Raw genomic sequence first — 104,277 nt, 5'->3', positions numbered from 1 at the left:
TCCTTCTTTTCCTTCTTTTCCTTCTTTTCCTTCTTTTCCTTCTTTTCCTTCTTTTCCTTCTTCTCTTTCTTCTTATTCTTCTTGCTGCCGCCGTTGTCGTCGTACCTGTTTCCCGTGGCAGGGTCGGTGTCGAGAAAGAGCGCGACGGGGTAGTTCGGGTCGTCGTCAGACAGCAGGATGCGCTGCCAGAGGCGCCAGAAGTCGCGGCGCGTGGCGGGCAGGAAGCTCGCCTTCCAGGGATAGATCACGGCCGTCATGTCGGGATTGACTGCGCGGACCATGTCGTTCAGAGCAGCCGTCGAGGCAGCCATGTCGGCAAAGGGGACCAAGGCATGAAATTCGAGCGTGTTTTTGTCGTTTTTCAAAAGGATGGGAGCTTCGGTGAGAGACTCGAGCGGTTCGGGGGCATCCAGTTCGGCTCTGATGGCGTTGATGATCTCGGCGGGGAGCGAGGGCTTGAGGGAAAGGACGCGGTCAACCGTCTTGGCGTATGCGTGCGAGCGGACGGAGTCGTTTTGAAAGAGAGGAAGGTTCCAATCATGCAGGGTGATGCTGAAGCGGGAATAGAGGTCTGTGTAATAGCTATAGATGCTTTGACACTCGGAACGCGTAATGCTCGGTCTGACGGCGATTTGTTTGCCACTCCTCAGGATATACAGAGCTGTTGGTAGTGGGAAGCGGGTCGCTTTGATCTCGGCGTTTTCGACTGTCTGCAGAACGACCATTGAAGTCTCCATGGGGTTCTCGCCAGGCAGATACTGGCCGCATAGTACCCGGTAGGTAAGGTTATCGACGATGCCCACACTGGCCCACCCCTTCTCTCTTGCCATTCGCCCCGCAGCAAAAAGCTCAGCCATGGACGCTGTGATGATCAGATTAGCCCACAGATGTGCAAGTGGAAAGGGGGCTAATGACCGTCGCTCTGCGCTTTGTCTAGCCTTGTCTGCCCGTTGCAACTGATGACGGACACAACTTCTAGACCGGGTATCTTTTTGGTCTTCCGCTCCCGCTTCCCGAAATAGCGCTGCAGCTCATCATCGAGCCGTTTCCGGCCATCATCGGCCGTCGGCAGGCATAGGCAGACGATGAGAACAGATCCTGGCACGTAGTCAGGGAGCTCTGGAAGGTAAGACATCTCTGGTGGAGCTGTAAAGAGAAGGGCCGAAGGTCCGTAGCGGCGCGACGTGGTGAGCGTGCTTGCCGACGCATATATAGCTAGAGTTTTGTTGATTTCTCAGATCCTCATTAGGCTTAGCGTAAACAACCTATGCTTTCTTTTGCCTGCTTGAAACCAGGGGTCCCAGCAATCAAACAAGCGGCTTGCAAGCGGGCATTTTGGGCTTGCTTGATCGATTTCCCAAGATCAAGCGCTTGCACTTGTAAACGGCGAAAAGCGCAAGCAGGCTTGCTTGATTGATCGATTTCGAAAACCCCCCGTGCTTGCAAACGATCCCCAAGACCCCGCTTGCAAGCGCAAAAGCGGGTTCAACTGGGACCCCTGCTTGAAACGCGGGATCGTGTGATTTCGCGTTGGCCTCGTAATTGCCGTCACCACCATCACTACCAGGCGGATCTACAAGCAGCGAAACTACGAGCAGCGGAGAATCCCGTAGAGGCATTCTGTCGTCTCTCACCCGTTATACAAAAATTCCCAGCTACGCAGCTTCGCTAGAGGTAAACTTTGATGGATCCGACTGTTGTCCCAATCCATCAACAGAACATATTATGAGGTGTTTATGAAATAATGCGGTGTGCAAATTTGACAGGCGGCAGTGACGTCAGCATGGGAGCCGTGCTGCTGCCTTACTTGATCAATTTCAAGACGGGCCATTCACCTTCAAACTGGTGATCACGAGTGGCCCTTTTTTTTTTATCCGAAATGGAGCTTCAGTGAGTCTTAAGCAGGCCTCAACTCAAGATCTCTAATCTGCGCTACTTTCTACTGGTAGCCTGTTTTCCATCTTTGCCAACATTGAGACCGAGGCTTTCAATATTTCAAATTTCCGTGCTGCATCGACCTGGCCGAATTCATATCAATGCCAATTCGTCGTCGAAAGGGCGAACCCGTCATTCCCTTCGACCTCCAGCGGCGCCGGCCGCTTCCGATACGTGCCCGGCACAGCGACGCTCTCAGGCGGAAAGTCCAAGCCATCCACAACGAGCGCCGCCTCGGAGGGCGATCGCGCAGACCTGTCGGAACGGCCATCGTCGTCCTCGTCCACCTGCACCGCCACGGGGGCCAGCTGTACTACCACCTCCGGCCGCGGCACGACAGGCACCTTGCGCGCCTGGAACTCCGGGTGGAAATTCACAAGGTGTTGCTTGAGCGCGCGCGCCGACGCGAAGCCCAGCTTGTTGTACTCGCAGCTGATGTCGGTGCACGTGTATTTCAGTACGTGGCCGGTAGACTCATGTTCGGCCAGCTCGGCGGCGGTGCTGAAGCCGTGCACGGCACGCGGACAGCTGCGGAAGCGGCAGGTGAAAGCGCTGGCGCCGTAGACGCTTTTGAAGTGGTTGAGAGATGCGGGTGCGAGACCAGGGATGGAGTCGGGGGAGGCTGAGAGGAGGTGCTGGGCGATGGTGTTGTAGGTGTGGAGCATGCGAGAGAAGACTGTATCGTCATGCTGTTGTTCTGGGTCTAAGAAGTGAGTGTGAGTGGAATTTTTCTTTTGGAATGGAGCATTGACAGTGTTGGATTGTGGAAAGCAAGCGTAATGTGCTTACCTGCGGTGTGTGGTTTGCGTCTGCCGCGATGAATCGCTTTTCGCATCTCGGATATGGACTCTGTAACTTGAAGGATGTCTTCGCCTGTCTGCAAAGCGTGCACCAGACTCTTCAGCTGGTTCTTCATCAGAGAGTCAAGCCTCTCAGGCTCACCCGCCCCTGGGTCTGTATCCGCGGCAAGTTTCTCGTAAGCCTTCTGCAACAGTACAATCTGGGTAAGCAAAGGCTCCGCTATGAGCACCTTTCCAGATCTGGAGATAGCTTGTATGTATTCGAACAGATGGTCAACCCAGTGGTCGTTTGCGTAGAGTTGCAGCCAGTGGAAGCCTTTCGCCACTTCAACCCTGCGTTGCTCTTCAGGAAAATCCGGATCCAGCAATGAGAGACCCGATACCAGATAGCTCATGCAGGCGAAAGTGATGTCAAACTGAGGTGTTACAGCGTCTATGAATGGTGGACGATGTGTCATGAGGTACCTATTATGTATCAGCGATTGATCGCGTAAGATTGATCATGTACGTAAGCTGACTCTTTGACGGAAGAGTGAACGAATCTGATGGTGTTGTTCGGCCCATCTTCCAAAAGCGGTTTGCAAAGATTGAACACTTCTCTGCTTTGCTTGGTTGCGTCATTGATACATTCGTTCCCCGGTCGTATGGCTATTCCGTGCTGAATCTCGAATGACTTTAATGGCCGATGACCGAAGGCGACCCATTCAAAGATCCGCTGGGTTTTGTCTCTACCTCGATCGCCAAGTTGGTTCTCAATCTTGGTAAAGATTCGGTGGTATCTACAAATAGTGGTTAGTGGGCTCCTTGTTGGTAATGTTTAAACCTTACACTTCATCCAATCCCTCCGGGAGAGACTCCACAGACTCTAGCATCTCAGCGACGCTATAGGCCGTCTCCAAGGTTTTAACAACAAGGATTACCCAGAGGAACATGCCTAAAAATGTTATCAGACATTCTCAACGAGGCAGCGTGGAGGGGCAACCGTACCATCAGCTTTCTCCACTAGAGCTTTTTCCAATTTGGACATAGAGTCATCTTCCGTGGAGATATCAGGGACATCCTCTCGCAGCTGCTCTACCTTGAAGCGAACAAAGCCTTGTATGGCTCCGCTGATAGAACGCTGCTCTTCATTCAAGTATATGGTGGCCTTCTTGAAAAGAAGCTTGGAGATTGAGGTGATGTCCCGAGAAGAGAAGAGAACCTTTGCCGAGGAGCTCTTCCCAGTCAGACCCAAGACTTCGGTGATCAAGGATTTCTGAACGTCCGGTTTTAGTTCATCCAAGCCATCGAGGACTATCCTGGTCGACGGAACAGCCGCTAGCAGCTGTTGCAAAACCGATTTCATGACGGTCGAAGCCGGCAGTAGACTTTTGCTGATGTAGTCATCGTAGATCAAAGGCGTTAGATCCATATTCTTCCGAAGGATCTGTGCAGCGAGCGCTTTTAGGATTGCGCAGCTTCCAACCTCTGCGGAGGCTTGGTTGCAGAAGTAGTAGAGAACGAGCAAGTCCGTTTCTGATTTCAGAGTGCCAACGATGCTCGAGCACAAGATGCTTTTGCCTATACAATTCTTGCCGTCAGCCTGTGCATTTACACGGGACTAGAGCAGGCCATTTTACCTGAACCTGGTTTTCCCTTGAGCCAAATGGCTGCAGTGGACGGGCCTTGGCGCTTCCAAACCAACATTTTCTGGTTCTTGAATATCCAATCGCAGCTGTGTTCGTGACAGAGTTCTGAGAGGCCGCTCAGCCCTTCTTCTTGCTCGAATTCGGACTTGGCGACATCCAACCACTTGAGGACGTCATTGGCCTGAGATAGAAACCGCTCAGCTTCCTGTTCTTCAGTCTTCTGGAGCCAGTCTTTCCTCATCTCTCTGGCGTCGACGACTGCGATCGATGTTGCTTCTCTGTCTACTAGTTCAGTGTGCGTCGCAAGATCATCGAGAATGCCTTTGAAGCGAGTTTCGAAGCGCGTCCATGACGACTTGAAGAAAAACGACCACCCTGCATAATTGTTAGTGAGGCACGTTAAGAGTTGTGGATCTAGGCTCATGCATGTATGTACCTCGTCGTCTTACAAACTTGTATACGCGCCGGTGGAACTCAAGAAGGTCTGCGTAGAATATGGCGAGAACATGCTGAAAGTCGGTGTTGTCCTTGAATGCTTGAGAGAGCCGGTCAAAGCGCGGCAAGGTCTGCGCGATCTTCTTGTAGGCGTCAATCAGTTGGTTGAAAGGGGTAACGTAACCGGAGGTCAGCTTCGCAGCGTCAGCCACTTGCAAACTAATTGGACAGTGGAGAACACACCTCTATTATGAGCTTCACCGGAGCCTGTCCAGGGCGTCAGTTGCTCAACTGAGTACCAGAAAGTATGGAGATGTGACTTACCCATAGATAAGGCAGGTAAGGCGTTCCATTGCATAAAGTATCTACAACCTTTGAATACCGTTCAAGCCCGTCCAAGAAGGGCATAATGCGGCTAAGATTGCACAAGGTTCTGCTCGTACTCTGACGCCGCTCAAGGTCTCGCATTGCATTCTCTACGTCCTTGAGCGAGAGACTCTGGAATAGCTGAGCATCCTCCGGAGAAACCGAGTCTTTGAACCGTTGGTATGCGTCCTGGAACACCAAGCGCACTTTTGGTGCTGTGTTTGCTTGTGCGTCCTTCTGCATGAGGCTGTGGAGACGCTGATAAGATAAACAGCGCCTGGGGGTTAGCAGCGAAGCTGGCCTGTCACAAATCCGCTCCAATTTCTCACGGATAAAAGAAGAATGGAACCAGAGCTTGCAGGCGAGGCTTTTTCAAGGCAGACTGGAAGCACAGCCTCCGGCGTGTACAGCAAGGCGCAGCTGAGCTGAGCGCGAGATGTTGCATGAGCCCCGCATGCACTGTTACCCGCTTTGGGGGCGGTGCCACTGGGTAGCTCCCATGAACACTCCGGCTTTACTGCTACAAACTCCATTTGCAATTGCTACTCTGTAGGTGGCGGAAGCTGCGACGAAGTAGCTTTCGGTGATAGAGACCATGGCGCTTCTAACGCCGCGCACTCCCGGTGTGTATACATTTGCCTCCACAGCGTCCCCCGGACAGGCCTATTCAAGGGCGGTAGGGCTGACAGAATGACGAAGATTTCGTCGACCCCAAGGCTGATAGCTACGGAACGCCCTTCGCCCTTCCATCGCCTCTGAGTCCCGCGTTATCGCCCATCGGGCTCCCAACTCCGACCTCCCCTGTGGGACTTGACTACGATGATCCTTGCGAGCGTCCATCAAAGCGCCGCCGTCTGGACGACCCGGACCTTGACCAGGTTTGGCAAAGCATCGAATCGGAAATCGACACTGAGGAGGACCCCACTGTGCCAGCGATACATGTATGGCCGGCTGATGAAGATTGCCTTCAAAGATGGGACATAGGCTCTCTCTGCAATGACGTGGCATCGCAAGGATGCGGTCATACAGCGCTGGACGAGCCGACGCTATGTCCACTCTTTGACTTGGACGACCCTGCGGCCCAGTACGAATTTGAGAAGGAAGAGAGTGCGACAGATCAAGTCTGTTTCGGCATGGTAGGTCGAGTCCGGTTCTTGATAGCTAGGCCGTTAGGCTCATTTGTCGCAGATCGACGAGTGCCGTATTACCATGCTCGAGCCTCTCAGCATCCGCGCCACATGCACCTCACTGCCGGCCACACTGGGCTCCGAATGCATGATCATATCAAAAATTGAAGATTGCAAGCTTGGAACTATTGAAGAGACGGCGGCTCGCGCTCTTTACGATTTGGTTAGTAGAGGGTGTGAGCTTCAGATCGATTGCCACATCAATCTTATCCGCCGGCCAGCTAAGCGAAGAGGGCTTGGAAAACCTGCACCGCAGTACAGTACCTCATTGTCCATTGTCATCTACGGCCCTCTCGGAGAGTTCGACTACGTAGGCGATGTCCTCGACACGCATGAACTGTATCTGCAAGACCCCGCCGGGTGCAACCGAAATGTCCGTTACCGCAACCCTCATCGAATATCAGGAAAAGATCCAGATGCGCCCATGACCATTGAGCAGCAGATGGAACTGAGCTCCTCACGTTGCGAGATACTCGAGCAGTCAACTAACTACCTTTCTGACTTGGAGTCACACATGGATCTACCTTTGACCGGCGGTCCAAGCATCTTGGACACGCAACTGTATCCTCACCAGAAGCAGGCTCTTACGTTCATGCAGAGAAGGGAGCGTGGATGGGCTCTGACCGGCGACCAGCCCGACGTATGGAAAGCGCTTGGCGGGGACCGTTTCCTGAACACCGTTGCAGACCATGTGCAAGCGGGGGCCCCGCCTGATTTTCGCGGTGGCATCCTTGCCGATGCCATGGGCCTTGGAAAATCTCTTTCGATGATCTCACTCATCGCGTCGGATGATACTCTTGCTCAGTCTTCTGGTTCGCAAGCAACACAACATTCGCAGTGCACTCTGCTTGTGGTCCCCTCGAGCTTGATTCAAACATGGGACGGCCAACTGACCAGGCACATACGCCCGGGGCATTTCAGTTGGAGCAAACATCATGAGAAGCAAAAAATTTGTCACAGGGATGACGTGGACCATTTCAATATCGTCATCACAACCTACCAGACCATCGCTTCCGAATGGAGGAGGAGACATGCTCGCAGTAGCCCCATTTTCTCCATTTACTGGCATAGGATAGTACTGGACGAAGCTCACTGCATCCGAGATCGCACCAGTCTTACTGCAGAAGCCATCTGTGCTCTCAATGCCGACCGTCGGTGGGCAATGACTGGTACCCCGATACAAAATCGACTCTCCGATCTTTCGTCTCTGCTGCAGTTCCTGCGTGTCTACCCGTACAGCAACCCGGACCAATTCAACGAGGATATTATTCATCTCTGGAAAGACCATGCCGAGGAAGAAGCCATTGATAGGGCAAAAAAGCTCTTTCACCTTATCGGCATTCGAAGATCGAATAGTACAATCGACCTGCCAAAACGGACTGATGAACTCCATCGGCTTGAATTCAGTCCATCAGAACGCATGATGTACGAGTCGGCAAGGACGGAGACACTGGAGACAATTGAGAGGGCCATTTTTTCTGATTCTCCTCCGCGCGGCTCCTTTCTCAACGCTCTGCACCGATTCCATTCGCTACGAATGATGTGTAATCTTGGTACATGTAGTCTAATCACTGAAACTTCCGCTTCGACCACCGATTACCAGCATTGGAATTCTGCTTCGGCGTCGAAGGCTTTTGCAATGCTTCTCACTGCCGGCCAGGCCGTTTGCAAGAGCTGTGCAACCAATCTGGATGGAATGACGCCTGATGACCTGAAAGCCGGCAGCACAAAGGCACCCTATGTCTGCCAGGGTGGCAGCATCATCTGCCATCCGTGCGCAAAGAAACATGAACATGAGCATGCTCCAGAAAGATTGTGGTGCGATCACAGCTCACCATGTGCGTACGCTGCTGTCGAAGAGAGCGAATCACCGAACACGTCGGCACCCCCGCACCTGATGTCGGGCCAGTCCTCCACCAAGGTCCAGGAACTCATCAAAGACATCAAAAGCCATCCGACCGAGAAATGCGTCGTGTTCTCTCTGTGGACGTCTACTCTGGACCTGGCTCAAAAGGCCCTGGAGGCCGAAGGATTGAGGTTCGCAAGGGTGGACGGTAGCGTGCACGAGAAGAACCGCAAAAAGATTCTGAACAGCTTCCGGCAGGACCCGTGCATCTCGGTGATTCTGTTTACCATCTCCTGTGGCGCCGTCGGCCTGGACCTAACGGCGGCCTCTCGAGCGTACATCATGGAGCCGCAGTGGAACCCGACGGTCGAAGAGCAAGCGCTCGCCCGCATTCACCGGTTAGGCCAGGTCAGGGAGGTGACGACGGTGCGCTTCGTCGTGAAGGACTCGTGCGAGGAGCATGTGAGAAGAGTGCAGAACAGGAAGACTCTCATGGCGGACGTAGTCTTGTCTCAAAAAAAGAGTTCGGGGTCCAATAAGGCCGCGGGGAAACTGGATAGCTTGCGCTCACTTTTGAGTTGAATGATAATGAAGCTTAGTCAGACTTCGGCCATTCTGCAGGGTCGTGATTGTGCTGTGCAGCATTCGTTTCATGTACCTTGCTCATGAGCTAACAGTATGTTGCTGAAAAAGATCGTTTGATTCGCTGGGTAGGAAATCCGCCTAGTAGGGGTAGGTTGAGTGGCCAGCCGCACCACGCAGACATTGACCGAGCCCAATTCGTGTTACTGACATACATGATCTAGCAATGCGAATAGTGACCCACTTACTCCACCACACCCGATTGAATCCCTCTCGCTTATCAGATTCAAAGCTCGGGCTCCACATCAGATATCTAGGCAGGATAGAATTTTCGCTTCCTAGAGCAAAGGGAATTACCGCAGTCGAAAAGGGGGCGCGACACAGGCCGGCGGGTCTCAAGGGAGTCCCGAAGCTGGCGGTATTGTTGGCCATTCTCCTTCAAACTGGCACTCATGGGTGGCACTTTTTCAATGTATATCCCAAATGGGCCCCAAGTGAGTCTGAGCAAACCCAGATTCGGGATTTCTGATTTGAGCTATTCTACGGGTGGTCTGTCTTTCATTCTTTCCAACATATGAGACCAAGTGAGGGCGCCCCATTGGATGGTTGCAAGAGCCGAATACTGCCTTAGTAATGCCAAACAGAACCTAGGAGGCTCTATTGTGGGCATCCCGCTGCTCTTGACTTGGTGAGTCTGCTAACTCTCCGTGCAGAAGTTGCGGCGCTATTGCGCTCTCGTCAGGTGCTGGACTCTTCGGAGCAGCTTGTTCAAGTAAGGGTTTCATGCACGCATGGCCAGCTTCACTCCCAAAATGTTCAGCCAGAGCATCCACACTAGCAAAATGGCTGCCGCAGCCCCATTCTCCGTTCTCCAATACGCCGTGACACACAAGTTGATTGCCTTCATCGTACGCCTTGATACACTCCCGACCGACCTCGCTCTGGAAATGTTTTCTCAACGCGTCCGGTCGAGTGAATCGCCTTTCACAGCCCCATCGTTTTCCACTTTTCAAAAGTCCACCACAAATGACATCCCTTTCTTCACCGTGTATCCTCTCATGACGCTTCCGGTCATTTTGCCTGTGAAAAGCTTTTCCACAAATGGTACAGGAAAATGGGCGTTCATCCGTGTGCGTTCGAAGATGTGATCTCAGCGTGTAAGCTCGGGTAAACCTTTTTGGACATTCAGGACATTGATGTGTTGCCGGATGCTTCAAGTTCCGCTGACTTGGCTGAGCCCTCTCGTCTTTTGGAAACCGGGAACCGTTTGGGTCCGTGTCATGGAATTTTAGCATGTGCTTTTCCAACTCCTTTGCTGTTGTGCAACCGAGAATTGATTGAGGGCATCCTTCTTCTACACATGTGAAAGCCCGTTCATGCTTAAAAATATGACGGCTGCGATAGGATGCGGTCCAAAACCCCTCATGGAAAAATTGGCAGTTGATTCTTGGGCATTTGAACCACTTTGGACCGTAGAGTTTGGTGATCGTCTCTTTTCGTCTTTGCACCATGGTGGGATGGGCTGCAATCCCTTCCAGTACGTTTCGGATTCGGCAAAGCGCCTGTGAAACTCCGAGGACGTCATCATCCGAGAGCCCTTTACTGGCTGACCTTGAATGCTTTTCGAAAGCTGTGATGGCCTGGCACGCCTTCGCATAGAAGTGGCATCCTTGAAGCGGAAGTAATTTCCTTAGATAGTCTTTGATATATCGTGGTCTTGCAGTAAACTGCTCCAGCGGGTCTTCAAAAACTGCTCCAGAGCATCGCTAAGGTCTTGGAATCTGTTGCGGTCATTTTCGTTGAGTCCCTGGATGCCTGCTTCCAAGTGGGTTGCCCAAAAAGAAACAGCGTAATCGCAAAACGCATAGAATCCTGAAAAGAGCTCCTCTTCTACTGCCTCGGATGACATATCAATGTCGAATTGAGGGCATGTTAGATACTCTAGACAGAGAATTGCGAGGTCGCATTCTACGTATAGCTGATCTACGTAGGATTCTTTCGTTAGATACCTACACATATCTGTTAGCCAGCAGAAGCAAGCGAGATAGCTTTTGAAATACTTTTTAGCCGTGGCATGCACAAGAATAACTGTGTCATCGGAGTTGATCTCCACTAAAGATGCACAAGTGCTTTTACAATCCTCCTTGAATGAACGCTTCAGATTGCACGTTTGCCTTTCAAGGTCTATTGACATAGCCCCTTGAATCTCGTACCATTTCAGTGGCCGCCTGGCACAGACAAGCCACCCAAGAAGCTTCTTTATGTCGTTCTCTCCAGATTGCGTCAAACTTGCCGGCTCGAGGATTCGTTTTAGTATCCGTTCGTATCTGCGGTATGGGTCAGAAGTTGTACCCACCACCATGCGAGAAAATAAAAGTGCACATACGCTTGTTCAAGCCCTTTCGGAAATGTGTCTTCGTGTAATTCCTTTTCGAGGTCATTTCTGCTTGCTTGTTCAAAGAGATTCAGGGTTACCAGCCGGGCGAAAAGGAACATGCCTGTAGAAAGTGAGTCAGAACTCTGCCCAAATATTCGGTTCAGAAGGTCATACCATCAGCCGCGCCCACCACAATACGGGTAATGTCATGTTCTTCTTTATCCAAACGACCAAATTTGACCTCAATTTCTCGGTGCCAATGCCTGCAAAACGTTTGAATGTCCGTTATGTTCTCCACAGCTCCAACTTTGATCCATAGCAGATCACCAAGATCCTTGCGAGCGCATCCATCGTCTTAGCTAACGAAAAAGCATCGAATCGAATCACAATCCGCTCTAAACAAAGACTAAACAAGAAAACGAAACCAAGACACGATCTCCTTTCTATCATCGCGGGCGTATTCGTCAAGGCCATCAAGAACGATGTAAATCCTGTCGCAGCTTTTAAGCCCAATTTCCAGCAGCTTCTTTGCATGATCTGCTGCTGAAAGTAATACTTGCCCGCTCGTTGAGGCTTGTTCGAATAGGTGGTTTACGAAGCAATCGTTTTCCCTACAATCTGAGACAGCAACGCTCTAGCAACGGAGACGAATCCATTCCGGTGTTCATCATGATGCTTGCAGTAGAAAAATACGACCATCGAGTTTGTAAATGCGCGTATTTTTTCAACGACAAGTGATGCAAGGAAAGTTTTCCCTGCGATGGGTCAGTCCAAGCTTCAATAAACAATGTAGATGCCCACGGACCAGCGCCCGGTTTTCCGTTGAGCCAGAGTAATGGATTAGCACAATAATCCAGGCTCGACCACTGTTGAAAAGTATGGTCTCGTAGAAGCCATTCGCCGGTTCCAGGATATATAATTTGCATAATGTCTTTGTGCCGCAGTTCGGAATCTATGGGACAAAGCCATTGTTGGACTTGAGTACGCCGAATGTGCAGTTGCTCCTCCTGTGAATCTTGATGCTCGTTTCTCAAGTTTTGTCGAAAAGCCTGCACATCTGTAACCGCATCATGCTTGGGTCCGTCGCGTTGGGACGTCAATTGTTTGTGCAGCATTTCACACAAGCCCGAGAACTCCAGCTCCAGATATCTTCGGTTGGCTTGAAACATCTCCCTCCATGCTAGGGTCTTATTGTCAGTGTAAGGGCGTTCCACGAGGGCGAGCAAAATTGACCAACTTCTCTGCTTGAAATATGCGACAAGCCTGCCGTGGGTTTCTAGTATATCTTCCAGAACTGCAGGTAGAACAACCAGCATGTACTGATCTGACTCTAAGAGTATCGAGGACTCGTGTAGCTGACCGAGTCTTTCGCCAACTACCAAGTAACCGTTTAGTAGCAAATTGAAGGCTTCTGGATGGACAGAAGTTGTCTGGTATGGTTAGCGGCAAAATATGCAGGCTTCTGATCTAAACTTACAAGGAGTAAGAATCTCGTTGACGCCTGCAGCAATGTTACCCGAGTAGCACCAATTTCGGAACATTACCCACCCATAACAGCCCCGAGAATTCAGAAATGCCCGTGAGACTCCGAGTATTATGGATATGCTGCCCCATAGAGTCTAGAAATGGACGGAGCCTTTTCATGTACATCATCGTCCGGGAATTCTGCTGCTGATTCTGAAGGCAGAACAGAGACCTCTGTAAGTCTAGGAAGGAGGTGGTTTTGAATTCGTTTAACTCTTTTTTGCTGAGGGTTACATTTTCTTCGAACCATTGGACGGATCTGTGCAGCGCAGTAGCCATTGATGGTAAATCCGCGGTCATAGTGACTGAATGATACGAAGAAGGGCGCAACCAGGTACCAGAATAGCCGCGAAATTAGAAAAGTGATGTGATCGAACACGAAATAAGTTTTCACTTTTCTGTAGATAACATGGGATTAGGCAACGGTGGCGAGGCTGAAAAAAGCTGGCAGGATGTTGTTATGGCACGTCGCTTGTGTAACATTGCTGACTAGACATCCAGGCTTGTTCCGGGCTGACTGCATATTGAACTTCATCTCAGACTTCGCATCTGACAACTCATCAGCTGTACATAACATCGTACTTAGGCGCCTAGTGTTGCCGAGATTCTCTCAACGCTCTCTCAGAGTCTTTAATCTACTCTTTCCAGCGTCAAAACCCGCTGAACATACCCACCTACACACGATGGACCCATTAGGCCCGACACCAACTCGGAAGAGACCACGAAGTCCACACGACAGCATTGAATATTCTTACCCTGATAAACGCAGGCTTCCGCATCGACTTGTTTCGCCAACTGCCGACAATGGCAAATCACCAGCTTTGGCTATGGTATCAGATCCCCTACTGAGCGGCCACCAATTCATAACAAACTCATATCATGCTAACTTCTCTGGTTACTACAAGAGTCAATACTCAGGTCACGTTCAGGACTCTGGCGGCGAAAGCAATCTCAGGAACCCCCAGCAATGTAATTCAGCTCAAGGCGACATGTATATTTCCGGATGCAACTCGGAAGATGAAACTACTTTCGACATCACGCCGCCGTGGGATGCCGGGGAAGGTGATGTCTGTTATGGAATGGTGGGTTAATGCAAATTTTCCTGCCAGTACAGACTCTTACGAGCCAGATATGCAATGTCCATGTGCGTTTCCGACAAAATCCAGGCGAGCTGTCCTCGACTATGCTGCAGCCAATGGCTCCTACACCACTCAAGATCTTTCAGATTTCTCTTTGCAGTAATCGTATGAGTGTGGTCTCAAAGGCAGGCGAGGAAGTTGCGATTTTGAACATCAAAGTGTCTCAGTCACTTCAACAACTGTCTGAATCCAGCCAGGTACGATTTGAGGCCATTATCCCTATTCAGGAAAACAAGTCTCAGGAGACCTCTTCGAGTCGAAAAGAAAGCCTGCAGAATGAAAAAATAGGAATCAACGTATATGGACAGCGCGAGACTTCAGAACGTGTTGCCTCGGACCTTGGTCACGCAGGCCTTTTCCTCCAAGATCCGTATTGGAGACCTGTAAATGTTCCCTATGAGAATCCTCAATATCTCGAGCTTCCTGGCTGTCTGTCGCAAGAAGAGATGTCTCCCCAGAGCCTCAGTTCCACGGAACAGGAGAACGTAACGACTCAGGATACGCTGATGGATTCCTTCGAATTGGACTTCGACCTACTCATGAATAGCCTCCTGTCCCTAGAAGATCTCATACAGGCGACAGCAGACCAAAGAGTCAGAACTCCTTTGGAAGAGTATGTGAGGTTTCATTCTTTGTAGAGTCTACATAGACTAACGTCTCTCACTCCAAAAGACATCAGAAAAAAGGGCTCGATTTCATCATGAAAAGAGAGCGCACTTCCCCGACCCATCCGTCAAGCCTCTGGAAGGCTGAAGAAACCGAGACTGGCCGGATGTGGTAAGTAGAGTACCGATTGTCTATTTGAAATTATTTCTGATTCTATAAAATGACTAAGATACCACCATGTTATTACTGGTGCCAAAAGCCCAACTGCCCCAGATGCACTCGGTGGTATTCTAGCTGATGATATGGGGCTGGGGAAGTCTTTGACCATGCTAGCAGCTGTTGCAGGTACAACAACAAATGCATGGCAATATGCACGTGAAAACACCACCTGGTCCGTTGGAAATGGGAATGGTCTTATTGCGGCAAAGACAACGCTTCTCATTGTACCATCTGCATGTAGGGACATTCATCCGTGCAATTATTCACTGCACACGCTAACAAATCATCTAACGTAGTGTTGATGGATGGCTGGATTAAGGAAATTGAGAAGTTGAACTCTCCTGGTCCATCTTTATTTGACATAACTGATCATTTACCCAGGCATCTTCTCCCCGGAAGCTTGAGCTGTTTGAAGTATCACGGGCAGAATAGGACAACAGAACCGCTCATGCTTCTTCAGCACGACATAGTCCTTACTACGTATGGTACCGTTGCAGCCGACATCAGCCGCGGGAGAACTATGCTGCATCGAATAAATTGGTTTAGAGTTGTGTTGGATGAGGGTAATAATCTCATCGCCTTGTTTTCACCGGTTGATGTGCCTCGAAAACTGACCAAATTTAAAGCTCACGTAATACGCAACGTTTCTACAAATCAATTCAGCGCCATCCTCACTCTACAAGCCCATATTCGGTGGTGTCTGACTGGAACTCCGATACAGAATTCCCTCGAAGACCTTGGATCATTGATCAAATTCTTGAGGATACCAAGCTTGGATGATGCCTCGCAATTTCGAGCTCACATTACCAACAAGGCCCAGCCTTCGAAGACGAACCCAAAGCCCGACTTTGAAAACTTGCGTGTTTTGTTAGGTGCAGTCTGCTTGAGACGAAACAACACGATCCTTCCTCTTCATCAGCCAAAGGAGCATACTCACGAGCTGGACTTCTCTTCAAACGAGCGAAGAGACTATAACGAGATCTTGCACGCCTTCAAGGAAGCCATTAGAGCAGCAGTCAATGAGAACAAGAGCGCAAAAGCACACCAGACTGTTCTTGACGGGCTACTTCGCCTGCGCATGTTTTGCAACAACAGTAATATGCGCGGCACGTCTACAGAGGAAGTAGGGAGCCTTCTCCAGCAGAACAGAAAATCTTTCTGCTTGTTGTGTTTCTGTGACGTACTTTCTTACAGTTCGTACACCGATACCCGGTCTGGATGCATCACACAGTGTCGTCGTGTGATCTGCAGCGACTGTGTCGAGAGCTACGAGGAGGACCGCGAAATTAAGTCTCGGTGTCCATTGTGCCACACAGCTCATGGTGGGTTGATGTCGGGAACGTTGGATGAGGATGCAAATTACGATATGTCCGGCTCAGAATTTCCGTCAAAGCTTATCGTGTTATGCAAAGATATCCAGGAACACAAGCATGAAGGCAAATGGTAGAGTTTTCATAGAGCTGCTGAAGCATATCAACTTGCTGATAACACTTCCAGCATCGTCTTCTCGTTCTGGAAAAGCTCGCTCGATATTGTCGGACGTGTCCTGGACAAAGGGGGCATTGTCCACGCCCGGGTTGATGGATCATTACCGGTCAGCAAGAGGAGGCAGATATTGAACCAATTCCATACGAGCCAAGATTTCGGGGTGCTTTTGATGACTTTGGGAACCGGCGCTGTTGGGTAAGCCTTCGTTCTGGGGAGTCGAAGACAATGTCTGCTCACCGATGTAGGTTGAATGATCTCACAGTTGCCCATCGCGTCCACATTCTTGAACCGCAATGGAATCCATCAGTGGAGAGCCAAGCAATTGGGCGAGTTGTAAGACTTGGGCAAATGAAACCAGTGCAAGTCATCCGCTATGTAATGCGGAATAAAATAGAGAAGGTACTAGTCCTTGTAATATGACACGCAAGTAGCTAATACTCTTAGAACGTCCAGAATCGTCAGCAGAGAAAAATTCAATTGGCCAAGGGCGGATTCAATCAGGCATTAAGAGTAAGCGTGTATACGATGGTGCCATAGCTTAAATTTTTGTCTGACCTTCAATAGGACATGATCTGTGACGCTGAAGAATAGGATGCAGCTCAAACTAGAGTTAATCAGAATAGAAGACCGTTCTGGCTACTTATCGTGCTCATTTTTGTTCCTTGATCCCTCCTCCTAACGTGCTGCCCTAGGATATAATTCAGTGATGGAGCAGCGTGGCTTGAGTTATAGTTCGTAAAAGCATTGCGACGAAAATCGAGTTTATTCAGTAATTTTGCGAAAAACTCGTCTGAATGTGCCAAGCAAAATGCGTAAATGCAGCTGGCGAACCACCTATTTGTACTTGAGTGTCGGCTATTTATTGAGAAAAACGAACAAGTTATCGGTCGGTACGAGGGTGAACTTCATAGAGAGGACTAGTTCGCTTTGGCAGATTAATCTGGCCAGTCGTTTTGCAGTGGTTAATGTAATTGCGCACAGCTGTTTCAGTACCGAAGCCGATTTGTCGAGCAATCTCGCGCCCTGACTGGCCACCTTCGTGCATTTTGCTAATGGAAAGTCTTTAATCATGCGAGAGCTCATACCTGCAACTGGCATTGCCCGAGATTTCGCTTCCAAGAACCCGCTGCATGGTGGTGTTGGTGGTGGTGTTTCTTGTCATGGTACGGGACCCAGGCAGGTCAGTGAAATGGACACAAGGTTCTGCGAGGAGCGGAGGAGCGACGATAGTAGCGGCGAAGATATCGCCAGGCGATGCGAAGCCGGCGAAACGAGGACCCGGGGTCAGGATCGTGACATGAGGGGCACGTTACTTGCGCGAAGGGTTGCCTCTTCTCAGAGGCCGAAGTCACGTCGGACCCCGCCCATAAACCGAAACCTTGCGGTCCCTATATGACGTAGTCGGCTCTTGGGTAGCAGCACTGCCAGCGAGAGAGCAATCCGAAAATTTGAGGAAAGCTAGGGCGCCATTCCTCATTCGGTATAGACCATTATTGGATTCGACGTGCGCCTGGAACACGCACAACCAACCCACCAACCGAACTTCACTAACTAGCGCCCCGCCACCCCAACTCGCACTCTCTATGCTTACTACTAAACACGTGATTTAAATCCATGCAAAAACTTCCTTATAGCTAATAATCTCTGCTTAACGCTCCTAAGGCTATTTAGTCGATTTTATACTAAATCTACATATCTTGCAGTACTCCATAGGATTGGAAGTATGCAACTTAAAATTCCCCCTGTTGACTTGTAGACCTCGCAAGGCTGCGCTTAATAAAGACTATGGGGCTAGGTTTAAATTCGAGTGAGCCAGCCGTTTCCTCTCTTAGTTTTAATCACGTCCATTCGCGCAAGAGCTGAAAAGGTATACTTTGCCATTTCCTTTCCTCAACTAGTCCCTAAAAGGCGAGAATCAGATAACGCTGTTATCAAAACTGGCGAGGCTGAATATGAGTTCCGCTGTGGATAGCATGGGCAACGGTCCGTTGAGAAACGAGAGCTATACGGTTGGGTGGATTGCAGCGCTCGCACATGAAGCAGCGGCCGCAAAAGCCGCCCTGGATGACTTTCACGGACGAGCACCGCTAACCCAGAATTTACAAGATCAGAATTTGTACGTTCTCGGCAGGATTCGTGGCCACAATGTTGTCATTGCATCTCTCCCCGCCGGCGTCATCGGAACGATCGCTGCCACTACAACCGCAATGCACATGCTCGCAAGCTTCCCGGCTATTAAAATAGGTCTCATGGTGGGCATCGGCGCCGGGATCCCTCGGATAAAGAAAGACCGCAAGACTAGCAGGTATCGCGACCTCCGCAACATACGACTAGGCGACGTTGTTGTCAGCCAGCCTGGCGGCACGCACGGTGGCGTGAAACAATATGATCTCGGCAAGGCGCATGCTACCGGCGATTTCGAGCCTTCGGGCTTTCTGAACGGCCCGCCGCGAACTCTTCTCAATGCCGTCGGAGTTCTGCGGCAGTTACACGAAAGTGGGGAGAGCGACATGCCCAACATCCTGAATCAGATCCTGCTGAATCTCAGCAATGCACCGCATTCGTATGCGTATCCGGGACAAGAATTCGATCGGCTGTTTGAAGCCGAATACCACCATCCTCAGGACGAAGAGACCTGCGATGATTGTGATGAGGATAAAGAGGTTGTCCGAACGGATCGCAGGTCCACGAATCCAGTATTACACTGTGGTGTCATCGCATCGGGAAACCAGGTCATCAAATCCCCTGCCATTCGGGATCGTCTCGGGAGCGGTTGTATTTGCTTTGAGATGGAAGCGGCTGGCCTCATGAATGATTTCCCATGTCTGGTCATTCGTGGAATATGCGACTATGCAGATTCCCACAAGAACGACGCTTGGCAGAGATACGCTGCAGCTACAGCCGCAGCATGTGCCAAGGAAATTCTGCTCAATATCCCTGAGGTTGAAGTTGAAAATGAGCGGTTGGCGAAAGAGGTAGTGCAGGCTGCACAGATGGGTTAGTCTTCGTACGGTGCATGAACTGGAACTGCTACTCACTTTTCCATCCGAGTTTAGTAATGGAAGATGTCCGTGAAAACATAAGGCCACTTCAGGAAGGTACATCAAGCCCCCTTGTATATTTCAAGGGCTCGGTTAATCCCCAACCCAGAATTGCATCAAAAGCGCAAATCAGAAATTCTCAGCTGGCTGAGCGAAGTTAGCTACATCGCTTTGAAAGCCGACTTCCTGAGTAGATGGTGCGAGGGGACCGGCCAGTGGATACTGGTGCATCCCACCTTTCAAACTTGGATTAATGATGAGAATCCAACGCTCTTCTGCACTGGTATCCCTGGCGCAGGCAAGACAATTACGTCGTCCATCGTAATTCAACATTTAACTTCCAGATACGCAAACGATAATGTCATGGTTGCATTCTTGTACTGCAACTACAAAATGAAAAGCAAGCAGACAGCCAACGATCTCCTCGCCGCATTGCTGAGGCAATTCGCCGAAAGGCCAGGCGAATTTCATCACTCGATCAAGAGCTTGGATGAAAAGTGTGAAAGGAAAAGAAGACCAACCCGAGAGGAGCTCGTCGAGGCACTTTTATCTATAGTAGAAAGCTTTGACCGAACCTTCGTTGTGGTAGATGGATTGAACGAATGTCCGCAATGGGATGACGACATCCGCGGAGGACTCGTGGGCACAATACGTCACCTTCAGCAGCGAGCACCAGTCAGCTTTCTAGCCACCTCACGAGACATCCCAATCATCCTTGAAGAATTTCAGAATGACATGACATTGAAAATCACGGCCCGGACGGAAGATGTCATAAAATATCTGCAGAGCCGGAAAGACGCGCCGAGGATGATCCAAAAGAACATCGATCTACAGCTGAAAGTCGTTAGAGATATTGCAGATGCTGTTGACGGCATGTACGTGTTGATAAATCATATATGTAGGCTGGGAGACACTCTGACCGATCAACTTGCAGGTTCCTCCTTGCGCAGCTCTACTTTGACTCATTAAAGTCGAAGAGAACAGAGGCAGATATTGAAGAAGCATTAGGAAAATTCAGAGGAGGCCCCGGAGGTCTGAAAGCCTTGACACAAGCATATGATGCAGCAATTGCAAGAATCGGCGACCAGGAAGAAGAAGACCGCAATTGGGCCTACAAAGTCATCCGCTGGGTCAGCAATGCCAAGAGACCTTTGTCCCCAACAGAAATCCAGCATGCACTTGCCATCCGGCACGGTGACCGTCAGATCAACCCGAAGAACTTTCCCGACTGCGCCGAAATTGTCTCGCTTTGCGCAGGACTGGTGTCGATAAACAGGGAGAGCAATACCATCCAGCTCGTTCATCACACGACAGGAGAGTACTTTGATAGTAACACACTCAGCTGGATGGTTTCTGCTCCACTCGATCTGGCCGCTTCTTGTCTCATGTATCTTGCATTCGCAGAATTTGCCTCCGGCATGGCCCCTGACGATAAGAATTTCGAAGAGAGGATCGGCAGGAACAAGTTTCTTCGATACGCCGCCAGCAACTGGGGGCACCACGCGCGGGAATTAGAAAAAGACCTCCTGGAAAACCACATGACGCTGCTCCAGAATTTTCTGCGAAACCGGCATTTGACCTTCGCAGCCAGTCAAGCCAGGAGTGCAAGGGGATACTGGACCGGATACAGCCAGGGCTCTCCTCGTTGGCTATGGTCACACACTCTGGCCTTCTTCGGACTCGGAGAGATATTTCAGCACATGCTCTGCTTCAGTGAGAACGAAGTTGATTTTGCGGATGGGGAAAGCAGCTTGACCCCCCTTGCACTAGCAGCGAGCGAAGGACATGAAGCCGTGGTCAAATTACTGCTTGAACTTGGACCGGAGAGAGTAGAGCTGAACTCCGGAATCAGATTTGGTCACCGCACTCCATTCGGTCAAGCTGTCAGCAACGGACATTATGCCGTGACGAAGTTATTCACCGATCTCGGACCGGAAGCGATAGATCTGAATTCCAAACAGCATTGCCGCCGACAGTCGCCAATTTCTGTAGCCGCTCAGAATGGGTCATACGAAATTGTTCAGCTGCTCATAAACCTCGGGCCAGAGCGTGTAGAGATCGACTCAAGGGACGGCTTTACCAAGCAAACTCCACTCGCGCATGCTGTTCAGCATGGCCATGTCAAGATAGCCGAGCTTCTTCTCAGCCTTGGGCGGCAGAGAGTGGATCCTAACAGCAAGGACAAATTCGGCAATACTCCGCTCATCTGGGCAGCCAGAAATGGGCACACGGAGCTGGTGAGCTTGCTTATGGATCTTGGGCCTGAGCAGGTGGATGCCAACCACACCAATCGCGAAGGCCGTACCGCTCTGCAGGAAGCTGTAATGCACAACCACTGCGACGTGGTTCGGAGGCTTGTCAACTACCCATAATGGAGAGTGGATGTGAACATATCCACGCCAAAATTCACCCAGACAGCCCTTGCCTGTGCCGCAGAAAATGGGCTCGACACTGCCGTGAAAGTGCTTATCGGACTTGGACCAGGCAGAGTCGACCTTGACGCTCGGGGATGGCGAAACATGACTCCACTCTTGTGGGCAGCAAAAGAGGGCCACGTCGAAATCATCAGGCTGCTGGCGAATCTCGAGCCGGGAAGTGTCGATATGAACGCGGTTGATGTCGATGGTTTCACGCCGTTGATATGGGCTGTGGTGAACGAGCACTATGACGCTGCACAATTCCTCGTTGGTCTTGGCTTGGAGAGAGTAGATACGAATATCGCCGACAAAAAAACGTTTACTGCTTTGGACTATGCTGCCCGTCGAGGGAGGCGATTTGAGAATCTCCTGCGATCCGGAGAGAATGGGGAGATAAACCAGCGAGCCAGTGCTGAAGAAGGACACTCAAAACCCGGATTGATGAGTGGGCTGTTCTGGACCAACTCGAGTCCAACTCAACGCTAATGTAGCAAAAGAGGCTGTTGGTGTTGATGCAGTACCGAGGATCGCACTAGGCTGCTTTTGGATGGGCGGATTCAGCCTGCCTTCCTGGTTGCCCCCAACCCTCGCCATCTTTTTTTTAATTCATTCTCTACCTACCATTGAATTCAACCCCGGCCAACGAAGTACCTTCCTGTATCTTGTCGCCCCGTTAAGCGGCGCGAGAGCGCAATTGGGCCCAGAAAGCACCGCAATCCGTCTCATCGCTTCAACAGATCCCGCCGACGCTCCCTTTGCATGATATCAACATAAGGACAAACTACGATGGAGCTTTGGTTCAGGGAAAAGCACCGGGTATTCGATGTCGGCTCCGCGATTGCCGACGCTTCGCCGTTGTCCTTCGGAATTGCTCAAATCAGCCAAGCCGAGTTGTAGGACTTACCCGAAACGGTAACCAACCTCTCCCAGGAATCGTGCAGGGCGCAGATCACCATATTTCTTATATCTACGTTATTTTTCCCGAACTCGTTGCCAGACAGAGGTTTCTCCAGTAACACGCTGGTAGCTGGATTTTTACATGAGCGCTTTTGATGGCAACATACTGCGAATCACCCAATTAGCACCTGATCGAGTGAACTTTTGGTTTTGGCCAAGGATATCAGGATATGATCATGATTTTCTTTCGCAGGTTTCCCTTGCTTTAGCAGATCGGCCACAGAGTCTGTGGAGCATTGTGATGATCACGCATGAGCAAAGTGTGCCGCGGGGCATCCAAAGATGTGCTACAAAGAGATCTGTGTGATTTCTTATGGTAGCTGATTCGACACATCAGTATGTCTTGAACATGAAAGATTGTGACGGTTACTAGTAAAAATTGTTGCGTGCTACAGAAGACCAATGCTGACTGAAACTCTTGCCACTCCCAATCGCTTCGATATCCGCCTTTTCTGTGCGGCAACACAATGCAACCACGCTCCGCACGCGGTAAAAATCTTAGAAAACACGGGCCATTCTGGCTAGAAATATCAAGAGAAAGCCATAGGAGTTCCCTTTGAGCCATTCAAGCGGTGAGCATGGAAGCAGCCAAAAGACCCAAAAGTTGAAACAAAGCAGTGCCGTCTGACCAGGACCTCCTCAACCTGATGCGGCTCTGCAGAGATCTACAATCCCTTCTGTGCTCCCACACTCCCGTGATAACAGTTGGTGAACGGCAACCGGGCCAATCGAGGCATGCACTTAAGCGAGACAAGGGATGCTCAAAAGGGTAGCACTGTCTCACTTCCGCTTCCAACCTCTTTGTATCTCCACGTGGACTTTTGAGCAAACGCATTAGGTAGCTACGGCCCCTGTCAATTCCAGGGAAAAGAGAAACAAAAAATGACCCGGAAAATCAGGCTATCGTTGTCGCCTGCAACCGGAACCCTGCGGCGCCCATATATGTTGTTGATGCATTCTTACGCACGGACAAAACCCATCCATATTTCTGCGGCGGTATATCCACCACACTCTGCTTGGTCTTCGATCTTCGTCCGTACCGGCTATGAGGGGGTTCGCAGTGTTGTTGTTGGCTTTCGTGCCGTCCGCCATAACCGCCGCCGTTGTTCCAGGGAAAACAATTCGTCGACAGGGGGAGAGTAATACTACTGTTGCTTTGTCTGACCCTTTTTCAGCATTTTTTAGGATGTATGTATGCTTTCCATTTCTATTCTTGTCGAAAGTCACGTCCCCATATTTTATGATAGCTGCGTCTATGCTCGAACGCTATTCTCATAATACAAACCTATTTTCAATACCCATAAGATCACATTCGTTATGCATTCCATAGCTTCTATGTATATTCTTAACAAGTCTAAACGTTCATACTCTTCAGATCCACCGCCCCCACCGAAGAAGGACCATCATCTCCCACCCCATCCAAACACTCCAGGCCAAAATACCCACCCAAGGCAGCCTCTCTCCACTACGAAGACCAACCCCCCTCCTCCCCCAACCCTCGGACCTGCACCCCTCTGCGCCCCACCTACCCTTCAACCTGGTGGTACGCCGACCTCCTCGCCTCCACCCCCGACGGCACCACGCCCTTCCTCGGCGCGCCGCTCAACACGACCTACCCGGTGCACCGCAACGTGCTCAACTACGGCGCCGACCCGAGCGGCACGCACTCCTCCACCGGCGCCATCCAAGCCGCCATCAACGCCGGCGGGACGTTCAATGGCGACGACGGCACGGCATACTACTACCCGAACCTGCGCAACACCAGCACGCGCGGCGCCGCCTTCAGCAGCACGCTGACGCCGGCCGTCGTCTACCTGCCGCCGGGGACGTACCTGCTCGACGGGCCCGTGCAGCTGTGGATCGGGACGGTGCTGGTCGGCGACGCCGTGAGCCCGCCCGTGCTCAAGGTCTCGCCGGATTTTGCGGGCAACGGGTACGTCCTGTACGGCAAGGATCCGGGGTTGCCGGGGACGAATGGGTTCTTCGTCGGGCTGCGCGACGTGGTTGTGGATTCGAGGGCGTATGCGAGTGAGGAGAAGCTGGTGCTGTTGGACTGGACGCTGAGCCAGGGGACGCAGTTGAAGGGAGTGAGGTTCGAGATGCCGCAGGGTGGGAAGCATGTTGGGTTGAGGTAAGTGGTATTCTTTTTCTGTCTACCATTTCCCTGTGTCTTTGTATGGATGGGTAAGTTAGGAAACTTAAGCTGACTTTGCCTTTTTGTGAAGCACAAAGTTTGGTTACAACAGCAATATCATATTGAACGATCTTTCGTTCAATGGTGGCGCGGTAGGGATGGATTTGAGTGGACAGCAGTGGTTGGTCAAATCGGTGACGTTTAATCGATGTGGCATCGGAGCGATTGTAGATTGTAAGTCGCCCAGAGATACCAAAAGTCTTGAACTGGATCCGTTCTGACAATCATGCTCTAGGTTTCGATTGTGTGTTCCTGGATATCAGCGTAAGTGCTTCATTGAAATTTAGAACATGTCTGACTAGTCCTCAAGTGCATTAGAGTCGGTATATGCCTCGACGGCAGCCAGACATCAGGCAGCCTGACGGTTATTGACAGCTACACTGCCAGGTCAGGCACATTCGTGTCCAGCTACCAGTCCGTGAACGGTTACAACCAGCTCGTGCTCGAGAACATCAGAAGCGACGGCGATACTGTCACTCTGAGTGGTGATATCGTCGTAAGAGGCAGTGTGCCATTTACCTGGATTCGTGGTCAAATGGTGAGTGGACTCATTCTCATCCGCGGACGACCTGGCTGACGGGTGAGCAGTACACGCAGGGCAACCCTCATCCCTCACATCAGCAGAACGCCATGATCCACACACCTCGCACTTCAGCTCTGCTCAGCCGTAGAGAATACTTCGTAATGAGGCCACCGACCTTCCGCGAGTACGATGCCTCGCAGATCCTCAACATCAAGTCAGTCCCTGAATATCCCGTCTACGGCGATGGCGACGCCGACGATACGAACTCAATCAACGCGATCCTGGCGCAATATGCCGGGTGCAAGGTCATATACATCCCCGCGGGAACGTACGTAGTCCGCAACACAATCTTCGTTCCTCGCGGCACCCGCATCTACGGTGATGCCTATGCCTCCGTTATCAGCGCCAAGGGACCCACCTTCTCCAACCCCAGCGCCCCTATGCCGATGGTTCAGATCGGGGCGCCGGGCGATGTCGGCGTGGCGCAGATTGTCGACATGATGTTCACGGTGGGGGAGGTGTTGCCGGGCTGCAAGCTCGTTGAAGTGAACATGGCAGGCGACAAGCCCGGCAGCGTCGCGCTGGTCAATTCGCACATGCGGGTTGGCGGCGGCGCTGGGTCTGCGGTCCAGACCAGCTGCGATAGCGGTTCGCCGTGCCGGGCCGCGTGGGGCCTGATCCACCTAACGGCGTCGTCCAGCGCGTACGTCGAGAACATGTGGGGCTGGACGGCCGACCACGACCTGGACAATGTGTACACGCAGAACATTGCCACAGGCAGGGGGATGCTGGTCGAGGCCACACAGGGGACGTGGCTGATTGGCACGTCGATGGAACACAACACGCTCTACCAATACAACTTTAATGGCGCGCGCAACGTCTTCACCGCATTGCAGCAGTCGGAGACGCCGTATTGGCAGGGGGTGAATTCCGGGACCGTTGCGCCGTATCCGTGGACGGACTACTTACAGCCTAGTGACCCGGACTTTTCGCGGTGCGGCGCGTCAAGTGGAGGATATTGCGGGGCGGCGTTGTTCGAAAGAATAGCGCAGAGCAAGAATCTTTTTTTGTATGGGGGCTGCCTTTGGACCTTTTACACCGGCGGAAACGGAAGCGAGAAGTGCGACTTCGACTGTCAGCAGGAGGCGATTGACATAGATAACGCTTCGAGCGGGATCTACCTGTACGGCACTAATGTGCATAAAGTGACGAACATGGTTAGCAGCGGCGGATGGAGCATTGCGGGTCAGAGCACAAACGAAGGCGGTTGGGGTGGCGTGGTCGCTGCTTACCTGTACAACTCTTGAGTCAATATTTCGGTTGTGAAATTTTTGTTGGGATTAGTAACGATTCGGATCTACGCTTTGCTCCTTCACCACCGTACCGCTCAAATTGCAACCGCTGTCTTGAAACGAAAAGTGGAGAAAGACGAAGTGTAGAGAACAACAATCTGGTTAGTCTCCGCTGGTAAGTTGTCTAACTGCGTAGCTGCAAGCCACTCCTCGGCAGCGAACCGGAGTTTCCAGGAGCATACAGTCCAAGAGACCCATCACTGTCATTCTCTGAGAAGCCCGGTTGGTTGGATGAACACGGAAGAGGGCTGCCCGAATTGGCAAATAGGTCATCAGTTCTGACACGGCGTAGTCTATGGTGCGCAGTTGCTGGGCTGCATTGCGGGCACACCAGTAGACGAAGTGAAGTTTAAGTATGGTTTGTGGTCAGACGATACGGCTTGCCTAGGTCAGGTGAGAACCGTTTCTGACTGACAGGGTTCTCTCTCCAGGTTCTCCGCATAGGCGGGAGTCATACCACGGGCGGGAGAGGGCACAGACTGCTGCCTTTAAGCGCCTCGATTAAAAGCTTGTCTGCTCAGACGTAGATCATTAGAGGCACCACGCTCTGCCCCAGACGCATCTAGAAGGAGGGCACGTGATGTAAAAATGGGTTTGTCTCCTGACCCGAGACCGATAGGGCGGACGGCAGATGACGTGCCTGGGGAAAGACTCAGATCCAGAAAGCTTCCAGATCTCGAGTAATGTTTGGGTCGGGGTCGCACAACTTCTGGCAGCGGAGCGCGTGCGTGCCCTGCGTTGGGTGCAGGCGCATGGTGCAGCACGCCGCGGCTGACTTGAGCGCCATGGTCGCTGACGGCGTCAGCCTCGCGCTAGCAGCCCCTATACGGTGAGGCAGTGACGTCGGGACGAATTCCAGGGCCTCGAAAATTTTTGGCGGCTGCGGTTCTGCAAGCGTCGCATGTGCCTCGGGAGGGTCTGGCGTCTAGCGGCGGGCGCAGAGAATTGCGGGCGGTGCGGGAGAAAACCGGGGCCGAGGCGCTTGGGCGCGTTTTATCCGGGAAGGACACGCGGGCTGGATGGAGGGTCGGCAAGCACTCTGGCGGGCGTGGGGGCAGCGCCGCCCTGCTGCGCGGCTCTGGACTGCAGCCCTGCCCTGGGCGAGTCCAATTGGCAGCGGCATTGCGAGGGTTGCATCGGCGTCTGCCCCCAGCATGGTCCAGGAGGCGTGCGGGTCGGCGGGGGCAGCAGCAGCTGGAGTGGATGGACGGCCGGCAGCTGCGACGCTGGAGGGCACCCGTGTAAACCCGAATCTTGGCGCGCTAGCCGCTTGCGCAATAGTGCACTCAAGCGAAGTTTTCGCCGTCGACCGCCGCCCTTATTTATGCTCTCAATCCTTTCGAACCTCTTCTTCTCCATCCATCTCCCCTCATCCCTTTCCGATTGGTTTCATTGATCAACCGGCACAATGGCTAAGGACGGCGAAGTTGTTCAGGCTGACAAGGTACGTCCGTCGGATTCCGCAGTCGCAAGTCGACGATGCGCGCCTGTAAACCCGAAGAAGAGCTGCGGCTAACCATGATAACAGAGCGTTTTCGGCATGCCCGTAAGTCATCACCGACGAAGTCCTCGCATCAACGCTCGCCTTGGACGGGCCTGTATCATCCGCCTCACCGCTCGCAGCGGCTGTTGAGCCGCTTGCGATGACGGGGCTGCGGATGCTGCAACCTGTCCAAGTTGTTGCGGAGTTGGCTCCTCGATAAACCTTACTAACACAATCACAACAGGGATTCGTGGTCGACTTCTTGAGTACGTCCCGCCATTGGGCTTCCATCTGAGATGCGTTACCGGTGCCATTGGCACTGGCGATGGATTCGTGATGGAAGCTGCAAATTTTGCGTTTAGACCTCGGTCACTGACTGCTTATCTACAGTGGGTGGTGTTTCCGCCGCCGTCTCGAAGACCGCCGCCGCTCCCATCGAGCGTGTCAAGCTCCTCATCCAGAACCAGGTATGCCATAACCGTCGTCACGGCCTGCGTCGGCCGCCTTGCCGTTGGCTCTCAGCTACTCCCGCTACGCCGACGTCATCTCTCGAGCGTACGCTAATCTGCTTCTTCAATAGGATGAGATGCTTCGCGCCGGTCGTCTCGACCGCAAGTACAACGGCATCATGGACTGCTTCCGCCGTACCACCGCCTCTGAGGGTGTCGTCTCCCTGTGGCGTGGTAACACCGCCAACGTCATCCGTTACTTCCCTACCCAGGCCCTGAACTTCGCTTTCCGTGACACCTACAAGTCGATGTTCGCCTTCAAGAAGGATCGTGATGGCTACGCCAAGTGGATGATGGGTAACCTTGCCTCCGGTGGTGCTGCTGGTGCCACTTCCCTCCTCTTCGTCTACTCTCTCGACTACGCCCGTACCCGTCTTGCCAACGACGCCAAGTCCGCCAAGGGCGGTGGTGACCGCCAGTTCAACGGTCTCGTCGACGTCTACAAGAAGACTCTTGCTTCCGATGGTATTGCCGGTCTCTACCGTGGTTTCGGTCCCTCCGTTGCTGGTATCGTCGTCTACCGTGGTCTGTACTTCGGCATGTACGACTCGATCAAGCCCGTCGTCCTCGTTGGTCCTCTTGAGGGTAACTTCCTTGCTTCCTTCCTTCTCGGCTGGACTGTCACCACCGGTGCCGGTATCGCTTCCTACCCTCTTGACACCGTCCGTCGTCGTATGATGATGACTTCTGGTGAGGTACGTATCAACAGCGCTCCACGATGATAACGTTGATTCTAACCAACTTCGCAGGCCGTCAAGTACAAGTCTTCTCTCGATGCCGCCAAGCAGATCATCGCCAAGGAGGGCGTCAAGTCCCTCTTCAAGGGTGCTGGTGCCAACATCCTCCGTGGTGTTGCCGGCGCTGGTGTCCTGTCCATCTACGACCAGGTCCAGCTCATCCTCTTCGGCAAGAAGTTCAAGGGTGGTTCCGGCTAAATGCCGTCTCGTTCGATTCCGACCGAGAAAAGCATACCGTAATACAGGGGAGGGGACGTGGCGTGGAGGATGGAGTGGATAGAGTAAGATCAAGCCTGAGCTTGTTCTGGTCACGAAAGAAAACAAAGCTGGGAGCGGTTTCTGATATCCCTGCTTTCAAGCATTTTGTACTTTACCCGGCAAATTTTCTTCTTTGTACCTTGCGCATCTCGCTGGCTTGACCTGCTCTGATTTTCTTTGATTTCCAATTTGGTTCCTGAGCACTTCCGTCGTTAGATAGTGCATTCTCATCGGCAGGAGGTGTTCAGAGGTTGGGAGCGGGAGAAAATATGGGCATAGAATTCAGTTGTCTTTTTCATCAATGCTCGTACTATCACGATGCTATGTGCAGGTGTTGAACTAGCCAGATTCCAACCATAAGCAGGGTCTCGAGCCTCAACCGTGGATCATGACTCCATCGCCACCCGACAGGGTGGTTGAGGCACGGTAAGTTGCGCAATCCCATTGTCGAGCTGCCTGAATGGTCTTCTCCTTGCATGCGCCTCCTTTATGATGTGCTGGGGTAGATGCGGCGGCCCTAGGATCGGCGGCCCGTTAAGGGAAAGCTTCACGTGACGTCATCAGGCTTGTAAAGGCAACGAGCTCAACTTGCGGTTCTGCTGCGCCAAACATCTGTCCTTGCATCCTTGCCGCGCGTCCTGCACGTACAAAAAGCAGAAAACGTCCTCCTTTGTCCTATAAATTCACTCAGTACCTCCTCCAGCTCTCAACATCACACCACCATCCCAACCTACAACATCTACCATGCCTCCAATCCCCATCTACTCGGACGCACCGATCAAGCCGCCTGCCGCCGCCGCAAAGGCAGAAGGCGTAACACCGCAAACGGCTGCAGCAAACGGTCACCAGCAACCCGCACCGACCCGCACCACTGCCACAACCACCGCCGCCTTCGACCCTTCCGCGCCTCCACCGCCGCAACCAGGCGCCGCGCCTGTTCCTCCTCCAACCTCCCAATTCTCCGCCTCTTCTTCCCCGCCACGGCCGCAGCCGGGCGCCGCGCCCGTCCCCGCACCCACGGGTAGCAGCAACAATGATAGCACGGTCACGAAGACGGTGACGGAGACGGTGACAACGCTAGGCGGCCCGCCACCGCAGTTCGGCATACCGGCACCAGGCGCGAACGCGGCTGCCACACGCTCGACCGACGCTGGTATTCCTCAGCATAGCGCGAATAATGGCCCGACGACGATAAATTTCGGTGCGGTGGAAGGCGGTGCGACGAGGGCTCGTGGGTCGAGTACGGCGTCGTTGGAGCACCCGCCAGGCTATGTACAGTATGTGAAGCTTTCTCTCTTTCTTCTTTTCTTTCTTTTTCTCTCTCGCTACTTGGATTCTTTCATCATGAGTGGTGATCAATCATGCTAACACGGAATTCTTCTTTGCCTTTAGGAATCCATACGTTGACGGAACCGCGGCACAGCGAGCGGCTATGGAGGATGCGGCAGCGAGGGAGAGAGAAGAAGGTGGCATGTGGGGAACCGTCAAGGGCTTCGCAGCCAGCGTGGGCCAGCAGTTGAAGAAGGCGGATCAGGAAGCTTGGAAGTTGGTTGGGAATGCAGGAAAATAGAAGGGTTGGTTTTGGAAATGCGGAAATGGTACACGCAAGAAGAGTTCCTTGGGTTTAAGGTTATTTGAGATGGGATACACACAGAGCATGAGGCTCGATTGATGGAATGAAAACGATGATTGGGGGCTCATTTGGAAGGGAATTGGCGTTTTAGGTCAACTTTGTACTGGACAACAGGCTTTCGTGTATGAATAGTAGGAACCGGAAGCAATGAATTCTTGAGAGATATCTTTGCAGGTAATCTCAAGGCCGATCGATCTTCCTCGGCATATTCGTCGAGGCAAGCTGTAGCATCGCTACTCATTTTTCCATGCATGAGGTATCACATCGCGACTTTTTAGCTTGCAGCAGTGCAGCCAGTAAGCCGAAACGGAGCTGCGGAACACGACAACCGCTTCCAACTGATCTCGCAGCACCGGGCGTGCGGAACAAGAAAACCGGCTAAGTCACGAGCTAATGCTCAACCGCCGCCGTCTGATTCGGTCCCAGCTCTAACCAGCCAGGAAACTTTTATTGCTTCCACATCTTGATCCTTCCCGTGTCCCCAAAGGTGAGGATTTTTTTGATCCTCTCCCGCATCACTAAGCATACCATTGTCGTCACCGCCAGAATGGAGCATAGCAACAGCCTACGGGCCGTCCAATCTATCACGAAGTCATCGACTCGCAGAACTCACTCCCATCTCCATAAGCTCAGTCGTGGAAGATTTGCTCCTGGTGTACTGCACGTACGTGCAGCACAGAATAATCAGGCCGCGGTAATATAATCCGCCAACGGATGCCCTGGAGAGCTACCGAATTTCCCTCCGGATATCACGAGTCATTCCCGCCTTTCGTCTTGCACGGAGTAGTAAAAGCGAGTGAGCGGGCTCCCTAAGCCAAGAAGCCGCCGAGCGAATCGGATGTACATGCCGACGTCGCGAAATGAAGATGCAAAAGGGGGGTTGGGGGAAGAGAGAGTAAGTCGAACATGATAGGCCGTGTCGAGCGCGGAATACAACTCCGCTTCGTTCGAACTTGCAAACACGAAGAGGCTTACTACCGCTTCGAGCTGTCCGCGTAATCTGTCAGGTTACATCGGAGGGAAGAAAAGAGCAGAGTCGAGGAGGGACTTGGCGGATCGCCCTTGTGCACATTCTATCACACCACAGTCCCGGGCGGCCCTATGGCCGCTCCTCACCTTGATTCGTCCGGATCCTGCCTCCGCTTTTTGACGCTTTCTATTCTTGTCGATCGGACCTTTCTCCGGTATCGATTGTGGTACCAATCGCATTATGATTTCATAGGAACATCAGATGCGGAGGAAATTCAACACCGGATCTTCATCGTAGCTCAGGAAGAAAATCGTTCATGGTGCTCATCGCCCTCTACAGCAACCTCAATAGCAAAGAAAGAACCGGAAAGAATAATTACACCACCTCAGTCAGTTGATAATCCGCCGAGCAGTAGCGAAAGCAAGGTTCAAAAGCAAAAAGAAGAGATCAAAAGAAGCCGCCCATTTTGCCCATTCCATCCGTTAATATCCACCGAGAAAATCCATGATTTTCAGCCGCCAAAACGCCACAGAACCACCGCTGGAGGACACCCAGTATTGCCGGTCGCGCCAAGCAAAAGTTCTTTACGAGGGTTTGTTGACCGTTGGTTGCGTAGTTCGAAGCAAAGTGCTTACAAAGCTGGGAGGTGCGATCTGCACAATCAAGAAAGCAAGAATCCGAGAGAAGTCAATGCGACTCGGAACTTCTCGACTCGAAAAGAAAAACCCAGCAAGAGGAGAGGCGGTTCTTGGTGTATATGCCTCGTGAAACTTCGCACGTGTGATTCGAAAAAACTGAGCCACAGCCCAATGCGCCGGCACCTTTCCTGCGGTGATACAGCCCAATTCAAATGTTGTCGCTGAGAGACTGGAGGACAGCAGTCTCTGCAGTGGCAGTGTTAGAGCTCAGTGTCTGGGTGCCAGCTTTGTGGGAACGAATCTCGGAGTTCTCCTTCTCTTCAGATCCGGTCCTCGTCAGAACGTCATTCGTATTGCGGTGCGCTGGGGTGTTCAAACCACGGCTTGGACTTTCGTTCACCCGATCCTCGTACACCTGATTTTCGCTCTCCGGAACCCGTGCGGTAGACGCTGCTTCTGTCTGCTCCTGCATCGCTTGGCTCGTATCGTCCATCTCACTCTTGACAGGTTGACTATCAAGAGCTACGTCCTGGTCGGGTCCGTCACCAGCGTCCTCCTCCACACCCTCAACAAGACGACGGAAATCCTCTTCACCGCGCTCCAGGATATCTGCAACTTCGCTCTTGAGCTTAAGTTCGCCCGGTGGCGGAGCCTCGACTGTTCCAATGTTGCCAAGAACCATGACATAATCCCTTTGGGCGTTTGAATGGACGGTATGAGCACGCTTAGCTAGTTCCTGCTTTATTACTCCTGTCAGCTGGGTCAGCCGATCCCTGACAGCATCACATGCGTCCTGGAACATCGTTGTACGGTTCTGAGACACATGCGAAGACATGTGTCCTTTCATCCTCATGTAGCATCCGCCCCCACGCTCTCCGTTGCATAACTCGTACGCATGCTCCATCGCAGCAGCAATGACGGGTGTGAACTCTCTGTTCACCTCCCTCTGAGCCTCTGTCATCATCGTCTTGATCGCCTCAATCTGTGCTGTGAGGAAAGGTTGGGTGTTGTTGAGCTGCCTACTGAGTCCTGCAACGATAGCCGGACTGACACCCAAGTCGCTGGCTCGCTTGGTTACGGTGTTATGGAACTTGGTCAAGACCTCCAACGTGTTGGTCTTGAACTTGTCCAGCTGCGCAGGAAGAGCACGTTGGAACGCCCGTTCCCAGCCCGTAGCAATTTGCTTTATCATTGGCTCAGCGCTGGGGAAAGGTCAGCAAACTTGACTCGACTTTATGGAACTAGAGCAACTTACAGTTCGCCGTTGAAATCGCGAGGACCAGAAGCTCCTGAGAATACACCGTTCCGCCTAGTAGTTGCGCGGTATGTTCCAAAGTGAAGCCCACCCTGGTTCCGAGGCTTGCCCCATCCTTCGGCTGTCGAAATGCTAGCATCAGAAGCGTTTGCAATAGCTCGGTCATATTTGTCGTAAATGTTCTCAGTAAGAGCTTCAGACAAACCAGAGAGTGTCTCATTGACAACTCTACAAAGCTCATGATCGGCCTCCCTCAACTTGGTCTGTAGAAATTGAGCTTCTTTCTGCCGCTGTGAGGCAGTAAGTTGAGAGGTGGTTCTGGTGTTGAATGCCCACATGGACAGAGAATTGAGGAGCTGAGAAACATTGTTAAGATATCTACGACCGGCTGCGGCACGACCGGATTCGGTAAGCTTTTTGCAGTGTGCTTGAAGCTGTGACAACTCCGTTTCGTCGGCATTGCTGAATCCGGACACATCCTTGTCCCTCTTGAACCGACCGCTGAGTTTCTGGAAGGCTCTCGCGCTTATGCAGAAGACCGGAAGCGAGCGGGCAACTTCGTCGTAGTCACGGATCTCCTTGTTGGGGTCGAAGTTCTCCTCGTCTTCTTCCTGCGCGGTCTCTTGGTCTAGCTCCTTGATTCCAGCTGCGAAGTCCTGCTGGATTGCTCCTCGAGAGTAGTCGTTTCTGCCTCTGATGCACAGAGAGTTGATCTCGTGGTCAATAGCCGCAATCCTCTCATTAAGAGCCTTGATCTCTCTCCTGAGTGCTTTCTGCTGTGCGTCTATTGATTCTCGCTCAGCCTTGGCATTCCTTTTCTGGGATCGAAGCTCCTGGACCTTTGAATCGATTTCCTCACTAGTTAGTGGGAGTCGATCCTCTCGATCATCCTCGCTGTCAACCTCAGCGTCCGACGCTTCAGACGCATCAGAGACTTCGTCAGCAGAATCGTCGTCCGAGCCGGTAGTGCGGCGCTGCCTTTTCTGCGGACGGGACTTGGCTGATGATCTCTTCCGTTTCTTGGTCGGCGCATAAACCGTCGTGCCATCTTGCAGGTCATCTTTCAGCTTCTCCCAGGTTTCGAGTTGATCATCACACTCGTCTATGACGCCGAGGTAAGTTTCTTTGGCATCGGCATGCTCTTTCAACTGGTCTTTGAGCGCTTTGACTTGGTTCCTCAATCGGTCCGCCTCTTGCCAGGACTCTTCAGCGGTCTCGCTCAGGTCGAGACTTTGTACAGCTTCCTGGTTAGAGATGTCGTCCGTCTTGGAGCAAATGAAGGTTACGTTTCCGTAAGTCCCGTCCAGTTTGAGCTGTCGCTTGAAGGAGTCACCGAGTAGCGATTTGGCTGCCTTGTCATCGACAGCGCGTGTTATCGGTGCCACTATCCAAAGACCTGTGCATTTCTTCATGTATCCATCGGCGACAGCAGCACGTGCTGCATTTGAGTCGTGAACTCCGGGAAGATCAACAAGGACAGCACCGGTCGATAACGCTTGCGCCTTAGTGTAGATCTTGACAACCTTGATGAGAGGCCAGTACTCCATGGTCTTCGTATCAGCCTTCTTGTCCTTCTTCTCTTTTCCCGTGTTCTTCTCCTGACTGTCCACGTAAGTTTGGAGCTTCTTGTAGAAGTTGCAGTTCTCACTGTCGGCGATGTGCTTCACGGTTCCGAGGATGTTGTTCACTTTCGCATCGCGCTTCAAACCCTCAAGTCCACCACTCGCAAGCTGTTCCCTCGTCCTGCTCGGATAGACAGCACGAATCTTTGCAAGAGCTATACCAGCCTCACTGTCCGGGTTACTAGTGGCCTCCTTAGATATATTGCCACCGCCGTCCAAGATATCATCAAAGAGGGTCTTGAGCTCTTTGTACCAGTCGTCGGGGCTGATGAATTCGACATCCGCCCGGTACCGTTTTCCTTCGTCGTTGCTATCGTTCCAGGAGAGCTCTGTGACTACAGCTGTACAAGCACGCATGCAGTTGGTAGGAACGAGACGCTCCTCATCAAGTAGGGCGTTGATGACGCTGCTTTTACCGGCACCGGTATTTCCGACGACACCAATGACTGTACGACTACGGACAGCTTCCTTCTTCAGGTCCGCGATCTGTTGTAGCCACTGTGCCGCGTCACGACTCCTGGCTTGGCCACTATCCATGGATGTCTGGAGCATCTCGAGCAACTCCATAGCTTTCTCGACGCCCTTCTCCAATGTCTCAGGATTCGTCTCAGATGACAATTGTTGTAGGAAGGGATTCTGCGGTGCAGCATCGACATCATCCGACGGGTTAGGGTGGTCGTGGTCCTCCTGCTGACTGATAACAGACCCACTCAATGTAGGTGACGGTGACGGTGACACGCTGGGGTTTAGTGCGGGCAACTGGGGATGAGCAAAATGAAATGGACTCGCAGCATTCTGAGCTGGTTGTCCAAGTAGGCTTAGATAATTTACGCATCCGGCAGGGCCAGCAGAGCCGGCAGGGCCAGCAGAGCTATACTGAGACCGCAGATGTTGGTGGTTCTGAGTAGCACGATAAGCCTCGGCGCTGCTGAAGGTAGCATATGGTGAGGGATGGTTCGGCTGAGGTTGCTGCTAGGGAACCGGAGGAGTCCATGGCACGCCAAAATTCGCAGATGCAGAAGACGACGGAACATGCGGGCGTGGAGGCCAGTCATGACGATTGGCGGCAGTAGCTGGGGATGCACTTGACACAGGCGGGTGGCTGAACCGGTAAGCTGGAAGTACATAACCAGCGTTGGTAAGCGGTGGCGCTGACGCTGCTGGCCGTTGACGAGAACCTGTCAAAGTCGGCGGAGTAGTAGCAGCGGTAGTGTGTTGCAACCGTTCAGTCCTAGCCGAGGCAGGTGGTGCAGATGCTGTTGGTTGTTGATGAGAACCTGTTGAAGCCAACGGGGTAGCAGAGGTAGTGGCCTGCACCGATTGAGTCCTGGCCGAGACGGGCGGCGAGTGTGGCAACGGTGGCGGAGTGGCAGTCGTCCTCGGCTCAGCCTTGACTTGGCCAACCGCCGGAGTGCTCGTGACATCAGCAGGTGCCCGGGCGGCAGAAGCGGACGAGGGGCGCACGGGTATCAAGACGACTATCTTGTCCTCGCTGCCATAAACGGTTATTCATGTCTCGACAGTGAAATTTTGTTTAGTACTCACTATTTGTTGAGGTCGGTCAGTTTGTCCGTCTTTTTTGTTACCATCGGTCCAAGGTGCAGCTCGAAATCGTCGGGCTCATTTTCGTACCTGGTGCGGTACACTTTGTGGATAGCCTCGATTGTCGTCTTGCCATTTCCCTTGATCCATAGGAAATCACTCTGCTCGGTAGCTTCCGAAGGGTTTCGGTCTTGGAATAGGACAGCCACCCAATATCTCGTCGCTTTATGACTTCGTCGGGCTTGACGGCCTTGGCGAGCTCGCGAAACGCATCGTAAGCCGATGGTGTGAGGTCCATGTTGACTTCACCAGCCAATCACAGGTGTTGCGAGATGACTCAGCGACGTTGGCCGAGCGACTGGCAGACAATGACGGTTTTGTGTGTCGTTGAACAATGTTACTTGTGGCGCATTCCACAGCCGGTAAGGTGGAGAACACGCGTGGATCGGCCCAAGCGGAGAGGGCTGGCACCCTTGCCGGCTTTAATCCTTCGAAAGCTTGGTCTGATGCAAGCGCTGGGCTTCAAGCGATGCAGGCCACAGCGCAAGCGTCGTGGGATGCAGGCACACTGTTGGGTGTGGAGTTTTGGTCGCGGGTGCGCGTGTCACGAAGCAAACGCGCTAGATGGTTCATCACGTGTAAGGCGCTCGGACCACCATATAACAAGTGGGGCAGGTGCGGTTTGACAACAGAGCAAGAAGATCACACTCCCGAGCTGGGGAAATCTTCGGACTGGCAGTCTTGGTGGGTGGGACTGACGCGAAGCGACCTACAATCATGTCTTCCGGATTACTGGCCTGTCTACTACCCGCCTTGTTTGTCTGCTATGAGCTTGTATGTCCCTGGTCTTCAGATTGCGGATCGGACGGCAATCGTGCAGACAAAAGCCCAATATGCCTCTTGGACTCACTGAATGAGGCCATCGATATGGTCTGTTCTATGTCAAGCTTTCAGCGCGCTCGAGTCCTTTTCACGTGTCTAGCTTGCGCTGTATACGTCCACAACGTCATCGATCCATGATTGATCCAGAACCTCGGTCTCGTTGGCGAAAGCTAAATCCTCGATGTATTTGAAAATCCCCCTGCCCCCGCATTAGACGCTTTGCAGCTCCTTCACTCTACGTGAACCATCAGCAACCTTAATCAATCCTCTTCATCAGCAGAATGGCACCTCCGTCTCCTCTCTCGAAGCATCAGACCCAGCCTCCTCTGCGTCAGCTTGCCGCCGAGAAGCTGCACGGAAAGGGCAGCAATCCGTCTCAGCTGGGAGACCCGGTATCTCTCAAAGCCGAAACCTCAAACTCTTGGCCCACCGGGCGAGAATTCGGGCCCCGTGGAAGCGGGACACCTTGGTTCCATCTCAGCAACTCAGCCAGGAGGACGATGCTGGGAGATCCGATCAGCCTGAAGGTGGAGACAGTGGATACAGAGCCCGTCGACCATGACAATGGGCCATCTGGAAGCGCTGGAAGTGTACAGAGGAAGCCAAAGCTCTGAGGTCCGGTCAGCGCGCTGTCGCCCGGCCGATAGCTCTCAAGCATGTGGTCAACAATTCCCTGAAGCTTGCTTGTAATCATGTACACGCGGCTTGTCTTTCCTTTCCCTTATCTGGCTTACTGTATGTTTGGATTAAAAGCAATTCCATTCCCTTATCGATTGATTCTGAGCATCTGGTGGAGCTTTTTGTGTCGCACCCCGCGGACTGGTCTTGGTCGCAAATGCATGGCCCGGTGCATCCATAGCAGCGCTAGCGAGCGATATGTGCGCTACAAGCCGCCTAGTTGTACAATAGCGGAATGGCTCGTAAAAAGGAAGGTCCTAGATCTATACGCGCGTATTTTCGTATTCGTGTCGATACGAGTCAGGAGAGGGGTCTCCGGGCGTTATCCGTGTGTAGGTTTAGATGAAGAGCGTGTATGAGAAGGCGCAGGGGGACAGTCTCAGGCAGAGATCTGGTCCCTGAAAGCGTGGAAGTGGAGCGAAGTAGTTGTATGCGCTGATCAATGCGCGTGGGCGCAGATACCGGTTTTCCCGCGGAATTAACAGGGCGGCGATGAGCGGCGGTGGACGACAGTCGAATTGCGCAGAAACAGGCGAAGCACACGCTCTAAGAGCGCCGGTGCAAGATTCGATCTGGCGCGGATGGCAGTTCGCTGGTCGGCCGGCAGGCTGTGGCGCAAGCTTGGGGCTGGTCCGTGGGGCTTGACGGTGACGTCGCGGCGCGAGCATGGATTCCCCATCATGCAAGCTACGTCGCCTTAGGCTGATTAGTTCAAAAGACCCTATACGCCCGGCCCCCGAGCTCCTCTCCTGTTGTGCGACGCGCTGCACTGCGATTTCTTAATTTGGCCGTGATCCGTCCATGGCGTGAACAGCCGATTACCTGACATTTGCCCCCGCCATGCCGCCCTCGCACGAGCGGTAGAAATACATCCTCCGACCCCGATTCCTTCCTTATCCGCGCCGCGCCAGACCTAGGCCTAGCCGGAGCACACGGAGTTTGAACATTCCGAGCCCCCCTCGCTCATTACATCATCGTCTCCCGGTGCTGTCGCTCAAGAGCCTCACCTCGCCCGCCTTCCGTAGCGCCCGGCGCAACCGCAGTACTAAGCATGGCGAGCTCGCAACTACACGACGCCCTCAAATGCCTGAGGCCAAAGAACTTCACCGATGACGTCCCCCTCGACGACCTCCAAACCTGGATGCGCGACATCTTTGCAAATGCCGAGACCATTGTCAACTCCGTTCCTCAGGTCCCCGGCGGCACCGACTTCCTCTCCTCCAAGCGCAAGCGGACAGACGTCAACGGCGCCCACAATGCCTCCGAGATGACCATAGCAGACGCTCGCGCCCCGCCTTTCGACCCTTCGTACGAGCCTCTCCAGAAGGCATGGGGCAAGCCGATCAAAGTCAACAACAATCCTCTATCGATCTCGACGTACAAAATGGCGGGCGCGGACAGATACGGCTCATGGTTTGCGAGGAGAAGCGTACACGAGGGTTTGGGGTTTGCCAAATGGAAGCGGGCGCTCCAGCAGGAGTTTGCTGAGAGCTTGGCCGTTGACGGTGGTCCTGGAGTTGGCAGTATCAGAGGCATTGGTGGAGACAAGATGCTTGAGCGAAAGGTTGTTGGCAGCCTTGGGAAATTAGAAGGTGCGTTTGAGCAAAGCCATGTCACAGGCCGACTGCTAACCATTTGACGACAGTGCTACAACTATCCGCAAAGTTCCCGGCACCAACAGCGCCTCGAGAATTTATCACCATGCTTCTGACGTCTGACAATGCGTTGAGCGAGAAGTCCAAGCCGCATGTGGACGACCATCCCGCCGCGGATCAAATCCCCCGGCATTATATAGTTGTGTCCATACCATGCGACCACCCAGAAGCACCTATTAGAGACGGCCTCGTACGAGGCAACTACGAGTCTGTTGAGATGATTCGAGAGATACCCCTTACACCTGCAAAGTCTAGAGATGGAGGAGATATAACAAGGAAAGAAGAAGGCAGCCCAGACGATCCGGAAACCAACCCGGTGGAGTGGATAATGATCACGCGGAGTGACCCAGGTGGCGGAATACCCAGATTTTTGATCGACCGCGGAACACCAGGCTCTATTGTCGCAGACACGAGTAAATTCCTAGACTGGGCTTGCGCCAAGGAAGATATTCCAGACCCAGAACAGATTGAACAAGAGGCCTCAGCATCAGCGGTAGACAACGAGACACTGCAGGCAGAAGAGGAGGCACAGCCAAGGGCAAGCTTTTCTGCAGCAGCCCGAAACGTACAACTCACTGGCGTCGGCACAAGCATTGCAGACCTACCGCTCACCGAGCCCTCTACCATCAAACATGGTAAGAACAACAGCAGTTTCTTCTCAACCCTCTCGAATGCCATGGAGACAGGGATTCAAAACTATGCTCCCGCATCCGTGGCCTCGTATCTCCAACCTAGTTCCCAAAACTCATCGTTATCGTATCCAGGATCCGACAGTGCTAGCGACACCTCGAGCATCAACTCATTCGCTTCCGCCGAGCAATGGACTACCGCCAACGGAGGTCCTAATGATGAGGATGAAAACGCTCCTCCATTGCCTCCCAGGCGGCGCATTTCGGACGGAAGCGTTGGAAGCGATCTGGCAAAAAGTCAGTCGAATCAAAATCGCTACGAAAGGGAGATGCAGAAGCTGGACTCTAAGCGAGCAGCGCTGGACGAGAAGATGCGGAAGATGAAGGAGAAGGAGCAAGCACGCACACAGCAGGCTTCGGAACGTGAGGAGCGAGAGAAGCGCAAGGCTGTGGAGAAGTACCAGCGAGAGATGGAGAAGCTGGCCGCGAAACGAGACAAGGAGGCCCAGAAACGGGAACAGCGGAAGAAGAAGGAAGAAGAGAAGAACGTCATCACGCGTCTGCAGCGTGAGCGTGACGAGTTCAAGACGCGTGCAGAAATGGCTGAACATGAGAACAGGTTGCTTAAAGAACAAATTGGCGAACTACAGCACCAAAACACGCGGCTCGTCCAGAACCTGGGCAAGAGCGAGCAGGGCAAGCAGGTGCTCAAGGCCATCGAAGATGAGATGGGTAGGGGAAGGAGCTCAAGTGCTACATCGAGCGTTAAGAGCAAGAGCAGCAAGAGGAGTATCGATGAGAAGCCAGCTGCATGAGCATGGAGTACATTGATGCTGTCGAGTTGTTTGCTGTCCTTTCAGATTTTTGCATCAGTTTTTACTAGGCAAGGGGCGGCGACAGGCTGGTGGGACGGATCATTCGTAGTTCTTTGGGCATATCAGCCACGTTTGTGTTTACCATCATTACTGGACTGCTGGCGGGGCATTTGGAATACCAAGGATTGAGGTTACATTCGGTAGTGGTAGAGCATAGACAGCATCAGTCTATGCAGGAGAATCAAGCATGGAGTTTCCCTTCAGCTGAATTTGACAAGCTCATTAATCTCCACATATCATGAGATACGTGGAGTCGTAGGTGCCCTTTCAATGGAGGTGGCTACAGCCATGTCGTACCTCATACCCCACAGACAAGGGTCATGGGCTTCGGAAATTTTATTTACATGGATACAAGTTCTCGACCATGCCCCATTGGTTCCAGGAACACCCGTCGGGACGGATGTCTCATCTCCGAGCAAAGAGCTATCATCATATTTTCTGTAGGAGCGCAGGGGAGAACAGTGCAAGCCCTGCAGACTCCAACATGCAGGGCTCGTACCTCATCCATCCTCCACGAGCTCCACATGCCCGTCCTCAACGAGCATCACTCTTCAACCCTTGCTGAAAACAGAAACACCTCGGAAGGCCACCTCATCAACAAGGGCAGGAGACGGCGAAACCGCGGCGCTGCTGCCGCGGTAGCCGCCCAGGTCGAGACAACGGCCGTCCCCAGTTTTCTCTTCTGGTCGTCCAGGTATCCCACCTTTGTAAGCCATGCGAGGGTGTCACGGATGTTGGTGCTCCCAATTCTCCCCTTTATCTCGATTCGCTTCAGGGTATGCATGCGTGGACGAGTACATTGTAGGATGAGGGCTTGGGCATGACTCGCGGCTCCGCGCTACCTTCAGACCCAGCGAAGCAGGATGTATCGTCACCAATCGTTAAGCGCTGCGAAACAGAATATAGGCAGCGTTGAGCTTCTTAATTGCATCGACCGCTTACTTTTGTGGGGGAGAGAGGCAAAAAATCATGAAGCATGGTTAGCGAAAAGGTTCAGAACAAGGTGCATGGCAGAGGGACCAGTAACCCACAAATGTTGAAACCCACAACGTTCCTCGAACCGTTGCCTACGGGCGCCTGATGAAGAAACTTTGACAAGCTCGTGGTCCTTTTTGCTTTCCGAGGCGTGGAGGCTTATGCTAGCCGGGGGCAGGAACCCTGCAAGACTAACGGGCAACCACTCGGCGACGCCGTGGAGCTGACTGGGATCCTTCCCTTTTGCCCCTCATCATCCGCCTCTTGTCATCGTCGGGTGCTCCGAATGCCGACTCCAGGCTTCGGGAGGCGAAGAGGGTGGAAATGGCTCGCTTGTCCTCTCAGGAGAAAGATACGTCGGTCACTAAACTAGTGGCCGGGCAGCTGAAGGCACGAGAAGCATAGGCGAGGCCGAGACTAGGTGTGCCTGGCTTGCCCACTTGCGGGCCCCCCCGGCGGCCACACGTTGCCCTTGGACCAAGTCTGCGCTAGGGATCGTGGCTCTGTCGCGAGTCGGGATGGAGGAAGCAGCTGGCTGTTGGTGATAGTGGGGGCTGGAAGGATGGACAGGCTCGGTCCCTTTCCAGGCCCCTCCTTGCGCTTGCTTGCTCGCCTCGGCGCCGGCCCGCGGATTGCGCGTTTTGCCTGCTAACGCCGTTTGGTGTTCTGGGTTTTATCGGGGCTGCCGCTTGCCGGGAGAAGGGCCCGCGGCAAGCCTGGACCGACGATGATGATGATGCGCCGCGCCGCTCCCCCTTAACCGCGCCTCCTTCGGTGGAGCAAAGCGCTTGCGGATGATCGGGGGTAGACGGGAAGCCCGCCATCTGCCGCGACAGATGAAGAAAAAATGAAAAGCCTCGGCCAGAAGAGGGCGCCGGCGCAACACATCGCCCGTCTAAGGGTCTAGAAGCTTGGGCGCTCTCGAAGATTCATTCCCGATGCCTGTCCGTCCCCCGGTTTTCCTTGGGTCTCGCGCTAAAGCGAAAAAACATGCGTAGGATGTGGTTTCCTTTGGAGTCGTCGGATTCGCGTCGAAGATTCCCGATCGGCGCAATCTCCCGCGTGCGTCGCGATAATCGCTGCACACTAAAAGACATGCAAGATGCCCGATTCGGCTATATCACATCCCATTCATCTCCCTCGCTCTCTCCCTCGACCAGATGGCTGCTGCGGGAAGGATTGATGTCTCGGCGCCGATGAGTGAAAAATGCGAGAGCACGCATCCTAGCACCTTTCAATGCCCGCAACGTGCACACAGACGGTTTGCTAGGAAATAAACTAATTTGTTTGGCAACATCGAACGATGCGTCACCACTGCCGCTTCAAGACACCATGCCTTTGTCCATCCGCCATCATCCTGTTCGTCGCAGTACTGTAGCAGTCCCGCGTTCCCGCCTGCGCCCCGACCCCCGTCTCACGTCACAACGAAGGGGCCAGACGGCTATGTGTGAAGAACAACAGAGAACCTGCATACCTGCATGCGCATCATCTTCCTCAGTTGGCCCCCCGGCCCCCAAAGAACCTCGCTGCCTCACGTCATGCATGCAGCAGAGGACGCGAATGTCAAAATGTCTCGCATTCCCGAGCAACGTTGCGCCAGGGCCACAACAGCGCGGGAGCGGGATCCCGCAAATGAGAGGAAGAAAAACAAAGAATGGTCAGAGAGCGCACCCGCCCGTCCATGGCGCGTGTGTGCGCTCGTACAGGTGAATTGAGATAGGACCGCTCCAGAAGGCGCCTCTCAAACGTCATCCCTCACTTCATTCCTCTCAACGGAGGGCGCCGACGCTCGAGAGAGGAGAAAAAAACGCCACGCGGTTTGGTGATGATCCTCCTTCTTGCTCTCCCGCTCTCCCGCCATCATGCAAGTGCAAGAATGATCGCAGCAGGGTGTGTGGAGACGAGAATCCTGCAGATGTGTGTCGCGCATGCGGCGTCCAACCATTGCCGCCCAAAAGAAAATACAGGGCTAACGCTCGCGCTTACGCACGCTTCCCCGGAAAAACAGGTAGCATCAGCGAGATCCCTTGCAGGTTACCATTTCATGCGCGAAAGGGAAATCAGCGGCGCCGGAGAGTGGGCCAAGGCGTGCCTAAATTTGGTGAAGCAGGAAGTGCTCGGCCGGGGCCGAAGGACGACGGGCAGCAATGGATGGTGCCTGGTTTAAGCTCTGACGGTTGCAAGGGTGTCGCGGAATAGCAAAAAAACGGCGCAGAAAATAGAGAGAAACTCAAAAATAACGTTAGTGAGGATCCGGAACAGGAGTCCCTCGTTGCTGCGCCGCGCAGACTTCTAGCCCTTTGCCCTATCTCTCGTGGCGCGACCGGGGTGCTGGGGCGCGAGATCCAATCGTCGGGGATGCGACAGGGAAGCGCGTCCCCGTCAACAAGCGAGTGCCTCGACTGTTTTACACCCTCTGCCGCGGCGCCGGGTGGGTGTCCGTATGGCGGATGACAGCCCCCCTCTCAGCGCGGGTGTGGCGCACGCCGGCACCATGCACGTTGGAGAATTCGAGCACGAGGGACGGTGCGGGATAAGCATAAAGAGAGCTTTCCGGGGTGGCACAGAAACATCAATTTGGCATTTGGGACCGAAACTGATTCTATTGATCTTGTTCCGTAGTTGCTCCCCCAGCACGCTGGAACGTCGAGGTACATAGAATAGTATGGCGGCTACGAAGGGTAACAAGAAGACAAAAAAAAATTCACAGCTACCAGGAACCGGACCGAAACTTGACTTACCTGATCGAGTGCTCATCCCGAGTATCATATACCAAGGTTCAGGGTCTGGGAATCCGTGTCCAGACATCGGGGTCGGTCGCGAGTCGAGAAATCTTGAGCTCAACAATCGTGATCTCAAGCGCCGTGGCGTAAAGCTAAGAATTTTTGACTTCAACAATCTAGCACTTGGGGGGTGTAAGCCATGGTGTCGGCTTGTCGTGTCTCCTGTCGTTATGTCAAGAGGCTCTGCGAAGGTTCGAAAGCATGATCTTCCGATGCTCGAACGTTGGCAATGTAACGTAAGTGAGCCGTTTCGTGCTGCAATTGCGTCAGTGGCGGGATTAGAAGACGGAATGCGGAGTGGTAGAGACTCCTGGTAGCTGTGATACGAATGGGTGCGTCCGTCCGGATGCGCCATCGGAACATGTATAGTGCAGGAACTGGTCGCACAGGCAAATATGCAGGCACGGCCAGACTTACGAATTCCGGAAGGTGAGCGGTCTTGAAAATTGACGCTGCAGTAGTTACAGGCGGCTCGAGCAGAGAGTCATTGATTCACCTCGTCGCCCATAGACCGGAATGGACGGATCAACTAGCACCATGCCGTGACCAGAAGCTGAGTTGAGACTGGTGGCACAACATATTCACTATATTGCCAGAGTCTGTGTAAGCATCACAAGCCAGCCGATAGCGGTTTCCATGTGAAAGAAAAACTCGTAAGATACCGAGTCCCTTTCACGGACGTCGGATTTTGCTACTGCCTGTTCGAGCAAGTTTACGCACGACACGCCAGGATCAGCAACGAAGCAAGGAGAAAATCGGAAGCCCGGTATGTCGTGGCAGAGCCGAGACGATAGCACAAAGAAAATGACTAGTTTGTCGTAGACGACGAAATGCCACGATTGCAAAAACACCGACGCGATTCAGGCAGCAGGAAGGCAGAAGGAAAAAAAGGTGAAAAGGAGTAGAAGACACTCGAAATAAGTAAAATTTGTTGGCCTGACTGAGTAATCCTGAAAGGACTGTCGAACGTCTGCAGGCTCGTATTCCTGGGCAGAATGTTCGACTGAAGAGCCGTGCAGAGTCTCAACGCTCACCGGTGCGTTGGGAGCAGATTGATGTCCAGCCATCAAGGAAATTGCCGACAGAACAATGGCGCCCGAACGAACGACACGTTGGACGGGGTAATGCTTCAGGTTGTCGTTTCGAAGTTGTGTGTTGTCGTGTCCAGTCGGAATTTTCCTGTGCCTCGCGAGCGAGCAATGACGACGTCCAAGGCGGGCGCCGGCTATTGCTCCTCATATGGAAGCATTCTCGCCGAACGTGTGACCTCACGATTTCACCGCTCTGCAGGCCAGCACAGCGCTCCACTGGCAGTGCACCGTAGCATCGTCGACAACAGGCAAGAGCAGCGCAAAAGAGGTTTTCGGGCTTCTTGATGATCTGAAACATGCATCTGTGCCCGTCGACCAGATGAGTCACAGCTGCAGCGGTGAGGGTGGCTGCACAGCCATCTATGACGCCGGCGCCGATCATGAAACGGTCTCTCGGACAGGCCGTAGCCGAAAGCTTGAGCGGCGCGGTCGGTCACGATGGCAGGAGAAGGCAGTGCAGCGCTGGCGTCGGACTCCGGCGCGCCAGTTGACCTCACTGCGCGCGACATCCTTGCTGAGCTGAGCGGCGGCTGGAAGCGGCAAGTCGCGCTGCACGCTGCTGCAAGGACTGGAGCCCCGGACGGACCGAGCGTTGTCGGAGAGCGCTGACGGCGGGCGGCATCGATTTGCAGGCGGCTGCCGAAGAGCGCACAGCGAGGCGCAGCTGGGGAGATGGCGTCGACATGCAGGTGTGAAACGGCAACGGCAGAGGATAGCTATCGATAACGCCGGTGCTATGGGTCGCTCTGATAGGCAAAATCTGGGGCGGCGACCACTCGAGCCTAGTCATACGCTAGCTCAGTCAGCGGCGCGGAAGACGCGGCCGCTCCGCATCGCCTTCGCCCCAGCAGGGCAGCCAGATGGAGGGATGCGCAAGGCGACGCCGAGATCTGCAGTACGCGCCACCGCTGCAACGCTGCCCTCGGGCGCTCGGGCCCAGCAGCAGCAGCACAGCCTCAGCAGCCCGCTGCCCGCTGCCCGCCCGCCCAGCCCTCACGCCGCCATGGGGCCACGCTCCGAGCAAACGGCCGACCCTCCAGCGCGCTGCGCCGCCGTCCCCGGGCCTGCCTCCGCCGCCGCCGCCGCATGAACATGGCCTGCACAAGCGCGGTCATGCGATGCCTCAACAGCCGCCGTGCTACTTGTATTCCTGCTGGCAGGCCCTTCCCGGCATCACATGGCAGCGCTGTCTGAGATTGCCCGGTCCGGCCGCCGTCCAGTGCCGGCGCGCACCCCGGTTTCGGCGCGCTGATTGGCCAGCCACCCTGACACCATCTTTTAGCAGCGAAGAACGACAACCTGTCGTGCTGCACAGCCAGCTGCGCTGACGGCCTCCACACAACCCTGACGCCAGAAGCAGCGAGACAGGCCGAGCGCACACGCCGAGCTAGGCCATCGTCTTCCCCGAAGCAGCAGTCAGCGCCGTCCCAGCGCAGGATCAGCTCCCAGCAACATGGAAATCTTCTGGAAGGCAACCCCAAGCAACCCCTCCAGGAGGCCGGCAGCATGAACCCAGCAGGGCCATCCCTTGACGCTGCAGAAGGCCTCGTAAGACGCGCGCGTTCCGTTTCAGGGCCGGCGCGCGCGCTCTCCAGGCGCGGTGCTGGGCAGTGGAGACGCGCTGCTCCGCGCCTTTCGTAAGAGCTGTGTTGGCAGTGGGCCGCTTCTGGCTCGTCGCCGCCGCCACGCTGGGAGCGCGGGCAATTTCTTGCATTTGCGCCGCCCAGGAAACGCGCATGCAGCGAGCTGGGTGCTGCTGCTAGCCCGAGTGCTGCAGCTGCTGCACGATTGAGCAAAGTCTGATGGCATGCAAGCCTTGCCGAAAGCGCGCTGCACGCACCCAGCCCCCAGCCAGCGCGATGACCACCCAAGCCGGCCACTCCACCAGATCCACCCGCGACTTAAAGGAAAAGGCCACCCCGCCGCTAGCCCTTCCCTACCCTTCACCTCTCACCCCTCTTCGCCCCCTCTCATTCGTCGGTCTCTCTCCCTCAAGACAATCAGGCGTGCTAACCATTTCCCTCGCTGGGACCGCCAGAGACCTATTCTTTTCTATTTCGTTTTTCGCTTTCACTTTAACGCTGTCCCATAATCCGTCGCATCTTTCCCGTATTACTCATCGAGCTCCGCCGCAATGCCCATATCCTTACTGCCTGCCTCCGCTGCCGCCTTCGCGCCGCGGAGCGCCCCCACCGTTGTGCTGAACTCAAAGGTCGAGCCGTGGTTGACGCAGACGCTGAAGCGCATAAACCGCATTAAGCGCCCGCTCAACAGCGTGCCCCAGCACTTCCGCTGTCTCACCGAGACGCTGTCCGGCCCGCAGGCCCTCTGGTCGCTATGCTCCATCATGCTCCCCAAGGCGCCCGATTCCGAGCTGCGCAGAGACCCTGACCCGCTGGTGGAGGCCATGTTCAACTACCAGCTGATCCACATTGAGGCTTATGTCGTGCACGTCGACATGGTGTCGCAACACGAGGTTGCGTTCAAGCTCACCCAGGACACCATCGACGCGCTTGTCGAGTACCACAAGGATATCTACTCGGTTGATGTGGCAGCAAATACCTGGTCTTGGGCCGAGAAGGAGGTTCAGTTGAAGAAGCTACAGGAGGAATTCGTCCAGGCCGTCAACCGCTACGTCTTCCGCACCGGCGTGCGTGCCCTGGAAGGTCTTGAAGAGGATGGAGCTGGAGAGCTGTTGGACGGCAGGTCGGAGGAGGTCAAGCATGCGATCATGGGACTGTTTCTTCCGCTTCTCCCGCCGCCGCCGAGGATCGTCGACGTTGTCCGCCCCCCTACCATCCTGCCGAGCTCGCCTTCCGGCCACTGGTGGCACTCTCCTCAGCAGGGTCCTCCGGTTCATCCGGCGCCCGTTGAGTCCTGGAGGGTCATCCCGTCCACGCCGAGCCCGACCATCACCACCGGCGCCGAGAACTCGACGTTCTGGACCACGATGGGCATGAACGACATCCAGTTGCCGTCGCCCACGCCGTCCTACAGCCAGCCGCTGTGCACCTCGAACCAGTACTACAGCCCGCCTCAGGCAACGGCTCCGATGCCCGCCATCTCGTTCCCGAGCACGTTGATCAACCAGTGCGGGCCTACGCCATCGCACACTGGCTTCGGTGGATTTGGAATGGGCTACAATGAGTTCACTCCTCAGTTCGCAGCTGCCATGTAGACGGCCACACCAAGGTCCACACTGACAAGGACAGCCCGAGAAGCTGGTGATCTGGCCAATCACAGGTTCTCCTGTATTATTTCTCCCCGCAGGCTTACTCGGACGGCCATTGCGATGAACTCAACGAGATGAGATGCGACTCTGTATGACTTGATGTCCTCACGTCATAATCCACTCGGGGCATATGGGACGGCGTTATGATCGATTCAGCGGATTTCCTTCCTTCATTTCCTTGGTAAATGTTTCCTTTGATATCCCTTTTTGTGTGCTTTTGCTGTCATTTTAGCGAGCGTGTTTCGTCGTTTTGCAGTTACGCACCAGCCGAGCCTGGTTTTCTTTCCTTTTTCCTTTTTGCATCTCTGGGAGGTTCGCATGTCAAGCATTTTAAAAAGACGGGTTTCATGCCTCACGGCTATCGGGCGGGTACACTCGGTTCACCCACTTTTCCTTGTTTTTCTTTTTTCTAATGTCGTTAATGGGCGTCTTCCTGCGTCGAGCAAGATCGGCCAGCCCATCTCTCGACGCAGCGGCGCTCTTGCTCCCCACATACTGACATTGACTGTCAGCTGGACCTGGTGGAAAGCGGCGACACAAGACATATACCACATCTGGCATGTCGTATAGTGTTCCCCCGCGTGTTGGCGTTGCTCGAGGGCGGTGTGAGGAAGTTGGGCGGGCGTAGAAGTCGTACTGCCTGTGGCAGACGGCCGGGAGGAACGCGGCTCTCCGCTTGCGGATCAGCACGCTCTCCACGCCTCGTCCCAGCTGCCTTCCCGGCTTCGAGCCTCGCTGGGCGTGGGCTGGTAGGCTCATCTCCCCTACCCTCTCAGCCAGCCTGAGAAAACCGAAGCGCAGGGCGCCGAGGAAAGCGGATGCTGGTTAGATAGGACAGTGCTCAGCGTGCACCAAGCGTTGAAAGTAATAGAACACTTGAATATCGCATACATTTTGCCGAAAGCGTTGGTGATATTGGCACGGCGACCGGGGTGGCATGGCCAACGGGCGCTACTCCGGTCTTGTGACGGCAGCAATAATAACGTCACGTCCGCCATCATCAACTGGCGCACCGCAACAGCGGGGCCCTGGAGACTTCACGCGCCCCGCATTATTACTGTGACTTCGCCCTGCAGCACGCCCCCCGCGGCCAACCGTTGCCGACGAAACGAGCAGCTCGCCGTTTCAGCCGCAGCCGCTTCGAAAGGAGGCTCAGCGCCGCTCGCCTGCATCTCACAAAGACGACGCGATCTTTGTTGCCGCTGCCCTCGCCCATCGCCGCTGCCAGCCCGGCGCCCTTGTTGCACTCACCGCCGGCCAACAGCACCAATGCGCCTGATCTCGCGATGCCTCTGACCTCTCTAACGACGACCCGACCCTAGTATTGCCGTTTCTCCATCGCTCGAACCGCCGCATCCTTCGCTCTGCGGCCGCTGGAACATCGATGCCGCCGCCCACGTCGAGGGCGAGCCCGCAGCCGACGGTAGGTTGAGTGCACCGGCCGCTTGGCGCATCGCCGCGCGCTGCTCGCTGCTTCCGCCCGCTGACGTCTCCGCTGATGCCGCCCACAGGACGAGGCGCAGCCCAACACACCCCCCAGCTACCTCTCCGCCCTCCGCCAGCTCGAGAGCCCCGTGTCGCCGCAGGTCATCAATCTCGCCGCCACACTGACCACCCAAGCCGAGAACGAGGTCGACGAGGACAACGTGAGCTTCCTGCGCCGCCCCGTCGACCCCCAGGAGGAGTGGCGCCAGCAGAACGCTCAAGCGGAGGATGAGCTGTTCGAGGGAGTGCGCGCTGCCCGGGAACGACTGCGCGCCCGGACCGCCGAGATGCAGCATGATGAGCATGATGAGCGTGATCGCCAGTCGCAGTCGCAGTTGCAGCGTGTGTTGAGCCGCCTGAGTCGCATGGATGACTCCCTGTCCTACAGTGACCGCGTACCCTCCCGGAATGCCCTGTACGATTGGAGCCCGCCCGATGATGCCGCTGGAGACCACGAGGAACTACAGGAGATACTGCGGTCATTAGGCCAAGAATCATCGACTCCCTTTCCACGAGGCGTGTCCCCGCATACCGCCGCGCGCTACTCCCGTCTGCTCGGCCAGCGAACTACCCAGCCTTCAGAATCGTCACTACGCTCCACACAGTCAAGACGGCATCCGCGCTTCTCCGCGCGCTCGCGGGAAACAATGCAGCGCTACATCACGGAACGGGACGCTGCCATAAGAGGTTCCCAGGACAGATCAGACCTCAGTAGAATAGAAACTAGCCGTTACGGCTGGCATCCGAGCAGCCGGTCGAACGAGACGCGGGATCGGGCAGGGCTGGACTCGTACAGACGGAGCTATCTGGAAAACCCTTCCAGCACCCCCGCGCCAACGTCTCCCTGGTTGGAGCAGACGATTAATTATCTTTCCAAAATCCGAACATCGGATTCCTATGAGGACAGTCTCTACCATGCGGCAGATGCGGGATTTGTCACGAAAGAATTCTTCGGCGAAAACCACCAGGACTTTATCCTCGATGTCAACACGATCCCTCGGCCCGCAGAAACGTCATGGCTGGCACCCGGCGCAGTGTTTTCTGGTTCGCAGCACGCCACTACCGTCACCTCAACCGTCACCCCCTCAAATATCCCTACTCCTACGTCAACAACCCTATACCGTTTCCGCAACAACGACTCCCCCATGACATCAACCACATTTGATGCAGCGCGACCCTGGATGAATAGTCCCATTCCACCTCACGCTCGCAGAGCCGGCGATGGTTCCACCCAGCAGACACAACAGCAAGACCGGTGGCCTGTAAAAGTAACCGTCCACGCTGTGGATTGGGAGAACATGACCCTCGCCGCCACAATGGAAGCCTACAACGTCCCATCACACCCTCCCTCGTTTCCCGGCAGTACGCTTGACCCGGCAGCAAATGGGGCTCCGCGACCTGGAACTCGCACCTCAAGCATAACAACATACTTAGAAGGAGAAATCCTCGATCTAAGAACTCACACTCTTCTCACTGAATCTTTCAAGAGTAGCCTATCAACAGACGCCACGTACTGGCGGAAACTACCACCCTTTGGCCACCTTCGCGACCACGACCTCGTACACCGGCTCGTCTCACAGGAATATGTTTCACAGTTGGCACAAGAATGGATTCTGATGCGGTGGAAAGAGCGCTGTTTTGTGAAATCCACGTCCTCGGCACGAAGACGAGCAGCAGCCGCCCATGCTGCATCATCCGCCAATTCCCACCTCGCCACGGATTCGACCAATGCCAACTCTTCTCAGCCCTCACCCTCGTCGAGAGATTCTCCGGCAGTAACGACTGATCAGGACAACGACGCGGGAGAGGACGGATGCGGGTTGACCATCAGTGGGTTTTATTACGTTTGTCTGAGGCGGAGCGACGGTGCGATTGAAGGGCTCTACTACGATCCGCAAAGCAGTCCGTACCAGCACCTCAAGCTCAGTCCTGTCGGCGGAGGAAATTTTCCTGTTTGGACATTCAGGTGATGAGCAGGGGTGAAGTACTGGATGGGATAGCTAAGGACGGTGCAAGCCAGAGAAGAAAGCATTTCGGAGGAGCGATGGGGTATGACTTAACACGGCGCAAGCAGCAACTCTTCTCCGGAGGGTCCGGTCAAACAAATTACCTTTGTTTGTGATTAAGGATTTTAGTACTTTTTTGGAAATTTTCTTGGGAAAGCGAAAGCAAGCATTGTCGGGGGGCAAGGGGGTTTCATTTTCAAATGGAGCAGTTCACAGGAGGGCCCAGGGGCCGCCTTCTGTTTTTTTTTTTTCTCTCGTCCTTTTTCTGCTGCTGCTGTGGGCCTGGGACCACCACTACTAAGGGAAGGGCGTTCTTCCGGAGTTCAACATGAGAGAGGAAGTCATCATAAGTGCGTCAGTCACACACCGATTATCAACAGTTCCATCGAAATGGAGGTTCTGGACTGTTTGATGCCGTTTTCTGGTCTATGGGGGGACAAGTCTTAAATACCAACTCCTTCTTTTAACTCACTTGCTGTTCTATCTGCATATTGCACAGTGGCTTGAAGGCCTGTATCGGTCATGTACATACTGGACGCCGGTGTCACAGTGGGTATCAAAATGCTTAGGCCATCACAGCGGATCTCCACAGGTATCTAAGCTCATGGCCGTCAAGTATGCTTTCGCCCGTTGCGGAGTAGACCAAGCCTCCTTGCCTAAAGACAGCAAGACCCTTTGCCTTTACCTTACCGGTCACAGTCAACATCGATGACCTCGAGGCAGGAGGAAGTTTGGTTATGGAATCCAGGCACTGCATCTTGAAAGGATCCTTGTCGGCGAGATTGGATTAAGTTCGCCACAAGGCTTGTGTCTCTCCGCACAATTGACTTGGCCTGGAGCACCGTGTCTGACGTAGGATCCAAGCTTCTTCCCCAGGTAGCGCATGCGAACGATCTAGTGCACCCTATCGCCCGTCCTCCAGTAACCGGAATGGTGTTGGCGATTGTGGGCGAGCTTGAAGACTTCGTGTTCAAGGGCTCAAGTTAAAATGCCGCTACTGACCTCCACAATCTCCAGAATTTTCTCTAGCAGAGAACGAGGACGTAGGGAGACGACGGCGCGGACAGCAGCGTGGAAGGATGGTGGTGTGGACGGCGAAGTTTAACAGGCAAACCATTGAAGGTACCAAGCAAATAAGAGTAAAGTCTATCAAGAACTATTGGATAACTATATAAAATCACTATGGCGATCACGCTAACTCTCCTTAGTCACATACGCATAAGTCTTCCCATCGGTATTGAAAGGCGAATTTGTCATTGTTTGATCGAAGCTACTTATGGTAAAGCAAAGTATAATATGCCCCCCAGTTATTCACTCTCTTTGATCGAAGGAGAGCCATCGGTATCTTGCGTAGGGTATGCAGGAAATCTAGCTGACGCGAGCTCATGACTACACAGTCGGGATTTTGAACTCGTGTCATCATCCAGCCGTCGAGTCAACCCCAGTCACAGTCGCTTCCTGCTCAGCCAGTATGCAAACAGCTGGAGGTTTGTGTTGTCATGGATAGACGTGCTGAATATGGACCATTCGCTGTGGTTCAGCTTTCGGGTAGCGATGACCAAAGAGCTTTACGCTTCTCATATGCGGAGAATATGGCGAATAGTGACCTAATAACCAAATCAGGCGCAACGAAGCCAACTGTTCGTTGGATACATGCAGATTCGACGCGGGAGCTGCGGGTCCAAGGCATGCTAGAGACACAAGGACATTATAGCCTTCGGAATATAGCAAGCGCCAACTCGTCATGAGGCTTTTGGAGTATTACGTCGTACATTTTGATCTGTGTTAATTTAGCGTACGGAAGCCAGGTAGACTCGAACGAGGGAGCAGCCGTACCTGAGCCGGCGGCCGAGTAGGGAAATAGCAAGGGAATTCCAAAGCCCCAGAGGCGCGCCGTACTAAGGTCTTACAGACCAGATCGACAGGAATGCAGGACCACCAAAGCATTATTCGGGGAGGGGGATGGGCACTTGATGACGAGCTCAGAGAGCGTTCTTTATAGGGTCGCAGGGTTTCCACCAGTGTTGGACACAATCCTCTTGGCATCCTGCTCCATCTCCGGGAAAGCCGTAATTATCTTGCTTGCTAGGATGTCTCGGAACTGGGCAAATGCCTCACTCTTGCCCTTCAGCTTTTGGTTGTTCTTTTGCACAAGCTCGGCAAACTCGCGAGTGTAGATGTCGGGGTTGCGGCCGTTCTCGACGTAGGAGATGATGTCCGGAGGAATGTGAAGGGCGAGGCCGGAGGCTTCGCGCGACAGTTGGAGTAAGTTGCCGAGAAGGTTTGTGCTTTGGTCGGGTTAACAGGCTGTAACATTCAGTAAACTATGGTCGAGTTCACGTACATCTCCCGTTTCATAGCATCCTCGGTGTTTGTGCCCTGGTAGTCGTGGACCTGGACGACGAGGTGGTAGAGGTTCTGGATGACCTTCTTGATCTGGCCTGCGCGGGGAGGTCAGGATATGCATTACGCGCGGACACAGCATCACATACCGTCGACAGGCTCAAGCTTCGCAGGCACGTCGGGGGCCATAGTGGATGCGGGCGGTTGCGAGCGAAGCAGAGTCGCGAATGGAGCTCTGGTGTTGAGCTCGAGCTGGCGCGCGCTCACCGCCTTCACGGGCCGATGGACGCGCCGACGGGGGAGCGCGCGTGCCCGTACGGAGGTGACGGGTCCAGGTGAAGCTCCACATGATGATGACGATAACTGCTAATCACCGCAACTGCTGTGCCGCTGGAACTATCTGCTGCCGGTACCCGCGTCGAAACCACGACCTCAGCGCCCGGATCCATTCCAGCGCTCCGCGACTCCTGCTCTCACAGTCCGCAATGCGCCTCGGCGGAGGTTGAAGCCATGCCGCAGCTTCCCACGAGGTCGTCCAGCACGCCCCAGGTCCCGCAGTCCAAGCCATCTCGCCCTGCTACTGGTCCGGATCCGCAGAGCGCTTCGCTCCCAGCCAGAACCGCCGTCCGCCCCGAGGCCGCCGCGCGCGCCAATACCGACGCCGCGTCTGACAAGGCCACCGCCGCCTTCGTTCGCCGCGTGCTCTGCGCCCACCAGCTGTCGTCGAACATCCTAGCCGGCAGCGAGAAGGGCAAGCCATCGCAGAAGTCGCTGGACGAACTGCTGCCGCCGCTGACGAGCTCAAACGAGGTCGACCTGCAGCTGTATGGCATCATCGCCGTCATCATCAAGGAGTTTGTGCACGGCTGGTACACGAAAATCACACCAGATCATGTCTTTGTAGACGAGGTAATCCAGATCATTGCCCATTGCACGCGGGCGCTGGAGCAGCGGCTGCGCAAGGTCGACCTGGAGGCCCTGATCCTGGACGAAATCCCGCGGCTTGCATCGCAGCACCTGGACGGTGAGTAAGGCATGATTATCGCGGGCGGCTACAGAGGGCTGATCACACACGTCGTCACAGCATATCGGACCGCTCACCGCGCTTCTGAGGACAGCCCGCTGGCCCCAGGCTACCGGCATATTTACCACACGCTGCGCCCGCACCCTGCTCTGACACCAGTGCCGTCTGAGGCCGACCCCGCCACGATCCTGGAGCAACGCGAGAATGAGGCGTGCTGGCGGCAGCTGCTGGTGCAGGGCGTGCTCGCCGTGCTGCTGCCGACGGAGGATCTCGAGAACGCGTGCCTGCGCACTCTGGTGGCGGAGATCGTGTCGGAGATGATCATCGGCGGCGCAGTGAGCAACAAGGTGTGCGAGGCGTGGATGCTGTGGGAGGCAGTGGAAAAGATCGCTGAGGTGGTGCATCCCCGCGCCATAGAGCCTCCTGCGGCGAAAGCGACAAGTCGCCTGGAGCAGTTTGGGCTGCTGAACGAGGCGGAGCCACGCAAGCCGCGGTCAGAGGCGGGGTGGGCGATTGGCGAGCTCAGCAGCCTGTTCTGGACGGTGTGCCAGTACGTCTTCCTGGCGGCGACAGCGATGCGGGCCGTGGTCGCGGCGCTGGCGGCATCCCCGTCGCTGCCAGAGCGGGCGTGGGTGGTGTCGTCGCCGATGGAGGGCAGCCGCCAATCGCTCTCGAGCGTCGGCGCGGCGGAGGAGCCGTCGGCCGTGCTCAGCATGAGCGCGTGGACGTGCGCGGGACAGCTGCTCGAATTGAAGGCGCGGATGCCGTGGCTCGCAGGCGCACTCTCGCTGGCGCAGTGGAGTGCCGTCAGCGGGCCGGGGCGGGTGGGTGGCACAAACGGACCATTGGACAGGTGAGTCTCGCTTTCATTCGACCCTTTCGTCCCATGTCGCCGTTCCCTGCTTAGCGCCGCATGCGCTGCTGGTCACTTGACCTGCACCCCCCCGGCCCGGGGTTTCATACCCTTATCGCGCTGCATGCGCCCCCGGCCCAGAGGCAATGCAACGCACGCCGACCGACCCGGCCTTGGCACTGGCAACCCGCACGCCAGAAACCACACGTCCCGCGCGGTCTGGGCTGCAGCAGCGTCGCCTTTCCCAGCCGGCCAGCCGTCCCGTATACGCGCCCGGCTGATCTGCCTGCCTACCACTCGCATGCTCGGGACCGGCCGCGCTGCTGCATGGGGCTGCCTCGGCCAACCTTGCTCAATAGCATTGCTGCAAGACGCCTTCGCCAGAGCGCCTCACTCACCCTAAAAGCTTTTGTGGGCAGCACTGCACCACTCAACACCCCGGTGCATCAGGCGATCCAAAGTCTCACCGACTCGCCTGCGCTGCTTGTCTCACGCCCCGACGCCTGGCCCAAAATCGCCCCATCACCACCTCATCCTCCGGCAATTGCGCCGTGGGGCCTGGCAGGGCTGCTCCAAGCATCGTCATCAACGCCAATGAACGCAATCCCGCTCTTCGCCGATCGCCAAAACCAAGCCCCATCTCGATCTCTGCGCACAATTTGTCCGCTGAGAGCCCCCTGCCTCGTTGCTTTGCTGCCCTACCACCACCTTCCCCTCCTTCTATGACTTGCTTGAGCAGTCAGCATCTTCAAACGCCGGATCAGCGGACACTGCAGGCTAACCATCCCGATTCCCTCTTCTTCTGAAACCGAACAGGCTCCTATCCCACGAGATCAAGACCCGTATTCTCAATCCGGCCTTGTTGCCCCCGCTCCTGCGCACCCTGCGCACTTCGATCTTCCCCAATAACGCGCCGGGTCCTCCGCGTATTCCGCCCACGCCGGACGAGGAGCTCGCTATCAAGCGCCGCGCGGCTAGAGCGGTACTGGACGCCACGCCGCCCTTTGTCAGGTCGAGACTCTTTGGCAGTGGCAGCGGCAGCCGCGCCGTCGGCGGTTCCGGCGGGGTCGAGGGAAATGACGAGGACGACGAGGATGAGGAAGAGCAGGGAGAGGACGCGGTGCAGCAGCGCGAGGTCGAGCGGCTGCTGGACGTCCTGGGCGATCCGTATCTGAACAAGCATCTAATTTTCGGTATCATCGAGTTGATCGTGGTACGCTTATTGCCGGAGATGGGCGAGCTAGGGGTGGATGAATTGATGGACGAGAGATTGGGTTAGAGGCATGCGTCGGTTGCGTCAACGGCAAGTCAACCAATACTTCCGAGTCAATACGGCCTTCTTAGAGATAGACACGAGATTGTTGTACTTGATGTACCGGTGCGAGCTGATCTTGACCGATTGTCGTTGATGTTTAATTATCCTTATTTTTTTTTTAATTTTTTTTATTTTCTTCTTCCCTTGACCGGTAGCGGCACCCGCCGCCGTCCGTCCGTCTACCCGCCCTTCCGCCCGCCTGCCGTACCGTCGTCCACGCTTCCCGTCTACTTTACTTTTTTCGCTCTGGTTTCGGCTGCTGTGTCTTGTGGTACGCTAGGCCGCCCATTCTCCGTGTGGCATATGACGCCATTAATCGCCCTTGCCCCTTATGACCCTATAGTTTGGAAGTGCTATTGACAAGTGAAATTTTTAATGCTTGCTCGCGAAAGCCTCACTAATCTGAATCCTCCTGCCTCGGTTGACATGGGTTCGGAATGTGATCTACAGCATTGATTGTGCTCGAAGCGACGGAGAAATTTTTTATTTCAGTTTTTTTTTTTTGCTTTCTCGTCCTTCCCGACGTTGCTTTGCCGTAGCTGAAAGAAGGGAGGAGGTGGGGGGGAGGAGGGCTGAGGAGGGGCTGACGGGACGTTGGAGGAGGCTGATTGCTTGGCTGGCTGGGCTTGGGCGATCTGTAACGACTGATTGCTGCGCCGCGCATGTGCCTTTCGTGTCGTTGGTGCCCCGCGCCCGCGCGCTTGTGGGAGGGGGGGAGGGGGCGCTTATGGGGTGTACCCCTCTCTCCTCTTTCTCTCTCTCACACACACACGTACATGCCGCCGCAGCAGCTGAGGGGAAAATTTTCTGCTATTGCCGTGCGTCCATTGGCTAGATCTCTTGATGCTTTTCTTAGTCTAGACATTTTTCAGCCCTGTCGACTCCCCATGGCTGAGACTAGTAGAAGTCAAGGTGGTGGAGAGGAGCTAGTGATGGCCGGGGAGAACGATAAGCAAGACCAGGCGGCCTGACTTTTCAATAATCATTACAAAAGTCTGTGTGCAGATGATAGGCAAGAAAGTGACTTGAAGGATGTCACCTTATACGCGCATACTTCAGTACACGTATCAAGACATGAGAGGACGTGCTCGCATGTCCAATACATGTGTGCGCGTGGGGTGGGGAAAGAAATACGTACAGTACAGTATACCAAGTATACACACGAGCATTGCCACGCAAGCAAGCCCTCTCTCGCTCCCCAAAGAAAAAACGGTGAGATAGAAAAAAACAAAAATGCGATCAAGCATCAGATGCAAGATCGGATGCATCGTCATCGTCATCATCAGCAATCGTCGTCATCGGCAAATCCATCCATTTGCTGCATTGTCATCATTCGGTACTGCGGATGAAAGAGAATAAAGACAAGACGACACGAAGCCAAAGGAACATTCCGTCCAGCAGCAGCAAGCAGCACGAAAGAAAGAGACAAGAGCCCCGCTTTCCTGCTTTGCTTGGCTCCCCCCCAGTGGTTCGTGATGGGTTGACGAACTGGCTCCTCATTCCTTCATCCCTTTCCCTCATATTTTTTGTTTCTTGGTTTTGGGCTGGGTTGTGGAGCTAACGTATGCGCCATGCGCGTTGTATGTCGCACAGCAGCTCGCATTTTTCAGATTCCAGCAGTTCTCACTCGCTCGCGCACACACGCAAACGCCTGCCCGCATATGCCTGGCCCGCAGTAGCAGCAGCAGCAGCGCCAGCGAAGGGGAGGGAAAAAACCAGGAAAAACTTGCCTAACGGCAGGAAGCTTTGACGGCAAGATGCAACCTACGATACGACATCCCTGTTTCTTGCTACTACTACAGAAGATTGGTCAGCCCACTTTGAAATGGGGGAGGAGCTTGCGTGGATTTCGATTTTCCATCCATCATCTTTTTGTCGCCTTTTCTTGTCTCATCCTTATGATTATGTGGCGTAAGCCCTGCATACCACAGAGGAAGGGAGGGATCTGGGATGGCTTTTTCGCGATTTCCCACTTCACCCGTTTTCATTCGCTTGACGCACTCCGGCCTTTTTTTGGTCCTTTCACATGGGGGCGAGCTGAAAATCGTAAGTGCCGTAACGTATATGTACGACTCATTGGATCGGCGGACAGCTATAGTATCTTCGATGGGCCGGAACTACTTGTTGGTTGGGGGTTGGGGCAAGGAGGAGGAGTCAGGAAAAAACGGGGAAAACTCCGTTCAGCTGGGCTCCACAAACCGAAAGGGCACCATGACAAATCATCGGTAATGAGAAACGGGATACTACATGTGGGAAAGGAACAACGTTTGACTAGTTCCGCGCGCCTCTTTGTTTTTTTTGCTTTTTTCTCCTCTTTCTTCCCTTGCAATGTGGAGACACAATTGGACGTGCCGATCGTGGCTTGTTTTCCCAGCCGGTAGCCCTGCAGCGGAACTGAGGGAATAGAGACAAGAGCTGTCCGCGTTTGTATCTCATGTGGAGAAAAACAGCGGGAGTGGGAGGGGGGCGCGGGCTGCTGCTACTGGGGGGAACTACCTAGAACAAGGCCTAGCCGCGCGAGCGGTAACGTATGTATGTAGGTATGAGCTGGCTGGCCGATGTGGGCTTGCCAGCCAGGCCCTTCTCTTGCCCTAGCTGAGGCGGGGGATCGGGCGGTGTGTAGAGAGAAGGAGGAAGAAGAGAGAGAGAAAAAATAAAAAATAAACATCAGTCCGAAAAGGCCAGATATGGGCTTGTTTGCGTTCTGCGTCTCCCCAAAGCAGACACGTTCCGGGGCTAAACGGTGAGTAGTCGTCCGTTGGCTTAATCCTGCCCAACTATCCCCCCCAACCACCCCCCCAGCGCCTGCATAATGAATTTTTAATCCCGTCGTCTCATATCACCGCGTTGAGAGACACAAAGAGGGACCATCATCTTCTTCTCGTACGCGTGAGATGCCGTGCAAAATGTGGCTGGCGGGCGCGGATGCGGCTGCGTACATACCGGCTGGCCCGCTGCAAGCCTCCCCACAACCGCTCGCGCCCCTTCCCCCCTCCGAAAAAAGCCGTCTAAGCCTCGTAAGCCTGCCCCCCCGTTCTGCCCTAATCCCTCGCCCCTTCCTTCCCTTCGCTTGCCGCATGCGGACTGTGTTATACAGAAGTCCCAAAGGAGAAACCGACGGGGAAATGGGGAGGGGAGGCAGTGCCGAGGAAATAAGATGGGAACAAAAAGTGGACAAGAAAAAAGCAGGGTTCTGCGGCTCTCCCGTTCCAACTCAGTCTCTTGTTCCCCCCGGCCGTATCCCGGGTCAGGGTAGGACCAGCCCCCCAGCCGCTCCTAATCTCGCCCAATGATGTCGATAATGACGATGGCCGTAAACCTTGTGGTTGTGGACAAAAAGCCAAATGTCAGGGGACACGTGCATATTTTTGGCATTTGGGGGCCGGGCACGGATGAGAGCCGAGAGGAGGAAGCAGAGATATAAGGGCATCGGAATTCGGGGAAGGATCGAGACGAGCAAGCGAGAAGGTTAGTCGGCGGATAAAGATGGGGGCCCAAGGCCGCCGAGGCAGAGAGAATGGGCGAGAGGGGGGTGGGCGGGCGAAAGCGACGAGCAAGCATATCATAGCAGGCATGGCATGGGCCAGGCGATGGATCGGGGCTCCCGGCAAGATGGGGACGGAGGGAAGGTGCGATGATGGGATGGACGACGACGACGACGAGGGGGCATCCCGTCTGTCGCGCGACTTCGGTTGCGCAGGATGGAGCCCTTGTTGCCAGCCTTCATGTGTAACCGCAGCGCCGGGTTTCGCTTCGCCTTCTGCTGCGTGTTTGAGAGAGACTCTCTACCATCGGCTCCTCCCCCGGCCGGGAGTTGGGCAGCGCTCTTGTCCTACTGTTGTCCAACCGGAGCCCCCTCGCGTGCGGCCCATCCTTACCCTCGCACGTATAGCGGCCGATCTTCCTCGCACGCTTTGCCGCGCCCGCTCTCTCCAGATTCTCACCGCTGTCGTACCACACCACGCGAGACTGACTTTGTGTGACGGCTGCAAAAAGAAAAGACTCTGGTCGGTACCGTTATGCAGCCAGCCGCTCGACGCGAGGCGTTCCTCCCGCGGTCGAGAGAAGTGAGAGTGTTCAGGCCGGATCTGCGACCGCCCGCATGGCCTACACGCCCCCCAGGGTGGTCGGTGCGCCGCTGTCGCTCCCCGGGCTTTGCCTGTGAAGTAAGGAGACTCGACGCCGGTTCCCGTTCTTTCATGTGCGCTGCATGAACCTCGGTGGGGACAGCATGGATGAGTGACGTTGTAGCAGCAGCAGCAGTAGAATAGCAATACCAAGACTTGGATATAGCGAGAACGCAGTCAAACGAGCTAGCGCAACCAAACCAGAAAGAGAATGAGATGAAGGCCCGCGCGAGCGGTTCGTCCAGAAATCTTTTTTTGTGTTGGCTTCCCCTCCGCGACACCAGCTAGCACACCGTCTGTGAAAGAGAGCGCTGGGAAAACTAGTCGACACAGGCCAGAGAGAACCAAGAAAAGTAGCTACAGAAGGCGAGAGAGCTGTACCGGAAATTGGGCCAGGCAGATGGTTGAACAAACAATATGAGATCGTCGTGTCCCTCTCCAACTCCATTGTCGTCCGTCCCCGTTTGCGAGGTTCCCGTGAAATGAACTATCGAATCCAACTAAAAAATAATACCGAAAAAATATATGGGAATACACACGGTCCGGTGCCCCAGCAAAGCTGTACTCTGATGATGTATATCCTCATACCGTTTACCGTCCTGTATACCCGTCCGCTCGTTATGACGCCGGTGAAAATCAGCAATTTCGTAGATATCGACCGATTCCAGTAGAGACCGAGAAATTTTTGCAGAAAGTGGGTATGTGGTGTTCCGTATGTAACTTGGTGGGAAAAAATGGCCAAAACGCCCTCCAACCGAGAGAGAGCCAAATGTCCCTTAGCTCTTTCTTCCAAACTCCTGCTCCGGTATGCGGTGCATTCCACCCGGGAGCGACTCGCCGCCGCCTCGCTGAAGCTTCAGCTTCTCCATCAGCTTCCCTATCGTGACGTACTCCTGCGGCTCGACGAAGCCGCTCGGCTGCTGCTGGAAGAAGCTCATGACCAGCTCCAGTGCTCGTCGGGCATCTTCCTGCGTCGGCGAAGAAGCAGAACTGCTGCCCGGGCTGATGGGCGACACCTGCTGCGTCGTCGTAACAGGGGTAATGGCCGGGAGTGGGGGCGGCTGCATCGAACTGGTTTTCAGCGGAAGACCCGAATGCATCGTCTCCTCAACGCCGCTGAGAGGTGGGTCCGATATCGGCGAGTCGAGTGCGGCCGACGTGACGTATCGCGGTGTTTCTGCCTCTGATGATGATGGAGGTGAGCCGTACGGATCTATTCCAAGTGCTGGGAAGGTCTGACTTCGCGACCTCTGGAGTCCCTGGCTGCCCGGCGGCATGCGTGACTGCTGGGACGGCATGAAAGGACTGGGTCCGCAGGCAGAGTCGGGCGTGAAGAAGGGCGACGTCGGACTCGTGGGGCCGGCCGAAAAGGTCGAGCCTGCCGCATCAGTGAACACACTGGAGAGGGATGTGTTACTCTGCGAGTGAGGGAAAGGACGGTGGCCGCTGGAAATGTCTCCAAAGCTGTCAGGGCTCTCCGTCTTGAGGTTCTCTTCGCTCTTCATCGAGCTCAGCGTTATCGACGACGGCGACGCGACGCCGCTGGGCGACGTCGGCGAGATTCCATTCGGCGTGTGCGTCGTCGACCCGGAATTCGATGCTTCCGACTCTTCAGCGATGGAGCTCTTCCGTGACTTTGTTCCTGCTCCCATGAGGTTGTTCTTCTGCTTGAACTTCTCCAGCCAAGTGTTGCTATTCGCCTTCATATGGCTGTCGGAGTTTCCGACCGACGTTGCAAAGAAGCGCGCCTTCTCCTTGATCATGGCGTCCGTCAAAGGCAGACCCGACCTCTGGTGGTTGCGGGCCCAGTTTGACAGCGCTCGTTCTATGTCTGGAAACTTTCCCTTTGACCTCTTGATCGGGGAGCGGCTCCCGTCATCTTGATACAAGTACTTCTCCTTCTGCCGCAGCACCTTGGACACCGTGCTGCACACGAGAGGTTAGAGAGGGGGGCTCGGCTGAGGGGTGCGGCTGTCCATACCTTCGTTCCACGCCGAACATAGCTGGTGAGACAGACGTCAGCGCGTGCGCGCGCGCGGGGTACCGGCCAAACATGACTCACCTCCTATCTCGGTCTGCTTGACCGTGGGGTTTTCCTCGTGGTAGAGACACATGCGCCGACGGTCGTTGTCCGTCAGCGTCTTCCTGGGAGTGCCCGACGAGCGCGTCGACGTGGCCGAGACTGGAGTAGGCGTGGCTGAGACGGGGACGGGCGCGGGCGCCGAGTACATGGGCGGCGGGGCATAGTTGGACTGGCTGGTCAACATGCTCGGCCATTGAGGCATGATGAGCGGCTGGAGCTGCTGGTGGGTCGTTCGCGGTGGCGGTGGCGGCATGCCCTGGGACATTCCCTGCGAGTACATGGGCTCCATGGGGAGAGGATTGTAGAATCCATTGTAGTCGTGGACGGGCGAGTGGTGCTGGGACTGCGGATAGTGGGCGCTGCTGTCGACCCACTGACCGGTGGCGTCGTGGTATCCTTGGTCTGGATGGGGATGGTGCTGCTCGTGCTCCATGCCCAGGTGGCTCATGGCGACTGCGGTGGGGAGGATGGAGTCGTGTCTACGCGGACGTCTGGGTGGTCAAGTAGGGCGGGCACATGGGCGGGGAGTGGTGTTCCTGGGTATTCAGAATCGGCAGCGTGCATGCATAGAGGACGGTTCCTGACGAAGCGAAACACTTGGTACCACGGCGCAAGGAAAAAGCAGAGCGGCGCTGGGTGAAACAAGACGGGGCTGCGCTGACACTCTGCTCTCACATATGCGGCGGTGATGGGCCGGGTCCTGCAGGGCGGGCGCGGCGGGAGGTGTGGAGGTGAGGTAGGGTCTGCCCAGGCCGTCTGGTAGCCTAGGTACGGTGCGCAGCGGTGCGGTGCGATGCGGGTGCAGAAGCGGGACGAGATGCGCAGAGGCCCCTGTTTTGTTTCGAGCTTGGGCATAGGATGGGGAAATGGCTGCTCGTCCATCGTTTAAACGGGCATGGGCACTGCTGGGGCTGGCGGGCAGCGGCGCGATACGGGCCATGCCAGGCTAGGATCGGCCGGCGCTGCCCTCAGGCGCGCCCTCGACGGGGCGCGGGCGGGCGGCGGGAGCCAGTGGGAAGGCGAGGCGCCGCTGCCAGAGCTTGACTGAGATGCCTTGCCGGCTAATCAACGCCTGAGGCGTGACCGCGCCGGCACGCGAGAGATCTGTGTCGCGCCGCCGTTGTTGCGTGCCTGCGTGGCGGCGTGCAGCGAGAGCGCATACGACGGGCAGCAAAAGGGCTGACGAAACCCCGGCGCGCGCGCACGAATCGAAGATCGGCTGCCCTGCCCTGCCCGTCGCACATCCAGCCCTCGCGACGATAGCGGCCGCCCAAGCGCGGCCGCCAGCGCTGGCCCGGGTGTCAGCAGCGGAGCCAACGTCAGTTTTGGCGCCCGGGGCGACGCCCGCGGCCTGCTGAGTCGCTGCTTGAAGGCGGTGGCCGAGCGGCCCCTGCAAATTGGGCCTGGTCCACGAATCACCAGCGGGGAAAAAGAAAAAGCCGCAAAAACCAAGCCGATCATCTTCGTATTATTTCCTCTCTCCAGCGCGCCCCAATGCCGGCCGACGTCCTGGGAAGCGTAAGACACCGTCGATAGCGCCGTCTGGCTGGTCCGCCTGCACGAGCCTGTCATGGCCAAGAGCGCCGTGGGGTTGCTGGTCAGGCGTCGCCTGTCGATCAAATATTGTAAAAATCCCGAGGCGCAAACTGGAATAAATACCAAGGGCCTCCACTTCCCATAACGCCTAAGCACCAATCCATGCCCGGAGCGCCGCCCTGACCGGGCCCGCACGCGACAATCAACAATTGCATTTGATCTGCTCCGAAATTTTCGGCGCCACACCCGCTGCCCTGGGTCCGTCGGGCTGCCTGCTGGCGACTGCGGGATCACCGCTTGACGATGGTCACTAGTCGTGCCGTTAGCGTCCACCGCGCCCGCCGAAGCCTGCCGCACTTACAGATGTCCTCGTCCTCGAGCTGGTGGCTCAGTCCCACCCGCTGCGGCTGGTGCTTGACCGACTTGCCGTACACAATCGCATGCTTGAACTGCTCCAAGATGCTCTTGTGGATTTGATTACACTTGCCGCCGGCCGAGTCAGCAGGGTGGAAATCTCCGGGCTAAGCGCCAGACTGGGTGACTTACGAAATCCTCCACCGTACACGCCGATGCCCTCAGCACAACGGGCTCGGTATAATCCGGCAGCTTGCCCTTGGGCTTCGTGTACACGCGCCGCAGGTTGAGCTTTTCCCACATCTGCTCCAGCAGCTCGTCAATGTTCCATCCGTGCTCCGAGCTGATGGGACACGCGTTCGGAATCCGGTACAGGAGGTCAAGCTCCTCGATCGTGATGGCATCGATCTTGTTTAGCGCGTAGATAACCGGAATGTACGCCCTGCTCTTGGCCTCCAGCACGTCAATAAGGTCGTCAATCGTGGCGTCGCAACGGATGGCAATATCTGCCGACGTAATCTTGTACTCCTTCATGACGGCTTTGATCTCCTGCGGTGCGGAAATTTAGCGGAGTGCGCTCTTCTTCAGGAAGGAGCTTCTTACGTCATGATCGATATTATTCAGGGGCACTGTGTTAGTGATGTTGATACCACCGGTATCCTTCTTCTTGAAAACAATGTTGGGCGGGCTCTTGTTGATGCGGATTCCGAAGCCCTCCAGTTCCGTCTCGATGATGCGCTTGTCGGTCAGCGGCTTGTTGACATCCAGGACGATGAAAATAAGGTGGCACGTCTTTGCGACGGCGATGACCTGACGACCTCTTCCTTTGCCATCCTTGGCACCCTGAATGATACCAGGCAAGTCGAGAATCTGGATCTTAGCGCCGTTGTAAACAACTTGTCCGGGAACGGTTGTGAGCTATACGCAATGTCAGTCTCGCCCTCGCGGATCACCCACACGCAACACTCACCGTGGTGAACTCATATGCCGCAGCTGAGCCGAGTGTCAGCTATCATTTTCCAGATACTTTGAGATGTAGGTGGCGCACCTTCGGAATGCTGTCCCGTCAACCTGCTCATCAGTGTCGATTTACCGACTGAGGGGAAACCGATGAAGCCACTAATGATTGCGTCAGTTTTTGAACCACGTGCGCATATCGGTATCTTATACTCACACACTAGCCACACCAGTTCGCGCCACGTCGAAACCAACTGTCACCGGAGTGAGCTCCTCATCCAAGGCACAGAACATTCAAGGGCGCCATACCACCACCGCCGCCGCCGCCGCCACCTGACGGGGTCATAAGCTCCTTCTTCAACTTCGCAAGCTTCGCCTTCAACTGTCCTATTGGGGCTGTCAGCCAAGCCGTCGGCCTTGCTTGTGCGCGTGCGCTGGTGCGTACCCAAGTGGAACGACGTTGCCTTGTTCTTCTGGGTCCGAGCCATCTGTGCGGCGTGAGCAATGTGCTGTCGCGGGATCATTGGGCTGGCTGGGACGCACCTCGGTCTCGATTTCCTTGATCTGTTGCGACGCATGTTAGCTGCTGCTGCTATGAAAAAGCTTCGCTGCCGCCACGCACCTTGTCCACCGTTGTCGCCATGATGCCGGTTTTTGCGTGCTCGACGCGGCGTTGAAAGAGATGCGAGAAGGTAGAGGAGGTTCGATGGATTGCTGCGGGAGCTCGTTGGGCGGGGCAGTCGCGCGGACAGTTGGTGGTTGCGGGTTGTCGATATGCGCGAGAGTCGTGGAAATTCTTATGACGTGCCAATCAGAAAAACGTGGGGCAGATCTTCGGTTGGCGGAGGCAGCGCAGGCATCAAGGCACCACTTCTCGTCAGCGCGGCGAAGGCCGGAGATCGGACGGACGCCACCGGTTCGCTCCAGGAGAACTTTCTGCACCTGATCTGATAACTGCCTCAGGCTCCCTGTTGCTGTTTTCGAACAGGCATGCACAGCACTTTCCCTGTTGACATTCGCCGGTGAATCACGCAATTCACTCTGCTGCTGTGCTCGGCTCCTTACTGCAGCCAGCGTACGCGTCTGCTACCCTCACTGATCGCAGGTGGTACCTGATAACGCTCCTTGAGCCTATCCTCTCGCGCTTCACCGACAGTAGCCGGCGTTACGTACCTCGGGGCACGCTTAGAGGTGGTCGCCGACCTCTCCTTTTGCATGCGCGACTCGTTTTTAAGGGCGCCCGTTTCCCTCCCTTGGTAACCAGCTTCACTGCATTCATTTTTACAATCATGACTGCTTTCGACACCAGCGTTGCCTCAGTGCCCAGCCCCGGGCTTCCCAAGACGCAGGAGCTGGACGCGTTCCATACGCTTGTCCAGGACCTGAGCCGAGTCCTCGGGCCTTCCTCCGGTATAGACTCAGAAGACGTCGATCCCGCGGAGCTCCAAGCCCTGATGGAAAGGTACACTTCCAGTCCATCCGAGTGGCAGAAGTACGCCTTGGGCGACTACAGCCGAAACTACACTAGAAACCTAGTAGACAAAGGAAATGGCAAATCAAATCTGTACGCGTTCCGCAGCGCCTGTGATTCGGATCCCCCAGAATTAAGGCTGACCGACCCCGCAGGCTTATACTAGTCTGGACTCCCGGCAAGGGCTCCCCCATTCACGAGTCAGCCGCCTACACCCTTTGTACCCGCGCGCTCTACTGACGGGTTCATCAGCCATGCGAATGCCCACTGCGTAATGAAGGTCCTCAAGGGTACGCTGAAGGAGACCCTGTTCTCGTGGCCCGATCCAGACCTGGCCAAAGAGGGGAAGCCGGCACCCCCGCAGGTCAAGAAGGAAACGCTCTATCATGAAAACGGAGTCACGTACATGTCCGATCAGCTGGGGCTCCACAGGATCTCCAATCCGGATCCCGAAAACGTGGCCGTGTCGCTTCACCGTAAGTGCACCCTGTCCCACATTTGCCAGATGCGGCTAACGCGGAGGGCTTAGTCTACACGCCGCCCAATGCCGAGTACTTTGGCTGCCAGATATTCGACGAGAAGACGGGGAAGGCCAGTCACGTCTCGCAATGCAACTTCTTCTCTGTCGTTGGTCACAAGCTCTGAGGCTGTGGCCGCCTCTTCCTGCCTAGGCCGGAGCTAGCCAGCGTAATGATTCCCGCCGCGTCTTTATCATTGGAGGGCACGGGAGTTACGGGTCAGGTTTCGGGTCGACATCAACGAGTCGTTGACTTTCCCGAGTTATCGTTTTCGGGCTTTCTTTTTCTGGCGCGGATATCCCCTTCTCGTCCAGCGGAGTGATCTGATTTCAAACTGTATGGGCAAGCATCTTTAGTCTGTTGTTTCATTGCCTGCCGTCCTCAACGGAAATTATAAGCTATGTACCCACTTCTCATGCTGTTGGTGTCCAAGCGCCTGACAAAGTGGTGCTATTATCAGATCGCCTGAACGGCTCGGGTTGATTTCCCGAAGCCGCACAGTTGTTTGTATCTTTCAAGCATTGCGGAGCGCCTGACTACACTCCTCGCTTTGGTTGGAGGAGCGAAAGCACTACCTCTGGTGAAGCAGCAGGATGAACCGGAGTTGAGAGTAGTCCGGATAACGGTAGCCGCCGCAGACGCAGGCAGGCTACAGGCCATTCACGCGGCTCCTTCGACAAAGCAGACGGCAAGGCGGGCAGGAAATTACAGGATACGTCCAGAGCCGAATCACCATGACCGCGCGGGAATCGCCGGTGCGGAGGGGAAAAAGAAAGCAGGCTTGACTGGTCCTCAGACGACAGCAGATTCCTGCGATTCCTTCATTCTTCAGGCAGCGTGCATGAAGAATAGCGTCATCGGACAGCGAGGGGTGACCGTGTGTGGTGTCTCAGTCGGCGGAGTAGCGTTGGGCTCACAACCCACGGCCGGATCCAGGCGCCGCTAGCAGCCGCGCTCGACATCTCCACAGACTCCCGTCCCGCGGCGGGCATTGAAGTGGAAGGTTCGTGCGCGGGGAGAGAAGGATGGCTGAGCCGCTGATTGCAGGTTGGGGTGGGAGCGCACTGGCATGGGCGGGAGCTACTGGAGTTTAAAAACGGGAGGGCTCGCAATGCCAGGCAGCCACAGCCGCGGGCCGTCTGGCAAAAGCATCGTGGATTTTAGCAGCTGGCTAAAGCGCAGGGCCGAAGTGCTATGATCATAACACGAGACGAACCGTGCCGTGGAGGATAATGATGTGATCTGCCGGGAAGACGGGTCTGGGGGAGCGCGACACGCGAGTACGAAGGTGATCCACACGCGCGAATACGTTTCCTCTCGACGCTGTTTCAAGGGCCAGAGAGAGTGCTTATTCCGCGGCTGCTTGGCGGTGTGCGCATCCTTTGAGGCTGAGCGCGACTTGGTTTCGTACAAAGGACGGCGGGCTCCACCTGGACTCTCTCCCCGGGATGCGAGCGATGGGATGCAAAGCTACGCGCGGCCGAAGGCCTAGGCCTGCAGCCGGCAGCCACGTCGGCGCGGAGTGCGGTTGAGGGGGCGCTGCGGCGCGGTGGCAGCAGACGGGATGCCAAGGACACGGTTCAGATCACCGGGCGACTCAAGCCTCGCGGCCCTGAACGCGCAGACGACACGACGACAAGACATGACGGGGCGTGCAGAAAGCCGTCACTCGACACGAAAGAATACCCAATGCCACTGGCGCTGCCGCCGCACGTAGCGCACCTTCAGTCCTTCTCCGCGCGCTCGCCGACTGCAATCGTTGCCGCTTTCCTCGTCTCCTCCGCTCTCTCCGCTCTCGCTCAGTCGCCCGAGCACTCGCTGCTCATCGCCGCCGTTTCGTGGGCCCTGCTATGGACATACAGTAGTGCGCGCATCGGTCTCTGGACCGGTTGGGATAATGCGCTCAGGAGGCGGTACAGCTGGACCGCCGGCGCTCTGCTTGCTCTTGCCGCAGTCTGCGAGCAGACGGCACACGACCAGGAAGGCATATGGTGGACCAAGGTATGCTGGAAATGGCCCGTAGAGAAGACCCGCAGCATTGACTCGACATGCAGGCGCTCCTTCCAGCAACGCTGTGTGCGCTGCGCTCCGCCGATGTCGTCGCCCGCAGCTCCCCTTTCATGACCATCGAGGACCTCCAGGGCCCGGACGCCGGCCGCTACGACATTTCGAACCGGATGCTGGCCGTGCTGACTGTGGCAGGCGCAGGCGGGCTCAGCGTCGCAACAATCCTGCCGCATGTGCTGGCCCTGTCGCTGTGCAGCGCGCTTCTGACCAGCATTGCGCTGCTGGTCATCGAGCATGCCATAACCTCGATCAGGGACTACAAGCCAAGCATGAGTAACGGCCCGTCGCCCATCATCCCGATGCGGCCTCGTTCCAACACCGTGATCCGGTCTGACGCCTGGTTGGTGTCCCTGAGGGATACGTCGGCCGTCGTTGCGCCCGCCTGCTTCGTGCTTGCCTTCATCGTCGAGCGCAGTTTCAGGACCGACACGATATACCACGGATTGAATAACGATGACGCAGTCGGCGTCTGGGAGCATCCGGGATGGCTGTGGGCGCTGCAGTATGGGTTGCAACTAGCCTCTATGTCTGCAGTCAAGCACTTGACGCTCTTCTCGATGGTGAGTTCGGGTCCCATGCAATTTCCCGCCGCTAGCACTTTCGCACTATCTCCCTGTGCGTGCTGCTTATACCTGGGTTTCCCGCCTTATCTTCAACCGTCCGGCGTCTCACCCATTTCGGTTTGGGCGCCGCAAACCTGCTCGATTGCGCGTCGGTTCATGCCAATTCCCCGATTTGGGCGCGCGAGCATGATTGCACGCCTCCCTTCGGTCGCGCCTGGAATGCCATACCTCGTGCTCTTCTCCCCCACCACCGACCCGACAAGACACCTCACGTCGCGGATGCTGATACGATTGCTTCTCTAGATCCGCCAGGCTGGAGCTTTTCCTACTGCCTGCTCGACGGTGGCTGCCCTTCTCGTTGCTCGTTCTTATGCTGCTCCGTCCTTCACGAGCTTCTGGTTCGCTTTCATCTACAGCGGTGCCGGCGCTCTATCCTTGTTCAACCCTCCGGCCGGCAGCATGGTGCTAGCTAAACAGTTTCTGACCGTGCTATCGGTGGTCTCCTTCGTTTTGCTTAGCATAGGTTATTTGCGCCAATCGGTTTCGAAGTTCGACCCCCTCTACGGCGCCGCGCCCCATGATCAAAACACCGAATTTGCGCCACCAGGCGATGCCCTCCGCCCGCTTGCGCTCCCTTCGCCCGATGTGCACCCTATCGAACATTTGGTCAAGGGCGCAGAAAAGAACTGGGAGCAAGTATTGTCACGCCAATCGCAAACCCTGGGCGATGCCGTGGCCGAGTACCGACGGCGCTATGGAGTTCCGCCGCCTCCCAACTTCGATCGGTGGTTTGATTTCGCGAAGAGGAAAGGCGTCCCGCTTATCGACGATGGCTACGACTCGATCTATCATTCATTACTACCGTTTTGGGCGCTGGAACCGGCTACAATCCGCTCCCGCGTCAGGGAAGCCATTGGCCATAGTGAAAATGCTCTTATCGGGTTGTTGATCAGGGACGGCCAAGCTACGCACGTCGAAGGCGGCCAAGATTGGCAGAGAGAGGCGACGTTGGGTATGATGAAAAGCTTTCTCGCTTTCCTTCCGGACATGGACCTTGCTTTCAACATTCACGATGAGCCCCGCGTCGTTGTACCGAATGACGAGCTGTCCCGCCTTGTGGAACGTGCCAAGAATGCCCGCACGTCTGTGGCTTCAGCCATCGAGCCGCCGAAGAATCAGTTCTCTAAGCGTCCGAAAGACATGAACAGTGGTAAACGAATTGAGGAAGTCAAAACGACCCGCTTCAACCGGTTTGCGCATCAAGGAACTTGGACACATTCTCGCCTCTCCTGCCCGCCAGAAAGCCAATCGCGGAGCCTCGACGAACATCCAAAGGATAACTTGACCGCGTATGCCGCCGGTGATCTTGGCTTCATCTACAATGCTTCAGCCTTCTCGGACATCTGCAACTCTCCTTCGTTATCCTCTACTTTCGGTTTCTTCGACCGGCCAAATGCCTTCAATCTCGTACAGGAGCTCTTCCCCATCTTCTCGCAGAGCAAGATAAGCAGTTATCAGGATATCCTGTACCCAAGTCCGTGGTACTGGTACGGGAAGGTGCCGTACGACAGAGAACGGGAACTTGCATGGGAGGACAAGGCAGACAGCCTTTACTGGCGAGGTTCAACAACCGGTGGATTCAGCCGTAACGGTGGCTGGCGCCGCCAGCATCGCCAACACGTGGTTTCTCGCTTGAACGAGCCCGGCAAAGCCAACATCATGGCGCTGCACGACGAAGGTAACGGCCCCGTTTGGGCTCCCAAGACGGTGTCTAGGAAGGACTACGCGGAACTCATGGACGTCCACTTCTCGCACATTGGCCAGTGCGACCCTGGTGACTGCGACGCCCAGCGGGAGTACTTCAAGCTGGCACCGGCAGCGGACCAGCAGGACGCCTGGTCGTACAAGCATCTTCTCGACATGGATGGAAATGCTTTCAGCGGACGCTTCTACGCTTTCCTCCAGAGCAAGAGTATGGTGTATAAGATGGCCGTCTTCCGCGAGTGGCACTCGGATTGGCTGCAGCCGTGGCTGCATTATGTTCCCCTCTCCCTGCGGGGCGACGAGTGGCTTGAGACTATCCGTTTCTTCTCGAGCAGTGATGGAAGCGACGGCAAGAAGGTGGCTAAGAAGATGGCGGACGAGGGGCGCGACTGGGCGGGGAAGGCGTTGAGGAATGTGGATTTTGAGGCTTGGTTCTTCAGGCTGCTGCTTGAGTGAGTTTCCCACAAGCCACAATCCTCCTTTGTATGTTGAATTCTAACGACGTGTTACCAGATACGGCCGCCTCATCGACGACAACAGAGATACGATCGGATACCCCGGCCCTTGAAGACCACGCGCTTGCTTTGTTTTTCTCGTCTTCTAATCTGGTTAACTTTCGTATTCAACACGATAGAGTCGGTTTTTTCATTTTCCTCACATCGCTGCCGGCGCGCACAGCATCGTCTTGGCGTTATCTTGTTCTATTCCCTCCTTTTCTCTGTACTATCTCCCGACGTTGGCTTTGCTCGAGGCAAGAAAAATTGTCTCGTAGGTTTTTTTTTTTGGTTCGTCTTCGTCGCATTAAAGGAAAAAACTGTATAACTGGACCTGATGGGAATGACCGCGCATGGAAATGGCATAATTTTCTTCTCAGTTGGATTGGGCGAATGATGACAATTCCTTTTCGTTCGGTTTGTCTATTGGCGTGCGATGAAAGTTTTGCCGTAATGACAACCGCCGATGCGTTGGATGGTCTGTGATAGCGTGTGAATGGGAGGGGATTTGTCATGATATCAGAGTAGTATGGTTTGTTAATGTTACTTCTGCTCTTTATACCACCTTTCTTGTGACTCGCGTTCTACTTTCGGGCCATGCTTTAATAAAGTGAAAAGGTATAAAATGTATGTGAGGTGAATCACTGTATTTTTCACGTCCTTTTCACGCTGTCGAGCCCGAGTCCGCGCTTTACGGCCAACTCACATCATCACGCCGGCTTTCTCTCAGTTTCATCACCTCATAGATAGGCACTGGAGACGATGGATCCATGCGTCACATCCGCCAGCGCCTGCTTTCCACCGTGCTGCACGCAATAAGCCCTTCTTTCCGTCGTCTCTGACTGTCTTGCGGAGACCACAATTTATTGAATTTTCGTTCTCCCTAAGAGAAAAAGAAACCCAAGGCTCACGTCTGTCCCCCCTTTCCAAAATAGGAAAAACAAAAGAGAGGTAGAAAAAGTATAGAACCAAAGTTATCCTCTCACTGTCTCTCCCTCCTCTCTTCAGACTCCCATTCTGGAACCCTCTGATATTCGATATTTCCCCAAAAAAGAGCAAAAAGAAACTTAAGAGAACGAGCACAAACGCAGTACCAGTCTGTAAGTACTTATCCCATCACTGTGCAGCAAACGAATGAATCAGTAACTCACGCATTTGGGTACGCAAGAAAACGAAAAACTAGTAGGTGAAAGTACGAACCAGTAAGATAGAAAAGAGGAAAAAAGGGCTTCATATCATACAATATACAGAGTAGTACAACCTAGAAATCCCGTGTGCCATCAGGTAAGCTTAAATCAGAGCTCATAGAAAAGAAGAGAGGATGGCGATTTGGTTGGTTGATCAGTTGGTCGGCGGTGAAGAGAAGAAGAAGTTCAAAGTCGTAGCAAGCCAAAGCCGCAAGCATGCTCCAGACCAGCAAGAAGGGGAGAAGTAGAGCGAGAGACCAGACGAAACGAAAAGGGCATCTCCGGGTAACAGCCGCAAGTCAGGAGCGAACGTGTCTCGAAAACTCCGCAAAAGGCAGGAGTAAAGAAGAAAAAAGGGGAGAAACAGCTGACATGGCCGTCCACAAAAAAAAACCCCGCAAACTGCTACCGCTCCACCGTCACCTTGACGCCCTCCACCCCCTTCAACAACTGCTTCACCCCGCCGCCACCGCCAACACCAGCACCAGGCGCACCGGCACCAAACCCACCACCTCCCACCCCCTTCCCATCAACAACAACAACGCTCCCACTCCCACCATCCCCATCCACCACCACCTCAGCACCGATGACACTTCCCACGATCCTCCTAATGACCTCGAGTCCGACCTGCTCACGCACGATCCAGTGGCCAGCGCCCTCGCACACGACGACGGCGCCACCCTTGCTGAAGTGGTCGCCGATGCCCTCGAGTGCGAGTCGCCAGTCGAATGCGACGTCGTCCTTGCCGGCGACGAGCGTGGTCGGCGCGCGCAGGGCGCCCTGAGGCCCGCTAGAGCTATCGAAGAGCGAGGCGCCGACACTTAGGCTGGAGCGTCGGCTACCGCGGCTAGCGTAGCTGCCGTACAGGCCTCCAACGCTGGAACGGCGGCGGCGGTGGCGGGCGAAGCCGCCGACACCGTCTTCTCCCTGCTGCTGTTGTTGCTCGGCGGCTGATTGTGTTTTTTCTGAGCTTTGCGTCGGTGGCGGTGGAGGCGGAGGGCTGGAGAATGATGACGCGAACTTACTGCTTGTGGGCGATGTGCCGGTCGACGAACCGACGAGGGTCGAGTTGGAGCTGTCGAGAACGGAGAGCGAGAGGATCGTCTGCAGGCTCTTGGACCAGTGGCCCAGGATCAGGCCGTCGCGGTAGTAGCGTGTCTTTTGGAACCAGGCGTGGCTCGCTGAGGTGGCGCGGGTGTGGACGGTTGAAGGGTAGGCGGTTGGCGTCGAAATGTCGTTGACTGCTTGCTTTTCCGGCACGGCAGGAAGCGGTATGGAGAGGGTGGTTTTGCACTGGGAAATACCTGGACCGAGGGAGCTGGCAAGGGCTTCAGCAGCTTCCTCTATGGAGCTCCTGCCGCTGCCGTCGCTGGGAGTATTGGTAGAGGCAATGGAGTGGATTTTGCCGAGGAACCAGCTGCCAGTGAAGGAACCTAGCACTTTGGCTAAGAAATCAGGGAGAGTAAAAGCAAAAATATAATGAGACTTGCTGAGCTGTGAGAGCAACGGCCGAAGTGTTCGCCAAGAATTACGGAGAAGGCGGAAATTTAACGGTTGCTGAAGCCACGTGTGACACATGCGGCGGGCAGAGGAGATTCGTGCTTGAGCATTGGAAATCCAAAGCCTAGGCTGTTTTGTGATGGTTATAATTAGCAATTTGCGTGGATATCAAATCATATAAGACAAGTTTGGAGAAGTATTTTGAGAGTGCATGAAGTTGCGATGAGCATTGAATCAAAACATCAAGGAAAATCTGAACATAGTATAGATTTTAGGAATAAATAGAAAAACATAGCAGTCAAGAGAGCATAAAAACAATCCCAGGGACACACGAATGGTCATGAAGAGAGTACGTCCACTTACCAACACGATGCTTACGATAACGAAGTGGTCCGCCAACTGCGGTGCCTCACTAGCGAGCCTGCAGGCAACTGCACCACCCCAGTCGTGGCTCACGAGCACAACCTGACCCCTCTCGTCGACAGCTCCACCGACGGCACCGCCCTCCTCGCCGCTGCCATCCACGCCGTACTTCTCCCGCATGCCCAGCACGAAGCCCGTCACCGCCTCCAGCACGTTGTACGCGTTGTACTCGGCCAGGCTGTCGCTGCCACCATAGCCGGGCAGGTCGAGCGCCACGTACACCGTGTCTCGATCGAGGTTCTGCTTCTGCGAGAGGAAGTCCTTCCACAGGGCCCAGCTATCAGGGAAGCCGTGCAGCAAGACCACGAGGTTTGGGCGTGGGCCAGCATCCCAGGCCGAAGCGACGTAATGCAGGGTAACGGGGGATTCGTCGGGTGTGGTGAAGAAGGCGTGAGTGAAGTTGGGGATGGGAGGCTTCGAGAGGTCCCAGATGCGGTCGCGGGCTGGACGACTGGCCGTTAGCTTGTGCGTGCGAGTGGGGTTTGTGACTTATCTCCTAGCGTGATGCTGTGAAGGGGGCTGAGGACGAATTGAGGGTTGACGGAGGTAGATAAGCAATGAACAGGGACGAACCGGCAGCCAGCTCCTTCTCGGTGACCTTCTTGTGGCGGCGGCGGAAGAAGAGTGCATCGCGGAGGGCGGACAGCATCCAGACGAAACCGACCAGCAGACCGTAGCTGAGGGTGAAGCCGCGCCAGAGCGAGCGGGCCAGGTTCGACGAGGATGTCGACCCCTTCGACTCCATTGTCGGATCACGAGCCCTCCGGGTGTTGGGACTCAAATCTCGCATTCCGGTGATTTGCTGGGGGGATGGTTGGCTGGGCAGAAGCAGGGGGCGGTGGAAGAGCTACTGTGTCTGCACGGTGTATCACTCTGAGGTGGCAGTAAGGGTGGAAATGGATGATAGTCAAAGCCGAGGGCGGCACATGGCACACTGGGATAGCAATTACTCCTTCGTTCGGGGGCGGCAAAAAGAAGCTTTCCCGCTACGGCAGTATCGCGGCTTGGGCGGAGCGAACAAAGCTAGTACGCAGGGAAACAAGTAGTGGCGGTGCGAAGGGGAGAAGTGCAGCAAGCAAAGGCGGGGGCGTCAAACCGCTCTTAACATTTTGGCGCGCAAGCCGCTAGAGTAGGGCGGAGCGGCGTCCAGCGGACCACGCGCGTGGCTCTGCCCGAATTGGCAATCGTCGGGTCTCCTGCGTGTGCTGCTGGCGCGGAGCAGAGAGGACGTTCCGTGCGGAAGTGGCGGCACGCGAGACTGGCTGGGTTTGTGGTGGGTGTGGTTGCAGGCAGAGGGCCGCAAGCAGGACGGCGGCGGGAGCTGCTGCTGGGAGCTCCCGGCGGCCGATGATGCAACCCGCCCGAGCACGGGCCCGCGTCCCGCGTGTGGGGAAACGGCGCCCTACGCCTCCTTCCCTGTGTGCGTCTTTGAAACGTGATCTTCGCTGCCGTGCTCGCTGCGGAAAAGTCCCTCAGCAGCAACATACGCAACCAACACCGTCTCGGGCGTGACTGCTCCTGCAGGCACCGGCAGGAGCTGAGCCCCCTCAATCGCAACTCATCCCCGATCCCATCGATGCCATTGCCTAGCGCAGGCCATGTCACTTACCGTATCAAATCCATGCCTGCGCTGGTCACCCGCCAGTCGACCAGCTCGTCGATCGCCATGCTTACGATCCGCACGCCTCAAAACGGCCACGAGCCATCCGGCCAGCCACGTCTCGACAAGTAGTGACCCTCCGCAACGTGCTACGCATAGGGCCCGCGTAACCGTGTGTATCTCCAAGCCACCGCCGTGTGCCACTGACTTCATCCCGTTCAGCCCAGCACACCCGTGTGAATTGCGTGAAAGAACTCACGGGACTGATGCAAGGCCCCTGGATTGGTGTGCATGAAGGTAAAACAACGGGCAGCCGGCGCTGTTCCTGTCTCACGCAGTAGCAACTGCCCACGAGACACGATTTGGGCTGCTGATTGGCCGGCCAAGTTCGTCCCGCTGGGCTCCTCTCCTTTATGCTCAACAGCAGACGTCATTGATGAGATAATCTTTTTTGGTTGTGTTGAACAGATGCTTGATTGAATGACGGCATACATCTGCCCCTGCAGGGCGAGTCTGTTTGAGCAGCGCAAGACTTGGCCATGCCCAACGCCCATCCGTCAGCAGGGGTGCGTGCAGAGTGAAAAGCAATCCAAGGCCTCACGTCTCAGGTGATCACTTCGCTCTCTCAACTCTACACTGGTTGGGCTTTTGTGCTGTGAAAATCTTCCCAGCTCCCGGCCAATCACTATCAATACGGACTGTTTCTCCCCCCACGAATGCATACAGATAACCAACACAAGACGCCCCACAGCTGGCCTTTACCAATCATTGAGCGAGCCACGAGCAGCCGAGGTGCACAGAATAACTCATTCGCATTAGACCCTTGGAAGGCCATGACAGTTACCATACAAGACAAAACGAGAATACAACACTGGCGCCTGGACATGCTGAACAAAAGCCTCGGTAGAAGCATGCCAGGAAGGAGAGGATATCGGAGAATACAAGTAGCCACCAAAGCGGATTCGGTACAGAGACAGGATATAAGCAGTGAAAGTGGCTGAGCATGAAAATCCAGATGTTGCCATGAAGAAAGGTGGATGCATAAGGGCTATGCGACGCAAGCCATGCCGAACAAACACCAAAACATGAAGGAGACTTATGTATGATGCTCGGGAATGGTCAAGAGATAGAGAATCAAGAGAAATACAGGAGTGCTGTCGACGGAGAAGACTACGTAGGGGCGTTGCTTGGAAAACACTAAGAGGAAAGGCTCAGCGCGAAAGCGCCAACAATCATCACTTCGTAACAAGAGCAGGAAGGGAAGATCAGGGATGTTCAGTCGGGCTCAAAATAGCCTCCTTAACCTCCGCCTTTTTCTCAGACGTCTCTGCCTCTTCGGCTGCGGGAGGGTCGCCAAAATCCGGCTCCGAGAATAGCGCCTTCGCCGTCTCCGTTGTAGCGCTTGCAACCTCTGGTTTTGGAGCGGTCGACGCCGCCGTGGCCGTTTCCTGGGCTTGGCTGACGCCTCCAGCTCCATTGTCTTTTCGGGTCTTATCCAGTCCACGGGGGCTTCCGCTGCCCGAAGAAGGAAGGCTATGATGCTGAGCATCGTGATGGGGACGAGGGACCGAATGTTCCGGCAGCTCCCGCTTAGGGGCGTTCGAGGCGGAAGCTCGCCTGAGATGCTCGAGTTCGAGAAGGGACGAGCGACGGAGCGTCTCAAGTCTTTCTTCGGGATTCTTATTCACAGCGCTCAGTCAGCTCTCAGTTGTACAGGCGGAAAGCTTCAAACATTATGCTTTTGAGGAGACAAAAGCAGGCATAATAAGAGCTTCTCCGCCCACATCGTCTCCTCGTTCGTTCTTGACATCCTTGGCAGACTTGACCGGTGCGAGATGCGTAGGCAATTCCGGGGCGGAAGTGGTGACGGCAGGTGCACTCAAAGCAACTGATGTTGCAGCCAAGACCTGCGAGGTGGCCAACGAGCGAGAGGATGGCCGACGAGGGGGAGAACGCGGACGACGAAACAATTCAAGGTTCTCGGAACGAAAGCCGCATTTGGGGCATCCCCAAACAAATGTGCCGCTTACCCATTCAGCTTGCGATGGTACCCCTTCAGCGGCTGGCAGCTCGCCGGTCTCATCTCGTTCGCCTCCCCAAAACGTCGGTCGTCGAACGGGCGCGGGCGTTACAGGAAGACTAGGCCTCTCAACTGCACTGGGGAAGTCAGTCAAGATCAGGCTTTCACGGCGCCCACTGGCGCCATCTCCCGTGGGCGATAAAAGGTCAATGGGCTTGGCTAAGCCTTCGAGGGAGATGCTAGCAGGCTTAGCCTTCTTCGTCTGAGCGCCCATTACGGCGCGAACGTATTTCTCAATTCCAGGAACGCTATCCCAAGCATTGGCGCTGCTTTGTCCAAAGCTCTGCCAGGGATCTTCAGGAGTCTTCGGTGTGGCAGGCGAAGCAGAACCCTTTGAAGTTAAGTCTTCTCTCTCAGACGGGGGCGCTGGAACATTCTCTGCGGAAGCGGCAACCTGTGGCTCTGGCTGAGGCGACGGAAGGTCTTCCGCGAACACTCGAGTGGGTTTCGGCCTTTCACGCTCCTGTTCCCAAGGAAAGATCGCTTTCGGCACTACTCGTGGAGTAGGCTTCGACTCTGGCACATCATACCACATGTTCTTCGGAGGCTCCGGGTACGTAGCTGGGGCTTGGAAGAGCTGTCGGTCCTCGCTAAATGTATAAGTCTCCGTGGGGAAGTTTGCAGCTTCGGGCCGCGACTCTACTGGAGGGGCGGCACTGGAATATATTAGCAATGCTAGCATCTACGTCAATAGAAGGCCTACCGGGTAGCATCCCACTCCATGTGGGGCGGTGAAAACCTCCTCTCCGGCTCTGGCTCCGGATGAGGAGGGGAAGGATGCTCAGCAGACTGTGCGGGGTGCGCGGGTTGCACAGCATGCTGGGCAGGCTCGGTAAGCGAAGCTACAGCCGTCTCTGCAGTCTGAGCCGGGGTAGCTTGCTGTATCGTGTTGGGGGCGGCTTGGAGCACCCTTTCGGCGTCCACTTGTTCTGCCTGGGCTGGGGTTAACATTTCGGGGATACACGGGGCCTTACGCGACCTACCTTCTCTCTGAGATGCCTGTCGTAGACAGCCCACCACCGCGCAGAGAGCTCGCTGTAGACACCAGCGCCGCCTCCATACCGGGAGTCCCTGGTCCATGGCTTGTTCTTGCCAATGAAGTGTACCAGACTGAGCTTGCTCTTGTAGTGTCGGAACGCTGGCTCCCACTGGTACTGGGCGTTCGGGGTACAATTGTACAAGAAGCTGAGCCTGTGCCAGCCCCTGTGCTCATAGTATTGGTTGAGCAGGCCCTGGTCTGCACCGTCAAAACTGTCTCCACTTGTAGCCAGAGTCTGCAATGCCCAGTAGTCTCCCATGTTGGGGCTCAGGACCATCACCCCACTGTTGAAGCAGTCCGGCCATCCACTGTCGGGGGCGGCGGCGAAGGGCGCCTCGAGGTCGAAGAGCTCGTCGGGAGCCCGCAGGGCAACTACGTCAGCGTCGATGTAAACCAGCTTGCGGAACTGGAGCTGGCGCCAGAGCGCGATCTTGGTGAAGGTGTAGGCGAGGTCACCGCGATCCATGAGGTAAAGATTGGCAGGCTTCGGGTTGCCTACGCGCGGCACAGGAATCACATAGTCGTAAAGTTTCTGTCGTACCGGTCAACAATTGCGGTGATGAGGGCCAATGGCAGGCCAATGGCTACCTTGAGCTCCGAAACCGAGTCTGCAGACAGCGTATCTAGCGTGATGAGAGCGGCGAGTTTCCTCGTCGTACCACCATCGCGGAGCGAATGCGCAAGTACGGCGGCACCTGTTGGAGTGAGCGATATGCGCTTCGGACTCGGGCTGCGAGCTTCGCGGCGCACCTGGCATGTATGAGTCGCTCATGACGAGCTTCACGCAAGTTAGCGCAAGACAGCGGATAGCAGCAGGACAGACAACTCACCGTGCAGTACGCATCCTCGCCTTGGGGCGCCATTGCGACAGTCGATCAGGGAGAGCGGTGCGGGCGGCGACTTGGGCGGAGGCGGGCAGAGTGGGCGGTTGAGAGAATGTTTTCCCCGCCGCAGATCCACGAGCGTTGGGTGCACCTGAGCAGCAGAGCAAGAGGCGTCCAAGCAGGGCGCGGAGGGCGGAGAAAAGCTGGGGGCAGAAGAGATCACGCGGCTTGCTCAACGCGACGCCATGTCCGCGAGTTCGTACCGCGGACGTGCGTGCGAGGCGTCGATGCGGGTCCCTGTCCTTGCCTGTGCCGTTGCTAGGACGACTTTTTTTGCAGCGCTGACTGACAAGCGCTCGCGAAGCTCTGGGCGGCGACGGAAGCTTGGGCCGGCCTCAATGATGCAATCAATCGTCCCAAGAACCCTCCGCCGAAAGTCGCCCCGTCACGCCGTTGCAATCGCAGCCGCCCGTTTTATTTCCCTCGCACCCGTCCGACTGTACGAAATGCTGTGCCCGCTCTCTCCGCAGCGCGCGACCACGGGTTGTATTGCCTGTGAAGCTACACACGGACCCCTGGGCGCTTAATTAATCTCAACGTGCTGCAGCAGCAGGCATACCTCGCCACCATCCTCGAAACGTCTCTCACACAAGCCGTTCCGAGGCTTTGCGACAGCTCAATACGTTGAATATTCGTTGCTGACGGCAATATTTGCCTACACCCTGGCAGAGGATATTCTGTTCATGCAATGGCGCACACACCAACGCAATCCAGGCACACTCTGCAACTACAATCCAGGCCAGTGCAGCCTCGTGATTCAGGCGCGGGAGGCGATTCGCCACCGAGTCTCGAGTCTCGTTTACGCTCGCTCACCAGATAAACGGCACCATCCTCGCCCGTCTCTCCACTGTCTCGCTACCAAATTTCGTCGCATACCATTCCTTCGTTCCAGCAGCCGTCACACCCAAATTCACACCTACAAAGACCACCGCACACAGCACTGTCTTGTTGACCAACTGTCCCACCGGCGCAGCTACAATTGACAAGGCCAGGTAGATGAGGCACTCGAACGTGTAGTGTGGGCACACGATGTAGCGGAAAGCCCCTTGGGTGGGCAAAGTGTACTTTCGCAGGCCAAAGAGGTAGGCGTGGGCATTGTGCTGCTGCTTGGAGGCCCAAAGAAAAAGCAAAGTGCCGCCGACCAGCCGCAGGCCCAGCAACGGTGGCCTGATTTCGCTGCCGTCAACCGACGCTTGCAAAGCCGGAGCCCCTTCGACCCAGATGGCAATCGACATGGCGCCATAGAACAGAAGACCCAGCAGCCAGTGCGTGATCCACATCTTGGAAGAAGAAGGGCGCGACAGCGCGGCGGACTCGTACAGACGTCGCGAGCCTTGTACGAGCATAAGCAGCCAGGCTAGTTGGACTTGTGCCACAGACATGGTGGCTGTACGATGGCCGGCGGCCTTGCTGGCGATGAGTTTCAGGAGGGCGCCATCAGTGGCATGCTGCTCCGCCCAGAAGATGGAGCCGAGCACGGACAGGACGTAGAAGTGGGCGAACCAGGCGTGCGGGACGCGGTACGTGGCCAGGTGGTCGAGCAAGGCGGAAAGCGCATTGCGCGTTGGTGAGGCTGGGGCTGCGGAGGTGTTTGCTGCGCGCGAACCGTAGGCGAGGAAGCGAGAGCGAAAGGCTGGGACGGCGTCGACGGCGAGAACCTTGCGCGTTGGGCGTCTGCGTCAGCGAACAGCGGTCTGCAGCGGTGGGCAGGCTGCGCAAGCGAAAAGGACACGGTGGATTACAATCGAGGCTGCGGTGAGGAAAAGGGACCGCAGAAGAAGGACGGGCTCGAGGCGGGCGACCAGCGGGTGCAGGAGCGGGGAGGCCATGCCGGTCTCGCGCTGGGGCTGGGGGAGTGATAAGCTAAAGGCTCTGCGGTGTTTCGTGACGCTGTTCAGCGGGCTGTCAGAGCGTTAATGCCTCAACGCATCCTATTCGCGCCGGCGCGCTCTCGCAGCAGCCGTCGCAACCGCGCTCTTCCTCGCGGGCTCAGGGGCAGGGTGGCGATAAGGTGATCCCGCCGGTGGGCGAGGCCAGCGTGTCGCGCGTCCGTCAGGCACCGCGGGTATCACGAGTCGAGGCGGTTTTGTGCAGCAGCCTGCATTATGTCAGCACCCGGCCCGTGCTGGCCGCCTCCTCTCTGTCTCCAGCCAGCGGTCGCGCTTCCTCGCCTTCGCCTTCCCACACCTCCCACGCCTGCTCCGTACCGCTCTTTCCTCACCACCACCTCCCTCCCCGCCCCCGACGACACCCACACGACGCACCGTCCATCCCACCACTCCTCCACGTGCTCCCACGCGGCAAGCTGGCTGAAGTGCACGCCCAGATCGCCGTCCGACAAGCACTCGACGCGCACCGGTCTGCTGAGCAACTGGCGCCCACGGTCATCAGGCTTCACCCGGGCCCCCTCCAGCATGAGGCAGGCATCACCTGTAATCAAAAGTCCGTGATGAGCAGTAGCGCTGCTGTCGCTGACCACTTGCCGCCGCCGAATCCATCTGGCAACGGAGAGCCGCAGTCGGTGCAGCCTTCCCTCCATCGAATCCGGTCCCCAGCGCCTCCATCGTCCCCCCCACTCACCGACAAGGACAGCAAAGCCTCCCACGTTCGCAATGGGAACCATGGACGAGATGCTCATGCCGAGCAGGATGAATCCGAGGCGGAGACGGTCGTCTTGTCTGGGCCCGAGCATGACGAGACGAAGAGGCCGAAGAAGGTAATCAAGCACGAACGCAATGACGATGACGAGGAGATGCGCGACATTCCATCGGCCAAGTCTCTTTCCGATGGCCCAAAGAACCACCCCACTCGCAAAAGTCCTTACCCACTGGCCCCTCCAAATGGCGTCCCCGAATCCAAGCGTAACGGTACCAACGGCCGCGAGCGTGCCCAGTCGCACGAATACGGCCATTCCAGTCGCAAGGCTTCTTCAGCTTTCTCCAGTGACCATGACTATCCTCACAAGAATGTTTCATCCGCCCGGAATCACTCTCACTCGCCCCCTCTCGGTCATGACTCACGTGCAAGAAGCTCATCCGCTGCCGATACGCGGAAACGGAAAGTACGAGAAAATCAAGCTGATTTGGAACCGCCCCGGCAACGGCACAAGACCGAAGCTCTCAGCAAAAACTCCAGGAATCCAGCCTCGCCCATCGCTGCCGGCATCAAAGTTCACAGGAGATCAGCTTCCACCCAGTCTCTTGTGCAAAACGCCCATGGCCGTAGGCGGCGTGAAAACACCCGCCAGGACAAGGATTGGGTCTCAGATGACAGCGAAGAATCAAATAATTCCTCGCCCCATCCTCAGTCCAATGTCCCGCCTCTTTCACGGCCACGGCGAGGAGCCACGAGGTCCATGACTTCTCCGGTCCGGAACATGCCCCCGGCGAAGAAGAAGGATGCGTTTGGCGCCACGCGGTTGTTACGTTGTTGCGAGAAGGGCGACTTCAATGCGGTCAAAAACGCCTACGAAGCATCCCCAGACGAGTTGGACGCACCAGATTATGCTGGCGTCACTCCGCTGCAAAAAGCTTCGTTGAATGGGCACGAAGACATTGTGGAGTTCCTTCTCGACAAAGGCTGTGCAACTGATGGTCATGACTGGTTGGACCACGACACACCACTCATCGACGCAACGCAGAATGGCCATGTGGAGGTTGTCAAATTACTCCTATGGAAAGCTCGCGTGGATCCGACGTACGAGAATAAACATTTCAAGACGGCACTTGCACTTCTGGACACAACCATCGACGAGGCTGACGAGATCAAAGCTGAACTGGAGAAAGCAATGTCGGAATGGAAGAAGGAAAAGTCGGAAGATGAGTCGGAGAGTCGAACGCCCAAGAGCGTGGAAGAATCAGTAGGGCCAACTCTGCTACCGAACGAATACAACACCGAGGTTCTCCGCATCAAATCCGAGCAAGGAGACAAACGAGCTGTGGACGAATTGCTCGCTTCTGGAATCATGCCAAACGTCGCGTGTGGCGTTGCAGCGGCACGTGGTGGACATGACGAGATTTTGAGTTTCCTGCTTGCAACTGGACTTTCTGCCGATCACCGCGACCCTGCAAAGCATAACGAGACGCCAATGCTGGTTGCGATCAAGAAGGGCCATCTCAACGTCATTCGGCTCCTGTTGGCCCAAGATGATTTTGATCCAACGAGGAGAAATCGTGACGGGCTGACGTATTGGGAGTTTGCCGATGAGTTCGACGGTCCGAATGCGAAGGAGGTCCGCGATTTACTAAAGGAAAAGTACGACGAGCGGATGAAGACCAAGCCGAGACGGTTACGAAGTCCGGAGATGAAGCGAACGGATCCCCGGAGCCCGCGCAGGAAAACCATCGATCACGACAACTCTAAACGAACACACGAAAGGGAGACCAGGGGGAGGACATCCGAAAAGAATGCAAACAAGCACAGCACAGTAGACAACCACGCCAAACCCAAGAAGCGTTTGATTTCTCGTAGAGAACTCAACAGGCAATCGCGAGACAGCACGTCGGAGGACTCAGACGAGGATGAAGAGGAAGTTCGCGGCCCAACCCGCAACGTGCGGAGAAAGACGGGGCACACTTCGAAGGTCATCAGAAGCTCACCGCATCCATCGTCACCGGAACAAGAGAGATCCGAGGCACGTCCAACACCAAGCAAAGCCGTGAAAGCTGAACCCAAACCCGAACCGGTGCCTGAGGCGGAGCCGGAGCCGATCAAGGAAGACACACCGGAGAGTGTGAGACAAGAACGCTGCCTTGAGGCGGAGCGGAAAGCGGCAGCCGAGAAAGCCCGGAAAGAAGAGGAGGAGAAGGAAGCGGAGAGAAGAGCGGAGGAAGAACGGGTTCGGCTAGAAGCGGAGAAGGCACGATTGGCTGCCGAAGAAGCTGAGCGTGCCCGACTACAGGCCGAGCGGGAGCGGATACAAGCCGAGCGCGAACGACAAGAACGGTTAGAGAAGCTCCCGCGGGCGTTGAGACGGGCGTGCGAAAAGGGAGCAGATCGGCCACTTCGCTTCAACTTCTCGACGAAGGAAGGCGGCATCGAGTACAACTTCCTGCCGGTACATGTTGCCAAGAACTCGGACATCGATCCGGATTGCTCAGAAGGACGGCGGGATGAGCTTTGGATGATGAGCTTTCAAGTGGTTGGCATTCTCGGGCTTCCGGAACTCGACGTCAGGAAAGAATTCGAATCGTGGGAGTGGAAGCCCGTGTCGACCAAGCAGCTGCACGGCTTTCTCGAAACGTACGACATTTCGCAGCTCGCGGAAGACTTCCTGTTCGAGCGGCAGAACTGGCCGGGGTACAATCCCGAGCAGCAGAGCACGAGGATCCAGGAGGAGAAGGCCAAGTTCTTGCAGCTGGAGCCGCTTTTGTGGGTGCGGTACGAGGATTTCGTGTCGGCGACCAAACTACCAAAGTTCCAACATCTGGAGAAGCTGGAAATGCGAACGGCACGGGCAAAGGTCAACTCGACTTCGACGCCGCCGCCGACACCGCGGAGCTGGACGGAGGCGTTATTCGGCATCAAGCCAGGACCGGACTTTGAGAGGAGAAGCAAGAGCCGGTCAGTGTCAGTGTCTTTGAGTTAAATGGTTTGGCTGGAGTTTGGCGGATTTGGGTGGGCAATGCATCTGGGAGGCGCCATGTAGGGGACCTGAAACTACTACTGTTCATGTTGTGTATGTTCACGAACGCGCTTCGTTGCAATGTTATGGCAAATCCCGAAGACCGAAAGTTCCATATACCCTATAGCCGATAGTAAATACATACTTGCTGTCACGGTTGTGTCATGGCGGTCGGAGCTAGGGGGTATTGATACGTTACTTTTTATAGCGTACCAGCGAGTAAATATTCTAGGCCGCTCTCAGCCGCCCTTAGGGTGCCGCAGAAGCAGTCGACACGTGATGGGGAGGTGGCAATTCGTCTGGTTTGACTTCAGTGTTTGGATGAGCGTCGGCCACGGCTCCAGTGCAGCAGGCCAATGGGAGGTGCAGAATCCCAAGGAAAATCGCTGTGCAGCGGCTGACGGCCGCCAAGACCCCTGCTGTTCCGACCTTCCTCGTCCTCACTCGCTTCCTTTTTCTCGGGCGGGCTGCGTCGTTGGTGTTGCACGGCCTGAGGCCAAATGCGGGGTTGCTTATCGGCGACCAGTCAAGCGGCAGAGTATGCGGCTGCCTGCACGCAAGCAAGGGCGATGACAGCACACGCCATCTCAGGCAGCGACTTTTTGGCACTGTCATAACCAGTCTTCGTCCAGCCTCATGTCCGGCTACCAGCTGTTCCTCTCTGCGACGACGGCACACTAGCCTCCATACCGAGGGTGCGTCATGGCCACACCGAACCAATCTCCCCCCGCCACTGCGGCGGCGAAGCAGCCGCGTGTCTCGGATGAGTCGGCAGAGACGACTCCTTTGCTCGGGAGTCCTCTACCGCCGCCCGCCTACCCGAGCATCATTCCTCACGACGACGACAACAAAGACGCTGGGCCGTCGCGGAACCAGGCGGACTACGACCTGGGGCCGTCAAAGGATCTCGAGAACGCCGGCATCCACCCCGCCGCCGTGCACCTGCACCACCGCCCGGCCAGGCCGTGGTCTCAGGGGAAGGTGGTGAGGCTGCTGTTGATCGCAGCAGCCCACGCCGTGCTGATCTGGTTGATATTGACTGCTACATGGGGGGGCCGCTCGTCCAAAAAGGTACTTTGACTAGCTGATAATGGGTCCACCTTTTCTTCCAATCCATCGCCCCGCGCTGAAACCAGATAGAGCAACGTGCACAATGACTTGCCGTATTCGGAGACGCCTCACATGCCATATTACTGCCACGAGCTGTCGCGTTCGCACACCACGACCCACAGCTTCGACGAGCAGCTGGACGAGCTGCGCATCGTCGAGCAGATCCGCCAGCACCGCGATGGCTACCACGACATCCACGGGCTGATCAAGCTCGTCCCCGCGTCCGACGACAGCAGCAGCAGCGATGGGATCCGCGTGACCGTGAGCATCCAAAGCAACTTCCCAGACGACGACGACATCGCCATCGTCAAGACGGACACGAGCCTCATCCTGCAGAGCACCCGTGCAGAGAGCCCAAACACTTGGCACGAGCGCGCCTGCACCGTCGTCGACGTCACCGTGGCTGTGCCCGCCGGTACCACGCTCGCCGCCCTCGCCGTCAGCGCCAACTGGCTCTCGCTGCACCTGCACCCGCTGCTGGACTTGACCATCGCCGACGGGTTCAACGTCGAGCTCGGCGCCGGCAGCGTCGCGTCCGCCGTCGCGCTGCCCAGCCGCCGCACGTACATCTCGCCCGCCTACGGCTCCGTCCAGGGCGTGTATGCACTGCTCGACTTGCTTGAGATCGACGCCGCGGCGGGTTCGGTTGATATTGAGGTTCGTCCTGGCGAGGCTGATCCTGAGAACCCTGCGCCGGCGGTATTTAATGCGCGGTCGAAGGCGGGGTCTATAGCGGCGCGCTTCCCGACGAACGAGGAGGAGGATGATGGTGCGGGATTGCCGGACCGCGATTACCAAGTCGATGTCCAGACGGAGGCGGGTAGTATTATGGGTCGGTATGTGCACGGGTCGCGGTCGTCGTTTGAGTCGAAGTATGGGAGTATTACGGTGACGGCGTTGCCGTTTAAGCCTGCAGAGGCGTCGGTGCTGCGGGCGAAGAATGAGGCGGGGCAGACGATGTTGGATTTGTTGGTGCCGCTAAAGGAGAAGGAGGGGAAGGGGAGAAAGGAGGAGGAGGGTGGACCTTTTGTAGACTTGACGGCCGAGTTCACGTCGACGGTCGGATCGGTCAGAGCGGTTTTCCCGCCCGAGTGGGAGGGTACGGCGGATGTGGATACGGCGGTTGGAAGCTTGCGGGTTGCTGGGGAGGGGTTGGAGATTGTGAAGGAGGGAACCCACGGGCCGGTGGGGAAGTGGGTGCAGGCGGTTAAGGGGGAGGGGGAGTCGACCGTTTTGATTAAGAGTAAGGTGGGGAGTGTGGAGTTTTTGGTGCAGGAGACGGTGTGATGGGTGTGAGTATGGTGAGGGCTGAGGCGGATGTTTGGTAGATGGGCTTTCGGGGGATGGTTGTTGTAAGCTGCCAGTAGGGTGCTTGTTCTTGAGTAAGTTGTGGGTTTGGGTATGCTAAGCATGTCTTAGCTGGAGAGTGCTCTACGTCTCCATGTTACTGATATGTTATTCGACAAAGATTTTCTTGTAGTAATGCTGATACTGCACGTAACCACGACTATCATATAAATTACATTGAACATGTTCCATTCTTTATTTCTGCGAAGGGCAAAGAAAGGTGATAGATCTTCCGGGATCACTGGTGGTCTCAAAATAACTCAACACCACTCACAACGGTCGTCAACTTTCCTCATCGTTAAGCAAGAAAAGATTAGACAGTGCGAGCAGCTATCTAAGCCCCCCATCCCATAGCATGAGTCCCTATTTTGACTATCCCAATCTGATCGTCTCGGTTTTCGTCACCACTGAACGGTGCTGAGGAATGCGCATGATGCCAAATCTTTCGTAGAAACCACCCTCCTCGTCCCAGACCATGATCAGGATCTCAATTTCATCTGGCCTTTCCCGGGGCCAACCAACTGTCAATCCTTTGCATTGAATGTGCTGGCGGGAAGTCGACAGACACATATCATCTTTTGTTACGAGTTTTGTTACCTCGCACTCATGGACCCTCTCTATACCATCTGAAACAAGCATCGCCTGCCATTCGCTCCGATTACCATGAAGATTCTGATCAACAAACGGCAACCTCTCGGATGGGCCAATGCAAATATCGATGACTCTAGCAGTAATGTTCAGGATCTTGACAGAATCAAGAAGCTCATGTTGCGCTCGGAGAAGGTCCGGCAATTGGGTGTGGTGGATGATGTCCCTGTCGTATGTCTCTACTGAAGCCAATCTAAGGCCATTCTGTATCGTTTCGCTTCTGTCTTGTACTTCAGGTTTTAGCCAGCCTGTCCAGGACCAACTGGGGAAACCTCGGCGACGTGGGACAGGTTGGGAAATTCCCCAGATCAGTGATTCCGACAATGAGTTTTCTATCGATCGCCAGCGGGCGCCAGGGACTAATGTCACATTGAGTCCGCCGATGTGTCGGAAATTTTCCGTGTTCTGGGACCAGGTGGAGAGAATTCCACTCATGGCATTGAGGGCATCCTCCGGATAGCTTAAATCTCTTGAACAGTATGCGGATACTGTTTGCCAATAATTATCCCGGCCGAGAAAAACCCATTCAGTCCCAAGTCGTGTAGGCTCGCAAGGAGAGATTCGTTCGCTCTGGGCCACGACGTGGCTTTGAAGATGCACTTGGTCATCCAAGAAGATGCATATCCTTCTTGACAATATACCCTCCTGCAAAGTCCAGCCTCTCTTCGCCCATATCGAGTCTGTAGTCTGCTGAGCCGATCTCTTGAGGTGCGATCTTATGTCATCGATGTACGATAGCTGCCTTGCCCCGACACGAATCGAATGGCCCACTGATGTAGTAGCTGACCGAGGGGTGCTGCTGACGCCTGGAAGTCCGTATTCCGGACCGCATCCCGCAGCCGCTACGATGGTGAACTGGGAAGAAAAATATATTCGATGCATCGAGCGTATGAGCGCATGTTTATGGGATTCTTGGATGCAGTATCGATCCACCCATAGATAACGGACTCCCAACTCCCGACACACAGTGATGGAATCCTCTATAGTCAACGGGAGACGGTCGGGAAGCTTTCCATCTGTTGAGCACGGCGCCCCAGGTTGACCCCAGACATACGAGAGCGTTGCGTATTCGGGGTGTGCGGATGGAAGAGGAACGATCTCTCGAAGCTCGCAGTCGATGACTCTCATGCCAGGTAGATCAAGGGGAGGCACATGTGGCCCAGAGTGACGACGACAGTCGCTAAGCCAGCGTCGCAAACGATCAAAGTCTACGGTGTGGCGTGGTAATCCAAATTCAAAACCAATTTCGCCTGGTTCGAGATCTCGATTTTCCACAATAACCCGAGGCGTTGCCGTCCTAGTCGATATTGCCTCATTCTGAATGTAGTGAGTTTCCCTCCCGACCAACCAGACGGGATGGCTTGGTTCCATAAGACGAGGCTGCCGTGAACCTAAGTTGATCCGAAAATCCACGCAGATGAATTCCGGGCTGACTCCTTCCAGAGAGAAGCGCTTATCAAGCTCATCTGTCGGTTTGACATCTTCGAGTTTGAACAAAGAGGCGATCGCGAGGCACAAGCGGCAACGGCTGTCCGGTCGAATCTCGAGTGTTGATCGAAAATTTAACACCGTTCGCGTTTCCCATTGTTTCTCATCTGGTATGGGCGCGAAGGCGGCGTCCCAGTCGACGGAGCGGCACCGCTGGCAGAGGTATGATTCTTCCATGGTACGTGGAAGCAGATACCTTGCGGCTGCGGCTGCGAGAGCGGAACACTTGAGTAACCTAGGGAGGATGGGAGGTGGTGCGGGGTGGCGAGGCTTGATGTTGCAATCACAGTCAGGCTGTCGGATAGCCCGAGGCTGAGCTGTGTCACCCGAGTAGGCAGAAGCATTCCCTGCATGCTGGCCCCGCACCAGAGACTATGCTCCGGACCAATCAAAATCACCTGCTCGGCAAGTCAGGGTGTGGGTAAGGAAAGTGGATTTTTGCTGCCGTGGGCCGGAAAGCGCGGGTATATAAGGTCATTTCACGGAAACAGGTATGATGCGTATAAATTCACTGGCAACCACCTGTTAAATGATTCCTTCAGAACGACAGCTTTCAATTACCAGTATAAAGCAGTATGAGGGGCCATAGCTTGCCTAACATGTGCGTCCTGTACAGTCCCCTCTCGCAGCCGATGGCTAGCTTGGGTTTGTTTTTTTTGTTCATGTCATGGGTAGTTGAAGCTATCATCCGGACGAGAATGTAGAATTTTTAATTCGACATTCTCGTCCGGATGATAGCTTCAACTACCCACATATGTCATATGTTATTTTTGTAAGGCAGACCTGGGGCATAATTACGCTATGTTCTGGAGCCCTGCCATTCTTCATGCTAGCCATCGGCTGCGATACCCCTCTGTAGCTTACGAGTTGCCGGGGATGCATTTTCGTGCTGAGGATTACGGGTACGACGGTGGTTTGCTGCAAATTTTAGAATTTGGGGGCGATTTAGAGCTGCATGCAGTGCTCCCACTAGCAAGTGAAGAGGAGCTTGTGTGACTTCACGCAAAATGTAACCAACAGAGACACTGAGCCAGCGACAATAGTCAATAGTAGAGAAACTTACATATAGAGTGCACACTAAGAGCAAAGCTTTCACGGAGGGATGCTCGCTGTTGTCTCTGATACTTTTTGTCATGGCCATAGGGGAAGGTCGAAGATCAATAAAGTACACAAAGGCTATGACGAGCTGCACGCCGGTCAGCTCTGCGCCAAATTTGAAAGCTCAAATGTATGGTATAATCTCAGGGGTAATGACTGTAGACGCATATGTATATGACGTTGAGAGGTAACAACGCTAGAACTATAAGGAAGAAGGTTCTCCAGTTGTATGGTCTCAATACTTCTCATATTCCGAATATGCCAGCCTCGCTCTGACACCTCCACCATCCGACCTCGCATAAGCCAGTGCTAAATCAATACTTCACTTACCTTCTCGGTCTTCCGAGCAAAGATGAACCCCCCAACTTATTCAGATGATAGACAGCTTTCTGTTTCTGCCGTATCGTCCTTGACCGATGAAACTGAAGGTTCCCGGGCAATCGAGCTGTCTAACATCAGAAGGGATCCACCTCTCACTTCAGAAGCATCGGAACCGTCTCAACGGGTATCTGCGGAGTCCAGAAGGGCCGCATGTCCAGAGCCGGGAAGTTATCTTGGGCTACTCGGTCATGAGGACGCCAGTGAAAGGCACTTGGCTGAGGGAATTGAGAGTCTGGCCAATACTCTTGGTTCATTCGGGACACTTGTTGAAAAGAACGAAGCTACTCGTCCAAGATCAGGCCTGTGGAAGCGTCAAATGCTCGTTGATCGCTCGCTTCGGGGCATGACAGGGCTGATGACGGCATACGCAGTTGTTCTAACTGTATCCTGCGTTTCACTGTTGCCTGCCTTCATTCGGAACATGAGCATCAACCCCAATTCGTCCTCTATCAACATTTCCCATGGTCAGTGCTCCACCATGGCACATAAAAGCGAGGTACTTAGGAGAATCGTTGGCTACTCCAGGTGATAATTAACGCCTTCTTCAGGTTCTCAAGATATTCATCAATGTTGCCGCTACCACGGTTCTTGGCATGTCGAACATTTATCAACAGCTTATTACTGCCATCAATATCAATGATTTGCCTTACGTGCTTGGCAAGTATGGCGACGCCAGGGTCGGAACAAATTCTCCATTGGCCATCAACTACAAACGTAATGGCCGGATCCGCTCATGGATTTGCTGGTTGCTGTTAATATGCACGTCTTTGGTAAGATCAGTCCCGAATGGGTGCAGTAGAACCGCTCAAAGCTCACAGTTATCAAATACTTACATTTCAATAGCCGGTTCATTCCCTGGCGAACTCCCTCACGGTTTTCTGCATGGATCGTCCCGCTCTCAAAATCGAAAGAGAAGCTGTTGCCAATTCCACATTCATCCCTTTTGAAGTGCATCCACAGACCTGTTTATTATATCTCAACTCCACCAAGGGTAACTCTTCCCCTTTCAGTAAGAGATATTATAGCGAGTTTGTGGATGCTATAATTGCTGTTCGGCTCTGTTCGCTGCAGCTTTCATCAGAATGTATGCTTGATGTGGGGGATAGCCACCGTCGCCGAGTTACACATGAGTGTCATCAGCATTGCGAGAATCCAGAAGTCTCGAGCACCGGTCACGAAAATGGTCACTGCCGGAAGTGTACCAAGTTTAACACTACCTCAGAACTCGAGACGTCTTCCACTCCTGCACGGGCAACGAAGCAAAAACGGCCTTTGATATCTCATCTCGGGCAGATGGGACTCGTTCAGCTGATCGTGCTTTGCTCATTGTCAGCAGTAGCACTCGCACCCGCAATGCTTATCGTTGGCATCCGCATTCTTGAAGGAGACTGGAAACAATTGGCTGAAGGTGATGACACGCCAATAGATGTATACAACCTTGGGGTTGAGTTTCTGGTCATGTGCGCCACAAATTTCCCCCAATTCTTCTTCTCGATTCTTTACCTCAATCTGATATACAATCTCACGCTCATCAATATGGAGTACGAATGGGGAAGAATGGAAACAAAAAGCAGTCGCTTACGCTGTTCACTCGTCGTTGGTAAACAGTTCGACCAATCATACTACCTCAGCCTGCCGAAGAAGGTTCTCATTCCCACGATGAGTTTCAGTGCTTTGGTACACTGGATCGTCTCTCTGGCGTTTCAAGTTACAGAAGAGCGTTACTACACCTCGACTGGCTACGAAACGCAGAATACGGTAAGTCGCGGCTTCACTTCGATTTACAGGAAGTACTGTTAACGGTCAAATGTACCAGATTGCCATCAACGCGGCTGCATGCGTTGGCTGCACTGGCCTTTTACTTCTCTTCGCTATACTGTGCTGGGTAGCTTTGAGTTATAGGCGCAATGGTTTCATACCTTCAATGTTTGGCTCAGTCAGGGTACTCTGCGCTGCAGCCGGTGAGCTGCATGACATTCCGGAAGATGGCCACGTCAAGCGGGGTGATTGTAAGTTACCTCACCAGCCGGAGTTTCGATTATTCTAACATTTCTGCAGTGGGAGAGGGCCCATTGTACCGCCGTGCGGGGCTTTCGGGTGGTCTGGTGGGGGAGATTGTGCCGGAGGAGCTGTACGCAGGGTGTTCTTCACAGGCGGAAACTGACAGCGCGTAATAATTGTCTATTCACAAGCCAACCGCCAAATCGAGCTTAGTTTGTTCTTTCGCTGCCGCTCCTTCCTTTGAAGACCAATCACATGACTCACGTCGTCAAACGCTGGTAATATAAGCAATCTCTTCTGCACCCACCCAACCTTTCCTTCTTCCTTACCACTCTGCACTTCGACTTGCACATGCAGTCCGTGAGCCTCGATCCTGAACTCTTCGAACTCTTCCAAGCCATCAATGATCCACTCCAGCGCTTGGATCAAACCCCACAACCTTTACTGAACACGGGTGACGGCTCTCACCTTGGACAGACCTGAAGATGCCAGACCAGGGCGGTCGCCCCACACTCCAAAAGGTACCGCCTGTCACCCAGCGTCACTTCTGCTCCTTCCGCTTACCGTTGCACAGTCTCCAACCTCACCTGCTCCCGACAATGGCCCTGTAGATGGCAACATGGTTATTGCCCGCCCTTCCAGTGGTTCCGTCAAAGGCCTGCTGGATTTGCCGGCCGAGCTCTGCCTACGCGTCTTCGATTTCCTCCCGAATCAGGCCCCGGCGGACCTGGCCGCCCTTGCACGAACTTGCAAAACGACCTGGTGGCCAGCAGCGAGAGTTCTGTACAGGAATATCATACTTAGTCCCGAATTGGACAGAGACAAACACAACTGCAAGAAGCTCCTGAGCTTCTTACGGCTGATCCACACCCTCTTAATTAGTGATAAGCAGTACTTGACCATGGTGGAGCAGATGCGCATTGAGATCGCGGAACCGACTTTCCTCAGCGATTTGATCAATTACACCTCGACAAATGCCAAATACTTTTCTGACCTTGAGCACCTCAGTACGAGCATCAGCATGGAGATCGACCAGACGATGGGAAGGATTTGGAGTAATGTGTTGGATTGGAGGGATGCAGTAGACCTGATTCTCCAGAGGTCCCCGAAGCTACGCCATATCGATATTGTTGGAGATGTAAAACAGACTGAATGGGAACTCCAGCTCCATCTCTACCGGAAACTAGAGATCATCTACCTGCATGGCACTAAGGTACTCACTCTGCAAGGGCTAGCTGACTTGGCCCTTATCCCAAACTTGAAGAGCTTGCAGCTATTTTCAGTGCGAGGTCAGTTACACCACTGGCCAGTCACCTTTTCAGCTGTCCCACAAGCACAATTTCCGTCACTAGTGCACTTGAAGATCCTGGGCTTTCCGGTCATAGCAACATATACTCCCGACCTTCTCACGATGGTACCAAAACTACGGTCTCTGGAACTCCAATGGATTTACGACCCTCGAGATCAGACATTTGATTCTCCCACGCCGCTCTCATCCATTCTCAATGGTGCACACAGCTCACCTACAAGTCCAAGGCCCCGGCTAGACAAGACCCTTGAAAGGTTGCGCGTATATCCGATCTGGCCATGTATGGACAATCGGAGGTACTATGTACAGTATGCCAAGAAGTGGGACAAGAATTTCTTCGGTTCTCTCAAATTCCTGCGAAGCTTAAAGCTGCTGGAGATTCCATTCATAGTACCTGTCCACAGGATCATTCATTCACTGCCAGAATCTCTCGAGGAGCTCCATCTGACGGACGAGAACTTATTTCGCTTGGATCTCGGCGAAGATCTCGAACGTATTTCTGCAGTCTTGTCTCAGCTGGGTCCGACGGCTGGTCTGCACAACATGAAGGCAGTATTCCTCAAGTTCCGCCGCCTCGACCCCAGCAACCTCTGCCAACACATCATGGACCGGATGAAGGGCATCTGCCAGGAAGCTGACATCAAACTCAATATCGTACTCAACTACGTCCCCGAAACGGAATGGGGCTTGAAGGAGAACTGATGATAGGGAGGCACCTACCAACTTGAGCTTTCCGACGAGATCCTGATATACACGAAAGACTCAAACAGCCCATTCCAATCGACAAGGCCCATTCAAAACTTTCCTTTGTTTTCTTTACTGATTTCATCGGGTATGCCTTGCACATTCAGGTTTACACGGCGAAAAATTTGGCTCGGAGGGCAAAAAAAGAGGCACCCACATTCGTGAAAATTTCGAGCATGGCTGCGTAGACCTAGGACTCTGACGGAAGTGGCGCTCAAGGTATCCAGTATTGCAGGTCATTTCATTGCACTTTAAAAGGAGTCAGCCCAAAAGTATGGTAGCAGGTAGCACAGGATAACAATGGAGTTCAATATTCAACGGACAGAAGCATTTTCCACGTGCAAGCGCAACCATCAGCGTTTTAACGACTAAGTGTGCTCTCTTACTATAAGAGAACAAGCACCAGGAGAGGTATTCTGCTTACATTACAATAGTTTCATGAACCCCGTCCAAAGGCCATGCGAAGTGAATACGCCATCGGGATCAACAGCCCTCTGGATCTCCTTCAACCGCTGCACATTCGCCTCGCCATATCCCGCAAAAACCTCTTCAGCCTCCCCCTTCCGCGCGTAATTGATGTAACGATACGGATGAGCCACTCCCAGCTCCTTCGCCGCCGACTCGATCCGGGCAATGGTGTTGGCCGACATGGTGAAGACATCCGCATCTTCCTCCGCGCTCGACCAGCCGGTGGAGACCAGGAACACTTTTTTTGAGACAAAGTCAGCGCATCCGTGGACTTGGGAGTTTCCGCAGAATCCTACTTACCGAACAATGGCTCGTCTTGGTCGATGCCCAAGGCGTTGCCGCCTCGCTGCCTCATCGCTGCGATGGCGTTCGTTTGTATAGGGTAGCAGATCAGGACAGGATGCAGGCCCGCGACTGTCTTGATGGCGGTTATCTCCTCCCTGAAGATTTGTATGGCTTGGCTGAGTAGGGCACGAGAGGGAAGGCTGCTCGTTGTGTCGAACAGGTGGCTGGAATTGGCATTTGGCGTCAGTGCATTACGTGACAAGGCTCTCGAGCTCACTACAACTTACCGAACGGTGCCCATTTCTCCACCGGGGCCGACCACGTTAGGCATGGTGTCAATTTGGGTGGTTCTGGAGAGAGCGGGGATCTGGTTGATGGCCTGGAACACAGCTGGACTTTTAATCGGCTTGGCATACCGCTGGGCGCTGTCGACCATGAAAGAATCGCTGGTTTGGTTGTATCTGAAGTAGATCTCATAGCCCATATCCACATCACTGGTGAGCTTCGGGTCCGCGAAGAGGTCGAATACCCGGTCGAGCACCTGCTCGGTCTGGTCGTCGCTGTACACGACTCTGGCGTTGAGCACGGGTCCCTGTGGGAAGGTGCGGACGGTGAAGGTGGTGACGATGCCGAAGTTGTTGCTTCCACCCCGGAGCGCGAAGTAGAGGTCCAGGTTCTGGCTCTCGGAGGCAGTGGTGATGGTGCCGTTGGCGAGAACGACCTGGAGTTATGGATGTCACTTTACCCGTTCAACCTTGAATTTAACAAAAGGAAATACATGACGTGAAAGGCCTTACCTCGTACTCGTAGACGTTGTCCAACGCCCACCCATATCTGTTAGACAGCGCAGACCTACCACCACCGAGCGTAAAGCCCCCAACGCCAACAGTCGCAACCAAGCCGCCCACGAAAGAGAGATCATACCGCTCAAGCGCTCGATACACCTGCAACAAAGTCGCGCCACCCCCGACGCGCGCACTCGCCTTATCCGCGGCGACTTCGACCGCGTTCATCCGGTCAAGGTCGATCGTCACGCAGCCTACCGAGTTGGAGTCGTCTGGGTGCCGCGAGTGGCCGCCGCCTTTGACGGCGAAGCGGCACCAGTTGCCCACCAGGATTTCGAGCACTTGGGCTACCTCGGCGGCGTTGGAGGGCTCGACGCGGCATGCCGGACGCACTTCCTGCTGCTTGGCGTCCCAGATCGTGAAGTTGCGGTCGTTTTCTGGATAGTGGAGAACGGAGCCAAAGGACGTGGAAAGTTGAGAGCACTGAGGGAAAGTCAGAGGTGATCGTGAGAGCGGATGAGAAACGTACAGCCCGATCGCAGCCGTGTGAAATGGCGTCATTCGGGTAATTCTGGATTCTTAACCCTTGGAAATTGAGTACAGAGGCATTGGTGAAGGCGATTCCAGCAAGGATTAAAGCGAGTGAAAATAGCGTTGGAGGCATGTTTAAGGGAGAGGACTTATTTCATGTATAATGTCTTTTCGCTCGAGATTCCAAGAGAAGCTGTCATTTTGCACTCACATGGAGTAGTATTTATAAGGAAGCTTATCAGCTGTATGAGCCGGGGTCTGTCTTTTGAGGATCCGGCAACTTTGCTACGTAACCGACGTTGTGACTATGATTGGGTGAAGCCAATGTTGGGGTTGTAGGTATGGGTGTTGACGCGGTAGAATGCCTTTCTGGCGTGAGATTTTCTGGAGATATGCAATACTAACCGCCGTTCTCACGGAATTAAGCACTAATTGTATGTCCAGATCCCCGCTCGTCATGATAGTCAGATAGGCCTGTCGGCCGAGCGTTAACTTCGGCTATTCTTGTATAATGGGGGTCTTGTCTCTCATAGCCTGTGAAATCAGGTCTGATTGAGAGGGTTCATCTTTGCTTCCCAGCCAAATGACGTAATTCAAGAGGGCAGAGATATTTGGGTCGTTAACTCGAAACACAACGAATTTTCAAAGTGCGCTGAATGTTCTGCTCAAATATTTGATCTTTTTGGGTGACCATTGTGCGAAATGAAATCCAGCCTTGCGTTATTTATAAATCACCTGCTGTAGTCAATCCTTTTCTAATATCCACCTCGGTAAGCTGCAGTCTCTCTCAAATGCATTTGTTAAACGTGACATGAGATAGTACACAACGCGGACTAAGTGAATCAAGTGAATCTCACAGGAAATACAGTACTCGATCTTCAAGAAGAGCTTCACTCAAAATGAGGCACTGAAAGTAGTTTGAACTGAAGGATTTGGATAAAATGGAGATCATGGAAAAGTCTTTCTTCCGATACGCCCAATCTACTACCAGATATCCATAAATCAAATGCCGTCCCGCGACACTTCAAGCTCGTATCCCTTCTCCCACTATCGTGAACTCTGGCGGCGCCATCCTACAGCATCCTCCGGTATCTGCGCGACGAGATGTAGATGCGATCGGACGAGTGCTGGACCGTCTTCTGCTCCCCTTGCTCTCTCTGCCGCTGTTCAGGGCTCACAGTTCTCTTCGGCGGAGGTGCGAGTCGCTTGTTCGTAGCGCCATCGAAGCGGACTAGTTTCTTGGGAGGAGGTCTGTGAACGATTGACCTCTCGCTTGTTGACGAGGATGAGCCTTTCGAGTGCGTGTCGCTTCTTGCAGCCTTGTTCTCGATCATCCTTCTTCCTTTCTCCTTATCGTCTTCCCTCTTCTTCAGTGGCGGTGCGGAGACAGGCTTTTCTTTCACACTAGGCTCAGGGCCTTTCGGGCTTCGTCTCGTCAGGGTGACGGTGATGGTGGTGGTGGTGAAATGCATTTTTTGGTAGGCTGTTGGGCTAGAACATTTGCCAGTGGCGAGGGAGGCTGCTTAAGAGTTGGAAGATGGAAAGCAGGAATTTAAGCAAAGCCATCTGACACCTCCTCTTTTTCTGCTCCGGGGGAGACTCATGATCGGACGAGTCGGAGGGATGGGGCGGCTTTTAGTGCAGCATGTGATTGGGAAGGTGCGGGATATCGTTGTACGCTGCCGTCTACAGCTATGGAATTGAGAGGAAGATGAGCGGTCATTTGATCTGTTCTTGGTGTGACGTATTTGTGCTATAATGGTGTAACTGACAGATTTAGCCGGGTCACACCGAGTAGGAACAGGTCAATCGGAGAGACGCACGTATTACTACGGAAGACGGCTCAATGTTTTAGTACACCTGGGAAGGCTGCAAATACTGGTGTAAGCGCGAATATTCCTGACTTTGTAAGATGTACAAGGACTTTCCGTGTGACTCCTTGAAACGCCGCAGCGGATTCTCGACTTACAGTACTACAATGAATCGCAGCACCAGCCGTACCTACGGCACACCGTGGAGGGGGCCATGGGCTCCAATGTTCATTTTTAGTACTGTATCATACAGGGTTCTGTATAAGCCGTCACCATGTGGGATCCTGACCTCCGTGTTACCATCCCACCCCATCCCGCCTCAACACTCAAATCTCCCTCCTGGACCCCTACTCCTCATCTTGCCTCACAACCTTCCCCACCGACCCACCCCCATCCAGGACTATACACTGCCCGGTGACATGACTCCCCGCCCGACTGGCCAACCACACGACCGTGCCCGCGAAATCCTCACCCCGCCCCAGCCGCCCGTTCGGCCGCGACCGCGCCAGCGCGCGTTCGCCGCCCATGCGCGCGATCAGCGGCGCTGCCAGGTCGCTCGGGAAGAAGCCGGGGGCGATGCTGTTGGCTAGCACGTTGCGCGGGCCCAGCTCGAGGGCGAGCTGGCGCACGAGGTGGATGGCGCCGGCTTTGGCGGCGGCGTAGGAGAAGCTGGTGTTTTGTTTTTTGGTGAGTAAGTGAGAGGAGGAGGGGAGGGGGAGGGAGGGGGATGAGGAGGAGGTACGTACGTTGCGCCCTCGCCGAGGGTCGTGGGGCCGATGCCGGAGACGGAGGCGGTGACGATGATGCGGGAGGGAGTGGCGAGGGTGATGTATTTTGGGTTCGTGAGGAGGGGCGCGAATCTGCGGGGGGTGAGAGAGGTAGGTGAGCAGATGTGGTCTACAAGGGGGGGGG

At 54.9% G+C, this 104,277-nt stretch overlaps 26 protein-coding genes across 26 annotated transcripts; 14 read left to right on the top strand and 12 right to left on the bottom strand.

Moving 5' to 3' along the window:
- Positions 1-1,135, bottom strand: LTHEOB_12688 (uncharacterized protein; the record flags this gene model as incomplete). The annotated part of the gene is made up of 2 exons (XM_035509582.1): positions 1-862; positions 916-1,135. Coding segments are annotated over 2 exons (1,082 nt in total), but the record flags the coding sequence as incomplete, so codon positions are not given.
- An 898-nt stretch (positions 1,136-2,033) lies between these two features.
- On the bottom strand, positions 2,034-5,407 carry LTHEOB_12687 (uncharacterized protein; the record flags this gene model as incomplete). Its single annotated transcript, XM_035509581.1, has 9 exons — positions 2,034-2,632; positions 2,725-3,200; positions 3,254-3,514; positions 3,564-3,669; positions 3,723-4,295; positions 4,355-4,738; positions 4,800-4,992; positions 5,042-5,065; positions 5,123-5,407. 9 exons carry the CDS (start codon positions 5,405-5,407, stop codon positions 2,034-2,036), a joined length of 2,901 nt encoding a protein of 966 aa, XP_035363956.1.
- A 352-nt stretch (positions 5,408-5,759) lies between these two features.
- Positions 5,760-8,779, top strand: LTHEOB_12686 (Transcription termination factor 2; the record flags this gene model as incomplete). The annotated part of the gene is made up of 4 exons (XM_035509580.1): positions 5,760-5,787; positions 5,864-6,300; positions 6,353-8,124; positions 8,182-8,779. 4 exons carry the CDS (start codon positions 5,760-5,762, stop codon positions 8,777-8,779), a joined length of 2,835 nt encoding a protein of 944 aa, XP_035363955.1.
- A 9,560-nt stretch (positions 8,780-18,339) lies between these two features.
- Positions 18,340-21,545, top strand: LTHEOB_12685 (Ankyrin repeat domain-containing protein 50; the record flags this gene model as incomplete). Its single annotated transcript, XM_035509579.1, has 4 exons — positions 18,340-19,129; positions 19,189-19,230; positions 19,283-20,048; positions 20,108-21,545. The coding sequence occupies 4 exons, from the start codon at positions 18,340-18,342 to the stop codon at positions 21,543-21,545; spliced, it is 3,036 nt and encodes a 1,011-aa protein (XP_035363954.1).
- A 2,047-nt stretch (positions 21,546-23,592) lies between these two features.
- LTHEOB_12684 (Exo-beta-protein) lies at positions 23,593-26,571 on the top strand (the record flags this gene model as incomplete). The annotated part of the gene is made up of 6 exons (XM_035509578.1): positions 23,593-23,600; positions 23,923-24,678; positions 24,773-24,915; positions 24,977-25,005; positions 25,052-25,279; positions 25,330-26,571. 6 exons carry the CDS (start codon positions 23,593-23,595, stop codon positions 26,569-26,571), a joined length of 2,406 nt encoding a protein of 801 aa, XP_035363953.1.
- Positions 26,572-28,024: 1,453 nt separating this feature from the next.
- LTHEOB_12683 (Carrier protein) lies at positions 28,025-29,543 on the top strand (the record flags this gene model as incomplete). Its single annotated transcript, XM_035509577.1, has 6 exons — positions 28,025-28,060; positions 28,145-28,162; positions 28,344-28,365; positions 28,490-28,566; positions 28,680-29,303; positions 29,358-29,543. The coding sequence occupies 6 exons, from the start codon at positions 28,025-28,027 to the stop codon at positions 29,541-29,543; spliced, it is 963 nt and encodes a 320-aa protein (XP_035363952.1).
- An 804-nt stretch (positions 29,544-30,347) lies between these two features.
- LTHEOB_12682 (uncharacterized protein) lies at positions 30,348-31,173 on the top strand (the record flags this gene model as incomplete). The annotated part of the gene is made up of 2 exons (XM_035509576.1): positions 30,348-30,880; positions 30,996-31,173. 2 exons carry the CDS (start codon positions 30,348-30,350, stop codon positions 31,171-31,173), a joined length of 711 nt encoding a protein of 236 aa, XP_035363951.1.
- A 1,879-nt stretch (positions 31,174-33,052) lies between these two features.
- Positions 33,053-36,662, bottom strand: LTHEOB_12681 (Tat pathway signal sequence protein; the record flags this gene model as incomplete). Its single annotated transcript, XM_035509575.1, has 3 exons — positions 33,053-34,046; positions 34,100-36,415; positions 36,553-36,662. The coding sequence occupies 3 exons, from the start codon at positions 36,660-36,662 to the stop codon at positions 33,053-33,055; spliced, it is 3,420 nt and encodes a 1,139-aa protein (XP_035363950.1).
- A 3,212-nt stretch (positions 36,663-39,874) lies between these two features.
- Positions 39,875-41,922, top strand: LTHEOB_12680 (Reticulocyte-binding protein 2 protein; the record flags this gene model as incomplete). The annotated part of the gene is made up of 2 exons (XM_035509574.1): positions 39,875-40,415; positions 40,469-41,922. 2 exons carry the CDS (start codon positions 39,875-39,877, stop codon positions 41,920-41,922), a joined length of 1,995 nt encoding a protein of 664 aa, XP_035363949.1.
- Positions 41,923-48,965: 7,043 nt separating this feature from the next.
- LTHEOB_12679 (uncharacterized protein) lies at positions 48,966-50,009 on the top strand (the record flags this gene model as incomplete). Its single annotated transcript, XM_035509572.1, has 1 exon — positions 48,966-50,009. One exon carries the CDS (start codon positions 48,966-48,968, stop codon positions 50,007-50,009), a length of 1,044 nt encoding a protein of 347 aa, XP_035363948.1.
- A 1,438-nt stretch (positions 50,010-51,447) lies between these two features.
- LTHEOB_12678 (Vacuolar import/degradation protein Vid24) lies at positions 51,448-53,608 on the top strand (the record flags this gene model as incomplete). The annotated part of the gene is made up of 3 exons (XM_035509571.1): positions 51,448-51,486; positions 51,575-53,514; positions 53,569-53,608. 3 exons carry the CDS (start codon positions 51,448-51,450, stop codon positions 53,606-53,608), a joined length of 2,019 nt encoding a protein of 672 aa, XP_035363947.1.
- Positions 53,609-55,550: 1,942 nt separating this feature from the next.
- On the bottom strand, positions 55,551-56,086 carry LTHEOB_12677 (Mediator of RNA polymerase ii transcription; the record flags this gene model as incomplete). The annotated part of the gene is made up of 3 exons (XM_035509570.1): positions 55,551-55,842; positions 55,899-55,995; positions 56,047-56,086. 3 exons carry the CDS (start codon positions 56,084-56,086, stop codon positions 55,551-55,553), a joined length of 429 nt encoding a protein of 142 aa, XP_035363946.1.
- Positions 56,087-56,407: 321 nt separating this feature from the next.
- On the top strand, positions 56,408-59,053 carry LTHEOB_12676 (Pxa domain containing protein; the record flags this gene model as incomplete). The annotated part of the gene is made up of 3 exons (XM_035509569.1): positions 56,408-56,921; positions 56,982-57,774; positions 58,591-59,053. The coding sequence occupies 3 exons, from the start codon at positions 56,408-56,410 to the stop codon at positions 59,051-59,053; spliced, it is 1,770 nt and encodes a 589-aa protein (XP_035363945.1).
- A 4,939-nt stretch (positions 59,054-63,992) lies between these two features.
- On the bottom strand, positions 63,993-65,747 carry LTHEOB_12675 (Centromere binding protein b; the record flags this gene model as incomplete). The annotated part of the gene is made up of 3 exons (XM_035509568.1): positions 63,993-65,142; positions 65,198-65,219; positions 65,279-65,747. The coding sequence occupies 3 exons, from the start codon at positions 65,745-65,747 to the stop codon at positions 63,993-63,995; spliced, it is 1,641 nt and encodes a 546-aa protein (XP_035363944.1).
- A 1,378-nt stretch (positions 65,748-67,125) lies between these two features.
- LTHEOB_12674 (Developmentally regulated GTP-binding protein) lies at positions 67,126-68,789 on the bottom strand (the record flags this gene model as incomplete). The annotated part of the gene is made up of 11 exons (XM_035509567.1): positions 67,126-67,145; positions 67,197-67,317; positions 67,382-67,738; positions 67,793-68,107; positions 68,160-68,182; positions 68,238-68,308; positions 68,364-68,400; positions 68,456-68,533; positions 68,592-68,634; positions 68,690-68,710; positions 68,769-68,789. 11 exons carry the CDS (start codon positions 68,787-68,789, stop codon positions 67,126-67,128), a joined length of 1,107 nt encoding a protein of 368 aa, XP_035363943.1.
- Positions 68,790-69,435: 646 nt separating this feature from the next.
- Positions 69,436-70,262, top strand: LTHEOB_12673 (Cysteine dioxygenase; the record flags this gene model as incomplete). The annotated part of the gene is made up of 4 exons (XM_035509566.1): positions 69,436-69,710; positions 69,773-69,817; positions 69,870-70,093; positions 70,147-70,262. 4 exons carry the CDS (start codon positions 69,436-69,438, stop codon positions 70,260-70,262), a joined length of 660 nt encoding a protein of 219 aa, XP_035363942.1.
- Positions 70,263-71,824: 1,562 nt separating this feature from the next.
- On the top strand, positions 71,825-75,097 carry LTHEOB_12672 (Lipopolysaccharide-modifying protein; the record flags this gene model as incomplete). Its single annotated transcript, XM_035509565.1, has 4 exons — positions 71,825-72,136; positions 72,190-72,762; positions 73,069-74,981; positions 75,043-75,097. The coding sequence occupies 4 exons, from the start codon at positions 71,825-71,827 to the stop codon at positions 75,095-75,097; spliced, it is 2,853 nt and encodes a 950-aa protein (XP_035363941.1).
- A 1,518-nt stretch (positions 75,098-76,615) lies between these two features.
- LTHEOB_12671 (Alpha beta hydrolase fold protein) lies at positions 76,616-78,923 on the bottom strand (the record flags this gene model as incomplete). Its single annotated transcript, XM_035509564.1, has 3 exons — positions 76,616-77,704; positions 78,074-78,576; positions 78,707-78,923. The coding sequence occupies 3 exons, from the start codon at positions 78,921-78,923 to the stop codon at positions 76,616-76,618; spliced, it is 1,809 nt and encodes a 602-aa protein (XP_035363940.1).
- A 2,075-nt stretch (positions 78,924-80,998) lies between these two features.
- Positions 80,999-83,715, bottom strand: LTHEOB_12670 (Glycosyl transferase family 8; the record flags this gene model as incomplete). The annotated part of the gene is made up of 8 exons (XM_035509563.1): positions 80,999-81,412; positions 81,518-81,640; positions 81,764-82,469; positions 82,517-82,746; positions 82,797-83,384; positions 83,441-83,547; positions 83,603-83,630; positions 83,683-83,715. 8 exons carry the CDS (start codon positions 83,713-83,715, stop codon positions 80,999-81,001), a joined length of 2,229 nt encoding a protein of 742 aa, XP_035363939.1.
- An 830-nt stretch (positions 83,716-84,545) lies between these two features.
- On the bottom strand, positions 84,546-86,428 carry LTHEOB_12669 (3-oxo-5-alpha-steroid 4-dehydrogenase; the record flags this gene model as incomplete). The annotated part of the gene is made up of 4 exons (XM_035509561.1): positions 84,546-85,394; positions 85,479-85,626; positions 85,944-86,166; positions 86,317-86,428. 4 exons carry the CDS (start codon positions 86,426-86,428, stop codon positions 84,546-84,548), a joined length of 1,332 nt encoding a protein of 443 aa, XP_035363938.1.
- Positions 86,429-87,091: 663 nt separating this feature from the next.
- Positions 87,092-89,323, top strand: LTHEOB_12668 (Ankyrin repeat protein; the record flags this gene model as incomplete). The annotated part of the gene is made up of 1 exon (XM_035509560.1): positions 87,092-89,323. One exon carries the CDS (start codon positions 87,092-87,094, stop codon positions 89,321-89,323), a length of 2,232 nt encoding a protein of 743 aa, XP_035363937.1.
- Positions 89,324-90,061: 738 nt separating this feature from the next.
- On the top strand, positions 90,062-91,756 carry LTHEOB_12667 (uncharacterized protein; the record flags this gene model as incomplete). The annotated part of the gene is made up of 2 exons (XM_035509559.1): positions 90,062-90,430; positions 90,500-91,756. The coding sequence occupies 2 exons, from the start codon at positions 90,062-90,064 to the stop codon at positions 91,754-91,756; spliced, it is 1,626 nt and encodes a 541-aa protein (XP_035363936.1).
- A 5,028-nt stretch (positions 91,757-96,784) lies between these two features.
- LTHEOB_12666 (Nad-binding protein) lies at positions 96,785-99,443 on the top strand (the record flags this gene model as incomplete). The annotated part of the gene is made up of 6 exons (XM_035509558.1): positions 96,785-97,189; positions 97,248-97,440; positions 97,490-97,573; positions 97,910-97,953; positions 98,007-98,721; positions 98,785-99,443. The coding sequence occupies 6 exons, from the start codon at positions 96,785-96,787 to the stop codon at positions 99,441-99,443; spliced, it is 2,100 nt and encodes a 699-aa protein (XP_035363935.1).
- Positions 99,444-99,910: 467 nt separating this feature from the next.
- Positions 99,911-101,687, bottom strand: LTHEOB_12665 (FAD binding domain containing protein; the record flags this gene model as incomplete). The annotated part of the gene is made up of 5 exons (XM_035509557.1): positions 99,911-100,191; positions 100,254-100,462; positions 100,526-100,959; positions 101,036-101,506; positions 101,553-101,687. The coding sequence occupies 5 exons, from the start codon at positions 101,685-101,687 to the stop codon at positions 99,911-99,913; spliced, it is 1,530 nt and encodes a 509-aa protein (XP_035363934.1).
- Positions 101,688-102,627: 940 nt separating this feature from the next.
- Positions 102,628-103,026, bottom strand: LTHEOB_12664 (uncharacterized protein; the record flags this gene model as incomplete). Its single annotated transcript, XM_035509556.1, has 1 exon — positions 102,628-103,026. The coding sequence occupies one exon, from the start codon at positions 103,024-103,026 to the stop codon at positions 102,628-102,630; it is 399 nt and encodes a 132-aa protein (XP_035363933.1).
- Positions 103,027-103,712: 686 nt separating this feature from the next.
- Positions 103,713-104,277, bottom strand: LTHEOB_12663 (Rhamnolipids biosynthesis 3-oxoacyl-(acyl-carrier-protein) reductase; the record flags this gene model as incomplete). The annotated part of the gene is made up of 2 exons (XM_035509555.1): positions 103,713-104,034; positions 104,112-104,225. Coding segments are annotated over 2 exons (436 nt in total), but the record flags the coding sequence as incomplete, so codon positions are not given.

Source organism: Lasiodiplodia theobromae (assembly GCF_012971845.1).
Source record: "Lasiodiplodia theobromae strain AM2As chromosome Unknown scaffold_70, whole genome shotgun sequence".
NCBI lineage: Eukaryota > Fungi > Ascomycota > Dothideomycetes > Botryosphaeriales > Botryosphaeriaceae > Lasiodiplodia > Lasiodiplodia theobromae.
This window is presented reverse-complemented; position numbering and strand designations above follow the sequence as displayed.